General features: G+C 36.6%; 2 protein-coding genes across 2 annotated transcripts in view; both read right to left on the bottom strand.

Moving 5' to 3' along the window:
• PNLIPRP3 (pancreatic lipase related protein 3) overlaps positions 1–10,553 on the bottom strand; it is a 50,322-nt gene extending 39,769 nt beyond the window's left edge. Inside the window, exons 1-2 of the mRNA XM_032281755.1 lie at positions 10,339–10,553; positions 1,610–1,764 (exon numbers count right to left, since the gene is read on the bottom strand). Of these exons, the coding sequence (XP_032137646.1) occupies positions 1,610–1,764; positions 10,339–10,387 (204 nt within the window). The 5' untranslated portion in view covers positions 10,388–10,553. The remainder of the gene's footprint in view (positions 1–1,609; positions 1,765–10,338) is intronic.
• A 55,820-nt stretch (positions 10,554–66,373) lies between these two features.
• CCDC172 (coiled-coil domain containing 172) lies at positions 66,374–123,942 on the bottom strand. The gene is made up of 9 exons (XM_032281134.1): positions 123,757–123,942; positions 123,283–123,426; positions 122,986–123,071; positions 107,615–107,731; positions 106,059–106,224; positions 93,990–94,091; positions 93,551–93,653; positions 69,053–69,140; positions 66,374–67,086 (listed from the first exon to the last, which is right to left on the bottom strand). Exons 2-9 carry the CDS (start codon positions 123,359–123,361, stop codon positions 67,051–67,053), a joined length of 777 nt encoding a protein of 258 aa, XP_032137025.1. The 5' UTR covers positions 123,362–123,426; positions 123,757–123,942; the 3' UTR covers positions 66,374–67,050.
• Positions 123,943–144,179: the final 20,237 nt, after the last annotated feature.

Here is a 144,179-nt window from a genome sequence, read left to right as displayed (position 1 = left end):
GACAGAGTCTCACTTTGTTGCCCAGTCTGGAGTGCAGTGGTGCTATCTTGGCTCACCGCAACCTCCGCCTCCTGGTTTCAAGCAATTCTCCTGCCTCAGCCTCCCAAGTAGCTGGGATTACGGGTGCCTGCCACCATGCCCAGCTAATTTTTGTATTTTTAGTAGATACGGGGTTTTACCATGTTGGCCAGGATAGTGTCGATCTCTTGACCTCATGATCTGCCCTCTTCGGCCTCCCTAAGTGCTGGGATTACAGACGTGAGCCACCGCGCCTGGCCAGGTTTCATTTTTCAGCTCTAGGTAGAAGACTTTTGAATTCTTTCTCCAGCTCTGGACTGCCTGCTCAGCTGTCAGACTAACATCTCCAATAGCCTGCTCAAGCCTCTCCTGTCCAGAATCTAACTCTTCTCTTTTATCCTCAGTTTTTCTGCTAAGAGGGTTATCATTTTCCCAATGATTCACGTGTGAAATCTCAGGATAGTTTATGATGTTATCATGTTGATTTTCTATTATCATACTCACATTCATTACTCTAGTTCAGGCTGGTTTCTCATGTGTGATCCAAACTGCACTACAGCTTTCTATTTAATATTGTCAAATGGAACTTTCTGTGATGATGGAAATAGTCCATATTTGCACTGTCCTTTATGGTAGCCACTAGCCATGTTTGGCTATTGAGCACTTGAAATGTGGCTGGTATGGCTGATGAACTGAGTTTTTAATTTTATTTAATTGTAACTTTAATAGTCACATGTGGTTAGTGGTTACTATGTTGGAAAGCACAGTTGTCTCATAATCACTTTCTTCCAGCTTCAGACAAGAGATCACACTTCTGCCAGAGTAAATGCCCTAAAGCATCTCTGGGAAGCTCTCAATGGGGCCTCATGGCTCACAGGATGAAGTACAAACTCCTCAGGAAGGAACTATTAAATTGTTCTTCAACTACTTTTCTAACTAACTTTACTTTTGAAGACTTCTCCCCTGTCCCCAGACTAACCCAACACGTCATTCATCAGACAGGCCTGTGGTTTCTCTCCTTTATGTTCATGCCATTTTCTTTGCCATTACCCTGCTTATCTCTGCCTGTGGGAATCTTGCTCACCCTGCAGGATATACTTCAAATACATGACCTCCTCAAAATGTTACCTGGTTCCATGACTGACCTCAAGGTGAGCTCTTCTACATTTTGTTCCCAGAGTCTTTCAATTCCATCTTACATCACAAACCATAATTTGTGCTGCAAGAAAGGTATTTGTTTATATGTGTCATTTCTTCTACTGTAATGAACTTAAGACTGTTCTGTTTATTCAGTTCAATAGATAATAGGCATTCTTGCTTATTCACAGTCTTACAGATGGAAGGTTCTCAATAAGTACATTGACTGAACATAATATCAAGTTTACCTCTTATGAAACAATGTAAGAGCAATCTTCATATTTAAATTTTAAACAGATAATAACAAAATCTGACTAATAATACTGAAAAGAAATGTTTGCCTTTAAGTCAATAGCACATGTCAGAATAGGTTACTGTATCTATGTCTTCTGTGTCCATAGCCACATCTTGTATTTTAGAATAATCCATATGTGAAGGCTGCAAGTTAGCTTACCTGATAGGCATTGGGACTGCGTATAGTGTAGAGCAGGAAACGAGTGTTTATCTTCTCTGGAGACCAGGGTAAACCTACCAACTCTGTTGAGAAAGTCCTGATCCATGGTAAACCATCTTTGAAACACCCTAACCTTTCATAGCAAACTTCTTTTCCTGTAGCAGAAAGATGGAGTGTCAGTAATACAGTAACCAAGCTTAGAGAGAGGCTATGTTTCTTACTATGAGTTAAAGTAGTCTTTAATTTTGGATATTAAACCCTTATTGGATTTATGGCTTGAAAATATTTTCTCGCATTCTATAGGGTTGCCTTTTCATTTGGTTGATTAGTTCCTTTGCTGTTCAGAAGCTTTTTCGTTTAATGCAATCCCACTTGTTCATTTTACTTCTGTTGCCTGTGCTTTTGTTGTCATATTCCAAAAGAATCATCACTACAGCCAGCGTCAAGGAGATTTTTTTCTATGTTTTCTCCTAGGAGTTTTACAATTTCAAGTCTTACATTTAAGTCTTTATTTCCAGTTAATTTTGTATATGGCATAAGATGAGGGTTCAATTTCATTCTTTTGTATATGGACATCCACTATTCCCAATACCATTTGTTGAAGAAGCCTATCATTTCCTCATTGGATATCCTTGGAACCATTGTTGAAGACTAGCTGACCATAAAAACACAGGCGTATAATTTTGTATATGGCATAAGGGTTCAATTCTATTCTTTTGTATGTGGATATTCAATTTTCCCAACACCATTTGTTGAAGGAGCCTATCATTTCCTCATTGTATATTCTTGGCACCCTTGTCAAATACAGTACTAGTTGACCATATACACATGGGTGTATTTCTGGACTCTCTATTCTGTTCCATTGGTTTATGTATCTGTTTTTATGTTAGTATTAAACTGTCTTGATTACTATAGTTTTGTAGTAAGTATAGTTTTGAATCAGGAAGTGTGCTGCTTCCAGCTTTGTTCTTTCTTAAGATTGCTTTATTATTGGGAGTCTTTTGTGGTTCCACATTAATTTTAGGATTGTTTTCTCTATTTCTGTAAAAAAAAAAAATACCTAAAGAACTCATACAACTCAATAGCAAAAAAGCAAATAACTAAATTTAAAAATAGGCAAAGGACCTGAATAGACATTTTCCTTTAGAAGATATACAAATGGTCCACGGGTATATGAAAAGATGCTCAACATCATGAATCATTATGGAAATGTAAATCAAAACCTTAAAGAGATATCTATCATCTCACACTTGTTAGGATGGTACTGGCCACATTTTAGCCCCAGCAAAGCTCAGCCAGAGGGCAGGCTTGAAGCTGAGAGATAACAGCTCAAAAACCCAGCACAGCCCACTCTTCGCTTTGTCTCACCTCTTCCTCCAATATGGTCAATAACACTGTATTTGTCGTTGTTGTTCCTGTTTGTTGTCTGTTTTGTTTTTTGCTCATTTATTGGCTTCTATTATAAATTTAAATAGCAACCTTCTATTTTCTGATCCATACATCGTATTTTTTAGAACCTGACTTCCAGTTTACTAAGAGGAAGGTTTTAGTGGTACTACCTCTCCCTCTCTTCTTCTCTTCCAGCTTCCAAGGTCTGTTAGCTTTATAATGTTGCTTTCATATTGTCGAGACTGATAATATTCAGACTTTGCTCTATAAGCATAATTAATCCTTCTATGTTTTGTCTACAGGCTGATTCCAAAAAGTTGAAAATCAATAAACAGAATTCATATTATTATGACTAGACAAATATTTTTGGCTTCAGCCAACTAGCATGCTATAATTACCTTTCTTTTCTGCACTTACATTGTTTCGACACTCGTTTTCTTCAAAGGAGATGATTCAAATAAATTCTCTTTTCTACTATTTGAATTACTCAGGATCAGTGTCATTGTACTTTACTCCATATTTAGATCATGCCTATCTTGTACTGTTTGTGTTTTCCTATATTTTCTGGTTGCCTTTCTTTTTCTTTTCCTGGAAGAATGAACATGTGCCTTCATCAATATATCCCTAATATACTGCAGCTTCTTAATATTTCTCCTGCCTGGAATCCATTCTGACCCTTTTCTAATTGGAACCAGTGACTTCATATTTGGATCATGGCTTTCTAAAACAGACTTCTGTTTTTCCTAGAATGCCCAGCTGCCTTTATTTTTTGCATTCTGTTGCTTTCTTTCTCCAGGTTGTCAACTACATTATTCAGTCTATGGATTTTAAAATGAAGATTTTTATAACTAGTCCCTACTTTCTTTCTTTCCTTTTTTTTTTTTTTTTTTTAGTAGAGACGGGGTTTCACCATGTTGACCGGGATGGTCTTGATCTCTTGACCTCATGATCCACCCGCCTCGGCCTCCCAAAGTGCTGGGATTACAGGCGTGAGCCACCGCGCCCGGCCTTTTTTTTTTTTTTTTTGAGACCGAGTTTTGCTCTTGTTACCCAGGCTGGAGTGCAATGGTCCCTATTTTCTATGTGTATCACTTACCAAGGTTATCTGCCACAGTGTTCTTTTTTACATAAGGAAATACTCTCAGAGAGTGTAAAGTTAAAGGAAAATAGATGTGATAAAGCAGACTAAACAACATTATAAGGTATTGAAGCCACTTAAGAAAAAAATGGAATGATTAACAGTTCTGTAAAAATAACATTTGCTATAAAATTAATACATTGAAATTGCGTCAATAACTTAAGTGGCAAATAATAAAGGATATCATTTTAAAATTATGGTATTGAGGAACATTATTCTGCCCTTAAAATGTTTATAGAGAATTTGTAATAGTATCTGTAATGGAAAAAAATTCAAATAAATTGTACCAAAATATTAATGGTGAATCACAGTGGTTTTTATTTTCTTATTTATACTTGTCTAAATTATCAAATTTTCAATAATGAATATGAATTACCTTTATAATAAAAAAAGTCACAAAAGGACAGAAAGAGTACTTGTGTACCAAATTATGCCCAGTCTGGTTTTTTTGGTCTTACTACTAATAATAAAAATACCAAAAACAGATTTAGTCTTATGTGTCATATATACATGAAAAAATGAAGACTTAGAAAAAGTGATGATCTAAGTCAAATGTACTTCCTATTTGTGGCAGGAAAGTAATTGAACCCTTATGCCAGTCACTCTATTACTAAGTGGAATTGGGAGGTATAGCCTAGCTTTTCCTAGGTTATGCTGTGGTAATAAACAGCGCCCCAAATCTCACTGGCTTACAAAAATTAAGGTTTATTTCTTACTCATGTTATCCTTTGGCTGCAGTGGTTTTAGGTTGGCCCTATCTCTGATATACCAGTCTTCTGCATTGCAGAATTCAAGCTAAAGGAGTAGGCCCTCTTTTGAGCATGCGTCTCTTGGGGCAGAGGAAAAGGATTTAACTGTGGAACCATGCAAAGGCTCTTAAAGGTGTCTAGAATTGGAATACCATCTTCAGTGTCATGTGGTCACAGGTAAATGTGTATAGTGGTCTTACAGGGAGGGAGAGTCAATCTGGGCAACAACAATACAATACAATCTACCATGGAAGGGTATGTAGATTTCAGTTTTTATAAGTGCCACTAGTATGACAACCTTACATGTTCTATCAGAATGAAAACCTGTTATTTTAATTTGCATTTTATTTAATTATCAGAAACTTTGAATATCACTTTGTGCACTTCTGGCCATTGGTACCTCTTCTGTGGATGAGATCTTTGTGTCCTGTGCATATTTTTCTAAAGTTTGTTTTTGCTTATTTATTTGTAAAAACTCTTTGAAGAGTGGAGAAATTTGTCCCCTTTTAGTCAGATATCTGGCAAATATACTCAAATTTGTTGTTTATATTTTTGTTTTGTTTATTTTACTTTTGCCATTTAGAAGTTTTGCATTTATGCAATTGAAATTATCAAGCTTTTGCTTAGTGGCTTTGGGGGTCTTGTCTTGTTTAGAAAAGCCTTACTCCCAAACTACTAACAATTACACTGTTTTCTTTCATTCTTCTATTGTTTTATCTTTTACTTTGGAATATTTACCCATATGGGATTTATTTTGGTGTAAGGAGTAAGATTTTCATCTAGAATTTCAATTCTTCTATCATAAATTTATGCGAAGTCTAGTCATTTTAACTTCAAGCACATCTAAGTTTATTTCACTTTATTTGTTTAAATTTGCCATCATGGTTTTCTGTTTCATTAGTTTTATTAAGCAACTGCCACAGAGGTTTATGAATTCTAGTTTTCCTGTTTGCATAATTCATTTCTACTTTTATTTTTATTACTTAAATGCTTTCTCCACCTTTACCTATTTTTTTCCAGTTTCTTCAGTTGTTGAGTCATTATATTTTAATATATTCTCCAGTTGAAATGCTTTATTTCTCCTTTGGCCTAATAGTTCTTTAAAGAAACATTTGAAAAACAGTACATTACATGAAGCTAGTGTTAACTGGTTAAGAAATCATGTAAATTGGCATATTAGTTAATATCTTCCTAATTTCCAATTAATATAGAAAGGAGTCACTTTTCTCTCTTACTGTGAGCAGGCTTTTCTGATGACACAGAAAAGCTGGCAATTGGGTTCAATAATGTATTCAAGAAATATTTGTTTGTTTGAGTGCCTATTATTTGCCAGATGCTATTAGCAATGGAATTCAGCAGTAGAAAAAACAATTCTAGCCCTCATGGAATATATAATCTAGTAGGGGACATAGAGACAGGCAATAAGTTAAGAATAAGTTTTTTAAGAATGGCTACGTTAAAACAGTGACAGGTGCTGAGAGGAACCTAAAGCAGGGAAGGGATGAGGGTGTGTGTGCATTTATGTGAGGAGGGGTTTGCAGTTCAAACAGGGTGTCCAGGGAAGGCCTCACTAAAAAGATAGCATTTGATTCAGGACCTGAGGGAGTGAGGAGCAAACCACGTGGAGATGTGCGGGACAGCATTCCAGACTGAGGAAAGTAAAGTACAAGACTCTGCAAGGAAGCAGGGAGCCTATTGTGATTGAAGAATTATGTGGAGGCACCCGGACTAGGGCCTAGAGAATGGAGACAGGGAGAAGACAGAGCTCCACAATGCCTTATTCTGCAATTTAAAAATCTAAAAATCTCTGTGGAAAAAATAGTTGCTTTGGGGTTTCTTCGTTTATTTGTTTTCTAGTTTGCAGTAAGTAATTTGGCAGCAATAACAGACCTAAGGTTATTTGTAGTCTTTATCCCATTTAATGTGGGATTAAATTATGCGGGATAATAGTCATCTATTTTACCACATAAATATTCATGTGATTAAATATGGGGTGCTTGCCCAGATTTTTCTGGAGATTATATATTATATACAGTATATTTGCCATAGCACATTTCTAAAATAAATTTTTTTTTAAAAAACCTAACATTTGGAATGTATCTGGCCCCCAGGAGTTTGAATACGGGTAGGAGGATGAGTAGCCGGGGACAATATTAGAAGGTAACAGAGGGCTAAAGCATGTAGCACCCGGCATATCACTGGGAGGACTTTGGCTTTTACTCTGAAGTGAGATGGGAAGTCACTGGAGGGTTCTGAGTGGAAAGTGACATGGACTAACTTAGGTTAGCTTCTGTATTGAGAATAAACTGAAGCAGGGCAAGGGTAGGGGAAAAGCCCAGCTAGGCGACGGCTGTAACAAACTAGATAAAAGATGATGGTGGCTAAGATTAGGGAGGTAGCAGCGGAGGTGGTTACAAGTGGTCAGATTCTGCATAGACTTTGAAGGAGGATCCAGAGATGTGCTGACTAACTGGCAGTGAGGTATGACAGAAAGAAAAGTCAAGGATGATGCCAAGGTGTTTTGGCCAGAGCACCTGGAAGGCCATTAATTGTGAAAATTTTGAGATGAACAGATTTGGGGGTAGATATTGAGAGTCCAGTTTCAGGTACGTAGATTTGATATGACTTAGATACCTAAGTGGAGCTGTCTCTGAGGCAGTTGTGTATGTGAGACTGGGATTCCAGGGAGAAGTTCAGCTGGAGATATCATATTTAGAAATCATTAGCATAAATGGTCGGTACCAGAACATTGAAGGCAATGGACTCTGTTATAGATTTAATAGATGTGATATAGGCAATAATACAAATGAAGGTAGACTCAATTGTTAAATTTATGGCAGCTGTATAATAGATACGTGGTGTGTAGGAGAAATATACGTATTATCTAAATTTTACATAACTATGTATTTTGTCAAAATAACTTTATTAGGCAACCATTTCTCTCCTCAATTCCCTTCTTATCCAGTTTAAATCCTACAGTCAATTATAACCACACCCATATACTCTCCTTGAACTTCTCTTCTTGCTTCACTTGGCTTAACCACAACTCTGGTTAAACCCAAAACTTCACATATTTCCTGCCTACACCTGTGCAGCTGAATGTGCCTGGAGGAAATCACATACCGTACTGACTATCTCATTTTTAATTTGTGGTTATTAAATTAAAGCAGATCCTAAAGCTGTCCCACCATCATATCATAATTTCTTAGGCCATACATTTTCCCAGGCTCCTGGGCTATTTCATTATTCTCCCCTCTACTCAAACCTCCAACATTTTTATGCCCACCAACCCTCTTGGCTGATGACCTTGTTTCCTATTTCAATAAGAAACAAGAAACAAAAAGCAGAGACCTTTTACAAGCTCCCAGCATGTCTATTCAGCTACCTGCGGTTACCTGCCCTTCTATTCTGCCTTCACTCTGTTCACAAGAGATGAACTGTTTTTGTTCCTCATAAAGGCAGACCTTCATCCTATTAAGACTCCATCTTCTCTCACCTACTGAGGAGTAAGGCTCAACATTACTCCCCTCCCTTTCTCCTGCTTTACCAACTTTCCTCCTCTCTACTGGACCATTCCTAGCCTTACACAAGCATGCTGTTATTTCTTTCATCTTAAATTGACTTCTAGGATCTAACTCTCCTAGTTTTCCTGCCACTTCACTGAGTATTTTTGGCAGTCTTCTTTGCTAGCTTGCCCTCGTCTTCCTGATGTCTTAATGAGGAAGTGTCCTAGGACTCATAGTTCCATCTTCCTTCTCTACCTGCAGTCACTCCCTTGATGATCTTGTCTGTATTCATGGCTTTAAATACCATCTCAGCAGATCAGGGTAGACTGCCTATTTCTTAATTCTGCCTTTACCAGTCTAACTGCTTTCAACACTCAATTAGGACTGTCCTAGGACAGGAGAATCATGCAAAATAAAATATAGTTCTTGAAACATGAAAACTAGTGGTAGTTCTATCTCCTTCATTTTTTAGCAATAGAGAAAAGCTGGTGGTCAGGGACTATAAACCACTGAACTGGAAGTCAAGGTTGGCCAATTCCACCAGCTAGCACCAAGATGGTGCACAATGAATCTCTCTGTGTTTTCCTCATCTGTGTAAATAAGTAGCTAACATCACTACTAATATGTCCCAAATCCCATGCCAAGCATTTTACATGAAGTGCTCATTAAGTATCCCTTATCCAAAATGCTTGGGACCAGAAGTATTTCACATTTCGGGTTTTGGAATGTTGGCATATACTGAAGACAGGGTCCAAGTCTTAACACAAAATTCATTTATTTTTCATATATACCTTTTACACATAGGCTAAAGGTAATTTCATACAGTATTTTAATAATTTTGTCATGAAACAAAGTTTGTGTTAAGTATTTATATGTAAAATTTTCTACTTGTGGGATCATATTAGTGCTCAAAATGTTTCAGATTTTGGAGAAGTTCAGATTTCAGATTTTTTGGATTAGAGATGTTCAACTTGCATCTTATTTAATTTGTACAACCCTATGATGTTATTTTGGTTAGTGTCCTGTTTTTACAGATGAATAAACTGAGGCTAAGAAAGGTTAAGTACTTGTTTAAAGTTAAGCAACTATCAAGCAGCAGAATGAGGGCTAAAATCCAAGAAGATTCAAAATTCAAACCAGTGGTTGAACTGAATGTTAAAGACATGATGACTGTCTTCTTACCACCATACTATCTCAACCAACTACATGATACATTACAACAAAGAGCTGATATCTTTCAACATTAAAGTTATTTGATTCTAGTTTGGTCAAAACAAATCAACTACCTTTAGTGTTTGCTTATAGGTAAAATATTAAACAAGGATGGTAAAAATAGCCAAAACCACTAACTCCTTACACAGTAATGTCTAGAAAGTCCATATATAAAGATCAAACATGTCAATGAATATTGTGTTAATGTTTGAGAAATGTCCACAGACCAATATCCCTCCATAAAACTGTGACTCAAATGGAAACAATGGACATTCCAATTGATATTAATAATTAGTTAATCCATTAATTTATTGATTATCTACTGTGAGTCAGATACATGTATTTTCTCATTTATTGCTACCTACTCATCTTAGAAATGAAGAAATTGAGACTTTAATGTCTAATCCCATATGACTAGTAAGTGGCAGAGCTAGGAGCCCAATACAAGACTGTCCAGAAATTCTTTTATATTGTTGTAAATAGATGCTTCTATATGTTCATAAGGCTCATTCAGTATTAAGTGAGGCATTTTACATTGATAATTTTATGATAAATGAAAATAAATACAAAGATATATAAACAGCCAATATTTCAAATATATCCATAAAAATAAGAAACTACTTAAGAATGAAATTAGCAATAGTAATTTCTAAAGAATAAGTTCGTGTCAATTACATTTTAGATGTAAATATATTCATTATTTTTAAAGAACTTATGATAAATCATGAATCTTACCTCTTGATGTGCCAAAGAACAAGAATGCAACAATCCAAATTCCAAGCATCTAAGCTGATTTTTTAAATCACATAAAAATCTTCTTGAAGATCTTTACTTATAAAGTCACCTCACTGTAAAATACTAAGTGGTTTTCTTCACAATGATGCAACCCAGTGTTTAAACTCTGCGTTTAGAAGAACATGTTATTCCACCTTATGCCCTGCAAAGTAAATAAAATTATTGGGGTGTGCCTTACATCTTCTGATTGGTGATGGAAACATCCAAGGTTTTGCTGTTTCATTATTAGTAATATTTTGGTAAAGCACAAACTGAGTCACTCTTGAAAGTTACTTTAAGGTTTCAAGACACTAGATAATAAGCATTTAAAAGTTAATATTTTTCCAAACCAGGATTAGATACTTTCAGGATTTTTTTCCCTAACACATTCTGTGTGTAAGCATCCCACTTAATAAAAACAGATCCTGCTAAAAGATGTTCTGAGTTCGTTAAGAAACAGCTAATCTTTCCCTCTTACCTGTGTGGCAGTATAACAAGGCAGTTATCATTATTGTCTTCAGAACCTGAATCTGGGTCCAAATTCTGCCTCTGCCACTTATTAGCAGTGTGACCTTGGGCTAGTAAGCCTCACTATTCCTTTCCTTACCTGTGAAATGGGGATGATCATCGTTTCTAACTCATATGTTAAATAAGATGATTTAATTATTTATTGTCTGAATAGCACCTGGTACATAGTATTTTATTATGTGTTAATTTTGGTACTGTCATTTTTCAACTATGTTAATGGATTTACGGGCAAATTTATGTTCACATATAGCTAAATACACCTTTACATGATTGTACATAGGCTTCATGATATACTTTAATATAATAGAAACTTGCCATTTTGGCTACCATGTTAACTTAAAGTGATGAGCAATTCAATCTACAGATTTTCTAAGTCAGTTTCTCAATTTTTAAATGTTCATAGAAAATAGCTAATACTATTTTTCAGTTTTTCTTTTTTCTTTCTCGCTATAATAATATTTAAATTTCAAAGATTTATGAGACATGGCCTTTTCATATAAACTTTGTTACATTATGCAAGAATTAGACAAAGAAGAGATTATGAACAAGATTATTCCAAGTCCTGGATGCTTTATTTGGTTGAAACATTTCCTGGTACTCATGGCAGCCAGTCCACACTGGCATACAGACCTGCAGTAATTAGAGAATTAACTATTCAGCAGCAAGAAGCAATGTGCCAGGCATGCTGTGAGTGCCCATATTATGGAAAAAGCACACTCTAAATGCTTCACTAGTTACAACTGTTTTTTTTTTCCAAGCAACACTTCAAAAATCAATGTTTTCAGCCATACCTGTAAGATAAGTATGAATAACATCTAATACATTCATCAGTAGAAGCTCGCAGAAGACTGCATCTTATTTATATCTGCATCCCAAGAGACAGGCACAATGTTTAGGACTTGGCAGGTACTTAATAAGCATTTTTAAGCTAAAAAGTACACAGACCTACATTGATAATAAAGGGCATTTTTAAAAATCACCCCCTTTTCTATATTTTTAAAGCAATTTTTAATGAATCTCTTATACATGTAGGATATTACAGAATTGTTGGGTATTTACATTTATTTTCCTCCCCCAGGTCAAACTATTCTGAGACAAGCTGGGTTTTGTTCATCTCTGGGCCCCCAGCACATGGCAATAAGTCTATCATAGCAGGCACTTGGTCAATATATGTTGAAAGAAAAAAAATAGCATCAGATTTCATTGATCTCATATCATCCAAGGAAATTCTTACCCTAGAGAGATTATCATTCTGAAAGGTGAGGACCCACACTTTAACAATTGTATTTAACGAGGATCAGATACTAGTGAATCCATAAATGGTTGCTGCAATCATTGTAGTTCTGTCTGAAAAATGTCACATAGAGAAGTTAACAATAGCTTTTAAAAGTTCATCACAAAATCTATTCTCTTTTCAAAACTCCCAGCCCAGCATTACCAATGTCTTCTGGGCCTTTCAGATACTTTATCCGAAGCATAAAGTCAACATATCCAAATCTTAAGAAACCCTTTTCTCTCCAAAGAGCTCTTCTTCATGCCTTCCCTGTTCCTGTTGTTAGAACTGCTATTATTTGAGTCACGAGCAGGAAACATTCACATCATCTTTGACACCCTTAAGGTCTCTGCCACCCTCATTCTATGAGTCAAGCCAGGCCCTGTTGATCCTCCCTCAGTGGTGTCACCCTTACTCATTCCCTCTTGTCAGACTCACTGTCAACATCCACACTCAGAACTTTCTCTTTTGCCTGGAACATTGTTGCTGGCCCAGGTTTCTCTCTTCCCAATGAGGCATCACAGACATTGTTCACAGGTAAACCATCTGGAATCACATCTCTGATCATGCTTTCCTCAAATGTCCCTCTTGAATAAAGCTCAAAGTACTTAACTCAGATCAAGGACTTGCTTGTCTTCTCCTCAGTCTACCATCTGAGCTGTAAAGTCCACGCCCTTCACATGTATTGCTCCTGTCCACCTGCTTAGTGTTTTGGGCATGCTGTTTCTTCTACTTTGACAGTGTTTCTTCATCTTTCTCTATATATCTAAAAGCCCCTCATAAATTCAAGCCCCAGCTCAATAGGACAGACTCTTCCATAAATATTTTTTTTTCTGATTACCCTCAGTCAGATAACATGTCTCTAGTTTCTGAATACTCACTGCATTTTGTGTTATTTTTAATATTTTATAACTTAAACAATTCCATATTACTTTTGTTTCCCCTTGAGATGGAGTCTTGCTCTATTGCCCAGGCTGGAGTGCAGTGGTGCAATCTTGGCTTTCTGCAAACTCCGCCTCCCCGGTTCAAGCAATTCTCCTGCCCCAGCCTCTCAAGTAGCTGGGACTACAGGTGTGCACCACACACCTGGCTGATTTTTGTATTTAGTAGAGATGGGGTTTCGCCATATTGAATATTTACTTATTTCTTATCTCCTTTACTAAATTGTAAGCTTGAAAGCCAAGAGTATACATTTGTATGCTTGTTTGTACAGGTTTTTTTCTAAAACACAGATCTGATCATTTTCCTAGGAGATAAAATCTAAACTCATTAGCATTCCTGCATGGCCTTTAGCAAACTGCCCCTACGCGCTTCTTTTACCACTTCCCGACTTTAAGCACCCTTCAAGCTGAACCACTTACAACAGCAGTCCCCAACCATTTTGGCACCAGGAACCAGTTTTGTGGAAGACAGTTTTTCCACGGGATGGGGTGGGAGGATGGCTTTGGGACGATTCAAGCACATTACATTTATTGTGTACTTTATTTCTATTATTATTACATTGTAATACATAATGAAATAATTATAGAACTCATGTTAATTCAGAATCAGTGGGAGCCCTGAGCTTGTTTTCTTACAACTAGAGGGTCCCATCTAGGGGTGATGGGAAATAGTGACAGATCATCTGGCATTAGATTCCCATAGGAAATACATAACCTAGATCCCTAACATGTGCAGTTCACAATAGGGTTTGTGCTCCTATAAGAATCTAATGTGGCATGAATCTAATGTTCTCATTTATTGCTACCTACTCGTCTTAGAAACGAAGAAATTGAGACTTTAATGTCTAATCCTATATGACTAGTAAGTGGCAGAGCTAGGAGCCCAATACAAGACTGTCCAGCAACTTATCTGACGGGAGGTGGAGCTCAGGAAGCAACGCAAGAGATGGGGAGTGGCTGTTAATACAGATGAAGCTTCACTTGCTCACCCGCTGCTCACCTCCTGCTATGCAGCCCAGTTCCTAACAGGCCAGACCAGTCCCCATCCATGGCCTGAGGGTTGGGGACCCCTGACTTAGAACACTGCAAACAAACTAGTTGTGCCTATACCCCCATGCCTTAATTTGTGCCATTTCGGCAACACCTTTCCCTCCCTCTCATACCAGGTAAGCTTGAGTTCATTTATTCCCGACTCTGCAAAATGATCCGCAATCCCTAAATTGGAAATTATCACTTAGCCTTGGCTCACTCACACATTAGACATATCTCTCCCTCTGATGCTACTGCATGGTAATCAGTCGCATGATGGACTGTTCCAAGGGGGATTGCCTTCTTGAGATTAAGGAAATCTTGCTTCAAAGTCATCTTTATATCACCCAGTACCAGGTAAGGGGCCTGTCACATGGACATTTTGTACTTTTTGAACAAATGCCATAATAAATAAATGAGTGGGAGAGAGAGAAAAAAAGAAAGAAACCTAATTAAATATTAATAAACTAATCTTAATTTGGCAGAACATTTCAAAATATAAAAGTACTAGTCTGTGAGTCTAGATCTATGGGAAAGGAAGTAATCCTAAGAGTTTATTCATTTCATTTTTCATGTTTCTAGCATATCTAAGCACTTTTTAAAAAATTAACTTCAGGCCTGTTTCCCTTTTTCTTAAATTCAAGGATTATGTATTGTTTTCTCTGATATATTAAAATATCAATATATAATAAATATATAACACACATTGTATAATATATATTATGTTATACCATATGATATATTATATTATAATATGATTTAATATAATGTGTAACATATATATTTAATTAATATATTATGTATGTAGTATATAATATATATTAAAAGTTATTAAACCCCAATATAATAGATAAATATTCCCACAACAAGTAATGCCAAGTATTCAGTGTTGGAACTGACAAACATTTACCTTTAATCAGGCCAAATATTGAATTATCTTATCAGCTAGTTCAATTTTATTTATTTATCCTTTTATTTATTTATTTCCCAAATGGCTGGTTCAATTTAAAAGCATTTAAATTTTCTGAGGAAAAGAAGACTTGAGGGTATGATATGCTTTGGTTGTGTGTCCCCACTCAAATATCATGTTGAATTGTGATACTCAGTATTAGAGGAGGGAGCTGGTGGGAGGTGATTGGATCATGGGGGCAGATTTCCCCCTTGTTCATTTCTATTTTGTTCTATGCACAAAGCCTATTGCGAGTGAGTAAGTTCTCACGAGATCTAGCTGTTTAAAGTGTGTAGCACTTCCACCTTTGCTTTCTGTCTCATCGCATGTGGAGATGTGCTTGTCTCCCCTTCGTCCTTCTGACATGATTTTAAGTTTCCTGAGGCCTCCCCAGCCATGCTTCCTGTACAGCCTGTGGAACTGTGAGTCAATTAAACCTGTTTTCTTCATAAATTACCCAGGTAGTTCTTTATAGCAGTGTGGGGAAAAACTAATGCAGGGTAATTTGAAGACAACTAGGTTTTCTCATTTCACGAGAGAGGGTTGAAATAGAATGACATGTTATTTCAGGTTTATTGAATACATATCCTTAAGTTCTTTACATGATAAATCACAAAATATCTTTAAAAGCACTTATTTTTCTCTGGCAGATTTTATATTAAAATTTTACATGACAGGACATGATATAGAAAAGACAATCCAATTTGTCATCTGAAGAGGGTGGTGTGAGAAAAGAGCTCTCGGAGATAAAGATTAATAAGGGTTTTGGTCTACGCTTCTGATATTTCCAGTACTCCCATGATCTATGACAATACACCATTTTTTAAAATTTATTTTTAGCAGACAGGGTCTCACTATATTGCCCAGTCTAGATCTGAACTCCTGGGCTGAGGTCATCCTCCCACCTCAGCCTCCTGAGTTGCAGCAACTACAGGCACATGCCACCATGCCTGGCTTAGGACAAACACTCTGAGTTTTGACTCCCTTGTCTACAAAATGAGGAAGTCGAAATTGGTTGTATATGGTCTTTCATGGTTGTGAAACAGTCTATGCTTTAAATTTTAAGGATCACTTAGATATTTGAGTAAGCTTTTTTGATAATAAGAAATTGGCCAGTTTGACTTCCTACCTCACAATGAGTCTGATGCCATGACCATAAAACTACCCAAAAGTGGGATTATTTCCTGTGACCTATGCTGTTCCAGTGTACATCATCACAGTCAGGTGACAACTCTTGGAATGACCCAGAAAGATGTTCCTCTCTTGGAGTAGGATATCCTTAAACAATTTTAGGAATAGAGACTGACTTGAATTGCAATTAAATTAAAGAATCAGTGTGTCTTGATGAGTAAAGTGATGATTTATGTCCAGTAAAATCTGATACCTTGGCATTTCATGAATACCAGTTATTTTGAAACAACATAAACAGATCAGCTCTTTCTCACATTGTGAAAGGGATAATGAAAGCTATAACAAGGCGCCAAAGACCTGTAAACATCACCTTAAAGGAGGAGGTCCCACCCTTGGGCTAAGAGGCTTTTAAGAATGGAATTGGATCAGTTGACAGAAAATAAAGGGCTCAATTTAAAAAGAAATTTTCTACTAGGAAGAATGTTCCCAAACTAGAACTTACTGATTATTTCAGTAATATTATCATAGGGACATCACTGGTTACAAACAGGGCTTTAGGGATTTAAATATAAATACTTTTAAAGATATTCTTTAAATACATCCTTCCCTCAGGGAGACTACAGTCTAGTAGAAACTGTATGGCATATATTTCATAAATAAAGAACTCTAAAGCCAGACAGAAGGTAAAATTTATGAGCCAAGTAGAAAGGTAATAAATCCAATGTCATCGGCAATGTTCAAGGAGAAGCTGTATGACTATTTGGGATGACGTAAGAGAGATTTATTCATTGGGTGGAAAGTTAAACTACATGACCTTCAAGATTCTTTCCAACAAATGCTTTGTGGTTTCATTAAGACTATCACTACTGTAAGGATTTTTAAAAAAGGACTGTCTGATTTTTTTCTTTCATTGACATCTCAGTTTAATGTTTGTTTTTTCTTGCAGAAATATAGCTCTATTGTATACAATCATTTCCCAACAGTAGCTCTTAGAACAAACACTGTTACTTAATTTGGTTAAAACATGTCTGAGGATTCAATCAGGTAGAAAAAGCCAATAGAGTATATTCAAAATTATTTCTAAAAGGCAGACACACATTGTTTTCAATATAATCACGATAGACTTTTTTAAAGGAAATTTTAATTATTGGACTAATGTAATAAACATACATACATCTATAATTTCCATTCACTCTTCATACTATTTTAGCTCTAAGATTAATTGTTCAGAATCTTATTTCACAGTCACTCAACTTTTATTGACTTCAATATTGACGGACTTGGTACAAGTTATAAAGCCTTATGTGGCATGATATATAATTAAAATACTTTGTCTCATAACTTATATTAATGGGTGCATGTCAGAGGATGCCTATTCACCTCTGAGAAGAATGTAAACCCACACTAATTAATTGATTGTGGAAAGCCTATCAGGGCCATTAACCACTTTGTCTTTGCCTTACCTAGCAAATTGCTGGCAGCCACAGGCCGAGGTTGAAAGCATGGACACTCTAGGCTTGGCCTAATCTACTCTTATGCAGACGTCTGTTAAATATTCAGCTAGCCTACTGGGTAACTTTTTCAAGATGGAATGCCACTGGATTAGATTAATATAAAAGAGAAAAAGTCAGTAGAAACTATCTTTTCCTTGAATTACCTACTAGCAACTTTGATGACCACTTTGAAGAGTCCCAAATTTCTCCAAGTGTATTCACCAATGTTTAACTTATTTACATAAATTAATTTTTTTTTTACTTTTAAAGTAAAAGTAATAGCAATTTTATTTCTATTGTAGTAAGGGAGCCTCTCACTATTATTCCCAAATACTCATACATCATTTCAGTTGAACAGTAATGGGTATGATCTAACAGCTTTTAAAACACTGAGTTATAAATAACAGACAAGTAGCAAGATCTAATTTATTGTTTAGAGGTCAAGGTGCTTTGTCAGGATGCTCAAGAGTGATAAGGCTCTAGTGACTTAGTTATCCAAACTGACAAGAAGCTGCTACTAAATATGCCAGAAAGCAAATGTAACAATGTATAGGAAAAAATTCACTTCTGAAGAGACACAAGATACTCTGATGCCTGGTAATTATGGTCTCTTCTAAGGCCAGATCAGTAATGTTCCTGTTGCTTGGTGACTGTCTTATCTGATCAAGGACAGCTAGTTGAATGATATTTATGGTCACTGTTACCAGTCTAGGAAAAGACAATGCAACTCTCTCCACAGTAACAATATCCTTGAGGCCCTTGGTCTGGGTACATTTTTCCTCTAGACAGTGTGGGAGACACTCTGACAAATTCTTGCCCTTTGGACTCTCTATTTATAAAAATCATATAGATTATTCTCTTTAATATAGTATTTCATCAAAGGATGACAGAGCATCATATAGAGGCTTAGGTCAAGGCAGAGGTCATTCATTCAAATGCCTACAGGAGCCAGCCAGTCACATAAATGAGTGGAGCAGATTAGATGTAGTCTAGTCAAGTGCTAGTAAACAACCAAAATTGTTTTATGATCTGTATGTTCTCATTTATGAGTGGCAGCTAAGCTATCAATATGCAAAGACATACAGAGTGATGTAATGGACTTTGGAGACTCAAAAAGGGGAGGGTGGGAAGGGAGTATGGGATAGAAGTACTACACAGTATATTGGGTACAACATACATGACTCAGGTGACAGATACACTAAAATATCAGAATGCAACACTATATAATTCACGCAACTCAAAACCACTTGTACGCCAAAAGCTATTGAAATTTTAAGAAATAATGTATGTTTCCTGAAGAATGACACAAGCATGTAACATAGCAAAAACATATATGACAAGAGATATTTGAAATTTTTATGTGAAAACAATATTGAAAAAATAGAAGTATTTCATTGCTGAAGTTTTCTTTCACAATTTCTTACTCCTTTTCATTGTAATCTATCATTAACATCACTGTCAGGTCATGAAACCTAAACCACAAATTCTTCAGCTTGGAACAACAATTTGATTGACTTAGTTTCATGTGCAAAAACAGAGTAGACCAACATTGATGCTACTTAACGTGTATAGACTCTCTTTGTACAATCATTATCTAGAGATACATGTTCAACTCTCAACATGTATCTAGAGATACATGTTCAATTATTAACTAGAGATACAAGTTCAAATACAACCCAGAGTTGTATTTAGTTTTTAGTTATTCACTGCTTTTCAGTTTAAAAACTTCAATTTGTATCCTTTTGTTCATAGTATCAATAATAATCTAGAAAGGTAAACTTAAACAATGTTAGTGTATTGTCATAAGGCTGAAAATCAGAGTAACCTTTTGGAATTTTGTTTTAATCACTACATTTTTGGTAATGTAGTTCAGGCTATGACTCTCATTTCAGAAAAATGACTATAATATAGGCTAGTGGGCCAACTTATTTCTTGCCAAATTAGTTTCTCTAAAGGTGTATTAGTCCGTTCTCACACTGCTAATAAAAACATACCCAAGATTAGGTAATTTATAAAGAAAAGAGGTTTAATTGACTCACAATTCCAGATGGCTGAGGAAGCCTCAGGAAACTTACAATCATGGTGAAAGGCACCTCTTCACAGGCCAGTAGGAGAGGGAAGGAATGTCAGCAAAATGCCAGACACTTGTAAAACCATCAGAACTTCTGAGAACTCACTCAATATCATGAGAACAGCATGGAGGAAACCACCATCAGATCAATTACCTCTTACTGAGTCCCTCCCATGACACCTGGGGATTACGGGGATTACAACTCAAGATGAGATTTGGGTGGGGACACAGACAAACCATATCAAAAGGCATTATTTGTTTGTGAATGCCTTTGCAGGGAAATATTCAAAGTCCATAGGCTCTCATTTCAGCCAAAAAAATAAAAGACTTTGATTCACTTTTCATCATTAGGGATTGCTTGAGGATTTTCCCTTGAATGATATAAAAGTGTCCAGAAATATCTCACTGCATTCAACCACAGAAGGTCATGTACTACAACAGGCAATCATACATGTAATTCATAAAAAGAACTCCTGGAGTATCTGGATTTCAGCATGGGATTTTATTCTGTTCACATTGTCAATTACTACACATTCATAGTATATTATCTTTTAAATCCTTTGGCACAAGGCACTTCCTGGAAAATGACATAACTAGGAGACCTGAATTCTATGTCTCTTGGAAAATGTAGCCTTCTTGAATTTAGGCTTTCACATTAACACTGTCCATTGCAGGAGTTGAATCACAGTGCTTGGTTTTGATCACTTTATGCTGCATTTTGCAAAATGTTTCTAGCAACAAAGATAAGTCATTTGCTGAGTTCCAGTTAGGGCCTCTCACCTTCTGACACATAAAAATTCTGTCACTGATTATGTATTGCTAACTAGGTGATATTATTTATATCTTTGCTTTTATCATCTGCAGTAGAAATGCTGCAACCAATTTAATTGTTTTCATATGACTTGTCTGTAAGTGTTCAGATGTAACTTCAATATACTGGTTAATAGTACTTCCAGTAAGAATGAAATTTACAAATGTTTATCTCAGTGTAAGACACACAATTTCTGCTGTATTCTATGATATTCTTTTATAAACTTGCTATGTGTAAATGCTTTTGATATCTGGGGATTTTTTTCACTTAATATGCAACCTAATTTATATTAGCATCAGTTATTTTATTCATAGTTAAAAACAATTCCTTGCTGAAATTCCATCCTTTTTTTGGTCTAAGTTCTTCATCCCTCATTTTCTCCATATCCTAGACATATTATTATGGTTTAGTTCATAGTGGCCTCTTAAATTGTGGTTCTTTCATTACAGTCACCTTTTATTTTCATATTACACATGGAGGAATAATATTCACTTTGTCCAAGAAAGGTGCTTTTTTCCACTGTGCCTGAATCAAGCTTCTTTTTTCCACATCCAGTAGAGATATGAGTATACAGAAGCAATTCTCTATTCTAGGAGAAACAAGTGCATGGGGTAAGTGAAATCAGCCTCAGCATTACAGGCAAGAGGGAGTGATGGTGCTTGTGGCTAATGAGAGCAAATGAAGCATCTAAGGGAATAGCTGCTGCTGCTGCTCCACATAAAAGAGATGGTGATAGTATCCATGCAGGAATGTAGTGTCAGTATTGCCAGAATTGATTTTTTTTTTTAAGAAAAGAGAAGCTAAAAATTGTTCAGTCAAAAAAAAACAAAACAAAACAAAACAAACAAACAAACAAAAAAACAGGCTGGACACAGTGGCTCATGCCTGTAGGGAGCCAAGGTGGGCAGATTACCTGAAGTCAGAAGTTTGAGACCAGCTTGGCCAACAAGGTGAAACGCCATCTCCGCTAAAAATACAAAATTAATCAGGCATGGTGGTGTGCGCCTGTAATCCCAGCTACTTGGGAGGCTGAGGCAGGAAAATCACTTGAACCTGGGAGGTGGGGTTTGCAATGAACCAAGATCCTGCCATTGCACTCCAGCCTGGGTAAAAAGAGCAAAATTCCATCAAAATACAAAAACAAAATGAAACAAATAAAGAAAAAACACTACAGATCAATAGGACAGAAAGAACAGGTTGGCAAGTTAGATTAGCCTTATTAAGTAATCAGTATGCACTCTCTGTATTAAAATGTTCCATAATTTCATAGAACTTTACTTTTCTAAAATTATGTCAATCACTTTGAATGGAATGCTATATATTCCCCAACACTTCAAATATTTGCAAAAATTTGTATAGATGGCATAATATGAATTTATTTTTGTTATCCCAACAGGTTCTCCCTACTGGTAGAGATGTCAGTGGCAAAACCCTGCATCCACCATGATAGAGATGATGTTATGTAGATGCCACCTCACCACAGATTTGGGACTTATGGATGGGCACATTACCCAAGCCAGGCCAGTCAGAATCCTACTAAGATTTTTGTTTAAACTCTTGAGGGATACTGTCTTCTCTTAAGCCTCACTACCTGAAAGTACAATGAAGTCTAGAATTGTTTATAGTCATTTTTGCCAACATATGGGAATAATTTACCTTGTTTTTTTTTCCTGAGACTAGGGAATAATTTACCTTGGTTTTTTTTTTTTTTTTCCCTGAGCCTCTGTCACCCAGGCTGGAGTGCAGTGGCATGATCTTGGCTCACTGCAACCTCTGCCTCCCGGATTCAAGCAATTCTCCTGCCTTAGCCTCCCAAGTAGCTGGGACTACAGGTGTGTGCCACTATGCCCAGCTAATTTTTGTATTTTTAGTAGAGACTAGGTTTCACCGTATTGGTCAGGCTGGCCTTGAACTCCTGACCTTGTGATCCGCCTGTCTCAGCCTCCCAAAGTGCTGGGATTACAGGTGTGAGCCACCACACACAACCAATAATTTACCTTAAAATTGTGCCAACATGGAGGAAGAGAGCAAAGCCAAAACCCAGAGAAAAAGGTCATAATAACATTCAAAGTGCGGAATCCAGCCATTTCTAAAGCCAGAATTTTTCTTGATCTTCCTCATTACATAAACCAATATATTTTCTTTTTTGTTTAGGCTACCTACCCATGAGTTACATAACTGCTATCTAGATCATCGGGTTCACTGTCATGGTATCACAGCACTTGTGTTTAAGTAACCTTTATTATACTTAATAAAGGCCCCATATCACAAGAGTACTATTCCTAATTTATGAATTAAACTATCATAGGTATATTTGTATAGAAAAAATCATAGCGTGTATAAAGTTCAGTACTATTCAAGGTTTCAGGCACCCACTGGTGGTCTTACAATATATCCTTGTAGATAAGGGGGGCTACTAGATTCAGAAGCACAGAGGGTTCTACTCTACAGGTTGGGTGATCAACTCTTCCAGTTCTATTATTGACATTCTCAGTGGGTAGTCTCAGGCAACTCACTGAACTGCTCATTTTTTTCACACATAAAATGGAGAAAATATTATGTATCGAACCAACTTCACATTTTTTGAAGTATCACATGAAATAATGAAGATGTGGATTACATAAGCTTTTAAAATTTCTTAACAAATTTAACACATGATTAATAAAGCTTTTAGTAGTTTTTACAATGATCAATGTGTGGAAGAAATTAGCCTACTTAACAAAATTTGTTGACCAAATTTGTTTTAGGAGAATAATCACTGTATTGGAACTTCTAATCTTAAAAATAAACTAGCTTAAAGGATTTCTGGGAAAAAAACAACTACAACCAGGATAATTTTTATACCATCTATTTTCTTAATTAATAGCATCATATTGAACTAATTTTAAACAATTCGTGAAAATGAAAAATGATGACATCTAAATGTTCATTGTGTAAAGACAAAGGAACTTAGTCAATCTAAGCTAAAAATATGAAAATTTACACTGTTAGTATATTCTGCTTTAGAGAAACAGGGGTATTTCTGATTTCTGAACATCTTTTAAAATGATTTTTTCCTTTTCATTAACCTCAGGGATAAACTTAGACTTTTAGTTAAAATAAGTACCAAATGAATAAAACAGTGATTTGTCATCAATATATGACAGTAATCTTAAATAATAGTATTCTAAAATATTTAAGTCTTTCATACAGCAATGAACAGGTCTGTTTTTCACAAAATCAATGCACTCTTTAACGTGTTGCTTAGCTACTGTTGCCAAGTATTTTTTCTATTTTATTCTTCCTGAAAAGGAATATTGTATCATATAATCTTTGGGCTTCTCTTTCCTTTCCTTAACTTCTGTCCTGTCTATATAAATCTAACAATGTACACACATATATATTTATTTTAAATAAAGAATTATATATGAAAGTGGTTTGAATTTAAATTGATTCAAATGTTTACATTATGTTTCAAATTCTCACAAATGAAAAGTTTGGGTTTATAGCCCATATTATTCAGTTATTCTGTCCACTTTTGCATTTATGTCCATATATAAAATGTATAAGTAAAACGTGACATAGGCTAAGCAAAGGTGATTCCATCATTTACAAAATACAGAACTGTAATAACTTCTTCCAATTATCTTCTTCTGATTCTTCCAAATCAAGTGTAGACCTAAAATGGATCAGTCTTTCCTCAACTCTATTACTGTAAAAGAATATGACTTTCCATCACTAATTTAAAAAAATAATAATGTGTTCTGGTGACCTCTCAGTTGTAAGCTCCTAAGTGGTAAAAAACAAGGTTGTGCACAAGGCTAACTACCCTATTACACTGTGAGTTCTTCAAGGGTACGGCCTTGTTTTGCTTATTCTGTCACCTCCAGCACCTAGAACAGTGCATAAGAATGAGGAGGTGGAGCTCAGTAAGAGTGTAAAGGAATTAATGAATGATGAAAGGACAATGGTTAAGATTCTATTTGCAGAAATGGCCAGAAATCCCCTAAGAAGGGAAGTAAAGATATCACCTCATTAGCTCAAACTGCAGTGTAACCCCTAAGGAAAAAATAAGAGGAATCATTCTTACTAATTATTTTAAATACAGAAAATATTTAAGAAAAATCACCCTAAAGTTTTCATCTATCTATTGAGATCTCAAATGTTGGGTATGTATGACTGACTATGGGATAGAATGAAAGAAATACCATGAGATTAGAAACTAAAAAAAAATTTTGCATGCCAAGGACAATTTCAACCAATTTTTGGAATTTTTGTTCCTTTTGAATTCCTGTGTTTTATATATATGGATATTCGGTATTTGGGAACGAGGTAAGGTTAGAATTGTTTTCTCTCCCTTATCTCCCGTCAATTTTTCAGACCCAAAGTTGGGATTATATTGAAAAGAAAACTGGGCCAGAAAGGGCAGATAAACTCATTTTCAGTACTCCTGATCTTCATCCTGTACTTAGATAGATCCCTTGGTTTAAAATTAGCACTTTGGGACACACTGATGAGCTTGATGTTGATCAGTATATGCCACAGGATTTCCTTGATGACTTTCCTTTGTGCAAAAGGAATGGCAGTACCTGAGCAGTTTACAGAACACACTCATGTATTTTAACAAGTAACAATTTCCATCATCATTATTTCACTAAAAGTAGCACCACTGACTATTACAGCAATAATAGCAGACATCACTTAGAGCATGTACCTTCTAAAATGGAACCAAGAGCTGTGTTGCCTATGTTAAAGACCTGTATATTTCTTTCAGCATTTCATTATTTTCCATTTCTTAGATGACATAGAGCAAAATCTGATGTGAAATTACCAATAAAATATTCCTGACTGAACTCATCCCAAGTAATATTGACAGCGTGTGAGACCACACAATAACACACCACAATAGCAAAGAGAACTCTCATACTAGTTTTGTCCATATTATACTGGCAGAAAGCTGTGGCCCAGTCAGCAGAATGAAGAAAATGCATGCATCAGAATACAAGGAGATGAGCTAAATCTGGTTCTGGATGCGTGGTATCTAAAGTTTTACCTATAAATAAGTGTATAATGTGTACATCTTCCTACGAACTTCTACTTTACATGTACCCGCTATTAGGGTGAAGACTCAGCAATATTATAATGTTCCTGACTGGATGTGAATATTCATGTGATCTTGACTATAAGATTATCTTACTCAGGGTGTCTACACAAGGAATAGGCTTCAGGGTAGGAGAACACTGCAGTTGTTCTCAGAAATGGTCATGCCTGAGCTAGGAATACTGCAGTTCTTGAGAGTCAGTCAACAACGCACACTTTATGTGGTCTATTGCACTGATCAATGCCATAGCTGATATTGTTAGAAATGGTGTAGAGAACAACAGCAACCTAGGCAGGGGACAGCTTAGAAAAGTGTCTTGGAAAGAAGTGATTCATACTATTAAGAATCCAGATCCAATAAACTGTTAATAATACAAGTTCAATAAGCAAGTTGTCAACAATTTTTCTAAAAATAATCTGAGAAACTAGGAGTTTACACATAGAAGCCAGTATAATTCCATTTGGATTCAGACATTATGCAATTTACTTGAAAGCTTAAAAGTATATGTCTTGTTATAAGAAGAAAAAACTGAAAACCAGCCAAAGTAATGAACAAGTGACAGCCTCACGCTACTGGAACAACCCCAGCGGGCTACACAAACTCCCTTCGAAAAGGTTTCAAACCTAAAACTGCAGGAACATTTTGAGGGGACACCAGTGACCCATCAAATAAGAACCTAAGCACCCATATTTACTGCTTACAAGCTACTCAGTTTTTACTATATTTTTGCTCAATAAATGTGAATTACTGCTGAGTTATTTTATAGTTCACTAGAAAATTTTTGATCCGTGATTTTAAATTCACCATCAGAGATGACTTCTGGAATATCAAGCAGGTACTGAGTTGTGAATTTGTGCCAGAACATTAAAAACACAAACCACACTTTCTTCTGCTTCACATTAAGAAATCAGTGCTGAGAAAGCAAATGCTTATCCCTAAAGGACAATGTCATCTACAAAGTGCAACCCCAAAGGAGGCCCTGGAGTCTATCTCAGAGTCAAGAAATGATAGATTTGTATCTATAATTACGTCTATACAATTTATATCGATTACAAGCTTCTTTCTGGACTATCAGAAGGATTTGTGTGTTTTGGACTTAAGGACAGAGTGAAGCTATGTGAGAAGTTTAATGTGAGTGGTTGAGCCTGGGTGGGAAGAAAACGGTGACTGGATGGATAGGACTTGACCTTTCTGGCAGGAATGTCAAGGAGAATCTCAGTCTTATTCACATGGAATCAGATGCCAGTACCTTACTGGAGAGGAGGGATCCAGAAGAGAATGTCCAAGTTCAGGGATATATCCTTCCATGGCCTGGATTTCAGGACAGGATCCAGTGTCCTCCCTCCCTCCAACTAGAAAAGAGACAAGGGAGGGGCAAGAGAACAAAGCTCTAGAGATTTACAGGGAAAAACATTAAAAAACAGCAAACAAAGATACAACAGTATAATCCACACCTTCCTACAAGAGCACAATCCAAAAATGTGAAAAGTAAAATAATTATCTTTGGTTCTGAGCAATCAGCAAAAGATAGATCTTTGTGGCACAATCATACTTGCTTGCAATTGACAGATCTCTAGATAAAATAGTGTCTGATGCTGTGTTCTAGTGAAAGAATCCGTTTTTCTCAGTTGATATTCGGCAGTCAGTTAGCTAATGGGTTATCTGAATTGCCCTCACAATTGCCTCCAGGAGATGGTCAAGCTCAAAGGATGATGCAGACAACAAAGATTATCACGTGGAAGAAGACTGGCATTGACACCAGCTTTCTCGTCACTCCACGTGCACGTGCATTCCATGTTAAGCATCAGAATCTGTCCAGTAAAGACAAGTGGGATGATGCCTCATTCCTACTTCAGCTCCAAACAAACTTAGCAAATTCACAAGACATTCTGAAGGCTGCTCTGCCTGTACCTACCTTTCACTCATTTTTAACAAGTTGGTGTTTGAAAAGAAGCCTGGATTGGGACAAGGCCTGTTTTCTGCAACAAATATAGAGGAATTCCACTTTGAAATACACAGTACCATGTGCAGATGGGCAACAGCTCTGAAGTGGCCAACTCAAAAATGTCTTTCCAAAGCAACTCAATAATACCAGAACCAGTAAGAGTATTTTTCAGCCTTAGCTGACTTCTGGAATTACTTGGGGATCTTCAGTGCTTTGGCAGCAGTTTTTGTTTGCTTGTCTTGTTTCATTTCAGTGTTTGTTAAAAATGTGCATGAAGATGTTTGAAGATGGAATAAAATATATAAGGATACAGATAATTAGAATGCTAACATTCACCTAACTAGAAATAGATGGGAACTTCCTCAGTTTGATAAAGAGCATTACAAAACAAGCCACAGTTAGCATCACACTTAATGGTGAAACATTAAATCCTTTCCCGGTAAGACTGAAAACAGGGAAAGGATGTTTGCTCTCATAACTTGTATTCAATAGTGAACGAGAAGTTCTTGCTAGTTCACTAAGGCAAGAAGAAGAAATAAATGACATCTAAATTGGAAAATAAGTTATAAATTTGTCACTAGTTACAGATAATGTCAGTGAATATGTAAAAAAAATTCTTTGGAATTTTTCTAAAAATCTAGTAGAATTAGATTTCTACTAGAATTTAGCAAGATCACAAGGTACAAAAGCAATATTAAAAATTAAATCTATTTGTATACACTGGCAATGACCAATTATAAAATTAAATTTAAAGTGATACTAACTATAAAGCCATCAAAATCACAAAATATTTTAGAAAATATCTTACAAAAAAGATGTGTAAGATTTCTACAAAGAAAAGTATAAAATGTTACTAAGATTATAAAACACCTAAATAAATGCAGGTATGCATTATGTTCATAGATTGGAATGTCCACTATTGAATATTGATTTTCTCCAGTTTAATCTATGTACTCAATGAAATCTCTTTTAAAATACTATTAGGGCTTTTGTGAAGAAACACATATGTTGATTCTAAAATTTATATGAAAATACAAAGGATTCAGAATAGCCAAAAAAGTTTTGAAAAATAGAAGATAGAGTTGGTAGAATTGCACTGCCTGATTTCAGGGCTTAGTGCGTAAGGCTACAGTAATCAAAACACCATGGTCTGACACAAAGACAGACATATAGATCACTGGAACAGAAGAAAGAGGCAGGAAATATATATGACCAATTGATTTGTTTTACTATTACAAAAGTTTATTTTTAAAAAGTTTAATATAAAAATGTACATGACCCAATTTTTACATCAAAATAAAAGGGGCCCCTTGGAGAGGGGGCACGGATTTCCCTGCTGAACAGGCATTGTTTATATTCGTCACAAGACTTCTAACATGAGGATACTATTTCCTCATATTACTACCTTTCCAGTTTTGTCTGTTGCCCGCTAGTCACCATCTCCACACATTCATCTATCACAAGATTCATAAAGTGATCAAATCCCTGCAATATTCCTTTGACATGTCTGCCACCACTTAATTTCAATAACTTCTTATCCACAAGTTTTTCAACTTGGGAGAGTGAGCTTTACTGACTGATTTTTGACCAAAGCAATCTAATGGAGAACAGGAAAGTCTTTTTTCCAAAAAAAAAAAAAATGCTCAGAAAAATTGGATATTCACATGAAAAAAAAATAATGAACCCCTTTCTCACTACATACACAAAAATTAATTTGAGATGGATTTGTCCTTCCAAATCTCATGTTGAAATGTGATTCCCAATGTTGGAGGTGGGGCCTGGTAGGAGGTGCTGGGGTCATGGGGGCAGATCCCTCATGAATGGCTTGGTACCATCCCCATGGTACTGAGTAAGCTCTTGCTCTGAGTTCACAAGATCTGGTTATTTGAAGAGCCTGACACTTCCCTCCTCTCTGTCACTTCTTCTCTCACCATGTGACATACCAACTCTGCATTCACTGTCCACCATGATTGTAAGCTTCCAAAGACCCTCACCAGAAGTAGATTCTGGTACCATGCTTCCCATACATCCCACAGAAACATGAACCAAAATAAACCACTTTTCTTTGTAAATTACCCAGCTTCAGGTATTTGTTTAGAGCAACACAAAAATAGACTAACTGAGACCTAGATGTAAAACCCAGAATCTGAAAGCTTTTAGAAAACATAAGAGAATATCTCAACAACTTTGGAGTAGACAGAGTTTTTGGAGAGAGCACAAAAAGTACTAACCATTTTTTAAAAATTGATAAAATGGCTTTCATTAACATTAAAAGTTTCCGTTCATCAAAGGATGTTATGTAGAAACTAAATAGACAAGCTATAGACTGGGAAAATATTCATAGCTCCTATAAATTGCATAGGTATATTCAGAATATAGAAAGAAGTCCTATAAATTAGCATTAAAAATAAGCCTGATTTTTTTAATGGGCAAAATTCTTAAACAAACCCTTTATAAAGGAAACTATATCATTGGCCAGTATGTACAGAAAAAGGTAGACAAAGCCATTTGCCATCAAGAAAATGCAAATCAAGAACACAATAAGACCAACCTTTAAACAAGAACTCAGGGTTGAATTTATGCCATACCTGCACAGGCACGTGTGCTAGTTTGGTTATATTCTTAACTGTATGACCTTGGTTGTCTTTGTGTAGGCAGCAGTTGGTTAGTTTGAATCTTTTACAGACTCCCCCTTCAGCTGCTAAAAAATAATTTAAAGCTAACTGGATCTGATAAATGGCATTATTTGAGTTTCTTGTCTGGCCAAAATGGACAGAGCTTTGCCCGTTTTATTAGCGAGTATTTCCAAGGCAGCCTGCAACTGGATTATCTGATTTAGCATATAAATACGAGTCCGGTGTCCCCATGAGCCATTCTCTTTTCTTGTGGCCAGCCCGTAGTACTCAATAGTTCTTTCCAGTGGCCACTTACTATTTTCCCATTTGCCTAGCTTTAGACTTCTTTTTTTCCCAGGCGGAGTAGACTGGATGTTTTAACAGCCCACCTGTCTTGACAGACAATAGGAAAAAGGAAGGCCTAAGGATGCCTATGACACAGCTACTTGTCTATCTTTCAGGCAGCTGTATGTATGCTCTATGCCTGCATATCCAGTACAACCCAGGCGAGGCTGTCCAGTCTTTCTGGGACCCAAGATGATTCCAAGCATCCTGTAATTTTGGAAATTTTAGGAGGGGTTCTTTTCTGTATTGTGAGAGCTCCACCAGGTTACAGTGCCCACTGTTCCATTATATAGTCGCTACCCTAAGCAGCTAAGCTTTCCAACTGGAACAGTAAAGTCCGTTCCTTCTCTGGCCAAACAATATTGTCCAATAATTGAAATCTTTAAAACCCAAAAACTGTTAGTTTGAAATCCTTTGAACTGAGGTCAGGTCAGGGACAGGGTCAAGGGCTAATAATTCACAGGCTTCCCGTGGCCATCTATTACCCATGGTAATTTCCCCACATACATAGCAAGAAGTGACATTAAGGGATTGGGTTACATTTTCAGCAAGTTGGAGGAACAAGTTCTTTGTCTTTTTCGGAAGTTCCGGCACTGGCTTATTTAATATATCATAAAATTGCTGGTACACTGGCCGGGCTGAGCGTTTTTGGATTTTTCCTTGAATCTGGATACTCACTCTGGAGTCAAGCCCTTTCCCACAATTCCTAGCATTACACTCTCCCCTTTTTCCCATTTAGAGTCTTGGGGGTTTGTGATTATTAATGCTACTGGGTTACAATTTCCTGAGACACAAGGGACATTACTCCCTGGAATGGTATATCTTGCTTTTACAGGACGAATGGGATTATTTGCATTATTTTTCAAGTAGCCCAGGTGATGCATGACCCAAAAATGCATTTACTGTACCAGTAGGTTTTCTGGCAGATATACTTATGCTCTTTCACATAACTTTGTTCCCATCCAAGGGAACCACAGTCCCCCCACTGGAATGATAGGCATTAATGGCTGCACAGGCATCAAACCTTAGTGTAACCTGTTTTGGGCTTCCATTCTCTGTTTTAGCTATTAGCTTGGTAGGGCTGTCCCATTGCCCTGTTAGGAGTCTAATTTTAAAAGTCGTATGTGCAGGGGGTTCTGATGAATCGTAGCAGACATCGGGCTGTCCATATCCTAGACTACACACCTTATATTGAGTACCGTTATATAAACAGGTTTCCTACTGTGTCCCTGTACATTAACAATAGTTGTAGAACAAAAGAATGGCAGTAGCTTTATGTCCTACCTTAGTAACCTGGCGTACACACTGAGAGCATTCTTCAAAATTAATTAATGTCCCTACCGTACAAGTCCAAGTATTAAGAAAAACAAGTGCCATGATGAATTTCCTTATGCTTCAGCTGCGCATGGACCAGCCAGCTTCTGGGATGTGCTGGAGCAGGGCTGGTTGTTCTTCTTAAGGTGATTCTGCAGTCGTTGTCTGGGTCTGGTCTAGCTTCCCAAGTTTCAGCTGCTGCCGGTTTCACATGGCTGTGGTGGATCCAGGCTGGGATTCCCTCTGCCTTTACAGCTGTCAGAGTGGCCAGGATCACAGTCTAGGGTTCTTTTCATCTTGGCTTCAGAGGGGCTACATTTCAGTCCTTTATCCACACACAATCACCTGGTAAGAAACAGTGAACTGGGGAGAATACGCTTATAGGACATCTTTCATTTACCCAGGTTGAAATATCCTGAGTGATTTTTTTCCTAGAGCTTGTAACTGTTGTCCTAACTCAATCTTTCCACACTCAAGGAGTTCCTGGGAGTGCCCGCAGTATGGGAGCAGGTCTATGATATAAGACTTTATAGGGGGAATATTCTGTTATCTTAGAGAGTTCATCCAATTTTGAATAACACCAAGGGAAGTGCCTGCACCCACTTTGATCCTGTTTCCTGACACACTTTTCCTAAGCTATTTCTGGTGGTCCATTTCATTCTTTCCACTTTTCTGGAACTCTGAGGTCAATAGGTACTGTGTAGTTTCTGGGTAATACCCAAGGTCATTGCTGTCTTCTGGACCAAATTCGTCACAAATGCTGGTCTGTTGTCTGATCCAATGTGCAGTGGAAGTCAAAACGTAGGGATGAGATCTTGAAGCAGCACACAGGTTATTTTATGGGCCTCCTGGCACTGGGGGCAAAGAGGCAGAGGTTAAGGTGTTGCACAGACCCCAATGGTGATGAAGAGATTTTCAATTTCACAGGCTCATGTATTTGATAGGCCTAGTATTTGTTAACTAATGATGTTCTTTGGTATTCATTAGAGTCACTATTGTGTGGGGTTCTTTGATATTTAAATTTTTCCAAGTTGATGCTAGAACTTCAATTGCCATTTTTTTCCCTCTTTCTGACACATACAGCATGAGAGGCTTTACTGAATTGGGTAGCCCCAAAGCTAAGGCTGACAAAAGTTTCACTTTCAGTTCCTGCACCATTCAAAGGGTTTCTTGTCTTCTCCCCGACTTTGTGTAAGGGTCTGGCCAGTACTGCAAAGTTTGGAATCCACAATTTACAAAAACCCATCACTCCCAGGAACTCTCTTGCCTGACTCTTAGTTTCAGGCTCTGGCAGGTTGTGCATGACTTGTTTTCTCTTTCTGCCTCTAGGCTGCACTGCCTCTGCCAGATGGTGTACTCCAGATATTGCACTTGCTGTTGGCAAATTTGGGCTTTCTTTTTAGACACTTAATATCCACAGTCCTCCAGGTGCTGAAGTAAGGCATTTGTTTCTTTAGCACACCTGACTGTCGTGGGGTGTCCCCCAAAAAGGTCACCAGCATATAGGGGCAGCATGCAGTCTAAGTTCTTAGCAAGAAACTTCGGGGGGGTGGGCGGGTCATGGGTTATTTCCTCCCGAGGACGGTGAGAGGGTTTGTGAGCCGCTGGGAATCTGGGTCCAGGTGTACTGGGTAGTCACACCTGTTTCTGGATTTTCCCATTGAAATGCAAATAGTTTCTGACCTGCCAAGGCCAGTCCAATGCTAAAGAAGTATTCTTTAAGTCCAATCAAGTGAATCAACTATCTTCCACTGGCAATAATCCCAACTGCATGCACGAATCGGGTGCAAGTGGTTGCAAAGTCATTGTGCTCTGATTAACCAAATGCAAGCCCTGCACTGCCCTAGGTGGAAATACCAGTCTTCAGTCCCTGGTTAGGAAGGTCTCTACTCTCCCTCCCAAGGGACTGTGAGAGCTTTGGTAATGCAGGGAGTCCTCATTATTGAATGTGATAGTTGTAGCCCTTAATGTGCATAACAAGTTTTGCTAGAGAAGTGGTGGGTAGGGGCAGTCCAGCAAGTACAAGAAAGTCTGTTTTTCTAACACCTCAGTAGCTCTAACAATATTGGTTGTTTCCTTTGATAGGAGGGTTATAGGGCTGTCATCTGGACCATGGGCTTTTTTGGGACATATAAGCCTGGCCCACCACCCTTTAGTCCAGTGGACCTTCCATTAGTCTGAACAGAGCTCCTCCACTTTCATCTGAATCCTCGTGCTTAGGATTGCCCTGTTCTCCAGTTAACTGGGGGTATTTTTCTTTCCAATGCCCCACTTCTCTACAGGAAGCACACTGATCACGTTGCAGGCGCAGGCAAGCAGACTGGGTAGCTTCCCAGGAATCCCCCTTTCCCTGCCCTCTTGGGGGCAGGCCTTTAATAGTGGCAGCTATCAAATCAGCATTTTGTTGAGCCTGATGCTCATTTTCTCTATGACTTTCGCTATGGCTCACTGCTTCTCGGTTCACAAACACCTGGTTAGCTGTTTTCAGTAACTGTGAAGTGTTTATGCCCGCAAATCCTGCCTGTTTCTGCAATTTTTGTCTAATGTCTTCTGCACACTGAATGACTAATGTAATATTTATCATGTGTTGGTTTTCAGGGCTTTCAGGATCAAAAGGAGTATATATGCGAAACGCTTCACACAGCCTTTCATCCGTGTTAAAAAGATACATAAGCAGCTGGTGGCAATCAGCCCAAGTGGGGTTATGAGTCTGAATAATAGTTTGCAGTAGGTCAATGAGAGCTTGTGGCTTCTCGGTATAAGATGGGTTGTTATTTTTCCAGTTGATAAGATCAGCCATGGTGAATGGCAGTTATGTGAAAGCATGCCTTTCTACCATATGGCTGTTTTCATGCACTCCCGTATACCTCTGCTCTCTTAAGGGCATCTGCACTCCTGCCTTGGGTCACAGACAGGCTGCCAGAGGGGGAGTTTCTCCCAGGGAGCAGGCAGCATTAGGAGGAGTTTTTCCCACTCTCTTTTGTCTATTCTCGGTGGTTTAGGGCGTGCAATTCTGGTAGGTGTGTTGAGGCTTCCAGCCCAGAGGCAGGGAGTCCTTGAGAAGGAGGAGGCATTGTTGGCAAAAACTCTTCTGCTGCCAGATCTTCCAGAAGCTTGGAAGTCCTTGTCTCTGCCACTGAATCTGCCCAGACCTTGGAAGTCCACGTCTCTCAGAGGGTTGTTGTTTTTTTTTCCTAGCAGTCTGTCCCTTGGCCACTAAAACAGTCACTGCCTGTCCTCTTAACCACTTCAGATGGTTTAAAACTAACTGTAACCACAAGTCTATGTATGGAAATTGATCAAGTTGTTCTAGCTTGCCACATATAACCTCCTGCCTTATTTTGGAGACAAGGGACCTGTTGAGGGTCCCCTCTGAGGGCCAATCTACCCCAAATGCTGGCCAATATACCTCATATAAAGTCTTTAATTTCTCTGGTGTTATAGCTACTCTATAATTTCCACTAAATCCCTTCTTGAAATTTTTCAGCATGGTTCCTAAAGGAGTGGGCTTGCTATAAGTGTGACCCATGCCTACATACCAAAAAAACAATTCTCACAGTTAAGAGAGTGTTACTTTGCAACAGCAGTTCCCACCCAGCGAGACGCAGTACACACTCTCCGATTCACATTCACTTCAGCCTAGTAGAATTGCCTTTCTTTTGAAAGTATTTCAGTCACCACTGGGCATAAGAGAGTTCGTTAATCCTTTCACAACACCTAGATTGTGAAAGCTCCTCCACTTAGCCCTATGTGGCCATCTCTAATTCCAACCTGCCCCACAAATGGCTCAGATTATGAGGCCCCCTCTATTGGGCCTGATACTCCCATATGTCATGGCTGATGAGTCCAGTTGGACCCTTCTACACAAGCACACAATCGCTCTCCTCCCTCCACCCAAATCGAAACCATAAGCAAAAGCTTCCAAGGTTAGTTACAAAAGGAGAGAGAGAGAGAGAGAGAGAGAGCGCCAAGTTCAAGAATGTCAAATCTGGCACACTTGGGTGATCAGGCCACACTTCCACCTAAAGGAGGTGGGCAATTTTCCCAGGATCAATCCTACCATGTTTTTGTTGTCTGGACGTTCCAAGTACCTGTTCCTTTTCAGTGTTCAGCCATTGTGTAGATCCAAACTGTGAGGGCTTTCCTGTTCTGCTCTGGCAAAGCTTTCCACCAGGCAAATACCTGCCCAGGAACACTCTCAGGAACTGCGTTGCCCCAGCGGGTGGGCACTCCCACAGGATGCTCCGAAGGGCTAGGCAAACTGCCTGAGAGGCTTTTCCAGCTGGCTGCCAACTGAAACTTGCTTCCTGGTCAGGGAACCAAAAATGAAGCAGGATCAGCCATGAGAAACAGACCTCTCAGACGCCAAACTAGGAAGGAAGAGGTGTTTTATTATGGCCAGGAGTGAGGAGACAATTCTTTGTCTAACAGCCAAGCTCTTTTAACAAAGAGAAGCTCTGTCTTTATATAGGCTTACACTCTAGATATTACACGTGAAAGGGTCTTGGGTTTACAGCCTTAGAAATTACATGTGAAAGGGTCTTGGTCAATGGAGAAGTAGGGTGGAGGTTTGATCTTGTTTAAGCAAAAACAACGTTTTCTGGAGAGATTCCCCCATACCATACCTGCTATCTATAGGAAGGTGATTTTGGAGGTGCCAGTCACCCAGTCTTTTCTTCTATTGAAATGCAGTGCGGAGGTCAAGGGGGAGGTGATCCTAGATGCCTGGGTCTCCTTCCTCAAGATGGTTGATACTATGAGCATGCTCATTTGCCTGTACCTATGAGGTTGTTTAGGGAAAAGAGAGAAAATAAAATGCTTTTTTTGTTGGGGGAAGGGGGCAGGGTATTATTCTGTCATGCAGGCTGGAATGCAATGGTGCAATCATGGCTCAGTGCATCCTCAACTTCCCAGGTTCAAGCCATCCTCCCACCTCAGTAGCTGGGACTACAGGTGCATGCCACCACACTCAGTTAATTTTTAATTTGTTTTGTAGAGATGGGGTTTTGCCATATTGTCCCAGCTGGTCTTGAACTCCTGGGCTCAAGCGATCCTCCCACTTTGACATCCCAAAGTGCTGAGATTACAGGCCTGAAGCATGGTGCTCAGCTTCATTTTTGGATAGATTTCTGATTTATATGAGACCTTCATTCCCACTACACCCCCTAGTCCTAGAGAGCTACCTCTTCCTTACTCCCACATTCTGTAAACAAAACAGTTAAATTTAAGCCTTTTAAATGAAGATGAGTTTTAATTAAAGTAATTCACAATAAAACATTACACCATTTTTTTATGATAAACAGCAGAAAACAATATAATGACCCATCCTTGAGAACAAAACCTCCTCAGCCAATGGAACTCAGGTGTAACAGGTGCCAGTCAGCCTTGTAGGCATGTCTCATGCTCCTGGGATGAAAAACAATGTACCCTGGACAAGAAATAAAGATGTTTAATAAACATTCATTTGACAAATGAATATATGAATGCAGTCAGGTTCTGCACTGGGGAGTATGGACATGTGTTAGTTCTTACGTTTCTTGATGGTATTTTAAACAGTTTGTTCCTTCCTTCCTTCCTGAAAGCTGTATTCCTAGAATTTTTCAGTGTCATGCTCACCTTTTTTTTTTTCTTATCTCTTCAGGCAATCTTCACAGTTCTTTGCTGGCTTTCTCCTCTACTTGACCCTTAGTTTTTGGTTGTTCCTCTGGAGCCTGTTACAGGCCTTCTTCTGAGTTCAATCATTCTCACCAGGCCATTTCATATCCAAGAATTTTTTTTTTTTAATTTTACTTTAGGTGCATACTATATCTGGCATTTCTCCCCATGTTATCCCTCCCTCCCATCCCCTCCCTCCCCATTCCCCACTTTCTCTTTCCTACATCCCCCCCAACTGCCCCCAGTGTGTGATGCTCCTCTCCCCGAGTCTACATGTTCTCATTGCTCAACATCCACCTATGAGTGAGAACATGTGGTGTTTGGCTCTCTGTTCTTGTATCAGTTTGCTGAGAAAGATGGTTTCCAGATTCATCCAAGTCCCTACAAAGGACACGAACTCATCGTTTTTTATGGCTGCTTAGTATTCCATGGTGTACGTGTACCACATTTTCTTTGCCCAGTCTATCACTGATGGGCATTTGGGTTGGTTCCAGGTCTTCGCTATTGTAGACAGGGCTGCAATGAACATACGTGTGCATGTGTCTTTATAGAAGAATGATTCATAGTTCTTTGGGTATATACCAAGTAATGGACTTGCTGGGTCAAATGGAATTTCTATTTCCAGATCCTTGAGAAATTGCCACACTGTTTTCCACAATGGTTGAACTAATTTCCAACTGTGTAAGAGTGTTCCTATTTTTCCACATCCTCTCCAGCATCTGTTGTGTCCAAATTTTTTAATGATCACCATTCTAACTGGCGTGAGATGATATCTCAGTGTGGTTTTGATTTGCATTTCTCTAATGACCAGTGATGATGAGCATTTTTTCATATGTTTATTGGCCTCATATGTGTCTTCTTTTGAAAAGTGTCTGTTCGTATCCTTCACCCACTTTTGAGTGGGGTTGTTTTTTCTTGTATATCTGTTTCAGTTCTTTGTAGAGTCTGGATATTAGCCCTTTGTCAGATAGGTGGATTGGAAAATTTTTTTCCCATTCTGTTCGTTGCTGAATTGTTAAAATGATGATTTCTTTTGCTGTACAGAAGCTCTAAATTTAAATTAGATCCCATTTGTCTATCTTGGCTTTTATTCTCATTGCTTTGCTGTTTTAGTCATGAAGTCCTTGCCTCTGCCTATGTCCTGGATGGTTTTGCCTACGTTTTCTTCTAGTATTTTTATGGTGTTAGGTTTTATGTTTACATCTTTAATCCATATGGAGTTAATTTTACTGTAAGATGACAGGTAGGGGTCCAATTTCTGCTTTCTGCACATTGCTAGCCAGTTTCCCCAACACCATGTATTAAACATGGAGTCCTTTCCCCATTGCTTGTTTTTGTCATGTTTGTCAAAGATCAGATGGTTGTAGATGTGTGGCGTTTCTTCTGGGGTCTCTTCTTCTGTTCCATTGGTCTATGTTTCTGTTTTGGTACCAGTACCATGCTGTTTTGATTATTGTAGCCTTGCGGTAGTTTGAAGTCCAGCAGTGTGATGCCTCCAGCTTTGTTCTTTTTGCTTAGGATTGTCTTGGCTATGCAGGTTCTCTTTTGGTTCCATATGAAGTTTAAGGTGTTTTTTTCCGGTTCTGTAAAGAAGGTCATTGTTAGCTTGATGGGGATAGCATTGGATCTATAGATTACTTTGGGCAGTATGGCCATTTTCACGATATTAATTCTTCCTAACCATGAGCATGGAATGTTTTTCCATCTTTTGTGTCCTCTCTTATTTCATTGAGCAGTGGTTTGTAGTCCTCCTTGAAGAGGTACTTTACATTCTTTGTTAGTTGTATTCCTAAGTATTTTATTCTCTTTGTAGCAATTGTGAATGGGAGTTCACTCTTGATTTGGCTCTCTGTTTATCTGTTATTGTTATATAGGAATGCTTGTGATTTCTGCACATTGATTTTGTATCCTGAGACTTTGCTGAAGTTGCTTATCAGTTTGAGAAGATTTTGGGCTGAGATGATGGGGTCTTCCAGATATGCAATCATGTCATCTGCAAATAGAGACAGTTTGACTTTCTCCTTTCCTAATTGAATACCCTTTATTTCTTTTTCTTGCCTGATTGCTCTGGCTAGAACTTCCAATACTATATTGAATAGGAGTGGTGAGAGAGGGCATCCTTGTCCAGTGCCAGATTTCAAAGGGAATTCTTCCAGTTTTTGCCTGCTCAGTATGATATTGGCTGTAGGTTTGTCATATATAGCTTTTATCATTTTATGATACGTTCCATCAATACCTAGTTTATTGAGAGTTTTTAGCATGAAGGGCTGTTGAATTTTATCGAAGGCCTTCTCTGCATCTATTGAGATAATCATGTGCTTTTTGTCTTTGGTTCCATTTATGTGATGGACTACATTTATGGATTTGCATATGTTGAACCAGCCTTGCATCCCTGGGATGAAGCCTACTTGGTCGTGATGGATAAGTTTCTTGATATGCTGTTGCAGTATGTTTGCCAGTATTTTATTGAAGATTTTTGCATCAATGTTCATCATGGATGTTGGCCTGAAGTTTTCTTTTTCAGTTGAGTCTCTGCCTGGTACTGGTATCAGGATGATGTTGGTCTCATAAAATGAGTTAGAGAGGATTCCCTCCTTTCGTATTGTTTGATACAGTTTCAGAAGGAATGGAACCAGCTGCTGTTTGTATGTCTGGTAGAATTCAGCTGTGAACCCGTCTGGACCTGGACCTTTTTTTGGTTGGTAGGCTATTGATTGCTGCTTCTACTTCAGCCCTTGTTATTGGTCTATTCAGGGTTTCAACTTCCTCCTGGTTTAGTCTTGGTAGAGTACAAGTGTCTAGGAATTCATCAATTTCTTCCTCATTTACCAGTCACTGCAAAAGCAAACCAGTTGGCAAAGACCAAAAATGCAATGAAGAAAACGAGTCAGCTAATGGGAAAAAAAAAACCAGCCAGTAACAAAATGGAAGGATCAAATTCACACATAACAATATTAACATTGAATGTAAATAGCCTAAATGCCCCAGTCAAAAGACACAGACTGGCAAACTGGATAAAAAGTCAAAACCCAACAGTGTGCTGTATTCAGGAAACCCATCTCACATACAAAGACACAAAAAGACTCAAAATAAAGGGATGCAAGAAGATTTACCAAGCAAATGGAGAACAAAAAAAAGCAGGAGTTGCAATCCTAGTCTCTGATAAAATGGACTTCAAACCAACAAAGATCAAAAGAGACAAAGGACACTACATAATGGTAAAAGGATCAATCTAACAAGAAGAGCTAACTATCCTAAATACATATGCCCCAAACACATGAGCGTCCAGATACAAAAAGCAAGTTCTTAATGACCTAAAACGAGATTTAGACTCCCACACAATAATAGTGGGAGACTTCAACACTCCACTGTCAATATTAGACTGATCAACAAGACAGAAAATTAACAAGGATATCCAGGACCTGAATGCAGAGCTGGACCAAGTGGGCCTAATAGACATATACAGAACGCTCCACCCCAAATCCATAGAATATACATTTTCTTAGCACCGCGTTGCACTTACTCTAAAATTGACCACATCATTGGAAGTAAATAACTCCTCAGCAAATGCAAAATAACGGAAATCATAACAAACAGTCTATCAGACCACAGTACAATCAGACTAGAACTCAGGATCAAGAATCACACTCAAACCTGCACAACCACTTGGAAACTGAACAGCTTGCTTCTGAGTGTTGACTGAATGAACAATGAAATGAAGGCAGAAATAAAGATTTTCTTCAAAACCAACCAGAATGAAGACACAACTTACCAGAATCTCTGGAACACCTTTAAAGCAGTGTCAAAAGGGAAATTTATAGCAATAAATGCCCACCAGAGAAGAGAGTAAAGATAAAAAGTCGACACCCTATCATCAAAATTGAAAGAGCTAGAGGAGCAAGATCAAAAAAACTCAAAAGCTAGCAGAAGACAAGAAATAGCTAAGATCAGAGCAGAACTGAAGGAGACAGAGACACAAAAAAACCTTCAAAAAATCAATAAATCCAGGATCTGGTTTTTTGAAAAGAACAACAAATAGACCACTAGCCAAATTAATAAAAAAGAAAAGAGAGAACAATCAAATAGAAACAATAAAAAACGATAAAGGGGATATCACCACTGATCCCACAGAAATACGAACTACCATCAGAGATTACTACAAACGGCTCTATTCACATATCCAGTCTTTAATTATTGTCTACAAGTGGATAAAAAGTCCTTATTTCCAACTCAGGGCTCCATCTTGAATGGCACATCATATGTCCAATTATGTCTAGGTTTCTCCATTTGGATATATTGCAGATACCTCATATTCATCATAATGAAATTAGAACTCATTGCTTCCCACCTTCACTTCCCTTTCACAGCCCACTGCTTCACAATACCTGATCTCAATAAATAGTACTGCTATGCAATCTAGTGTTCAAGCTAGAAATCTAGAAGTCATGTTTAATTCCTCTGTCTCTTTCATTTCTCCCTTCCACTTTCTTCTTTCTAATCCATCATGAATTTCTCTTAATTCTAATGATTACATTTTCCCAAATCTGTCTATTTCTCCCTATCATCTCCACGTAACCTTGGTCCAAGCCACTATCAATTTTCACTTCTTACTACTACAGTATCCTCTGGTGTCCCTGCCTTTAGCCTTGTTCATCTTCCATTTCCTTCCCATACTGTACCCAGGATAATCCAAATAATAATCCATGTTTTTCTCTTACTAAAACCTTTGTTCATTGTCCTTAAGGTAAAATCCAAACAGCCTACACAGTTTATAATGCATTCCAAGGTCTGGCCTATGTTTACTGTTTCTGCACTATATGGGTTTCAGTACCTTGAGAACTCTTGGTAGCATCTCTTGCCTCAAGGGTTTCATAAAGGCCCTTGGTACTTCCCGAAACAGCCATCACCTACCTCCACTCCCCCTTCATCATGCTAACTCATTTATTCTTTAGGTGTCAGCTTAAACACCACTCCCTTCAGGAATCATTCCATCCCATTTGGTCTCACAGTACCCTTTTAAAATGTGTATTATAACATTCAACACACACTTTGTGATTCCTTCTGTATTAATTTATCTTCCCCACTAAAAATCAACTTTGTTACTACAGGGACAATGTGTATGTATGTTGGACGCTACCATCTTTCTAGCCTTAACACAATGACTGGTATATAATAAGAACTCGATAAACATGATCATGCATCTCATAAAGACATTTTGGTCAATGATGAACTACATATACAATGGTGGTCTCATAAAATCATAACAGAGCTGAAAAGTTGCTATTACCTAGTGAGGTCCTGACCATCATAACATTTTGGTGCAAGGCATTATTCACATTTGTGGTGATGCTGGTGTAAACAAACCTGCTGCTCTGCCAGTCCTAAAAAAGTATAGCACATACAATTAGGTACAGTACATAGTACTTGATAATAACAAACATATCTGTTACTGGTTTATATATTTAATATGCTTTTATTGTTATTTTAGAGTATACTCCGTCTACTTACACATATATGAAAATAAAACAGCTTCAGCCAAGTCCTTTAGAACATTTTTCCAGAAGAAGGCATCGTTATCATAGGCAATGACAATTCCATAAATATTTTTGCCCCTGAAGACCTTATAGTGGAACAAGATGTGGACGTGGAAGCCAGTGATGCTGGTGATCCTGACACTACATAGGCCTAGGCTAATGTGTGTGTTTATGTCTTAGATTCTAACAGAAAAAGTTTAACAAAATTAATAGAAAAAAGATTACAGAATAATTTTATAAAGAAATATTTTTGTATAGCTGTACAATGTGTTTGTGTTTTAAACTAAGTATTACTTAAAAGAGTCAAGAAATTTTAAGAAATTAAAAAATTGATAAAGTAGAAATGTTCTGGTAAGCTAAGGTTAATTTATTATGTGAAGAAAGAAAAATATTTTTAAATAAATTGATTGTAGTCTAAGTGTACAGTGTGTTTCTAAAGTTTATATCAGTGTACAGCAATGTCCTAGGCCTTGAGATTCACTCACCACTCATCCACTGACTCACCCAGAGCAACTTCCAGTCCCGCAAGCTCCATTCATGGTAAATGCCCTATATAGATGTGCCTTTTAAAATCTTTTATACCATATATTATGTACGTTTCCTATGTTTAGACAAATGCTTGCCATTGTGTTACAGTTGCCTATTGTTTCAGTACAGTAACAAACATATTGCTCCAAGGTTTGTAGCCTAGAAGCAATAGGCTATACCACATAACCAAGGTATATAGACACTATACCATCAAGATCTGCATAAATATACTTTATAATGTTTGCATGAAAACTAAATTGCCTAATGGCGAGTTTCTCAGAATGTATCCCTGTCATTAAGTGACCCAAGACAATATTTGTTAACTAAATCAATGAATAAATGAATTCAAGCATAAATAAAATAGTCTTTACCCTCAAGGAGCCTGAAGGAAACAGAAAGCCAAAATACTGATTATAATAAAAGAGGAATGATTTGTTGTAACATAGATATATGTAAAAGTTAAAAGGGAATTAAAAGATTGATTAATGCTGTCTATAGTTGAGTAGGACACAAAAAGGCTTTATAGAGAAAATGACCCTTGAACTAAACCTTGAGAGTGCTTGGAATATAGTAAGTACTTTTACTGATAATGCCCAACATTCCTTCTTCCTTCTTGTGGGAATAGCACTCCCATTTTCTTTTAGAAAAATACGCTTCCCCTTAGTGCACGAGATTTGCATTAAGCTGATCTTATTTCTTGCCCCTGCCCCGAAGCCTGGCCTGGCCAGGTCAATCAGAATCCCAGAGATCATTCCAGTATAGGCACCTAGTCCAAGGCAGGCCAATGAAAGTTAGTTCAGATACTTGCTAGAACTATTGAAGAAATGTGCTCTCTTTCTCTGGGGACAGTTAAACTGACACGAGAAAAGCTGCAGCTGCCAATAGCCATCTTTGCCACTATGTAGGCAGAGTGTGCCTGGAGGTTAAGCCAGAAGAATCAGCCTAGGATTGAAGAGAGAGACTGATCTGATACCTTTGTTTGGATCCAGCTGTGCCTAAGGTCAAGTTACAGGTTAAAGAGCCAAATCATCCTACATGATTCTAGAATTCATTCTTCCTGTCACGACAGAGTAATTGGCACTGGACTTGCTCTCACACTGAAAACGGCAAGTAAATGGACATTTGTGAGGCAACTGTTTTCAAGCACTGAGGACAGGAAAACCAGGACTGTGATCCCTAAGACACAGAAGCCATGTGGGGTGATCCTGGGACAAGTTTCCTCCCATTGTACAGAGCGGTGAGACCCAGGCTGTCATAGGTGAGACAGGTGTTCTTCCTAAGCAGAAAAGGCAGCTATCCACATTTCAGGCAACTGAAGCAGCTGGAATTTGTGGGGCAGGGTACAGAAAACAGTGATAAAGACTGTCTGCTTTGACTAAGATTTGAGTCAGGCTCCTGAGCCCTTTCTGACTAAGCCTAACCTTGGGCTCCACTCTCTATCCTTGATGAATCCAGTTTGAACAAAAATCCTGCTAAATTAAATTAGCAAAAATCTCCACTCTTTGACATCTGACTACCCTCAATCTTTAAGCAAACTTGCTGGTCTTCAGCAATAATCCCATCAAGTCTGTTCAGCCTTAAACCCCTATCATTGACAATTCCTTTCAGCCATTTTCCATCAGCTGACTCCCCCCGCCCACCACTACCACTCACACATACCCTGCTTCATCATTATAAATCTTCACCTGTCCTTGTTGGAGTTAAAGTTGATTCTAGTATCTCCCTAAGTATAAGACCTCATTGCAATGGTTCCTATACCTATGGCCATGGCAGCCCATGAATAAAGTCTGTCTTACCATCTTTAACAAGTACCATGAATTACTTTTTCTTTAACAAGAGGTTGCTACACAAGCAGGTGGTTGGGGTGGCAGTAAAGACTTCAGTGGGAGTGGGGAGAGAGGTATGGCTGCAGGTCCTTGACTGAGGCTGTACTACGAGGCCTAGCCCAGATCACTTGTTGTAGGGCTGAGAGCAGAATGAGAACACCAGAGGTGGTGGTGGGCTGGAATATAGTAGTTCCAGCCCAGCCAGAGTGAAGAGACCTTGCTGAACACAGCAGACATTTAGCTGAGATTCACAGAAAGGTCACATCTTGGGGTAGGAACTACCCCCTAGAGTAAGGGCCCTCCCCTAAGACTATATTCAGAAGGAAACCAGAACTGCCCTCACAAAGAATAAAACCAAGACTAACAAGATCAAAAGGATTCTCCAGTAATCTAAATGTCTGTCAGCCAAAAGTAAATGCTCTTTAAAGGAAGATATCATAATCCAAAGTCATTACAATGAATCCTCAACAGTATCCACCATAAAATCAAAAATACCAAGGTCTATACATACAGTGAAATACTCAGCTCAGTCAGCTGCAGGTACACACAACAACACAGGTGGATCTCAAAGACATTAGTTAGGTGAAAGATGCCAGATTCAAGTGAGTACACCCTGTTTAATTCATTTACATGAAGTTCAAGCACAGGCAAAACTATAATGAAAAAAAAGTCAAAACTGGTTACCTGAGGCAGTTGCTCTGGTGAGAGTGGGGAGTGGTTGCACAGAGGCATGGGGAACTTTCTGGAGTGATGAAAATGTTCTATTCTTTGGTTTGCATGGTGGTTCCATGAGTGTACACTTGTCAAAGCTCATCAAACTATCTACTTAAAATCTGTTTTATTGTAGGTAATTCACATCTCAGTAAAAGTTATTTACATTTAAAGAAACAAAACAAAAAGGATTTTTTTTTAGACAGTCTTGCTCTGTCTCCCAGGCAGGAGTGCAGTGGCGCGTTCTTTGTTTACTGAAACCTCTGCCTTCTGGGTTCAAGTAATTCTCCAGCCTCAGCCTCTTGAGTAGCTGGGACTACAGGTGCTCACCACATCTGGCTAATTTTTGTACTTTTAGTAGAAACAGGGTTTCACCATGTTGGCCAGAATGGTCTCAATATCTTGACCTCATGATCTGCCCATCTCGGCCTCCCAAAGTGCTGGGAACAGGCATGAGCCAGAGTGTGCCCGGCCTTGAGAGGACTTTTTAACTTAAAAAAATCATGTAATATTATTGGAGTTGTCAGCTAAAAGCAAGAAGCTTAGGCAAAATTAATATAAGCAGAGGGCTGCACCTGGAAGCAGAGATGCAAGTTGCCACGAATATACACTCTTATTAGCAACAATTACAAGTAGATATTTTGTTTTTGTATTTGAGACAGGGTCTTGCTCTGTCGCCCAGGTTGGCATGCAATGGCCTGATCATAGCTCACTGCAGCCTAGAACTCATAGGCTCAAGCTATTCTCCCACATTAGCCTTCTGAGTAGCTGGGACTACAGGCACATACCACCACAGCTGGCTAATATTTTAATTTTGTTGTTGTTGTTGAGATGGGGATCTCTCCATGTTGCCTAGACTGGTCTTGAACTCTTGGGCTCAAGTGATCCTTCCACCTCAGTTTCCCAAAGTACTGGGATTATAACAGTGAGCTACTGTTCCCAGCCTACATGTAGATTTTTAAAGGAAAAGAAGAGGCAGTTCCAAAATTGTTTACCAGGAATTCACATTAAAGGAACACAAGCTATTGATTGCCTATACCTTGTTCTTTGTATCACAAATTCCGGGAACAGGAAGATAATGGGTGTAGCAACTAGTCAGGAAAAAAATGACTTTAAATTATTTCCTTCAGGCATGGGGGTAGGGGTATAACTAAACTTCTATACTCATGTCTGTCTGGGCCTACATGCTTCACAAAACTCAGTATGCTCTGGGCTACTACTATTTTCATAGACTAATATAATCTGGTTCATATTGGTTTGAGAGAGCCAATTATTAAATTTCAGGAACCTTGCAATTCAGCTGTTAAACCACTGTTAGCTTGAAGCTGGCCATGGTAGGAGTCTTTTCAACACATTACAAATCATGATTCCCCCCACTCCCTGCCCCAAGAGATGGTTTACTAACATACCACTGGATTTATATTAAAATAAGGACCTGCTTTGTAGGTCATGTTCAAAGTTGTTGCTAATAAACAAGCTAACATTCCAAAAAAAGTTCTACACAGATTATTTGTATTAATGAACACCATCAGTATCTCCTTTTCTACTCCTTTTCTCTCCAGCATCCCTACTTCCAAGCAATAATTTCACCTCCTTTACCTGTTTAGTTTTAAATTTGTCTTCATGACACTAAATAATATGCTCATGCTACTACCTTTTGTTTTCAGTTTTGGCATTATCTACTGATTTCCCACAGTGAAAGATAAGAATTTAGTTTCCTTTGCCATCAAACATCTGCCACGAACTCCATCTTTCCAATATAGTGTTATCCTTTTGATTAAATCCACAGTGTTTGCAATATTACAATGATGAAAATGAAACTGGGGCTAACCCGATTAAATCCACCAAACTTAACCTGCCTTGCTACTTTTAAGTGCTTACTTATAGTTGATCTTAAAAACCAGACAGCTAAAAGTCGTGTAGCCAAATAACACACAACAAAACTCCCACTAGCTTCCTTAGAGATAACACTTCTGACTGTGGGGCACTATAGCGATGGTTGCTTAAAGTTGCTTTTCAGGAACTAGTGGGCAACTCTTGTCCAGTTCAAACCAGTTGAGACTACCAATCCTCCAATTGGACCTGCATGGGTGCCCAAAGAGTGACCTTTTGATGCCAAAACTTCTCCCTCTGATCATGCTAGTGTGCCATTTTCTAAACATGTGCCTTATGAAGAGCCAGGTCTAGATTACACTTGCACAGAAACCTGACTACCTCACCTTTCCTACCTGCTCATCACCTTTCCCAGTGCTTTAGACCACTCCTATATCCCGTAAGTTCCCCTAAGCCCTATTTTCAGAAAGGCCGATTTGAAATTTGTTCTTCCATCTCCTCAACTCAGCAGCCTTGTGATTAAAATCTTTTCTCTTTTGCAAATCTGTCATCACAGTGATTGACTTACTGTGCACAGGAAGAATGAACCTGGTTTCGTATCAAAAATGTGTTTCTTTTCTTGCACAACTTTTTGTTTCCTCTGGAGCTGATATTCTTATTTATTTTTTTCATTTCCTTAGTTTGCTACGTATTTATAATGGACTCATACCAAAACCCTATCCCAATTGTTTAAAATTCCTCTCAATAGTTCAAATGTATCATGTATTCTAGCTATTTTACCTTCTCAAAAATATCTCCCTTGAGGCTGCTCTTGTTTGGATTGGTTGCTCTCTAGGCCTGGTGCCAAGCTATGATTCTGGGATTTATCTGCCCCATATCTAGGAGAGTCTCATCACCTCCTTTGCTAATTGGTAAGCCAATTGTTGGGCTGCTCATCCTACTACTGCTGTTGGGAAGACCAAAGCTATTCTGATTCCTGGTCCTTTACAGGGGACCTACTTTCTGAAGTTTACAGGTTTTTTGATACAGAAGGGAAGTGCTGGGAAGGGCATGGTCCCTTTAAATGATACGAAAGGGGAAGGGAAGGGCATGGTAACTGGCTAGGGCTCAACTTCCAGGCCTGTGTCCACAGACCTAAGAAGAGACAGTCATTTTTGTTTTCCTGCCCAAATGTTAGATTTCCCAAGATGTCCCCTGGCCTGCCACGTCCCTATCCTGTGCCTATAAAAGCCCCCAAGACCCTAGCAGGCAGACACACAAACAGCCGGACATTGAGAGGAACACATCCTCTGAAGAAGACACAAGCAGCTGGATGTTGAGAGGACATGAAGGGGAGTACACCAGCGGAAGAGCACACCGACAGATGCCCGCAGGCCACTGACCAGCAGAATGATGGGGAGTTTGGCTGGGGCAGTCAGAGGAGAGACCTGACCCTGAGCAGCCCGACTCTAAGGGAAATCCAGCTCCCTCTGGCTCCCCAATCTGCTGAGTTACTTCCACTCAATAAAACCTTGCACTCATTCTCCAAGCCCAGGTGTGATCCGATTCTTCACCAGAAGAATCCAAGGCAGGAACCCAGGATATAGAAAGCCCTCTGTCCTTGTGACAAGGTAGAGGGTCTGATTGAGCTGGTTAACACAAGTTGCCTATGGATGGCTAAACTAAAAGAGCACCCTCTAACACACACCCACTGGGGCTTCAGCTGTAAATATTCACTCCTAGACAATGCCATGGGGTCAGAGCCCCACAGCCTGCCCATCTGTATGCTCCCCTAGGGTACTGAAGAAATGAGTTGCACCCCCATTACATGCCCTGCGAGGCAGACAAGGGGACTTTTCCCATTTCATTATCTTCCACATTCTAAATTCGTGTGATGATGTCACTCGGACAGAGAGCTAACGCATCAATGCCACTGGGCCCTTAATGGTTTCTCTGAATCTAAAAACCAGTGTCCTTTAATTATTGAACATTTTCTTTTCTCTTCTTTTTCGGCTATCTCTTTCTAAACTAGTAGTATTCAAACAAGAACAGAATGAGCTAATTCTTTTATCTTTTTCTCCCATTTTTACTCTTATCTTTTTGCTCTACTTTGTGGGAGATCCTCTCAACTTTCTATTACAAGTCTTTTATTGATTTTTTTTAAAAAACTTTTACTAACATATTTTAATTTATTAATCACATCCTATAATGGCAAGTACCTTTTCTTATCTTTCCAAGGACATCAATTTTTTTTTTCTAAAGTTTTAACCTCCCTGCAAAATGTCTTTCTTCTAAATTGCTTTTCCTCCATTTTTTTTTTGTTGTTGTTGTTGTTAGGTCTTCTTCATTTTAAAGGCATGTCTTGTCAATGTTGACTGATTCTTTTTAAGAATGAGGCTAAGTGAAAAGTTCCACATGGATGGTACTTGTCAATTCTGGGCTTCACTCTGACTGGACTGTTTCATTGAAAACTTCCTTTTCTTAAATATTTTCTTTTGAGCTTGTGAGCCTCTTCAGAGAAGGGTGTGTCTGGAGGGCTTGTTAAAACACAGATTGCTGGGCTCTGCCCATAGAGTTTCTGATTCCATAGGTCTGGAGCAAGGCCCTAAAAATCTGCATTTCTAACTAGTTCCTAGATGATATTGATTTGAGAGGCCTGGAGGACACAAATTTGATTGCCCAAAATGAGACCTGAGTTAGAGTAAAGGGTTAGGATTACAACATTCAGAATATAAAATTTTATTAACTTGTCTCTTTTTTTTTTGACACAAGAGTCTTGCTCTGTCACCCAGGCTGGAGTGCAGTGGCAGGATCTCAGCTCACTGCAGCGAACTCCTGGGTTCAAGCAATTCTCCTGCCTCAGCTCCCCAAGTAGCTGGGACTACAGGCATACACCCCACGCCCAGCTATTTTTTGTATTTTTGGTAGACAGGATTTCATCACGCTGGCCAGCATCGTCTTGATCTCCTGACCTTGTGATCTACCCACCTCAGCCTCCCAAAGTGCTGGTATTGCAGGCATGAGCCACCATGCCTGGCCAACTTCTTTATTTTTATTAACGATACCCCATCCTCAGCAGTATCTGCTGTTCTCTGTTCAGAGACCTTCTGTTTCACATTCCATGGAAAATAAACATAAAAATCTCCTGCCAAGGTTAGGAAGAGGCTGTTCCCCAGCTAGAGTGGGAAATAGGGTCTGAGGATCTGAATGCTTCTTAAATGTATGTCCAACCAGTCCCTTGGTCTTCATTCCCACCTTCATCTTTACTTCTACAGGTGCTTAGTACTGCCACTTCCTGTGTTTTCAGGGTTCCATAGGGGCAAAACAAGGTGGTTTTTCTTTTTCCCTCTGCCAGTTTGGGGATCCAAACTTTTTCAAGTTTGCTAAGTAATTTCCCACTCATCCCTCTACTACCCAGCTTTCAAAATTATATTGCTATCAACTCCTCTATATCATTTTCTCTTTGCCCTTTAGCTTTTTAGAATAAAATAATTTTACTATCATAGTAGTGGGCTTTGAGGAAAGGGGTTGAGGTCAAGGTTACTTCCACCTGCAACTAGAATTTAGAAGAATATTTAGTGTCCAAAAAAACATGTTTCCAGATTCTGATTATATCTGAGAGTAAAAAACAAATAGGATTGTCTCGAAAGAAAATTGAACCATTCCCAAAAGTTTCTCTAGGTGGGTCAGTTCAGTTGTTTTATGCTTGGCAAAATATGCCAATTATGTTTGCATACGAAACTCTGCTTCACAGCTTGAGATTGCACCTCCACCACAGCCAAGTATATCATGGGCCTGGGAAACAAGCCATGCATATGAAATTCTGGAGATTCAAAGCTAGAGATCAAAGTATACGAACTAGTAAGTTCATTTTGTATATAAAGAGCAACACTAAAAAAAATACTATGCTAAGTTACTTTATTCCATACTGTCTTTGCCCAACAATTAAAATGATCATGATTCACTGAGCATATACTTAAGAATTATGCTACAGCTTTCACAGTCCAACAAAATGTGTTACATTTTATTTTTTTGTTACCAATTAGAAAACTGAAATCCAGAAGAGTTAATGGAACTATAAGTCTGCCTCATTCGAAAGCCAAGATATGACCATTTTGAATAAGGCAAAGTAATGGCAAATAAACATATTAACACTGAATGCAAAACTCAAGATGATTTCATAATACAATTTAAGTTTTTTACAGATTTGGACAACTTCTTTCCTCCTGCTCCTCCTTTTCTTCTCCTTTTTACTTCTCCTCCTCCTCCTCTTCTGCCTCTATCTTCTTCCTTCTTCTTCTCCTCCTCCTCTTCTCCTTCCTTCTCCTTCTTCTCCTCCTTCTCTTCTGTTCCTCTTTCTTCTCCTTCTCTTCTCCCTCCTCATTCTCCTCTTCCTCTTTCTTTTCCTTCTTCTTCTCTTCTCCTTCCTTCTCCTTTTCCTCCCTCTTCTCCTTCTCCTCCTCTTCTCCTTCCTTCTCCTCCTCCTTCTCTGCTCCCTCCTCCTCCTTTTCTTTTCCTTCTCTTCCTCCTTCTCTTCTCCTTCCTTCTCCTTCTTCTCCTCCCCCTCTCTTCTACTTCTCCTCCTCTTCTCCTTCATTCTCGTCTTCCTTCTTCTTCCTTTCTCGTCTCCTTCTCTTCTCCTTTCTCCTCCTCTTTCTCTTCTCCTCCTCCTCCTTATTCCTGTTCCTCCTTCCTTCTGCTCCTTCCTCCTTTCTCCTCCTCCTTTCTTTTCCTTCTTCTCCTTGTTTCTTCTGTTCCTTCTTTGTCCTCTTCCTCTTTCTTCCGCCTACTTCTTCTTCCTTCTTCCTCCTTGCTTTCCTTTTCCTCCTCCACTGTCTCCTCCTCCTCCTCCTCCTCCTTTTTCCTCTTGTTCTTCTTTGTGACTCATACAACATCTACCAGAAGAAGACTTCAACAAATACTCATTAAATGGAAGATGATTGTATTTAATAGTTTGCCAATATTACATAAGAACAAATTCATTCAAAATTACTATAGAGAGGTAGGGTAAGTCACTAGATGGATTGCTGCCAAGGGAATCAACACCACAGAAAACCCTTCAGAGACACAGAGAAGTAGTATTATTTCACAATATCCTGTCTTTTAAAATAAAAACAGATTCTTAACATTTGAACCCACAAGATGGTTTTCCCAAAGGATACTTTGAGGGTGCATATTATTGCTTTAGTTTATAGACCACTCTGAGGTTTTGGATTCTCTAGGGAAACTTCCAGGTAAAGATTTTTCACCAGAAAGGGGATACTCAGCTAGGGAGTAATCATTATGGTTTAACATTTAAGAAGGAGAGAAACACAGCTTTACTTACAATCCAAGAGTAGAATAAATTCAGTAAAATGGATAAACAAGATGATTTTAAGTAAGAAGAGTGGAGGTAAAAAAAAAAAATTTAAAAATCATAAAAATGTGTTTGGGAGAAGCTAAGAAAGAAAAAGAGATACTTTAACAAATAGAAGGTAGAGGAGGAGAAGATGGGGCAGAAGAGAACAACACTAACTTAAAATGCCGCCTGAAACATCTTGACTTTTTGATAGGTCTCTGTAGCCCCTTGTCTCCTGGTAGTGGGGAAATCACTCAATTACATCATGTGTTTACTTTATTGCAGGCTCGGAGATGGGTCAGAGAATCATAAAAAGTAAAGTATCATGAACTACTATGGATATTTTTTCAGTCGATTTAAAAGGACTTGCTAAAAAAAAACTAACAATATGTACTGAACAATATAGAAAGACAGCTTAACCTATTTTGAAGAACACAAACATTTCATTGATGTGGTAGGCAAAATAATGTCCCTTCCTAAGATGTCTACATTCTAATCTCCAAAACTATGAATACATTCTATTGCACAGCAATGAAATTAAAGTTGCTCATCAGCTGACCTAGAGATGGAGGGTGTCCTGGTTTAACCAGGTGGGTTCAATAAACGCAAGGGTCCTTATAAGTGGAAGATGGAGGCAGAAGATAAAGAATCAGAAAGATGAAACATGAGCAGACTCAGCTCTGGAAACGCATGAAGGAGCATTAGGGAGTGCTTGTAGCTTGCAGAAGCTGGAAAAGGCAAGATACAGGTTCTCCCCAGAGCTTCCAGAAGGAATCCAGTCCTGAGAACATCTTGTTTTTAGCCCAGTGAGACCCATATCAGATTTCTGGCCTTCAGAACTGTAAGATAATAAATGTGTGTTGTTTTAAGCCACTAGGTTTGTGATAACTTGTCACAACAGCAATAGGAAACTAATACAATTGCCTTTAGCAAAATTTATGGTATTAATAAATTCATTGTTGGTCTTACTCTTTAAAACAAGCCTATTCACTTAACTAAGAGTTCAAGTAAAAATAAAGTATCATACTTTTTTTCTTGGAACAAAAACTGATTCAGTTTTCTACTATTTCAAATAAGTATACTCTAATATTCTCAGTTAAATCTAATGAGGTTTTATGAAAACAGAAATTAGAACTGAATTAAACAGGATATAACCCATTTAGCACATAATTACCATGGGAGAATAGAGTGTTATTTTAGCCAAGTCTGCCTCTTTCTACACTTGCAGGATGAAGTTAACCAAAGCATCCTTTCCTAAGAAGAACTTCTTCCACTGACCAAAATGTATGTATTAATTATTTATGTATTAATTAATTCTGGCCATCTGTCATCAGCTATTCTTTCTAGAGTCTTCCATTCCTTTTAAAATGTTCCCACACTAGTAATTATTTCCATTTCCCCTTTAACACTATCAAGATGCTACTGTGAATCTCAAATAGCAAATGGTTGTACCAAGTGCAAATTTGAATTTAAGAAGGGAGTTGAAATCACCAGAACAGATATTTGAGGAAGAAATAAAAGCAGGTGCTTGGTCTTCAAAAGCTAATGTAAGTTAGGTTATTTAAATCTTAGAATATGTCTCCTCTCACCAAGGGTACTGAAAAATAATTAGGTTCCAGGCCAGTCTAGAAAACCTGTTCAATCCATTAAGTATATGATGTGTAAGTTAATCATATTCATGAAATGTCTTCTATATTTATTGGGTACCTGCTATATACAAGTTATTTTGTTGAGAAATGCAAAGATAAATGAAAATTCTTGCCCCCATACAGTTCACAATCCAGAGGAGATTAATAATTATACCACTGCTGGATAATATTATAATGCACATTCAGAAAAAGTTCAGTGGGGCACAGAAGACATGATGAATTTGCCTGGTGGTACCAGGAGACACTTGGCACTATGTGTATAAAACAGGAATGAAATGGATATTCCCATTCCAATTATTTACACGCTTCCTGATAGGAAGGAGTAAGTAGTGGCCTTCATTTGGGAAGAATGGAGTTGAAACATCCCTGGTACCTAACAAACTTTTCATCTGTGAAAGAAACGAACTTTCAGTGCATTTCCAAACCCAGAGAAATCAGTCCCTAGGTATTCTGAATTGGGAAATACAGCATTTATTGGAGAGTACTGAGTTCAGACAATCCTAGTTTCAAATCTGCTTTGAAATTGACAGTGTATTATCTTGGTAGTTTACTTAGCCTTACAACTTCTGTTTCCTTGGCTATAAAGTAGTCATCAATATTCCCATTTTTTAGGTTGATGATGAACATAAGAGATGATTTATATACAGCACTTAGCATGAGAGATCAAGAATGGAATTCTGAATTGGGACTGTCTAGTACCAAACATATACATACGAATACATATACATACGAATGTGTGTAGAGTGTTCACACATCGGAAAACACACAGAACTTCTCCAGAATCACTGCCAAGTTTAACTGATGCCCTTTGGAAAAATGAAGCCAAATGCAACCAAACTAATCCTGCCTCTGATTTCACTGAAGAATACTTCTAGTCCTTTGTGTTCTGTCATTTTGCCATTCCTTAACAGTCTTCAGGAAGAATAACGGAAAATTCCACAAGCACAAGAACCATGTCTTAGTCACCATTGGTCCCATATCACAACTATCATGATATAAGGTGCTCATTTTTCACCTTAAAATGTAGTGAGCCATAGTCAAACAGTGTAAATACAAAAATATTTTACTGATTTGGAAATCATGGAGTTCATAGAAGCACAAAGAGCATATTCTTACTAATATAATTGAAAATATTTTATTTGAGAAAGAGGAAAATCACTAAAAGATAATCTATTCATTCAAGAAATGAACTTTTTGAGTACATACTATGTGTCAGACACTGTTCTGGGCACTAGGGATTCACAATGAACAAGATACAAAAATCCCTGCCCTCATGAAATTTACATTCTAGTCTGAAAGGCAGACAGCAAATATGACAAAACTGATAAATAAGATGAAAGTAATAAGTACTAAGAAGGAAAAGCAGAAGCAGAAGACAGGAAGTATCAGAGAGCCTACCCAAGGGTGGTGGTTCATGACATGATGAGAAGAAGTCCCAGATTCTGGGCCTGTTTTGAAACTAGAAACAATAGGATTTGCCTATGGGTTGAACATATGAAGTACCGTCAATTATTCAATGACTAGGAATTCTTAGAGTAAACCAGAGAGTCCCAATTTCCCTTCATCAACAGAATTGCCCTAGGAAATAATTCAGCCATATAGCTCATGAAACAACATGAATTCTGTAAATGTTACATGATAAAGAGATGGAGATTTTTAAATAATAGTTTTTTTTTTTTTCATTTTCTTTTTCTGTCTTTTTTACACACACATATATATATATATATATTATTGCACTTTAGGTTCCGGGGTACATGTTCCGGGGAACATGCAGGATATAGGTACACACATGGCAATGTGGTTTGCTGCCTTCATCCCCCCGTCACCTACATCTGGCATTTCTCCCCATGTTATCCCTCCCCAACCTCCCTACCTCCCGCTATCCCTCCCCTAATCCCCCCCAACAGACCCCAGTGTGTGATGCTCCCCTCCCTGTGTCCATGTGTTCTTATTGTTGAACACCTGCCTATGAGTGAGAACATGGCTAGCCAGTTTTCCCAACACCATTTATTAAACAGGGAATCCTTTCCCTATTGCTTGTTTTTGTCAGTTTTGTCATAGATCAGATGGTTGTAGATGTGTGGAGTTGTTTCCAAGGCCTCTGTTCTGTTCCACTGGTCTATATCTCTGTTTTGGTACCAGTACCATGATGTTTTGATTACTGTAGCCTTGGAGTATAGTTTGAAGTCAGGTAGCATGATGCCTCCAGCTTTACTCTTTTTGCTTAGAATTGTCTTGGCTATGTGGGCTCTCTTTTGGTTCCATATAAAGTTTATGGTGGTTTTTTCCAGTTCTGTGAAGGGGGTCATAGGTAGCTTGATGGGGATAGCGTTGAATCTATAAATTACTTTGGGCAGTATGGCCATTTTCACAATATTGATTCTTCCTAACCATGAGCATGGAATGTTTTTCCATCTGTTTGTGTCCTCTCTTATTTCGTTGAGCAGTGGTTTGTAGTTCTCCTTGCAGAGGTCCTTTACATCCTTTGATAGTTGTATTTCTAGGTATTTTATTCTCTTTGTAACAATTGTGAATGGCAGTTCGTTCTTGATTTGGCTCTCTTTAAGTCTGTTATTGGTGTATAGGAATGCTTGAGATTTCTGCACATTGATTTTATATCCTCAGACTTCGCTGAAGTTGCTTATCAGTTTATGGAGATTTTGGGCTGAGATAATAGGGTCTTCTAGATATACAATCATGTCATCTGCAAATAGAGACAGTTTGACTTCCTCTTTTCGTAATTAAATACCCTTTATTACTTTTTTTTACCCATCTTCTGAAGCCTGTTTCTGTCAATTCATCAGACTCATTCTCCATCTAGCTTTGTTCCCTTGCTGGTGAGGAGTTATGATCCCTTGTGGGAGGAGAGGCATTCTGGTATTGGGTGTTTTCATCATTTTTGTGCTGGTTTCTTCCCATCTTTGTTGATTTATTTACCTATGGTCTTTGTAGTTGGTGACTTTTGGATGGGGTCTCTGAGTGGATGTCCTTTTTGTTGATGATGAAGTTCTTTCTGTTTTCCTCCTAACAGTCAGGCCCCTCTGCTGTATGACTGCTGGAGGTCCACTCCAGACCCTGCTTGCCTGCAGATCACCTGTGGTGGCTGCAGAACAGTAAGGGTATCTGCCAGTTTCTTCTTCTGTTATCTTCATCCCAAAAGGATACCCTCCAGATGTCAGCCTGAGCTCTCCTTTATGAGGTGTCTCTTTGGATATACAGGGGTCACGGAACTGCTTGAGGAGACAGCCTGTCCCTTATAGGAGCTCAAGTGCTGAGCTGTGAGCTCTGTTGTTCTGTTCAGAGCTGCTGGGCAGGTATGTTTAAGTCTGCTTCAGAGGAACTCATAACCATCTTTTTCCCCAGGTGCTCTGTCCTGGGAAAGTGGGGCTTTATTTACAAGCTCCTGATATGCTGCTGCCTTTTTTCAGAGATCCCCTGCCCAGCAAGGAGGTAACCTAGTCACAGTCTGCCAGCAGAGGCATTGCTGAGCTGCTGTGGACTCTGCCCAGCTGCTGTGTGAACTTAGCCTAGTCACAGTCTGCCAGAAGAGGTGTTGCTGAGCTGCCATGGGCTCTGCTCAGCTGCCGTGTGAACTTCCTTGTGCTTTTGTTTATAGAGGTATAGTTAGAGCTGCCTCGGTAATGGTGGTCTGCTTCTGTAATGGCAGACTGCTTCGGTAATGGTGGACTGCCTTGGTAATGGTGGGCTGCCTTGGTAATGCAGACTGCCTCGGTAGTGGTGGACTGCCTCAGTAATGGCAGAAGCCCTTCCCCCCACAGAGCTGGGCCATCCTGGGTCCAGCTGCACTTGCTGTGAAACTCTCAATCCAGAGCGTTTCATATTGCTGGTCTTTGTGGGGGTGGGACATGCCTAGCCAGATCACCTGGCTCCCTGTTTCAGCCCACTTTTTTTCAGCTGAATGGGCAGCTCTGTCTCCCAGGCATTCCAGGCACCAGTTGAAACCACCCAGATTTGTGTGAGTTTTTGTGCAGAGACCCGCTGCTGGAAACTTGTGCTTTTCAGCCTGGGAATCTCCTGGCCTGTGGGCAGTAATAACTCGTTTGGAAATGCAGTGATCACTTACCCTCTGCATTGTTCTCACTGGGAACTGCACTCCAGAGCTGTTCCTATTTGGCCATCTTGGATTCACCCTGTTCTTTTTCTCTTTTTAAGACGGAGTCTTGCTCTGTTGCCAGGCTGGAGTGCATTGGTGTGATCTCAGCTCACTGCAATCTCTGCCTCCTGGGTTCAAATGATTCTCCTTCCTCAGCCTCCCTAGTAGCTGGGACTACAGGGGTGCACCACCACACTTGGCTAATTTTTGCATTTTTAGTAGAGACAGGGTTCTTGATCTCCTGACCTGTGGATCTGCCTGCCTCAGCCTCTCAAAGTGCTGGGATTACAGGCGTGAGCCACCAAACCCTGCTGGGAATGCCTATTTCTTAAAGATTTTTTTTTTTTTTTGAGACGGAGTCTTGCTCTGTCACCCAGGCTGGAATGCAGTGGCACAACCTTGGCTCACTGCCACCTCCACCTCCCCGGTTCCAGCAATTTTCCTGCCTTAAATAAAGTTTTAAAGGAAACAAAATATCTTGTGATAAAGCTGATTGGCAAGTCACTTATTAAAGATCCTAAGTAGAGTGACTTCATTTCATTTGATGGACCAATAACTCAGAAATGAATCTTTGAAAACTGAAGACTAACACTTAAAAACAAACTGAAAGTCTACTATTACAGTTCTTATTCAAAAATAAAGGAAAGGTACAGATTAAACCAATCTGGCTCCTTTAAGGTTATTAAAATAGGAAACTACTGTAATATGACAAAATTTCATTTTTAGATTCCTTAGACTATTTCTCTAGGATGCATGTGATAGGGAGGAAGGAAGGAAGAAAGAAGGGAGAGAGAGCAGGAGGGAGGGAGTGGGGAGGAAGAAGGAAGAAGGAAAGAAGGGAGGAAGGGAGGGAGGCAGGCAGGCAGGCAGGCAGGCAGACACTTTTGTAAGAATTTGTCATTCTCTTCGATGTGGTACCAGAGAAATCCAGCAGATGGCCCTCATATATTTTTCTAAATATGATGCTGAATTTAAAACAGGATTGCTTATACTTTGTATTTCAGACCACAAAGACTGAATAAATCACAGAAGCAAACACATTTCAAAATTTTCTATTACCATGGAGAGATAATGCTTTTAAGGTGCTCTAATGCACATTCATAACTTGCAAGTAACTTACAATTTTCACTACTGGCAGGTGGTGGAAAGAAAGCATTTATAATCATTATCTGCCAATCAACAGCTTGATAATAGAAAGCTGTAAGTGACCACTGAGAGACCTACAAACTTTTCTATGATAGGATGTGGGATCATTACTTTCTTCTGGTTTATTTCCAATGTTTTTATTGGTTGTTCAACATACATAGGTTCTAATTAGCAACATAACTACCATTTTTGAGCTAATTAAACATGCTCAGAAAGAGTAAGAAATAAGACAGGGTAATTCAACCAAGAAAGATAAACAATAAATGAATCCAGTTTCTTTAGAGAATCAATAATAAAGACTTAAATCATTAAGTAATAAATATAGGTTAAATGAAGAAGTTAATCCAAACCATGTTTCAACACATTAATTGGACACTTCCTATATACCAGACACTGTTCCAGGCACTGAGGGATAAGCGATGTGCAAAATAAGGAATACCCTGCTTTCATGGAACTTCTGCTTTAGTGGTGATAAGTAGAAAAGTAAAACAAGAAAAATGTCAGAAATTATAAGAAGTATGAAGAGGATTTATAAATAGAATATGTGATAGTGTGACTGTGTGACTACTTTAGACTGATTGTTTAAAGGAAGGCTTCTCTGAGGAGGTGACATTTCACTTCATATCTGAATGACAGAAGCTGACAGCCATACAGAGATCAGGGGGTGGAGCAACCCAGGCAGAGGGAACATAGCTCATTAAATGATCCTAAGGCCAGAGCAAGTTGGGCTTATGTTGGGGGGCAGAAAGATCTGTGTGGCTGGAGAGGAGTCTACAGGGAGGAGAGCTGGTATGGCATGAGTTCCGAGGGGTAGGATGGATGGAGAGATGGATAAAAGAATGGATAGAAGGAAGAATACAAGGAGAAAGGAAATGAGCAAGCGCGCTAATTTCGGGTTAATCAGAGATTCTTTTACATGTTGATCTTTCTGGATGTTTTCTATTAGTCACATTCCTGCCTCAGCAAGTACTGAATAATGAATATAACCTTTATGATTTGATACTGTAAAAAGGTGCCATCCCTCAGGTTATCACTTTAAATATCAATGACCACAGGGTAGTGCAGAAAAAAAAAAACTACATCTGTAGAAAGTGTAATAAAGCAGGATCAATAGGTGTTACTTTCAGGAGATAGCCAGAGGTGAATTTTCAATAATGCCTGATTTGAGTATGTTTTTATTCTAATTTGCCTCTTTCTTCTCAAGGAGTGTAGAAAGATATTCCTAGTTAATTAAAGATCTATATTTGCTGATTCTGATTAATCAATGTTTTCTGGTACCAAAGGGTGATTTAAATAATTCTTAAATTTTTCTTATCTTCTAGTATTTACCTGTTGTGTAATATTTTATTGTAAGCAAGTTTTCAAAGGCAATATATATTTAAGCTATGTTAGAACTGAAACCCAAGCAATTAAACTGTAAATAAAGAGGCCCTCTGCTCTCTGTGACCTCACACAAATCAGATCATCAATCAAAATCTCAGTTCCCCCTGAAAAGGTTGATAGCTGATTGGTCTACAACTAGAATCCTGATAAAGAGTTTTGATTTTATTGAATAAAAATAGTTTTATAAATATAATCTTGATATTTTACAAATTTTCATTGGCTCCCGATTGTAGAGTTGACATTATGCTGACCCTACGACTACCCTCATGTCACCCATTCCCACTCAGAAGATTTTTTGTCCAAGGTCTACAAAAGCTGTTTCAACAACCACACCACTTAATGGCAGCTTAAATTTGTAAATAATTTCTCTCAGTAATCACAAAGCCATATCCAGAAATATCATTAGTAATTGTATTTGCATCTATTAAATGCAGATTAAGAGGATTTTATTTTAACAAGATTTTATTTACCAACTAATTAGAATGACAATTTATTACAAGTATGAAAATAATTAACTTAGAATTATTCAAATAGTGTAGTCATGGTTGTAAGGAGAAAATAAAATCATTTTCTCCCATTCAATGGGCCTTGTTTGGAAGAGCTACTTATATCACATATTGTTATTAATTTCACATATTCACCTATTCTTTATTTTCCCAGACATCTGAATTCTGGTGCTGTTTATTTCATAGAGGCCTTTTAAAAACAAATTCACTCTATCAAGAGCAGTTGTTTAAATCAGCATTCATTTCTGACAGCTTTGCTCTTGATACCTTTCATAGCAGCAGCTGGGAGAGCACCTTACCATCAGTCATGGCTTTTTTTTTTTTCCTCCAATCAAAATAAATATTCTACAATAAGCACTGCCCTGCAAAATTTTTTCCTCATGTTTAATAAATGTGACCTTACATATAATTATCAACAAACAGATAAGATCCTGATTTTCCCTTTTAAAGCAGAGGAAGTTATTACTTTATTTCCCTCATGTGGTAGTCAACGCTGCCTTGATATTAGTCTTTTGCCAAGTGTCAGTAAAATAACAAAGCTTCTTTACTGCTATGATGATTTGACTATTAGTAAACCAAGAAAAAACTTAACTTGAAAATATAATGTTTAGAAAGCACAAATGCAACTGACTATACATTCCAACCTCAAATATTTTCAAAGATAACTTCATCCTTTCCATTCTTACATTTTAAAAAATCTATTGTCTTAAGATAAAAGGGCCACAAAAACCCAAGACGTAATCCCTGCTTCAGGCTAATGACAAAAAATATTTTTTATTTCTAGTTCACATCCTGAAAAAAAATTCCCTTGACAGAAAATGTTCTGAACTACATTCTGAGAGTCAAACATTTTCTTTACTAAAGTTTTTCCGGATGACAAAGGAGAAAAGAGGAGTCAAAAAAGAAATATAAAAGTTCACCTAAAATAGATCAGCTTCAAATGTTAAAATACTTTTTAGTACATTAAACAGCTTTTAAATTTCAAATTTTATCCTATAAATACTTGAATCACAGAACACCTTACCTTGATACACCCGGAATTAAAATAGTCTCATATTTATTTCTAATCATGTCACTGAACTGCTACTGTTTCCTGGGCTGCAAATAAATGATTTATTCATAATAGTGTGACACAGTTATGTATGATTGATTGGTATAAAACAGAAAGGGACTTTGTCCTCCACAGGAGCTTTGAAAAGGGGCTGTCCAGTGCATGCTCTCTGTCCATCTGCAGCTACCCAGCTAAATTACTGCTTGCCCTTCTGGTAATGGACTCAGTGGATTTTTCACAGCACAATCTCTATTCTACAAAAAATTACTAATCCCAGTTGACTCTGTTTTAAGACATTTCTAGATTCCAGTTCATTATAATACAATGACCTCTACCTTACCTTAGAATCTCATCATGGTTTTTCAAATTCCAAGAAAAAAAAAAGGCAGGCAGGCAATTTTTTTTGTTTCTTTTACAAAAGAAACCACTACTATTGCCAAAACAATGATAGAATAGAAATCATTCTGATTGTAGATACCTTAAAAGCTTTTCTTTACTTTTCCTCCCATTTCAATAATTAGGCCAGGGAAGGAAGAAAGGAATTTCTAGGCCAGTGGTCATGCTCCACATCCTATGATTTTTGTCACTGTTTTTCCCCTAGAGTAATAGCACCATTAATCAGCAGAAAATTTCACAGCAAACTATCTATACATTTTAATATTGTCCTCAGTGAAGAACTGAGAGAAAGTTGCTTCTCAAAGAACTTGTGTTACATTATATAACTATAGTGGCAAGCCACAAACCTCAGAGCAGTATCAGTGTTACTTTGGGTTAGTTTGCATTTTTATCACAACCAAGTATACAGAAAATTTAATGAATTTACTTAATGATGGACATTCGTTTAAAAATTGTCTTCTGTGTAGCCAAAGTCTTACTTCCAGGGTAATTGAATTCAGTCTGAGACATATTTTTATCCAGATAAGTTCAGTTAATTTTCCTACTTATGAGTTTTATGACTTACTAATTCTTAAAAAAAAAAAAAAACAAACCCTAAAAACAGACTTAATCTACTGCTAATCTTTTATCTTGATGTGCAGTTTAGTTTCATACACTGTGATTTCTATGATTGCTGTATTTCCTTTGTTTCAGAAAACTTGTTCTTTTATTACATCGATTCTAATCATTCAGTTATTTTGATTGGTATTACATGGATACTGCTTTCTATTACTCTACCATGCAGTGCTAAAATAATTATTTGATTATATGAAAACGAGTTTAAATCTTAAATGATGCATTTTAAGCATTTTAAAATAATGAAAAAACTGAGCCTTCAGTTTTATTCTCAAATTCAATTCATCTGAATACTGATTCTATTATTGAATATTTAATCTAGATATTCTATATGACAAACGTGAAAGTACAGTTGTATTGGTAGCAGTTTATTCTGTATATATGCTGTTGCGTTAGTAATTCAAATAGGTAGTCAACCTGTAGTTCACATTAATATTTCAGCTACAAAACCAATAATGAGCAAAAATTACTGGTAAGTGAAAAAGGCTTTATGTGTAAACTCTGCATATTAAATATATATAACAATATAGATTCACAGGACTTAGAATGTGGGTAGACAAATATACTAAAATAAGACAGAACTGAAGTCATGACAAATCCCAATAATCATTTCCCACTCCGCATTTGCATATAAGATAGACTGCAATTCTCTGCCACCATTAATTTGTTTCTTCCTAAGCAAAAATAATTGATTACTAATTTAGGTATTTAAAAAATAAAAATAGAAATTACTTTTGAAAATTGCAAATTACTTAAACACATGGCAATTGCTATGTATCCTGAAGGAGAGTGTTTCAACTTTGCTAATTTCTGAAGAATAAGGGTGTTAACATATTCAAAAAAAGCTATGTCTAAATAAGAATTGCTTTGAAATAAGACTTGCGTAGGCTCTGCTCTGAGATTTAGGTAAACCCAAGTACTCTGCCTTAACATTAATAGATAAAAGGATTTCATAAATATTTTATATTTGATATTAAATGAATTCACAATTAAAACCACAAAAGAAAATGTGGTTCTAACATTAGCCTTCAGTATTTTGAAATATATCCCCAATAAGTTTTCTTCCTTTCCCTAACCTACTCCAATCTAGGATCTTGTTGAATTGTTTCAATACACTTTTATTTTTATTTCATTTTTAATTTTTTTATTTCCATAGGTATATTGGGGAACAGGTGGTATTTGGTTACATAAGTAAATTCTTTAGTGGTAATTTGTGAAATTTTGGTACACCCATCACCTGAGCAGTATACACTACACCCAATTTGTAGTATCTTAACCCTTCCCCCCTTCCCTCCTTTCCCCCTGAGTTCCCAAAGTCCACTGTGTCACTCTTATGCCTTTGCATCCTCATAGCTTAGCTCCCACTCATAAGTGAGAACATACAATGTTTGGTTTTCCATTTCTGAGTTACTTCATTTAGAATAATCGTCTCTAATCTCATCCAGGTCATGGCGAATGCAATTAATTCATTCCTTTTAAGGCTGAGTATTCCATCGGATATATATTCTACAATGTATTTATCCACTCATTGATTGATGGGCATTTGGGTTGGTTTCACGTTTTTGCAATGGCGAACTGTGCTGCTATAAACATGTGTGCAAGTATCTTTTTCACATGACTTCAGGAGACATATGAAAGGAATCATATGATTCTTATATCAGTCAATATACTTTTAGACAATAGACTTTATCTAGTCAGAAATGGTAATGGGAGAAAGACAAGTAATGTTGGAAATTTGGTAGCAATACCAAGTATGATCCTACCCTAACTACACTGTTTTCAGTTTCAGTGTTTCAGGCCACCAGAGAAAATGAATCTTGATGTCTGTAAGGAGATCATGTACCTCATAATCCACTGGGATTCATATCGCCATGGACAATTTATTTCATTAAAACCAACACTGGCATCAACCAGAAAATGGCTTCAGGTGCTCCAGACTTTATAGACACACAGGGAAAAGTAAGAAAACTTTTACAGATGAAGGTCCTCAGAGAAACTCTGTCAACAGACATTTTATGATTAGAGAATAATTAAAGTGAAAGCACGCACCTTCGTTAGTGGAAGTGGCACCAACACAATGGAGCAATAAATTGAATGTTTCATCCTATGTGTGTTTCACTGGACCTTAGGTAAGCTACAACAAAAAATGAAAAGTATAGTATATCAGTTCATTCTTGCATTGCTATGAAGAAACAACTGAGACTGGGTAATTTATAAAGAAAACAGGTTTAATTGTTCCAAGGTTCTGCAGGCTGTACAGGAAGCATAGCGACTTCTGCTTCTAGGGGGGCCTCAGAAAGTTTCCAATCATGGCAGAAGACAAAGTGGGAGTGAGACATTTCATATGGTTGAAGGAGGAGCAAAGTGGGAAAGTGCTATACACTAATAAACAACTATATCTTAGAAGAACTCACTCAGCGAGGACAGTACCAAGAAGAATGGTGCTAAGTTATTCATGAGAAATCCACCCCCATGATCCAATCACTGCCTATCAGGGCCCACCTCCAACAGTAGGGATCACAATTCAACATGAGATTTGGGTGGGGACACAGATCCAAACCATATCATATACATTAGAAAGGACAGGTCAGCTTGAGGTTCAGAGGGATATAAAAGCCTGGGAGCATGGTATCTACTTCTTCTCCTTTTCCTTCCTTTAGAAACAAAGTCAAACCACAGAGGAACTCTTAAAGTTTGAGTAACAAGACAAAAAATTATCTTAAAGGGCTAACACACCATTTCTAGACATTAACCATTTGAATATTTTAACCCCCATATTCTCCACAAGAATCTGTTGTAATGGGTATCATTCATGTATCTATCACAAAGATTTGATTCAAGATGCTCTGATCAAATCTCAGATGGCTGATCAATTCTCTGTAAGTTATTTGCTTTCCTGAAGATCTTTCTGGGCCAATGTCTGAAAAGAAAATATAATAATTACTCATGAGGAAAACTAAATTCCTAATAAAAGAATTATATAAATTGTATCTAAATTTAACATGACAGTAATTCTGGGCATTTCTCAATTATGTTTTTGAAAGTTTTTATAAAAAATATAAATTCATAAAAATCCTAGAAGAAAACCTAAGTAATACCATTCAGGACATTAGGCATGGGCAAAGACTTCATGACTAAAACACCAAAAGCAATGGCAACAAAAGCCAAAATAGACAAATGGCATCTAATTAAACTTAAGAGCTTCTGTACAGCAAAAGAAACTACCATCAGAGTGAAAAGGCAACCTACAGAATGGAAGAAAATTACTGCAATCTACCCATCTGACAAAGGACTAATATTCAGAATCTACAAAGAACTTAAAAAAATTTACAAGAAAAAAAACAAACAACCCCATCAAAAAGTGGGCAAAAGATATGAACAGACACTTCTCAAAAGAAGACATTTACACAGCCAACAAACATATGAAAAAAAGCTCATCATCACTGGTCATCAGAGAAATGTAAATCAATACCACAGTGAGATACCGTCTCATGCCAGGTGGAATTGCGATCATTAAAAAATTAGAAGAACAGATGCTGAAGAGGACGTGGAGAAATAGGAACACTTTTAAACTGTTGGTGGGAGTGTAAATTAATTCAACCATTGTGGAACACAGTGTGGCAACTTCTCAAGGACCTAGAACTAGAAATACCATTTGACCCAGGAATCTCATTGCTGGATATATACCCAAAGGATTATAAGTCATTCCATTATATAGACACATGTACACATATGTTTACTGTGACACTGTTCACAATAGCAAAGACTTGGAACCAACCCAAATGCCCATCAATGATAGACTGGGTAAAGAAAATGTGGCACATATACACCATGGAATACTATGCAGCCATAAAAAAGGATGAGTTCATGTCCTTTGCTGGGACATGGATAAAGCTGGAAACCATCATTCTCAGCAAACTAACACAAGAACAGAAAACCAAATGCCGCATGTTCTCACTCATAAGTGAAAGTTGAGCAATGAGAACGCATGGACATAGGGAGGGCAACATCACACACTGGGGCCTGTTGGGGGATGGGGGGCTAGGGGAGGGATAGCATTAGAAGAAATATCTAATGTAGATGACGGGGTGATGGATGCAGCAAACCAACATGGCAGATGTACAACTATGTAACAAACCTGCACATTCTGCACATGTACCACAGAACTTAAAGTATTTTATATATATATATATAAATTCAAACATAACTTATTGAAACATTTTTGAACAAGAAAATGTTTACATAAAATAAACGTAACAATATGCAATATATCAAATTAAAACTATATTTTAAGATAAAGCTATTCATGTCTTTCACTAAAATAGAGTATGACAATACTGTGTTCATTTTATAAACAACCAAAGTAAGAGGTTAAAGCAATTTAAAGTGCTCCCACGCAATCTGAAAATACACTTCCAATAATTAAATTCAAGGTTTTTGAAATCATACAAATACGCAATAAGAAAGTTTTAGGATCAAATATAATAAAAGTATAATTTATGCCTATCAAAAATAAAAAGCTTTTAAGGCATTATGATAGTTAAATTTCCTTCAGTGCATTAATCCTCTAATAACAGTTTCAGTCAAGGAAATGTTATGAGGTCAGAGCTAAAGTTTTTTTAACTTAGTTTGAAATCATACATATTCTCTTTGAATATAATTTGCTTCATGTAACAAATTACATTCGAAAATATACCTAACTCTCCAGGAACTCAAAACACTTCACAGATATATAGCCTGATCTTAGTTATCTTCACTATTGCTTTTTTGTTTTTTGCAGAGGGATGAAACACTAGTTCAGTGATTTGTACACCAGTAAAACCATTCTTGCCAGTAGGTAAAATAATGCTGAACAAAAGTTAAACAATCAATCAACAATAACTTACCAACTCCAAAAATTCTATTTCTGTTTGAAGAGCTTCATAAACACTTTCCATGTCATCTTCTTTATAAAGTTCTAATTCTTTTTTAAGTCTATTTGAAAACAAAATTTCACCTATTAGTTCAATAATAAACTATAATTTTATTACTTACTGCACAGAGAGGGACAAGTTTGTAGCTTCTATAGCCAGAATTTCAAGTTAAAACTAAAGAATTTGGATATTTTAATTCTCTATAATTTTGCAGTAAAAATCTTCATAAAGAAATTAAGGTAGACTGACTAATAGACATTTAATATTTTTGTTTGTTTTGTTTTGTTTTGTTGAGACGGAGTCTCGCTCTGCCACCCAGGCAGGAGTACAGTGGTGTGTTCTTGGCTCAATGTGACCTCTGCCTCACAGGTTCAAGCAATTCTCCTGCTTCAGCCTCCTGAGTAGCTGGGATTACAGGCGCCTGGCATCACATCCAGCTAATTTTTGTATTTATAGTAGAGATGGGGTTTCGCCATGTTGGCTAGGCTGGTCTGGAACCCGTGACCTCAGATGATTCACCCACCTGAAGCTCCCAAAGTGCTGGGATTACAGGCGTGAGTCACCACACCCAGCTGACATTTAATAATCTTATCATAACTAAAAGAGGAACATCAGCTGGTAGAAAAAAAATATATAGTATTATGTCTTAACATTTCTGTTTTAGTCCTGGCCACTAGCAAACTGAATGAGCTTAGTTAAAACATTTAGCTTCTCTGAACCTCACCTGAAAATTTTTAAGTATAGAAAAAAAAAATGACCCTTGAGATTTCTTTTCGATCTAAAATTAAAGTATAACTTTATAATATATGTGTATAATTAAAATATACTTTAGGAGTGAGAAAGCAACATCTTCCTTTCCCAATTAAGTTTTTTTCCCCATTAAGTCTTTAATCTTTTGAATATTTTGAATTTTTTTAATGTGAAAAAGCACATAAATTTTATTAGCATGCATTGGGAATCACAAAAAAAATAGGTTGGTTAGAACTTAAAAGGTTAGATTCAGGTTTATTACCCTCTTAATGAAAGAAAGGAGATTTGGAGTTGCTAAAGTTTATGAGAGACTATCGTTTGAAACAATCAAACCAAAATGGAGTTTCTGGAATTAGGTGTTATGTGATCTATCTTGAAAATGGGCCAGTTTCGCAAAAAATAGGAGATTCACAGCAACCAATCAGGGGGGCCCTGAACCAGCATAAGACAGTCTCCTCTGAATTATACTATAAGAAATTAACTTTGAAATGATTCTAGAAAAATCCAATTAAATGTTTATGCTGAATTTTTTTTGTATTTTTGGTTTTTCCTTTTTATCAGATTTTAAGGAACTAGAATATATGGAAATACATGCGTATAGTAATGGAAGGGCTACTTTTGTTAAAATCAATTTATGCATACTCATCTTGGTATTGGCTCTGTCTTCAGCGATAACAGTACCTCCTCTTTCCCTGGTATTAGGGTGGCACCCTTATCTTGCCTTACTTTTATGCAGATAAAGCCTAAAAGGGTAGAGAATTCTTCCTGTATCTATTGAGTCTCAATTGCTGAGATAATCCTTATGGCAATGTGGCATAATTTCAGGGTGTATATTTGGGTCCCTTCAAAGCAAGCTCAGAGAGGCAACAGAACAGATAAGTCTTAAACAAAGAGCCAACAATTGTACTAATATTATACAAGCTTGATAATTATAAATGTAATCTGGAAATTTACTGCCAAATCAGCATGGACTTTGAGGAATTTTTTTAAAAATTATTTGATGCCTGTATTTAATGTGGGAAATAGTAAAAAATAAGTTTTCCATTTCTGGCATTATGACTAACTTTTTTTCCTCTGAAAAGAAAAACATAAACAAAAGCTAGGAGCTGTGGCTGAAGAGGTAGAAGGCCAGCGCCTGGAATTAGGCAGCTAGGAGGCTAAAGCTGCCCTGAGGGGAGATATGAGGAACAACACTGCTCTCCCAAACCTAAGCAACTCCTGGGCCAGCAACAAGGTGAGAAGAATAAATCAGTTTGAACTTTTGCTGAGCCCTGACCCTCGAGGGGAAGCTGAAGGAGTTATAAAATCAGTGGCATTTCCTGGATACCAGCAAATGCAAAAGAAAATCTCTAAAGGAAGCCTTAACAAATTTAGACCCACAGGACTCTCAGAGATTGAGAACAATGTGTTTGCAGCAAAAATTTGTGAAGCACCCAACAAGGAAAGCCATTATAAAGTAAAAGCAGAGATAAGAAGCAATAGAGTACACCCCAGGTTATTCACAAAACAACAGGTTATTAACAAAATAAGATGTCCAATGGCTAATAAAAATAGGAAGTGGTATTAAATTTCATTCACGACTGGGGAAATACAAAGAAAAACATAAGGAAACACCATTAGACATTCACTAGAGTAACTAAAATGAAAGATAGGCAATACCAGGTGTTGACAAGGATATGAAGAAACTGGAACCTCCAGATCACTGGCGCAGGATTTTGCTTTCCATTCTGTTTGTAACCTATCTATGTCTTTAAATTTAAAGTGAGTTTCTTGTGGAAACCATATAGTTCTGCCTTACTCTTTTATCTAATGTAATAGCATGTCTTTTACTTGGTATATTTATATCAGTTTCATTTAATATAGTTATTCACATGGCTGGATTTAAAATATAAGATTTTTCTAATCATTTTCTATTTGTTCTATCTGTGCTTTGCTCTCTTTCCCTCTCTACCTGCTTTTGAACCATCTGCTTCAATTGCATTTTATCTCTTCTATTGACTTATTATTTATACTTACTGTAGTCCCCCTTTATCCAAGGGGGATACATGCTCTAATGCCCTCAGTGGACACCTGAACCTGTAGACAGTACTAATCCCTGTATATGCTATGATTTTTCCTCTACATATATACCTATGATAAAGTTTAATTGATAAATTAGGCACAGAAAGAGATTATCAACAATACCTAATAAAATAGAAAAATTACAATATACTGTAATAAAACATGTATGAATGTGGTCTCTTTCTCTCTCAAGATATCTTAATGCACTATATATATTAGCAACCTCAGCATACATTTTTTTTCCTTCCCTTATTAAGTCAAAAACTTTTATCTTTTCACTTACAGGAAGCGCTTGACACCTTCTTTTTGGCATATATGAATTGCCAGCATCACTACTTTTGTGCTTTGGGCCCATCATTAAGTGCAGTAAGGGTTGCCACAACAACTGTGATAGCACAACAGTTGATATGATAATCCAGGTGGCTACGAAGTAACCAGCAGACAGGTGGCATATAAAGTGCAGATACACCGGACAAAGGGATGACTTATGTCCAGAGGAGAACGGAGCAGAACTGCACAGGAGTTCATCACGCTACTCACAATGGTGTGCAATTGAGAATTATTTATGAAATTTTTCATTTTATATTTTGGAACCATAGGTGAATGTGGGTAACTGAAACTGCAGGAAAAAAACTGCAAATAAGGGGGGACTACTGTATTTTTTAAAGTTGTAATGCCTGCATTTGGATTAGTACTCATCTTCAATTTATTACTGTGTACTCTCAAATAATATAACACTGCTACACTTGGCCAGGCCGTGGTGGCTCATGCCTGTAATCCCAGAACTTTAGGATGCCAAGGCAGGCAGATTACTTGAAGCAACGAGTTCAAGACTGGCCTGGTCAGCATGGCGAAAACCCGTCTCTACTAAAAATACAAAAATTAGCACATGCCTGTAATCCAAGCTATTTGAGTGGCTGAGGCATGAGAATAGCTTGAACCCCAGAGGCAGAGGTTGCAGTGAGCTGAGACTGAGAGCCACTGCACTCCAGTCTGGGTGACAAAGATAGACTCTGTCTCAAAAAAAAAAATAAAATAACACTTGCTACACTTACAGGATAAGAAACTTTAAACAATTTATTTCCAGTTTCTCCCTCCCATTTTTTGTTCGGTCATCATCATACATTTTTCTTTTTACATATGCTATAAACCTAGAATATATTCCTACTTTTTTGCTTTAGTCACCCATTTGTTCAGCAATTAAAAGTGTAATTTAAATTTTATATTTATCTTCATTATCTTTCATTTATTTGTACATTTTAAAGTAGAGATGGGGGTCTCTCTATGTTGCCCAGGGTGGTCTCAAACTCTGGGGCTTGAACTCCTGGACTCAAGCCATCTGCCCACTTAAGCCTCTCAAAGTACTAGGGTTACAGGTGTGAGCCACCATGCCCGGCCCATTTGAACCATTTCTGAAATTTTACTATTTCTTTGCATATCTCCAAGTTTCTATCTGATATAGTCCTTCTTTCTGAAAAATGTATACAGCCCTTTTTTGTAGTGTAGTCTGTTGGCAAGAAATTCAATCAATTTGAATTTGTCTAAAAATATCTGTATTTGCCTCCATTTGTGAATGAGATTTTCACTGACAATTCTGAGCTGGCAACTTTTACTTTCACTCTTTAGGATATCATTCCCTTGTTTTTTGGTTTGAATGATTTCTGATGATAAGTCTTCTATAATTATTCTCTTCATTATATATAATGTGTCTTCTCTTTCTCTGCCTTCCTTCATGATTTGCTCTTTATCTTTGTTTTTCAAAGGTTCAAATATGATGTGTATAGATGTTTGCTTTTTTTTCTTTAATGCTGCTTGGGGCTCTTTGAGCTTCTTGTATCTGTGCTCTAAAGTATTTCATTATTTTTGTAGAATTCTCCACCATTATTTCTGACATATGAAACAATATAATCTTGAATACATTATGCTAAATCTAAAAAGCCAGACAAAAGAGGATACATATAATATTATTCCATTTGTATGACGTATTGGAAAAAGCAAAACTAAGAAAACAGATCAGGGCTGTGAGTGAAACACAGGCACTGAGTATAAATAGGCAGGAAGGTTCATTCTAGGGTCATCAAAGTATTCTGTATCTTGATTGCAGTGGTGGTGACATAACTGAATACTTTTGCCAGTTCACCGTATACTAAAAGTTAAATTTACTGCATGTAAGTTTTTAAAAAGTCAATGACAGAAGTCAAGGTTCCTATAAAATGACAATTAAAATTTTTTAATTTTAAAATTTTTAATTAAAAATGTTTAAGTTTCCAAAAGGAAAAATAATGTTAAAAAAAAAAAAAAACCTCTCAATACAAAAACCAAATAAAACCATCGGTGATGAGGAGGAAGGCAGCAAATCACACTGCCATGTGTGTACCTATGCAACAATCTTGCATGTTCTTCACATGCAAAAATCTAAAATGCAATTAAAAAAATAATAATTAAAAAAAGAAAAAAGAAAAAAAAACATCTATTAGTTATATATACAAACTAAGAAGGAAATAGAGGATTTCACAAAACTTGAAATTACTTGTAAGTAGGGAAATAAACTTCTAAATTCAGCTCTGAGGCCTACACCAATGCAGAAAGAGTTAAGTAACAATTCAATGTTAGAGAGAAGAAAGGAAAACGGGGGCCTAAGGGCGATGAAATGAAGATTAAATGGCCCTCAGAAAGCGAGTCCTTCCCCATGCGGGGAAACACTGAGAAAAGGTCTGAGGCCTCAGAGTTGAGAGCGCTGGCTTCCGTAGGGTGGAAGGAGTTTGTTTCAATCAATGGCTCTCTTATCTTAGGTAGAGAAGGTTGTGGTGTTTTTTAATTTAATGATGTTCTTTTTGTCTTTCCAGGGCTTTTCATTTCCATTTCTTGATTCCTTCTTGTCTTTAAATGCTACAGCCCATGCAAAGTTGTCTATTTCTCATCCACTAACCATAGCTGAAATGAAGAAAGTTTTTGTTTTGTTTTGCTGATGAAGTTTATTAAAAACTGTATTATGGACAAAAAGCAAAATCACTTTGAGATGCCAGATAATCCAAAAACTACATAAATTGATCTAAAGTATAAAGATATAAGGAAAACAGTGAATTTATTTTCCCAAAGCAAGCATAACATTGATACCAGACCTGATTAATAGTGAATACTTACATACACACATATTCATGTCTATGAATACTAATGCAAAAATTATAAATAAAATATTAGTAAAGAGAATCCAATACCACACTAAGCAAATAATATACTAAGATCTATTAGGATTTGTTCCAGGAATGAATGTATGGTTCGATATTAGAAATTCATTAATGTAATCAACCATATTAATATTTCCAAGGGGAAATATGATTATCTTCAGAGGTGCCAAAAGGGCATTTAAAATATTAAAAACTTATCCCTGTTAAAAACTTTCAATAAAATCAGAATTAATAGCTACTATTTTTACCCAGTAAAAAAATACATATGTCAATCCTAAAGTAAGCATCTCATTGCTTGGGAAACACTAAAGTCAATCTCTTTAAGGTCAGGAACAAGGATGCCTATTCCCTTTACTACTTTTTAATATTAAGTTGGAAGAACTAGCCATTAAAAGTAGTCTAGAGAAAATAATTAGAGGCATAAGAGTTTGAGGGACAAAGTTATTTCAATTTTCAGGTAATATTACAATATAACTGAAAATTCAAGAGTATCAATGAATAAAAAAACAACTTGAACAATAAAATAATTTAGTAAGGTGGCAAGATATAAAATTAGCATACAAAAATAGCTAGCCTTCATTTTCATCAATAAATAACATAACTTTCTCTTTCATAGGACATCATAAAAATGTTAATTATTTCTATATTAAATCAGATTGAATATAATCCTGATAATAATACAAATTTATTTCCTTAGTGCTAGGCAAATTGATCCTAAAGTTTATATGAAAAAAATAAATATCCAAGTAAGGCTCTTTAATGTTTTTCTTTTTAGGAAAGCTCTGAGAAAGAAAAACAAAGAGGAGTGACTAGCCCTACCAGCCACTAAATCCTACTATTTATCTTTTATAATTAAAACAGTGCAGCCCTGGCATATAAATAGAACAGTGAGATACAGTAGGAGACAGATAGAGTCAAGTATAAATGGAAATCTTGTAGATGATAGAGGTGACACCTCAAGCCACTGGGAAAAAAAAGACAGACTTTTCATTAAATTGTGCTGGAAAAACTGGATAGTCATTTGCAAATGGATGGAAATGGACTGCCAAAGCTAAAATTGGATCTACATTACACAGCATACACCAGCATACACCAGAATATCCTTGAAATGGATCAAAGATTTAAACGGAAAAAATGAAACCATACAAGGTCAAAGTATAGATAAATTATTTGATAAGCTGGGTGTAGGTAAAGACTTTTAAACTATGGCTCAAAACTCAAATGCATTAAAAGAAAAAAAGTATTAAATTCAATTATGTTTAAAAGGCTGTGTGGCAAAAACCATCATAAGTAAAGTTCAAAGATAAATAGCAAACCAGAAGAAAACATTTGGCACATATGTCACAGATAAAGAACTAATCTCTATAATATATAAATAAATTTTGGCAAGAAACACCAAAAGCCTGATAGAAAAATAGGAAAAAGTCATAGAGAGGTAGTTAAAAAAACAATTTACAAATGATCCTTAAAGGCATAAAAAACACTCAACTTCACTCATAATAAAGACTTACCAATATACTACACAAGAATATTGTTTCTCATCTATTACACTGCTAAAACTTCAAAAACTCTTCTGGCAAGATTATAGGGAAAATTGTGCTCAAACATTGCTAGAGAAAATTCAAAATGCTACATGCAACCTCAATGGAGGAGAATGTGGCAAGATCCAACAAAACTACATTTGCATTTTCCCTTTGACACTGCCACTCCACATCTAGTAAGATACTATATAAATACAAAACAACATAAACACAAGATTATTTATTGAAGCATTATTTGTAATCACAAAATATTGGAAACAACCTAAGTGTCTATTTATATGAAACTGGTTGCATAAACTGCACTACATCCATTACAGTGAAGTATTATACAGCTATGAAAATGAAGATAATCTCTTTTAACTAATATAAAATGAATTCCAGGATATACTGTTAAATAAAAAACATAAATATACAAAAGACTATATACAGTGTGCTAACATTTGTGAAAGAGAAAGTGATATAAGAATATATAATTAATATCTTTTTATTTTTAGAAAAAGAAAGACAGGAAGGATGAATCAAAAACTAGCAAAAATGGTAACCTACAGTGGTGAATGAAAATTCAGTAGGATAGAGAATGGAATGAAGCCCCTCTGGATGTAGGTTTTCATGTACTTTTGCTTCTGAATTATGCTGATGTTTTACTTATTTATCAAATAAAATTCAATCAATAAAGCTGAGAAAATGAGCTCAAAAGTTAGACAAAAAGAACACTTGAGTTAAACACAAATAGTAACGCGTAAGCCTAACTGCATTTCAAACTTATTATCATAGGAAAAAATAAAAAAGAATTAAAGTAAATTTTGAACACGATAGTCTATATACCTTCAGTGGGATGTGTAGTAAGGCATTAAGGATTAAAAAGAAACCTTAAATTTTATTTAGTAGGCTTATTGTTAGTGGGGGTACACAGCTGGTAATTATTATTTTGTGATAATTTGTAGGACTTAGGAAATTAATAATTACATTGATATAATTGAGAACTAGAGCTTTAACTAGAAAGAAGAAACATGTACATACAGAACGGAGGAAGAATACCTAGTCATTTGGATTTGAATTGGAGGAGACTGTATAACTTACCATTTAAAAAATGGTAATTTTAGTTCTGTCCACTTAAAGTACTTGAAAGCAATGACATCCAGTAGCAATGACCACATCTAGAACTGTGGTCTGAGTTTCTAAATACTATCGTCAACTCAAAGATAATAGGATTTCTTCAAAAAATAACTGGTTCCAGGATTGAGGGAGGTAATGTATAAGAAGAACCTGGAACACCTTCTTGCACCAGAAAGAATGAAAGTAATTTTTAAAAAACCACACAGAAATCAATTTCAGAGGGATTGCCTCTGGCCAAATTTGGAACAGTTGGGGCATCAAAACTAATAATGACAGTAATAGATTATGACACATGTAATTTTAAAAAATGCATGAGTACATAGACAATTTTTTTAAACAAGAAATTAAAAGGGTGGGGGAGCTGAGAAGTGGAAACAGAAACTTCTTTTTAAAAGAATTTTACCAATAAATAAACAATTACATGATTAGAAATTACCATCTTGCCACCATCATTGTAATAACTGATTCAAGAGGAAATCATTAGCGGACAATAAATGGTTAAGAGAAGTGTTACTGGGGAAAGAACATGCACAAGGTATCAAAGAGTCACCCTATATATTACTTAGTACTACTAATGGAAAACAGTGCTTTGAGAAATCTGACAGACACAATCTTAACAAAGGTATTAAAATTAACATTACCAAAAATGAAACAAACTGACATTATGTGCCTCATGATATAATGCTCTGAAAAAGACACAGTATCACATAATATTCTTGCCAAAAAAAAATTAAATTGAATATAATCTCAAAGGAACAAATAGGTACAAATTGAAGAACATTCTAGAAAACAACTAGCCTTGACACCTCAGAAAAAGTGTCAATGTAATGAAAGACAAAAAAGCAGAGAAATTTTCTTGAATAAAACAGCTTAAAAGAAAACATAATTTGTAATCCTCATTTGGTTCCTAGGTGTAAGAAGGAGAGAGAGAGGAGGAAGGGAAAAGAGACAGAAAGGAAGATAAAAAGAAAGAAGAAAAATAACTATAATGAACACTATTAAGGTAACAGGGGAAATATTAATATAGACTATTAGATAATAGTACTGCACCAATGTTAAATTTCCTGTTTGTTAATTTTCTAATTTTGTTTTTAATCGACATAATAATTATACATATTTTTAGGATACAGTGTGATGTTTTAATACATGTATATAATGTGCAACAGTCAAATCAGGGTACTTAGTATATCCATCACCTCATACATTTATCATTACTTTATCATAAGAACATTCAAAATCCTCTCTTGGGGCTATTTTGAAATATACAATAGAATATGGGTAGCCAAGAAACAAAACTGCTGACTATGAAAAATGATTAAAAATTTCAACCACAGAAAAAGTAGAAATTCTTCAACTAGAGCAGCCTAAAAGCAAGTAACAAAACCCCATAAACTTGGAAAAGATATTTTTAATTCGTTAGCAGACAAAATTTACAACTATCAAAAAGACCAACTATTTAAAACTTGTGGAAATTAATAGGAAAAAGATAAATGACTCAAACAATCTAGTAGAAAAATAACTGAGTTATTTTACAGAAAAAAAATGTATGGGCCATAAACAGATGCAAAATATGCTCAACCACATACATAGTCAGGACAAAGCCATTAGAGACCATGAAATACCGTCTTATATCCACAAGATTGAAGAGGATGGAGGTCGACAGGAAATTTCATAATGTGCTAATAAGAATATAAACTGGCTTAGTCACACTAGAAAATAGTGTGTTGTCATCTTGCGAAATTCAACATCATATACCCTACACTCAGCAATTCCAAAAGGCATATATCCTGGAACAACTCTTGCATATGTGCACCAGCATGTACACAGCAGCACTGCTGGTGATAGCAAAAATCTGGAAGCAAAACAAATGTCCATTAAAAAGAGAAAAAAATATGCTATATTCACATATCTATACTCACTGACGGGTAAATCTTAGAAAAAAATTGAATAAAATACAAATCCCATATAGTATAATTTTTACACAACTCAAAAATAAACCTAAATAACCAATAGATTGTGCATGTATATATATGATAATAAATACATGCTGTAAACTCACGTTAGTTGTATTAACGCAATAAAGAAAATTATATATATGCAAGAAAATGAATCACATTATATAATGCACATTCACAAGAAAATGAAATACAATATAGGACATCAACAATATCTAGGGTAATGAAGGGAGTATGGATTAAAGGAGGAGCCATAGCTAATGCAAGTTATTGGTAATATTCTAGTTTATTTCACAGATGCTCATTTTAAGCTCATATTAGTTCACAGGTGCTCATTATATTCGTATCCTTTAGAAATTACATACAGTTTACATATATTATTTTAAGGACCACTGGGGAATAAAAACATAATATTTATAATAAGGGTCGGTGGTGAAATACCCTATTCAGTCATACATCACTTAACAATGGGAATATATTGTGAGAAATGCATAGTTAGGTGATTTCGTCATTGTATAAACATCATAGAGTGAACTTACACAAATCTAGATTGGATAGCATATCACCTAAGCTATAGAGTATAGCTTATGTTCATAGGTTACAAACCTGTACCGCATGTTATCGTACTGAATACTATAGGCTACTGGAACACAATGGTAAATATGTGTGTATCTAAACATAGAAAAGGTGAAATAAAAAGTGCAGTATCATAATCTTTTGGGGCCACTGTTAGATATGTGATATGCTGTTGACCGAAATGCCATTATGCAGCACATATGTATATTGAAGTTCATTGTGTTCTGTCTCAACTTTTAGGAATCTAAATGAGAAATCTAAAGGAATGCTTAATAAGAAAAGATAACAAGTTACTCATTTTAAGCATCAGGTATTTACATATGCATAAAAACCCTTGTAATAAATATTTTTAAAGACTAAGTGGAAACTTAAGTGGAGAGTTCCAAATATACTATGGATGCTGCTATTGAAATGTACATAAGCCTTCATTTTAATATATTTACTTTTCAAATAAAATGGTAGAGATATTCCCACCATACCATCAACACGTGCTCATCCACCTCTTCAGTTCAAATGGACTACAGGTTCTGTATGACCTCTCATGCCTATCAGAATTAGGTGGTGACCACTCACCCTTTCTGTTACCTAAAAATAAGAATAAGAGACTGCTGGAATTAAGGAGGGCATTCAGAGCAAATTATAGGAAGTATTTCCCTAGTTAGCATATAATCCAGCTGTAGAATTTAGATCTGCACTTAAAGAAAGATTGCTGTTGCTAGCTTCAAAAGAGGCCAGATGATAATGGCATGAATATTAATACATTTGCAGCTATCCAAAGCAATATAATGGTAAGTATATCTCATGCTTCAGTGCATAGACTGATTGCCTACAGGAGTCAAGAAGGACTTCCCTCATCCACTGAACTAAGGGCACTTTGCATTGGTTATTGTCGCCTTTCTCTGAATCATCAAACAATGACCATGATAGACCAACATTGCTAATTAGATTAGCAAAACTTATGTTCCATGTATTTTTATAATTTCCTGCACCATTACAATTTTTTTTCAGTTACCTCTCAGAGATATAGAAAACCATTAACTAACAGTATACTCATTTTAGCCACAGGATTGTACATACTACTATTCAAAGTATAAAGGATAAATTTCACCAAAGGCTTAGTTCTCAAATGCAATGCTGTTAAAATTTATGTATATATCATTGCAGTCTAGTTTTCATATAAATGATTATACAGTTTTGCTTCCTAGTTTTGCTTTTGTGTGTGCTCAATGCTATTGTATACATTTCCCCCAGTTAACTATTAATTGCATACCAATTAATGCTATTTAAGATAAACATGTAGTAATCCCAGTGGTTACACCGTAATTAACATAATCATTTCTTATTTCAGTTGTTCCTATTTTTTCTAACATAAATCACATTACTATGAACACAAAGTGAGCATAAAGCTTCTTCTGTACTTAACATTGCCTTCCTTAGAATAGAACTTATAAATGGAATTATTGGGTCAAATGGCATAAATATTTTAAGATGCTTACAATAATTTGAAAGTGTTAAATTTCATTCCAAATACATCTAAGCATTTATACTGCTACCAGGCATGTATAAGTCATCTCGGTATCACACACTTGCCAATTTTAATTATGATTATTTGATCTTTCAAAAATTGATAGAATAAATAATATTTAGTGGTTTTAATCTGCATTTCATTGATAATCAGTGTAGCAGAATTACACTATCTTACTCATTTTGGTATCTCCAGCAACTAGCATATTGTATGGTACAAAGTAGGTACTTAATGCATGTTTGATAAATGCATGGATAAAAAAGCATTAATCTGATGTTTTCTAATGGATTTGTATCAGTTGATTATTTAATAAACTATTATCCTCTGTTTATCATAATGACTATAATTGTATTCCAGTTTGCCATTTAATGTTGATGACTTTTATTGACACATGAAATTTTAAATCTTACATGTTAAATTTATTAATCTTATCCTTTTTGGTTTTCTTAATATCACTTCAGATTTAATAAGTAGTTATTTCTACTTTCCACTAGTTTTTCCATGGACTGACTTTTTTTTCCCATTTATTTATTTTATTGCATTTTAGGTTTGGGGGTACATGTGAAGAACATGCAAGATTGTTGCATAGGTACACACGTGGCAGTGTGATTTGCTGCCTTCCTCCCCATCACCTACATCTGGCATGTCTCCCCTTGCTATCTCTCCCCAGCTCCCCACCCCCCACCACCCCTCCCCTATTTCCCCCCAACTGACCCCAGTGTGTAGTGTTCCCCTCCCTGTGTCCATGTGTTCTCATTGTTCAACACCTGCCTATGAGTGAGAACATGCAGTGTTTGATCTTCTGCTCTTCTGTCAGTTTGCTGAGAATGATGGTTTCCAGGTTCATCCATGTCCCTACAAAGGACACAAACTCATCGTTTTTGATGGCTGCATAATATTCCATGGTGTATATGTGCCACATTTTCCCTGTCCAGTCTATCATCGATGGGCATTTGGGTTGGTTCCAGGTTTTTGTTATTGTAAACACTGCTGCAATGAACATTCGTGTGCATGTGTCCTTAAAGTAGAACGATTTATAATCCTTTGGATATATACCCAGTAATGGGATTGCTGGGTCAAATGGAATTTCTATTTCTAGGTCCTTGAGGAATCGCCACACTGTCTTCCACAATGGTTGGACTAATTTACACTCCCACCAACAGTGTAAAAGTGTTCCTATTTCTCCACATCCTCTCCAGCATCTGTTGTCTCCAGATTTTTTAATTATCGCCATTCTGACTGGCGTGAGATGGTATCTCAATGTTGTTTTGATTTGCATTACTCTGACGACCAGTGATGATGAGCATTTTTTCATATGTTTGTTGGCCTCATGTATGTCTTCTTTTGTAAAGTATCTGTTCATATCCTTTGCCCACTTTTGAATGGGCTTGTTAGTTTTTTTCTTGTAAATCTGTTTTAGTTCTTTGTAAATTCTGGATATCAGCCCTTTGTCAGATGGATAAACTGCAAAAATTTTTTCCCATTCTGTTGGTTGCCGATTCACTCTAATGACTGTTTCTTTTGCTGTGCAGAAGCTGTGGAGTTTGATTAGCTCCCATTTGTCTATTTTGGCTTTTATTGTCAATGCTTTTGGTGTTTTGTTCATGAAGTCCTTGCCTACACCTATGTCCTGAATGGTTTTGCCCCGATTTTCTTCTAGGGCTTTTATGTTTAAAACATAAAACATAAAAACATAAAGACTTATGTGTAAGTCTTTAATCCATCTGGAGTTAATTTTAGTGTAAGGTGTCAGGAAGGGGTCCAGTTTCTGCTTTCTGCACATGGCTGGCCAGTTTTCCCAACACCATTTATTAAACAGGGAACCCTTTCCTCATTGCTTGTTTTTGTTTGGTTTGTCAAAAATCAGATGGTTGTAGATATGTTGTGTTGCCTCCGAGCCCCCTGTTCTGTTCCATTGGTCTATATCTCTGTTTTGGTACCAGTACCATGCTGTTTTGATTACTGTAACCTTGTAGTATAGTTTGAAGTCTGGTAGTGTGATGCCTCCCGCTTTGTTCTTTTTGCTTAGAATTTACTTGGCTATGCGGGCTCTCTTTTGGTTCCATATGAAGTTTAAGGTGGTGTTTTACAGTTCTGCGAAGAACGTCATTGGTAGCTTGATGGGCATAGCATTGAATCTGTAAATTACTTTGGGCATTATGGCCATTTTCACGATATTGATTCTTCCTAACCATGAACATGGGATGTTTCTCCATCTGTTTGTGTCCTCTCTTATTTCGTTGAGCAGTGGCTTGTAGTTCTCCTTGAAGAGGTCCTTTACGTTCCTTGTTAGTTGTATTCCCAGGTATTTTATTCTCTTTGTGGCAATTGTAAATGGCAGTTCGTTCTTGATTTGGTTCTCTTTAAGTCTGTTATTGGTGTATAAGAATGCATGTGATTTTTGCACATTGATTTTTATCCTGAGACTTTGCTGAAGTTGCTTATCGGTTTCAGGAGATTTTGGGTTGAGACGATGGGGTCTTCTAGATATACAATCATGTCGTCTGCAAATAGAGACAATTTGACTTCCTCCTTTCCTATTTAAATACCCTTTATTTCTTTTTCTTGCCTGATTGCTCTGGCTAGAACTTCTAGTACTATATTGAATAGGAGCGGTGAGAGAGGGAATCCTTGTCTAGTGCCACATTTCAAGGGGGATGCTTCCAGTTTTTGCCCATTCAGTATGATACTGGCTGTTGGTTTGTCATAAATAGCTTTTATTATTTTGAGATACGTTCCATCAATACCTAGCTGATTGAGGGTTTTTAGCATAAAGGGCTGTTGAATTTTGTCAAAGGCCTTCTCTGCATCAATTGAGATAATCATGTGGTTTTCATCTTTGGTTCTGTTTATATGGTGAATTACGTTTATAGACTTGTGTATGTTGAACCAGCCTTGCATATCCGCAATGAAGCCTACTTCATCATGGTGGATAAGCTTTTTGATGTGCTGTTGCAATCGGCTTGTCAGTATTTTATTGAAGATTTTTGCATCTATGTTCATCATGGATATTGGCCCGAAGTTTTCTTTTCTTGTTGAGTCTCTGCTGGGTTTTGGAATCAGGATGATGTTGGTCTCATAAAATGATTTGGGAAGAATTCCCTCTTTTTGTATTGTTTGGAATAGTTTCAGAAGGAATGGTACCAGCTCCTCTTTGTATGTCTGGTAGAATTCAGCTGTGAACCCATCTGGACCTGGGCTTTTTTTGGGTGGTAAGCATTTAGTCCATTTACTTTTAGGGTTAATATTGTTATGTGTGAATTTGATACTGCCATTTTGGTGCTAGCTGGCTGTTTTGCCCAGTAGTTGATGCAGACTCTTCATTGTGTTGATTCTCTTTACCATTTGGCATGTTTTTGGAGTGGCTGGTACTGCTTGTTCCTTTATATGTGTAGAGCCTCTTTCAGGAGCTCTTGTAAAGCTGGCCTGGTGGTGACGAAAGCTCTTAGTACTTGCATGTTCCCAAAGGATTTTATTTTTCCTTCACTTATGAAGCTTAGTTTGGCTGGATAGGAGATTCTGGGTTGAAAGTTCTTTTCTTTAAGGATGTAGAATATTGGCCCCCACTCTCTTCTGGCTTGTAAGATTTCTGCTGAGAGATCTGCTGTGAGTCTGATGGGCTTCCCTTTGTGGTTAACCCGACCTTTCTCTCTGGCTGCCTTTAGTATTTTCTCATTCATTTCAACCCTGGTAAATCTGACGATTATATGCCTTGGGGTTGGTCTTCTTGACGAATATCTTTGTGGTGTTCTCTGTATTTCCTGGACTTGAATGTTTGCCTGCCTTGCTAGGTTGGGGACGTTTTCCTGGATAATATCCTGAAGAGTATTTTCCAGCTTGGATTCATTCTCTTCGTCGCATTCAGGTACGCCTATCAAACGTAGATTAGGTCTTTTCACATAGTCCCACATTTCTTGGAGACTTTGTTCATTCCTTTTTACCCTTTTTTCTCCAGTCTTGCCTTCCCATTTTATTTCATTGAGTTGATCTTCGACCTCTGATATACTTTCTTCTGCTTGGTCAATTCGGCTGTTGATAATTGTGCATGCTTCACGAAGTTCTCGTGTTGTGTTTTTCAGCTCCATCAATTCACTTATATTCCTTTCTATTTCGTCCATTCTCGTCAGCATTTCATCAAATCTTTTTTCAAGGTTCTTAGTTTCTTTGCATTTGGTTAGAACATGTTCTTTAAGTTCACAGAAGTTTCTTACTACCCACCTTCTGAAGTCTGTCATCTCATTACACTCATTCTCCATCCAACCTTGTTCCCTTGCTGGTAAGGAGTTGTGATCTCCCTTTTAGGAGGAGAGGTGTTCTGGTTTCGGGTGTTTCATCCTTTTTGCGCTGGTTTCTTCCCATCTTTATGGATTTATTCACCTGTCGTCTTTGTAGTTGCTGGCTTTCAGATTGGGTCTCTGAGTGGACGTTCTGTTTGTTGATGATGAGGTTATGTCTGTTTCTTGGTTTTCCTTCTGACAGTCTGGCCCCTCTGCTGTAGGTCTGCTTAGGTCCACTCCAGGCCCTGCTTGCCTGGGGATCACCTGCAGCAGCTGCTGAACAGTAAGGGTTGTTACCAGTTTTCTTCTTCTGCTAACTTTGTCCCAGAAGGATACCCGCCAAGTGTTAATCTGATCTCTCCTTTATGAGGTGGCTCTTTGGATATACAGGGGTCAGGGAGCTGCTTGAGGAGACGGTCTCTTCTTTATAGGAGCTCAAATGCTGAGCCGTGAGCTCCGTTTTTCATTCAGAGCTGCTGGGCAGGTATGTTTAGGTCTGCTGCAGCAGAACTCATAAACTGCTTTTTGTTCCCTGGTAGTCTGTCCCAGGGATTTAGGGTTTTATGAGTTTTCATTATGCTGCTGCCTTCTTTTTTTTTCCTTCAAAGCTGCCCTGCCCAGGAAGGAGGCCGCCTAGTCACTGTCTGCCTGTAGAGGCTTTGCTGAGCTGCTGTGGGCTCCGCCCAGCTGCCGAGTGAACTTCCCTGCAGTCCTGTTTATATGGGTGTAGTTAGAATTGCCTTGGCAATGGTGGCCTGCCTCCGTTATGGCAGAGCCTCTCTGCAGTAGCAGGTTGCCTTGGCAACAGCGGGCTGCCTCAGCAATGGCGGGTTGCCTTGGCAACGGTGGGCTGCCTCAGCATTGGCTGACTACCTCCATAGTGGTGGGCTGCCTCGGTAATGGCGGACGCCCCTCCACCACAGACCTGGACAGTCCAAGGTTCAGCTGCGCTTGCTGTGAAACTCTCAATCCAGAGTGTTTCTGATTGCTGTTCTTTTGTGGGGGTGGGACCAGCCAAGCCTGATCGCCTGGCTCCCTGCCTCAGAGCCTTTTTTTTTTTTTTTTTAAGTTGGTGTTCCAGTCGCCTGTTGAAAAGGCGCTGGCCATGCAGTGACTCACTGCGCTGGCTTAAACAGCAGCACTGAGATTTGTGGCGCTTTTTTTGCCCTGGAATCTACTGTCCTGGTTCCCTGTTCAGTCCCCTTTTCAAACAGATGAATGGGCGACTTCCCGTGGCTCCAACTGCCAGCCAAAAGGGCACCTGGACCAGTGTATTGTGTACGGAGAACCGCTGCGCCAGGGCGCTGACAAAGCAGCCGCGCGTGCTGGCTGGCACAGCCACGCTGGCCAAAACAGCTCCACGCTGGCGACCTGTGGAGCTCCTCCGGCTGGGAATTTCCTAGTCTGTGGGCAATAAAAATGTGGCCTCCACTCACCCTGTGTGCTTTCACTGGGAATTGCAATCCTGGGCTGTTCCTAAATGGCCATCTTGGATCCACCCCCCATGGACTGACTTTTTAAATATTATTTCCCTATCTCTACATTAATTCATATAAAACATTTTAGTGGCATTTAATTTTAAAGTAATATCAGTATTCTTTTTTCATATATAATTTATTTCTGAAAGTGGGTGTGAAAGTTGAATGTATGACTATAGAAATATCAGTTTTCTAATTCTTCTGTCCTTCAGTCTAGGCCACCAGCAGATAGGTAAGAACCTTCACAGCTGTGTAAGGCTAGACCAGAGGAACCTGCTGAGAAAGGGCTAGAATCCCTTCCTCCAAATCCTGGATTGGTTGGGGTAGGCATCTCCTTTTACCCCATACCTTCTGTCATCTTCCCAAACCCACATCAAAAGGGGTTGATTTATAAAGATGAACATATGAAAATGAAAAAAAATTTTTATTATATCAAAGATACCAATGAATTTAGAAAATAATCACTGTAATATTTTGTATTGCTTGTATAATCAAATTATTTCAAAATTTATGGGACAAGTTACATTTATATCAGAATATAACTTTTAAAATAATCAATTGAGTCTACCATAAAAATTTCCTCTGTATTTGCTTTGAAGCTTTAATAAGTATAGTATGTGCCAAGGATTCACAAAACAAGGGATCTCTATTAGCTTGAAGGCCACATAATCAATGCTGTAGAGACACTTCTGTTAGTGAATAAATGATGAAGTTTTACCAGAAAAGATGCATAGTCAACAGAAATATTCAGCAAAATATATAGCTAGGAACAAACCTGGAATTAAATGGGGATTTTCATATTTTATAAATGTTAAAAGGGAGATAATATAGGTAGGGTACAGACACACGATTGTTTGACTAATATTTTGAAGACATTGTAGAGCTGAGATCTTGTTACTCTTGTCTACTTTGAGCTTTTTTGTTGTTGAAAACAAAGAGTAAAGATAATGTAGACTATTTTATAAATGGAACCTGGATAACCATTCTTATTACTCTACTAAATGCTGCTTATTCTAAATCATGTTACAGAAAGACTCTTGCAAGTATTTAAGAATACATTTATAAAAGTGTGTCTAATTATGAACATTTTGAAACTATCTTATACATCCCTTAATGGGAGACTGGTTACATAAATATAACATCTCCATATAATAGCATTAAAAGAATGAAAATTAGTACAAACTAAAATGAAAACATCTCCATTTTAATAAATAAGCAAACTTCAGACCAGTAAGTTTAATAATCAGGATTTTGCTAAACACACACAGACATACATATGTACATGTGTGTATACACACAAACAGAAATAAATTATGATGGGATACACATCACTTTTAACAGTAGTCATATTTGGGGTGTCAGAGCAAGGATATGGAAAGGGAGATTTTGACACTTCACATCTTTGGAGTGTTTGAATTTTTTATTCAATCAACATAGCCTATTCTCATAATTTAAATATATATATATTCGGTAAAATTCAAAATATATACATGTGTAAACATATGTATTTATCTGTGTATCCTTGAAAGAGTTTGAAAGCATGTTAATACCATACTGAGTTTATGCCTTCTTACAAATCTGAGGACCAACAGTGTGACCTCTAAGACCAACTTAACTAGATGACTTTTTCACTGAAAAAGTCACAGCACTGCTTTAGGACATGACATTAATGCATTTAGAGTCTCTCATAGCAAGTGTACATTAACTTTCATGCAGTTTACACTGCAAATATGCTCTTTGCAAAATCATACTACCTTTTGTTTTTTTCTTTTCTTTCCTTTTTTGTTGTTGTTGACCTGTTTTGTGGTGCTGAAACAAAGCCACACCATTTTTAAGTGCTCAGAATGAAAATCTCATGCTGTTGCCTATGCAGATCTATTCCCAAAACAAGCTTCCTATTGAATTAAACAAGCACAATATCAGTAACACAGGATGTACAACCATTCTAGAAAGAAGTTTTGCAGTGAAAAATGCCTAAAATGGCGGTAGTTCATGCCTGTAATCCTAGCATTTTGGGAAGTCGAGGCAGGCGGATCACCTGAGGTCAGGAGTTTGAGACCAGCCTGACCAACATGGAGAAACCCTGTCTCTACCAAAAATACAAAATTAGCCAGGCATGGTAGTTCATGCCTGTAATCCCAGCTACTCAGGAGACTGAGGCAGGAGAATCACTTGAACCTGAGAGGCAAAGGCTGTGGTGAGCCAAGATCATGACATTGCACTCCAGCCTGGGCAACAAAAGCAAAACTCTCTCAAAAAAAAAAAAAAAAAAAAAAAGAAAAGAAAAGAAAAGAAAAGAAAATGCCTGAAATGTCTGAAGTTGTCTGTTGTGTTATTATTTGAAGTAAATAAAAAGAAATCATGATCACGAATTGTGCATTTTGGTACCCTTGGTATTGGGTAATAGAAAAAAATAATGGGTTTGTGGCTGGGTGCAGTCGCTCATGCCTGTAATATCAGCACTTTGGAAAGTTGAGGCAGGTGTATCACTTAAGTCCAGGAGTTCAAGACCAGCCTGGCAAACATGATGAAACCCTGTCTCTACTAAAAATACAAAAATTAGTCAGGCGTGGTGGTGTATGCCTGTAATCCATTGCTCTGAGATACAGAGCAAGACTCTGTCTCAAATAATAAGTTTAGGGGTTTAAAGAGGCCCAATATATAACACTCTCCTGCCTGAGATCTGCCCAATCAAAAATTAAGGGAGGCAGAAGGCAAGCAAAAATGTCACATTTATTACTGAGATAGTAGATACTGGAGAATGTAGATTAAATCTGTAGGCAAGGGTTTGCTAATATCAAACCCCAGAATTAGACTGACTTAACTCACACCTTTAAATGTAGCAGTGGACCCCACAGGCTTTATCTTGTGGAGTCCAGCAATGATCAAACTTAAGGGACGGAGAAACAGAATGGAAAAACACTCTGAGGCAGGCCATGTTCCAAAGAAACAGAAAAGAAAGGGGCTTGTCCAGTTTGCCTTTCCAAATTCACTGATCAGACTGAGTCACTCCTCTCCACATTAGGATAACAGAATGAAGGACTAAGGGGAGGTCAACATGGTTAAAGCTTTTTCCACATTACAGAAAAAAACAGGAATGAAAATAATCCATTCCAAAGTGGCACTATCATAGTGGTTAGAATACACCATGTCTTTGCAAATAACACTGAAAATATATGAAGAACTTTAATCTTTTTGTAGTGAAAATTCAATTATATGTAGATTCAATTACTGGAACAAACATTTATTGAATACTATATGCCCTGGACTGTGCAAGAGATGCAAAGACTGAAGGAAAGACGAACCAGAAGTGGAGGGAGATCTGGGATTCAAAAGGGTTTAACCACTATGCTTACTGCTTTTTAAGAGTCTGATCTCTGTTACTTTTCTCCTTACACTGTTTGAAAAAAAACAGCTCAGTCATAATTACACACCTCTCTGGGAGGTTTCTGGTGAATTAACCTAACCTATGGCTTAAGTGTTAATCATAGCAATATTTTATAAGTTAGCTGCTTTAATGTGTGTTAGCTACACACTTATTCTTCAAACAGACTTTAAATAAACAAACATCTTGATATTTATAAATAGAGACAGATTATCTAAAGCAGAAACTATTAAATCATTCTGAATTTGAATCATTAAACCATTGTGAATGTAAAGGTTACCTAAAATAGAGACCACTAAACCACTGGACTCTACCTTGAGTAGAACACTGGTTCTCTACGTATAACATCAAGATAGAGTCCAACAAATAATCTGAACATGGTAGATTAAGTTTTAAAATATGAACCATAATCATTATAAAAGAATATCAATAATATAGACAAAATAAAACATGTACTAAAGTTGTCTAATGACAAAAACTAGAAACAATAAGCTCATAGAGATGAACTAATATTAAAGATTTCCTCTGTAATTGCTTTCTTACTGGTTAAAGTTTAATAAATGTAGAAGTCATAATGACCTTAATATAAAGCTGGTTCTCAACTGGGGGTGACTTTTCCATCTTCCCATTTTGCCAGGGGACATCTGGCAATGTCTGGAGACATTTTTGGTTGCCATAACTGGTGAAAGCAGAGTGCTACTATGTCTAGTGGTAGAGGACAGGGTTGCTACTAAACATCTCATGATGCATAGAACAGCCCCCCATGACAAAGAATAATCTGGCCCAAAATGTCAACAAGGCCAAGTTTGAGAAACCCTGCTATAAAAATAACATCTACTCCAGTACAAGTCAAACCTGAGAAATTAAGAGAAATGCAACTATAATGTTATTCCATATACATTTGAACACATAGAGACGGAAAAGACTATTCTATCCCAAAATTTAATAATAAATTCAACTTAGTTTTGGTCTTCATGATGAAGCTGAATAAATATCTTATCATTTTTGACATCATCGGCTTCTTGTTATTGCATTAATTTTAAGATTGATAGTCCTCTTTCCCAAAATCTTTATACTTATTACTTCGACTTTCCTCTTCATACTTGGGAAAACTTATGAAACATGCTAATTGGGAAACTAAGTGAACATATCAATGAATTAAAAATAGGAATAAATACTGGCATTTAATTTAATAACTGCTAAAATACAATGAATGGACTAAATACATAGATTGATATTTCTTTCTTTTTTTTTTTTTTTCTGAAATGGAGTTTCGCTCTTATTGCCCAGGCTGGCGTGCAATGGCTTGAACTCGGCTCACTGCAACCTCTGCCTCCTGCGTTCAAGTGATTCTCCTGCCTCAGTCTCCTGAGTAGCTGGGATTACAGCATGTGCCACCACACCCGGCTAATTTTGTATTGTTATTATTATTTTAGTAGAGATGAGATTTCTCCATGTGAGTCAGGTTGGTCTCAAACTCCTACCTCAGGTGTCCACCCACCTGGGCCTCCCAAAGTGCTGGGATTACAGGTGTGAGCCACTGCACCCGGCCTGATATTTCTATCCAAATTTCCTAAGTCATCATTTGTGAAGGAAAAAGCACTCTCTAACAGACTTCGTGTGTTTAATTTTAACCCAGAGCACATTTTTATGACTAAGTGATAGGCCCACAAAACTGGAATTCATATTGGAAGCCCTCACACTACTAACTATAATGATACTAGTGGGCATCACCATTTTTAAAAGTGTAAAAAAAAAAAGCATGAGCAGATTAATTAAAAACTCATTCTGCCTCACACAAATCACCCAAGAGATTGATATTTTATGCTTATAAAACTTAATATAAAATTAAATTGCAAATATTCTCTCACAATCTACTAAAATTATGGCCTGAGGTAATACACTGCTAATATGAAGCATGTTTTCAGCTCTGGTGGACATATTTCCTATATGATTTATGTGAAAGAAGGCTTCATTTGCTTCTTCACAGATCCAGTAATGAGGTTTCTCTACTTAGATGAAACCTAGAAAGTATAGGTACTTCTTTAAAATTAAGCCAGCAAAGGTAACATTAAATTATTAATCAAAAAATTTTAAAACTTGAGCTCTTTTCTTCTTGTGTTTATGACTATGTCATTTCAAATATCACACACTCATTATCCAAATGCAAAAAGCATCTATCTATTCCATACAGAAAATACATTTTCACTTTTTAGGAACAAAACCAGAGTGACAAATATCAAGTAAAATAGCAGACTGATTTCCCCCCCTGGAATCTAGAAAGATGAAAAACAATTTCAATGATTTTCCCCTGAAAGTTAGGAAGAACAGAAAGGAGAGTTGTCTTATATCTTGGGATGTGAAAAATAGTGAGTCTCAAGAAAAGATAAAATTAATTTCACTATTATTAATCATCAACCCAATGCATCATGAACTTATGTGTAGCACTTTCTAGCCCAAGCGTTGTCTTATTAGCATGTGACAGAAAACACAGAGAAGAAAATAGTGTCTTCACCTGGAACTTTAAATTAATAATTGATGGACTTAGCTTTATACTGAAATCTATTAAACTTAAAAAATTACCTGATTTTTTACCAAAATATAATAGGAAACTCTTACCTTAAGCATTCTGCATCATTTTGAGGCTTTTCATTAATTTTTATTTTTTCCGCCTCTAGATATTTGGTAGTACAAATGGATTCATTCTCTTCATCCTCAAAAACTAAACAATTTAAAAAATAGTTTCAATATTTTGAAAATTAAACATAAAGACTATCCACTCATAAAAACAATACTCTAATTTTTGGTGCTTGCATATACAATTTATATACTAACGATTTTTATTTTCTACTTTAACAATTAAATGTATAAAAAATCTTTTAAAAATTTGTGACATTAAAAATAACAAATCTCACACTGATTAGTGTTTTATCTACTTCTTTTTTATATCAATAATAGCACTATATCCCAGCATTATATTTTAAAATAATAATATGCCCTTACAATGCATATATAACTATATTTATCAGTAAAATAAATTAACCCATGAAGGTAATACCTTTAAGTTTTCTCTGGAGAGTAAATAATTCTTCTATCAATTCATTCTTTTGTTTCTGAAGTTCACTTAACTGGCTACTATCATGTTCCATTGACTTCATTTCTAGAAATAGATACAAAAGCATCAAAAATAAAACACTCAGAAGTAAATTTAACCAAAGAAGTAAAGGATCAGTACACTGAAAACTATAAAACATAGATAAAAAAAACTGAAGACAACACAAATAAGTAAAAAGATATCCATGTCTATGAAGTGGAAGAGTTAATATTAATCCATACTACCCAAAGTAATATACTGATTCAAAGCAATCTCCATGAAAATTCCAGTGGTATTCACAGAAATAGAAAAAAAAAATCAATCCTAAAAAGAAGTAGAAAAACAAACAAATCTATTTTAAAAGTATGTAGGCTTTGCCTTACATGTCAGCAATTATTAACATTTTCTCATGTAGTAAAAATCTAAGCAGCATATAGTTAATTTTCAGCCCCAACTGGCTTTCCATGGCCATGTAGAAACTCTTTAAGAAACTGACCAGAACTTATTAATCACCAGCTGGATACAAAAAGATAAGTTAGTAGATGATTAGTCTACCAAAAGAGAATTCAAAATATGTAATATCACTTAGTGAAATAAAGTTCCAAATAAGAAAACTATCTTTCATAACTAAAGGACATGAAAAATGACATTGCATAGTACTCACAATGTGGCTACAAGCTTTCACAATATTGCCAATGTTGTTTCTTCTACTGAAAATGCCCTTCCTCCCTTTATTCTCATGACAAATCCTAATTCACCCTGTTAGACTCATCTCCTAAATTTTCAAACATTCTTTCTCTTCTGCCATAACTTCTGGTACTCTACTTACACATTTATTGGATTGTTTCATATTCTACACGTCTCTGAGGAGTTTTTTAGGTTTTTGAAGTCTTTTGTTTCCCTTGGGTTTCAATTTTTAAAGTTATCTCTAAATTCTCTGGTTTCTTCTTCTGCAGCCTCTGATCTGCTGTTAACCTCTTCCAGGAAATTTTTCATATCAGGTACCCTTCCCTTCCCTCCCCTCCCCTCCCATTCCCTCCCTCCTTCCTTCCTTTCTTCCTTCCTTGCCTCTTCCTCCCTTCCTCTCTCTCTCTCACTCCCCTTCTTTCTTTCTTTTTCTGAGACAGTGTCTTGCTTTGTCACCCAGGCTGGAATGCAGGGGTGCGATCCGGGCTCACTGCAACTTCCACCTCCCAGGTTCAAGCAATTCTCTTACCTCAGCCTCCCAAGTAGCAGAGATTACAGGAGTCCACCCCCACACCTGGCTAATTTTTGTATTTTTAGTAGACATGGGGTTTCACCATGTTGGCCAGGCTGGTCTTGAACTCCTGACCTTGTGATCTGGCTGCCTTGGCTTCCCAAAGGGCTGGGATTACAGTTTGAGCCATGGTGTCCTGCCCAGATATTTTATTTTCTAACCTTTAGAGCCCTTTGGTTCCTTTTACAGTTTTGATATTTAATTCACATACCACATAATTCATCCTTTTAGAGTGTGCAATTCATTGGGCTTTAGTATTTTCACAGATATGTGCATCCAATTGCCATTATATAATTTTGGAACACTTCACTCCCCCACCAAAGAAATTCCATATCTGTTAGCAGTCAGTCCCAATTTCCTCTAGCTCTGCCAGCCCTAGGCAACCACTAATCCATTTTCTGTCTATACAGATTTGCCTATTCTGGACATTTCAGAACAATGGAATCATACAATATGTAGTCTTTTGCGTCTGGCTTCTATCACTTAGCATAGTGATTGCAATACAAGCCATTTGGTGGCATGTGTCAGTGTTTCATTTATTTGATGCCTAAATATAATTCCACTGTATAGCTATGCCCATATTTTGGTTTTAGATTCCTTAGCTGATTGACATTTGGGTTGTTTCCACTTTTTTGCTACTATGAATAATGCTGCTATGAACATGCATGTGCAGCCGTGTGTTGTTTGACAACAGGAATAAATTCTGAGACATAAGTCCTTACATGATTATGTTGTGAGAACGACATCAAGTGTACTCACACACACTCAGATGAGACAGCCTACTACACACATAAGCTACACTGTATAGCCTATTGCTCCTTGGTTACAAACCTATACAGCATGTTACTGTACTGAACACTGCAGGCAACTGGAACACAATAATAAGCATTTATGTATCTAAATATGTGTAAACCTAGAAAAGTACAGCAAAAACTACAGTATAAAAGATAAACAGTGGTACACTTGTGTAAGTTACTTAGCATGAATGGAGATTGTAGGACTGGAAGTTGCTTTGAGTGAGTCAGTGAGTAAGTGGTGAGTTAATTTGTAGGTCCACAGCATTACTCGACACTGCTGTAGACTTTAACAACTCTATGCTTAGGCTACACTAGGGAGTTGGGGAGGGATAACATGGGGAGAAATGCCAGATATAGGTGATGGGGATGGAGGCAGCAAACCACATTGCCATGTATGTACCTATGCAACAATCCTGCATGTTCTTTACATGTACCCCAGAACCCAAAATGCAATAAAATACATATACACATTTTTTTAAAGTTTCTTTTTTAAATAAATTAACTTTCGCTTACTGTAACATTTTAAATTAACTTTTTAAAAACATTTTTACTTATAACAACACTTAGCTTAAAACAAAAATATATTGTACAGTTGTACGAAAATATTATTTTTTCCTTCTTAAACATTTTTTGGTAAAAAACTAAGACACAAATACACACAATTAGCCTAGGCCTACACAAGGTCAGAATAATCAATACCACTATCTTTCACCTCCACATCTTGTCCTGGAAGACAAGTACCTACTGGAAGGTCCTCAGAAGCAGTAACATGGATGGAGCTGCCATTTTTTTTTTTTTTTGAAATGGAGTCTCACTCTGTCTCCCAGGCTAGAGTGCAGTGGCACAACCTCTCTTCCACATTGGATCACAAGCTCCTTGAAAACAGGAACTATGCCTCATTCATCTTTAAATTCCAATTTCTGTACAGTGCCTGATGTACTATATACAGTAGATAATAAAGCATGTTGAACAAAACTAAAATAAATCATGCAACTGACTTTAAATGTTTTTTTATTATTCACAATGTCTTTGTGCACTAGTGTAGGTAACTGAAAGTGGACAATTCAATGAAAATATGTTTACATTTATGCTTCGGCTCCCTTAACAAACAAAAGTTTAAAATATAACTATATGCTAATACTTAATAGAGGGAATCCAGGATATGATAACATAAGTTTCAAGAAATTTAAAAAGATACAATATTTTATTCATTATTAATCGATTAATCAGACATTCCATGATTTAAAAGAATCTTTGTAAAACTTAGGCAAGAATGATAGAGAAATACTGGATTTAAATATTTCTGAAATATATTTTTCTTAATCCTGACATGTTAGGCTAAATAAAAAAGGTAAGTCTAAAGATTAATCCTTTAAAGAAAAAATAAAACAAAGATGCCAATTTCTTATGAGGTTTATTAAGCAGAAAAAAAATAAACACTTTGTGGCAGAAACTTTTTTCCCACTTGTTTATTGCCTGGTAAATTTATTATTTTTATTTACAGTTTTATTGAGGTATAATTGATGTGGTAATCACTTTGTAATTTCTTCTACTGCCTTAAACCCATAATGTTCTAATCAATAGCTAGGTTTTATGGTTATAAATATTAAACCAACTAAGACAATCAAAATTAATTTACATTTTTTAACATGCGAGTTGTCTTTCTCATACGTACACTGCCAATCATTAAAGGATACTGCCAAGCAAATAAGTTGCGTAATATAATTTCTTATTTCACATCTAAGAAAAATGAATTCAACAACTGGGAGAAATGAGCAAGAGGAAAATTCTGAGAAAAACATTATGACATCATTATTTTGAAGCCAAAAGTGATGAAGTGTTTTATCTATGAATTACCAATGTTTAAAGTAACTATTCAGATATTTAACAAACAGATATATTGAATATCAATTATTCCATACTTCTAGTTTCTGAGGCCAAAAACCTTAAAATCAACTTTAACACTTCTCTTTCTGTCAATACTCCACATCAAGTCCATTATGAAATCCTGCTTGCTACCTTCAAAACATACAAGAACCTGAACACCACTTACCACTTCTATGCTGCATCCCTGATCCAACCGCTCATCATCTCTCATCTGGATTGCTGCCACCATCTTCTAGGTTTCCCTTTCTGCTTTTACCTCCCTTAAGTTCTCAATAGCAATCAAAGTAATCCTATTCAAATGTCAGACCCCTTCGCTCCTTTGCTTAAGTCCACCAATGGCTTTTGATCTCACTTCAGTAAGTCTTTAGGATGACCTACAAGGTTTTGAAAGATCTAGATTCTCGTCACCTCTCTGATCTCATGACCTCTTCTTTACTCAAAAGGGATTAGGCTCTGCTTTTTCTCAAAAATGGATGAGGCACAATCTCCCTTCAGGTGATTTGCATCAACTATTCCTTCTCTATGAAATGCTCTTCCGCCAGGTATTCATTTGGTTTATTCCCTTATCTCTTTCAGATCTTTTTCAAAAACTCACCTCATCAATGAGTCTTTCCCTGGACATCTATCTAAAACTGTACCACACACCCCACTCCAACCCCACCCCTTATCTATCTATCCTTCTTCCCTCCCTTATTTTTGTTCCACTCCCTCTCTCTCTTTCTTTCTTCTGTCTCTCATATTGGAATGTAGGCTCCACAAGGGCAGGGACTTTTTTTCTTTTCTTAGTCGCTACAGTAATACTAGGTCCTATAACAATGCCTAATACACAAAAAATGCACAATGAGTATTACTGAATGGGTGAATAAACTAAGCACATTTCAGAAATACATTTGTAAGCTAAATGTAGTTCTTCTCTCTGTGAAAGTTTATACTTTAGTGGAAGAAACAGACAGGAATCAAATAATCATACAAGTGTGTAATTACAATGCTTTGAAGAAAAAGCACAGAGGGCAATGAATTGGGAGGGTGGAGTATCACGGGAAGATTTCCTGAGGATGTAACATTTGAGCTGAGATCAGAAGAATGACTAAGTTAACTGGATCAGCGGTACCCAGCTTTTTTTGGCACCAGGGACTGTTTCTGTGGAAGACAATTTTTCCATGGTGTGGCAAGAGGGGGTGGCTTCAGGATGGTTCAATTGCATTACATTTATTGTGCACTTTATTTCTATTTTTATTACATTGTAATCTATAATGAAATAATCACACAGCTGACCATAATGCAGAATCAGTGGCAGCCCTGAGCTTGTTTGCCTGCAACTAGATGGTCCCATCTGGGGGTGATGGGTGATGGGAGGCAGTGGCAAATCATCAGGCATTAGATTCTCATAAGGAGCATGCAACCTAGATCCCTTGCATGCACAGTTCACGAGAGGGTTTACACTCCTATGAGAATGTGATCTCACTATATGCCACTGCTGATCTGACAGGAGGCAGAGCTCAGGTGGTAATGTGAGTGATGGGGAGTTGCTATGAAGACAGATGAAGCTTTGCTCGCCCACTGCTCACCTCTGGCTATGCAGCCTGGTTCCTAACAGGCCATGGACCAGTACTGGCCCAGCAGTTGAGGACCCCTATACTAGATAAAGGATAAAAAAGTATTCCAAACAGAACATAGTCAAAGATCCTGAGACAGGAGGAAGCAGGGTATAATCTAGGAACACAAAAGAGGGCAGCATGCCTTTCACACAAAGAAGCTGCTGGGTGAGACTGGAAGGTGGAGAGACACCAGAAGCTGCAGAGATGGCAAAACATGTTGAAAAGCTTGGTTTGCTATTTAAACAGAACATAACCTAAGAGGCTTAATACAAAAGTATAGTACTAATAATATCTTTTACAAAAATGGATGTTAACATTTTGGCAACTCAAGGAATAAGAACATAATCCAATCCTGTGGTTAAAAAATAATAAATCAGAGATGATGTCTGGCAGTGGGGAAAAAAACAGGGAGGAGCAGAAAATGGTTTAAAAAAAAAGAATAAAAATAGCTATGAAGTTAAAAATGGAGATTATTCAAAACCCAAAGAAATTTGCTGACTAATCATAGTTATGGGCTAAAAGCTCAGTGGGCAAGGTCAGAATGAAGAAAGAAAGAGGAGAAAAGTCAAGTGTCAGAAAATAACAGATATGGTGGCATGAATTAGAAATGGAAGAGCAAACACTGACAGGTAAGAAGACAAATGGAAACGACACTGCTCTGGGAAGTAAACAGTTCTGATGTCTGCTTAAAATTTGAACAACTTTTTTCTTCACCACCACCATCACCAAGAAGAGTCACCAGAAACAGTTTCACAGAGTAATTCTTTTGAACTGTGAAGGAACTGGTAACTATAGTATATACATTTTTCCAAGCAGGGAAAGAAGAAAGCTTCAGTATTCTTTTTGTGAAATCAACATAATACACACAGACAGATTAATCTCACATATACGGATGCAAAAATCTTAAAGATTATGTTATTAAATAGAATTCAGTAATACATTAGAAGATTAAGTGTACACAGCTAAGCAAGGTTAGTAATAGGATATCTATTAATAAAAGTCATTATGTTAAAGATTACAGTTAGAATAGCATATGAACATCTCAAAAAGGAGTTGTAGGGGGAGGGAGGGAAGAATGGTGGGGGATACAACTACACATAGAAAACTCAGTGAAATCAAGTTGTATCGGCTTCAACTAATGACAATTTTGTCTTTGTTTCCAAATATATACAGTATTTCCAACTTCATTGCCTGATACTTTTAGAACACTGTTAAAATAGTGATGATATTGGATACCCTCCCTTATTACTAACTTTTATGGAGATACTTCTAGAGTTTCACTGTTAATCATGATGCCAGATTGAAGCTCACACTCTCCTTCTTCTTCTTCCTTTAGCTCTCCTCCACCACTCTTCCCTCCTTTCCCCTACATCTCTTTTTTGAGACAATCATATGCTTTTCCAACTGTAATATAGTAACATAATGAATTTTATTAACAGATATCCCATTTCTGCTCTTCCTTCTGCTCAACTCCTTACAACTTGGCTTCTGTCCTGCTTATTACCTCAATCTGCTCCTTTTCTTGAAGGCCACCAGACACCTCTGACTGCTGCTTCTTAGTCCTTATTCTAGTTGACTGTTCAGCAGCAATCAACATGGGTTGATCATGCCTTCAATTACTCTCTCCCTAGGTGACGTCAACTCCACTCAGCTTTCTTAGACCCTTTGCTCACTTTTTTGTTCTTCTTGCCTTGAAAATCCTGGTGTTCTCTAGGTTTCTGCCCATTTTCTTTCAATACTTCCTCTCTAGGTGAGTCCCAAAATTTAATATCTCCAGCCCAGAGCTATCTCTGAGGTCTTGACTTAAATTACAACCATCTAATTGACATCTATGCTCAAATCTCTCACTTGGCTAATCAGTATCATCCTTCACACCTCAGTCTAAAGGCAACTTGCTCTGGGAAATCCTCCTTAACTTCTTAGTCCAGTTTAAGTCTACTTACATATGTTCTCCTATCATCTTGTGCTTCTCCTTTTGAAGCAGTCATCAATTTATTATCTCATTCATATTGTTGGGCCCAGCACATTAATCAAAATAAAGTCCCTGCTATTAAGGAGATCAAAGTTTTATATGATGTTATGAAATACCTAAAACAGACTTTTTGAAAGAATAAAAAACAATATCAGGTACTCTGAAAACAAATCTTTTTAAATCAATCTGTATTTCTAGAAAAAGGGAACCAAACTAGAGGGCTCCTACAGTATTTGTGATATCAGGGACATTTTCTTCAACATTTTCTTAAACATTTCCTCTGTAAAATTTTTATAGAGGAATAATTTAAATAAAATATATTCATTTAGAGCAAACAATTCCATGCCTTTTGACAGTCACTGACACATATGAAACCCCCATAAACAAGAATCTAAACATTTCTATCAACTACAAAGGATTCTTTGTGACCCTTCACAGTTCATCCATTTTGACCTAAGCAATCATTGAGCTGCTTATTATTGCTATAGATTAGTTTACATGTGTCTAGCTTCTTTTAATCACCATATTATTTTGAAATAGGTCCATGTAGTGTGTTAGGAGAATTATTCACTTTTATTGCTGAGTATCCCATTGCACACATATGCCACTTTTAACTATTCACTTCTTAATGGACATTTATGTTCAGTTTCTGACTACTGTGAATAAAACTGCCAAAAAGTTAGGATATAGGTTTCATTTATCTAGAGTATCTAGCTGTGGAGTGGCTGGGTTGTATGGTAAATGTACATGTAGCTTTTTAAGAAACTGCAAAACAATTTTCTAAAGTGATTGTACCATTTATTTTACATTCCCATCACTACCATATGAGTTTCAGATGCTCCACATTCTCATCAACCCCCACCCAGTATGGTCAGTCTTTTTAACTTTAATTAACTGAACATACAGTGATATATCACTGCAGTTTTAGTTAGTATTTTCCAAATGACTAAAGATATTGAGTATCTTTTCACATGTTCATTTGGTCATTAGTACTCTTTGGTGAAGTTCAACTTTTTCCCCTTTTATAGTTGGCCTTTTTCCCGTCTTTTTTTTTTTATGTTGTTAGAGTTTATTATATTCTGGATAACAGTACATTGGAAGATATATTTAGTGCAAATATTCTCTCCAAGATTGCTGTCTTCTAATTTTCTTAAGTGTATTTTCAATTTATTTTAAATCAAATCTGTTTTTCTTTTTACAGTTCATGATTCTTATGTGTCCCATCTAAGAAATCACTGCTTATCCCAAGATGAAAAATATTTTCTCCTATATTTTCTTCTAGGAAATTCATAATTTTAGCTTTTGTTTTTAAGTTTATGCCTATTTTGAGTTAATTTATAATATGGTGTGAAGAGTTCAGGATGATTGTTTTGCAATGGATGTCCAATTCTTCTAGCAGTACTTATTGAAGACTTTCCTCTTCCCACTGAACTGCCATTTCATCTTTGTTGAAAACTAGTTAACAACATGCATTTCTATTTCTGGATTATCTTATATTCTAGCTATTTATATGCCTATTTTTAAGGCAGTGACAAGTTATCTTGATTACCGTAAAATTTTGGTAAATTTTGAAATCATGGAGTATAAATCTTTAAATTTTATTCTTTTAAAAATTGTTTTGGCTATTCTAAGTACTTTGTATTTCCATATACAAAGGCATTGTTTTCACAGGAGACGACAGCTCCATGTCCCTGTAGACCTTCCAGTGGGACAGGATATAGAGGTAGAAGACAGTGATACTGATTATCCTGACTCTGTGTAGGCCTAATGTTCATGTCTGTGTTTTATTTTTAAAAATTTTTTTAAGTTAAAAAAAAATTCTAAGGTAGAAGTTATAGAATAAGTATATAAAGAAAAAATTTTTTGGTATAGCCATCCAATGTGTGTTTTAAAACTGTTATTAGAAGAGTTAAAAATAATAAAAGGTTTATAAAAGGCTTATAAAGTTAAAAAGTTACAGTAAGCTGAAGTTGTTATAGTAAGCTGAAGTTAATTTTTGTAAAAAGAAAAATTCTTTTTACAAATTTAGCATAGCCTAAATATACATTATTTATAAAGTTTACAGTAATGCACATTAATGTTCCAGCCCTTCACATCTATATACCATTTAATTGCTGACTCACCCACAGCAACTTATAGTTATACAAGTTCCATTCATGGTAAATGCCCTATAAAGGTGTACCATTTTAAAAAATCTTTTATATTATATTTTTGCTGTACCTTTTCTAGGTTTACATATGTTTAGGTAGGCAATTACTTACCATTGTATTCCAGTTGCCTACAGTCTTCAGTATAGTGTATAGTAACATTGTGTATAGGCTTATAGCCTAGGAGCAATAGGCTATACCATATAGCCCAGGTGGGTATAGGTTATCCCATCCAGGTTTGTATAAGTACAGTCTACGATGTTCACACAATGATGATACTAAGAATGCATTTCTCAGAACATATCTCCAGTATTAAAGTGATGCACGGTTATAAATAGATTCAGGTGTATCGTTTTATTATTTGTTTTCTGTCTGTTCTCTGTGTTTTTGTTCATCTCCTTCCCTTTCCCACTTTCTTTCAGATTAAATGTATATTTTAGGCTGTCTTTTAATTTCTATATTGTCCTTTTTGCTATTTGTCTTTGCATTTTTTCCTTAATGGTTGTTCTGGAATGAAAATAAGCAACTTTGGTAGCCTTTCTATAAGATGCCCTCCCTGCCTTCATTCTCATCACTAAGAAATGTCTTGAGGGCAAAGACAAAATGCAATATTCTTAAGAAATCATAGTCTAAAGACCAAATATAGCATGTAAATTAAAAACCATTTCCTAAGACATCAGAAAAATCCAAGGTGATGCCTCAGAGAACCATTCAGTCAAACTAAGAGCCATTAAGAAGTTTACGAATATTGTCTTGGAAGTTTTAGTGGAAGGCCAATACATAAAAGGGCTTGTCTCAAAGAGATTTGCAGTTAATGAAATGAGCCTCAGTATGATTCATGTGAGACCCACAAAGTTTTTAAGAGAACTGTATGTACATAAACACAGTGAGCTTGGACTGAAATGGACAGAGGCAGTGAAAAATAAAAAGAATGATACTCAACTTTTACAGAATGGAAGAAGGCAGAGGACAATTGCAAACACAAGCTATCTTTTACTTTTTTTAAAAAAAAAGAATGACTTAGAGAAGAGAAACAGGAGCACAGAAAGTGGTGCCAAGAGCCATGGAGAATCATTCCCAGGCAGGAGGATGACTGAATCCTAATCAAAGAATGTCCAATACTTCCCTGGCTCAATTTCAAAATTGCTATGGAACAATGACTCCTTTGTTTCTGCTTTCTGAACAGAAGTGTTGCTAGTGATTATCCTAAGCCTATCTCACCATTGTATATTGGGAACATGAAGGGCAACTGTTTCTTTGGCTGAGGTTCTCAGATCAAGAGGACATGTACCCAAGGGGTGACATAAGGAACTACATCCAAGGAGCCTCATATGCAATTGAACCTAGTTTAGTTAAGGAAATACCGGACATTAAGCTGCTGCTATAATTGAATCTCTGAAGTTTGAAAACTGTGATTTATCCTAGACTTTCCCTATTTTTGTCCACATTAAGAGCTGAAAAAGTCCTGTCACTTTTCCTAAACAACTCTTTAATTCATCCCCTCCCTCTTTTGGCAACTACTTTAATTGAGGATCTTATCAGAGACTGAAACAACCCACATACTAGTTTTATTAGTCCATTCTTGCACTGCTTATAAAGAACTACCCAAGACTGAGTTAATTTATAAAGAAAAGAGATTTACTTAGCTCAGGGTTCTGCAAGCTATAGAGGAAGCATGGCTGGGGAGGCCTCAGAAAGGAAGGCAAAGGAGAAGCAGGAACATCTTACATGGCTGGACCAGGAGGAAGAGAGAGAAGTGGGAGGTGCCACATACTTTTAAAGAAGCGAATCTGACGATATCACTCAATTTCATGCAAACAGCACCAAAGGGGAAATCTGACTTCATGAGCCAATCACCTCCCACCAGGTCCAACCTCCAACATTAAGGACTACAATTTGACATGAGATTTGGGTGGGGACACAAACCCAAACCTTATCACTGGTGTTCCTGAAATAAAACTCTCTCCACTCCACTGTGTAAACTTACTTCCTAGCTTATACTGGACTGTTGGAGGATTACAGCACCAGTCCTAACTCCTACCGTAGCTTCCATCACAATGTGCTGTAAATGTCTGCTAACGTATTTGCTTCCTCCACTTTTTACTTTTATATCTTCAAGACCAAGAACAGTGCCTATCACATAACATATTTATTAAAAGAATAACCAAATGCTCATGTCACATGTACTTATAAATCACTTGAAACTGCTCACAATGGAAGATCTTCATTAGAACACTCAAAGTAATGTAAAAGAATAGCTATGAAATAACCCAATTTCACTTATGAAAAAGTGAAATTTTTAGAAAATTCATTCATTCAAAATAAGTTATTTTCATTAATGCAAGACAAATGAGGTGATAATATTTATTCATACCACTTTTCAAAATGTTTGCTTGGTTTTCTAAGTCAGATATTTCAATCTTGACATTTTCTTTCATCAAAAGCTCTCTTTTCTTTGTTATTTCATACTCATTATTGAAGTCTGTAATTTCCTTAATAAATTTATCCTCCTCCTCTATCATCTGTTTCTTTATACGCTCCTGAAAAACATAAATAAAATATCAAATATAAGTGTTAGCTGCAATAGTATTTTCCTTAATTATTTAAGATATAACAATTTGGAATTACTAACAATGAAAGTATATAATTATACTTTCTGGTATCATGGCAAAAATGTTTTTTCTTGTAGTAATATTAATAAAAAACTGAAGCTATTATATAGTAACAACTATCTTCAGATGAAAGATTTAACCTTAAAGTTTTGGGAGAATTATTGAGGTAGATATTCTACCATTCATCATTATGTCTGTTTATTTGTGATTTAAACTTCAGAATCATATTCTATTGTATAATTATAATATAAAGCTGGAGAGTAAAGTAATTAAATGGTCAAACTGCAAAGATAAAATCTACGCTTAAAGGAATTACTGCCTTACAGGAAAATAAACAAACAAGGATAGCCAAGAAAACCTTTTAAAATGTGGATGATGATGGCAAAATTATATATTCACCTCAAAATCAGTTTTACATAATAGTTCACATTTTATGAAATATCAACATGGCAGAGAAATAAGAATTTCCTAAAACCATGGACAATGTAAGAACCTAAACTCTTCGACAATGCTAGAATCTAAATATTAGCATATTTTTCTAAGCTATGTCAGTGAATTTTGAGCCACATTTTGGAACGGGCCATTTCATTTGAAACCACCAAGACTGTTAGTTCTGACTTCAGGTATGTATTTTTAATATCTTTCAAGGTATTTTATTTAAAATGTCAATTAATCACAGTCGTATTTCTACATTGGTCCTGTTATTCAAAACTATTGCTCAGACTGTTGGCTCTGAGTTAATATAAAAAGATTAACAATATCCATCCTTTTAGCCACATCCATAAATATGCCTAAAGTGTTAAACTCTCTGCCTTTCAAAAGGATTTTATCCAAGGTCTCAATGCTTGAGCAATTCAAATCAGTTCCACTGTTTCTTTTGAGCTTATTACCACTGCAAATAATTGCTATACAGTATTACATCCCTGTCCATATACTTCTTTCAAACTATTACTTAATAGATAGTATTAAGTATTATTTAAAACCAATTGGTTTTATTGGCTTTATTGGTTTAATTGCTATATTACATCCCTGTCCATACAATTCTTTCAAACTATTACTTAATAAATAGTATTAAGTACTATTTAAAACCAATTGGTAGAGTAGTATCAACTACTTAATAAATAGTATTAAGTACTATTTAAAACCAGTTGACAGTACTCTACCAATTGGTTTTAAATAGTGCTTAATACTTTCCTGTATCTAAGAAGTAGTACCTGCTAATATGCACATGGATAACTTTCTAAAACTACACAAGTATATTTAAATACTTTTTTACATAATTAGTGAAATAGATTTTTCTAAGTGGCTGGAAACTTACAAAGGTTTGAAGAAGCATATTCCTTTGGTTTGTAATTTCACTGTACTGTTTTACTAACGCATTTTCATGAGTTTTCAAAAGCTGTAAGAGGAAGGATTTTTCAAAAAACTGTTGAACCTTCAAAGTATAAAAACAGAAATCAGAATGAAACAATTAATTAGACATTTTAGGATGCCTTAGGTAACAAAACAGGTTTGTCTAGTAAAAAATATATTCTGTATTATTCTTTAAAATGCAAAATAAAATTCATATTAAGCATCTTATTTTATATACACTATCTTGTATTATTTTTAAGTACTTTATAGTTACAATTCTATAATCTTTTTCCCCAATAAGATTATAGGCTCCTCAAGGGCAGTGAATGTGTCTTCTTTTTCCTCTTGATACCTAGAAGAATTCTTAGCTTAGGTACTGAAGCTTTTTGAATACACACATTGAAAACTGCTTCAAGACTGTCTGTTTTAAATAACTTTCTATTTTCACAGCTTATAAGGATGATATAAATGAAAAAGTCATGTACATAATTTGACTAATAAAATAACAAGATAAAATCTACAAAACAGAGGCAAAAACCCAGTCCCATGATTATAGTTCTATCAAATAAAACATGAGTCTGCTAAAGACCTTAAATGGGTTTTGAGAACTCATTTTTTATTTTAATACTTCATTTGGTTCTAAGTAGCAAAAAGCATAATAAACATTAATGTTAGACATGCAACTGTTATTTCATTTGGACCTTAAAAAAAAACATCTCCTGAGAGATTAATATTGAAACAAAGTCAGGAAGCTTTAATATATGAAAGCTAAAAATGATGTTGAACTGGAAATACTGTAATTTTTCTACTATGTTCAGTACTAGCCCTCATCTGAAAGCATCAGTTCCAGTTTGGGGCTGTTCCCATCTCTATAGAGAAAAGAAAAAGGATATAAATTCAACTTAAATTACAGAAAGCAAGGTTTATGGTAGTTATAAGAACTTCCTCAAGGTGAGAGACAGGTTGTGAAATCTCTGTCCCAGAAGACGTTGAATAGTAAAAAGCTTAGAAATAGTCTAGTCCAGAGGCAAAAGGGTTGGCTTAAAAGACACTTTGAAATATTATGGCTAAAAAGTCCTAGAAATATTGACATTAAAAAAGTAGCTGAAATAAAACAGAAAGTATGATCTTACATTTATATAAGATCATAGCACATCTGACCATATCTTCAGTATTTGGTACTGTTTTCATCAACCCAATTTTAAGAAAGGCATTAATAGAGAAAGATTAGAGAGGTACAGTTGATATAATCAACGGAATTGAGATAACATTTTAAAGAATGAGGAAGGGATAATTGTGCAGTTAGTATTTTTCTGTCTCAGAAGACAGAAATTAGAAAACATATGGCCAAATCTATAAAACCATATGAAAATTTATAATCAGGGTAAACTACAGAATGATCATGAATTCAACCATATTTATTCAGAATAAAAAAACGTTTCATGACTATTTAACACTTGTTATGTAAATAAGAATAAAATAAGGTCCAGAGAAGTTAAACACCTTAACAAAGGCTATATAACTTATTAGAGGCAAATCCAGGACTAAAATCCAGGTCTTCTGCCTTTCTTTCTTCTAAATCATGATGTTAACATGGAAATGTCAGAACTATTTCAAAGTAATGAAAAGGTAGTGCTACAGATAAAAAGGGACTTCATGGTGTGATAATGAGTTGAAAATATATACATTTAAGAAACATTTAAGGAAATTACCAAATCCTAGATCCACCAGACTTACTGAGAAGGGTGTTTGCGGTACATACCTAACTCTGAGTTACTGTTGTGGACACTGCCCAGGAATGTTCACAAAAAATACTTTAAAGACAAAATAATGCACTGGATAAATGTGGGTTTAATGCACTAAAGTATTTCAAGTATTATGCCCTTCAGAAAGCAATTCATGAATTTTAAGACCATGTACATCACTAGTCTGTTGTAAAAGATCTATGTCAAACCCAAAACCCAAAAAGGAGGAAAATATTACTTATCAAACAAATTCCTAAATGAGACTTAAGCAAATTCTTCAAATTCAGAAAAGCCTTATGTTAAGCACTCAGAAATTAACGTGCTATGTTTCAGCTATCAACAACTAAGAGCTTAATTTACCACTGAGCACGTCTTCTTTCTTAAAAGGGAGAATAACCAATATTAAGAAGAGCTATGTATGTGACATCTTGGCACTTAACCAGAATGTTTAACCATTACCTAAAAAATGAAATTGATATACCAAAAACTAAAAAGTAGACAGCTGTTCTAAAGATTTATAAAAAGGGTACATCCATAATTTTCCTCTTCCCTAAAATTCTATGTACATCATTCATTTTAAGTTATGTTTGTTTCTACTATGTTTATTTCTTCATTCTCTTTCTATCTTACCTTCTGTCTTTATCATTTATTCTATATTTGCCTCTTTTAATCCAGATCTAAAAAGTCCCAGAGAGTCAATAACAATAGAAAGATTATGGTACATTAATCTTCAAATTTACATAGGAGCTACGGTTAAAAAAATTTTAATACAAAAAAAATTCTTGGTAAGTATGAGAAGTAGAATGATGGAAAAAGTGGCAAGAGTTTGGGAAAGTTAGTCAGGAAGGACAAGAATAGAGACCTATAATATACCGTTTTACACTGTTAAGGACATCAATAGATCAAGGTTCCAGAAGCTAGATGAGGCCTGTGTCACTAATATATCACCTTTATGTTTTACCGGAACTAAGGAAACAAAAAGTTTTGAATCTGCCCATTTCCTCTTTGTTAAGTATAAATTACTAACTCTTCAGAAATAAAACAGCTTTTCATAGTTACCTATTCGTAGAATGTTTGATTGTTCTTTTTGCTCTTATTGTTGTCCCAACTGATTTATTTTTTATGTTCCTATGTTTGAAAACCAGACCTATTGATATGTAAAATTTTAGTAAATATTCCAAATATAGTCCTAAATGTATTGATGTGATCAAAAGATGAATAAATAATCATCAGAAAAACCTCTTACATGTTTTTTGTTACAAAAGTAAAGAGTGGGGTTCAGAGTTGGGAAGATAATACGTAAAATATTAGATTGTGACATAAAAATATTTCTAAATATAGCTCTCTGAGTCAGATTTAAATTGAGACACAATTTTATATCTATGCAGCTTGAACCATTTATTTTATAGTAAATAAAAACTTAAAAATCCATTGCTTCTGTGTCCTAAGTTATCCACTAAGATCCCAAAAGGATACAGACAATATGAAGAAAAGGGTAGGAAGTTCCTAATGGTAGTAATACAAATTTCTCTTTCTCATCTCTAACTGTCCTCTGACTAGAAATGAAAAAATATATTTGCACGCAGCCTTAAAGTTATAGGCCAACCACGGTGGCTCACACCTGTAATCCCAGCACTTTGGGAGGCTGAGAAGGGTGGATCACCTGGGCAGGAGTTCAAGACCAGCCTGGCCAACATGGTGAAACTTCCCCCTACTAAAAATACAAAAATTAGCCAGGTGTGGTGGCTTGCTACTGTAATCCCACCTACTCAGGAGGCTGAGGCAGGAGAATCACTTGAACCCAGGAGGCTGGGGAGGCAGTGAGATAAGATCACCTCATTGTATCACTTCATTGCACTCCAGCCTGGGTGACAAGAGTGAAACTTTGTCTCAAAAAAATAAAAAATTTACATTCTAGAATCAAACAGCTAAGCTTTGTCAGAAAATATTGCTGTTTTGGAAAATTCTAATTTATAGCAGTGCCCACTCCCTGGTTAATTCTGCTTCTCTCAGCAATAAAGACTATTTTCCTTTCCTTGTTTTATTTCTCTTGGGATATTTTATTTTTTAATGGAGCTTATAGTTTTCCCAGTGAGCTGATTTATCTGGTCAACCAGGTCAGTTTCTAGCAAAGCCATGATTTGTGACTTTTCACTACTCTTGCTGCCTGGGTGCCTTTAGGTATTTTTCTGCCAGAATAACTTAAAAATTGAAAATGACTGAGAATTTAAAATTAATGTTAGAGTGCAAGAAAGCAAAGTACATAGGTACTCTTTGTTGTGGCTGCTGTTGTTGAAAATAATCTCAGCCTTGAGGAACTGACATTTTGCTGATTAAATACTCTGCCCAATAGCATAATAGGCAATTTTACATTAAAAAAATAACAACAACAAAAAACTAAAAGTTATGTGGGAAATTTCATATTCCTAAAATCATAACAATTTGGAAAATACATCATTGTTATGAGTATATGATAAAAAACATTTTGAATACTGAGGTACATTAATGGATATTGTATTGATAGCAGATATTAAGGTTTTTGTAAAAAAGATCTATCTTTATACTTTTCCAAACCACAGAGGCAAAGCTTAAGTAACTTGCTATGACACAGTAATCCCCATACAGTTAGCAAGGAAGGAAATAACCACCTGACAATGACTTATAAGGCTTTACATGATCTATACCCCCTCATTCCCTCTCCAACCATCTCTCCTGTCAGTCACCTCCTCACTTGCCCCATTCCAGCCACAATGGCCTTATTATTATTACAGATTTATAGTATATGACATTTATATATAAATACATAACACATAATATATACTACATACTATTGTATATAATACACATATAATAATATATATTTATGCACATTAAATGTTATATATGTATAAATACATGCATTTTGAGATGGAGTCTTACTCTGTCACCCAGGCTGGAGTTCAGTGGCATGATTTTGGCTCACTGCAACCTCTGCCTCCCAGATCAAATGATTCTCCTGCCTCAGCCTTCCAAGTAGGAGGGATTACAGGGGCATGTCACCATGCCTGGCTAATTTTTGTATTTTTAGTACAGATAGGGTTTCACCATGTTGGCTAGGCTGGTCTCGAACACCTGCCCTCAGGTGACCCACCCGCCTCAGCCTCTCAAAGTGCTGAAATTACAGGTGTGAGTCACTGCTCCCAGCCCCATTATTACATATTAATCCAAGAAAATATACAGAGAAACAGTCAAGAAATAAAAAAGGGTTTAGTAAAGAAGCTAGTAACAAAATAAATACCAAAATCTATTCTAGTCACTAGCAATAAACAGATAAAAACATGGAAAATATTCCATTCGTGACTGGAAAATATTCCATTCGTGACAGCAAAATCAAGACACACAAAATACACAATAAACTTAAGAAATATCTGCTACCTGCATGAAAAACTTCTACTGAGGAACATAAAAGAAAATCTGAATAAACAGAAAAATACGCTATATTCTTAAATATGATCCAGAGTTATAAATGTATCAATTCTTCATAAATTACAACATGAAATTAGTGCAATCTTAATGAAAACCCCAATGATTTTGGTTTTTTTAATTTGACAAAATATTTTCAAATTTATCTAGAAATATAAACTGTGAGAAGAACCAGGAACATTTTGAAAAAGAAATTACCCTTCTAGAGTCAAATTTATTTTAAAGCTAATATATTTAAGCCAATAATATATGGGTACCAAAACAAATAGATTAATAAAATAGTATAAAATATATAAAACAATTACAAATATAGATATACATATGCACATGTATACTACTGTATCATAAAGACAGTGTTTCTGATCAATGGGAAACATGTGACATTTATTCAGGTAACAACAGTCATTTTTCTTTAAAATATTAAAGAAAAGAAAACCAGTATAAAAGTACTAGGAAAAGAAATTGTTTAAAATCTTGGAATGGGACGGGCTTTCCCAAGCCTAGAATAGATCTGGAAACCAACAAAAACATTAAAAATTCTAGCAACACAAAACTCTAAACTTTTACTAGAAAATCATGTCATAAAAAGCCAAGATACAAACAATAAAGTTTGAAATAAATTATAAAGAAAGAATATCTGCAATAAAAAGCTAGATGCCAACAATAAAAGACAAGGACAGGCTAGAAATAGGTAAATATATGTATAAATTAAAATACTAGGTTAAAAATTTCAAATTAAAACTATAAAAAGATGCCATTTTTATATTTGTAAAACATTGATTTCTAGTGTATGAGTAGTAAAACTGTTAGAATAAAACTGAAACAACTTTTCTAGAGGACAATTTAAATATAATCAAAGCCTTAAAAATTATAGACCCATTGACATAGCAATTTGATTTTTAAGACATTACACTAAAAAGCTAGGATAAATGCACAAAGATGTATACATAAGATAATCCTTGCAATGACAGTAAAAATAGTAATTTATTAATACACAGTAAATACTTATCAATAGGAAATGAGTTAAATAAAACATAGTATAACATTTAATGAAATACTATGTCACCATTAAAATTGCTTATATATATATATATATATATTTACTCAGATGTCTAGGTTACAGTAAATAGAAAAAAGGAAATTATTTAAGAAAAATATAAGTGCATTTAAACAATTTTGAAAGAAAACCTATGAAAATGTTAACTGTGTGGTGGAATTACAGGTAATTTTTCACTCTACTTTTTGCCAATTTCTATTTTTTGAATAATTTGCAATAAACAAACACTACTTTTATAAAGAGTTAAAACAATAAAACTATTTTAATTTTGAAAAGTAATCTACATGTTCACCAAATATAATGGTAGAAGGCCTCAGAATTTCCCAGGAATAAAACTCACTCTTCCAGTAAGAACATAATCAAGAGATCTTAGCAAAATGGGGAGGAGCAGGAGCTTAGAATGAAAAGAACATTTTAGAGTAACAATCTGATCCATTTGCTCACTGTGGTGGTCACATCTCTTCCTTTCCTTCCTGTATCTCTTGGGAGGAACATTTTTTTTTGCCTTGGCTAGAGTGCAATGGCGTGATCTCGGCTCACGGCAACCTCCGCTACCCGGGTTCACGTGATTCCCATGCCTCAGCCTCCCAAGAAGCATAACATCACCATACCCAGCTAATTTTTTGTATTTTTAGTAGAGACAGGGTTTCACTATGTTGGCCAGACTGGTCTCAAACTCCTGACCTTGTGATTGGCCTGCCTCGGCCTCCCAAAGAGCTGGGATTACAGGCATGAGCCACAGCACCCAGCCAGAGAAGCTTTTAACCAGAAGAAATTAGACTATATTTGAAACCATGGAACTCATCTGAATAAAGAACACTGAGATATCAACTTATCTTGAAATGTTAATTCAGGCAATAACAATCTATGAGACCATATATGCAGCAAAGCCTACAAGTGAAATTCTTCCTATCAGCATCAGATCACAGGTACAGCTGTAAGTTGCCAGTTGCCTTTGATCCTTTCTACTCACCTTTTCAGAACTCACCTCCTGTTCCAAAGTCCACAGCAACCTAAATCTACTCTTCTCAAAATAACCCCTAAACTGCAAAATTATTCTTCCTCTTTTTCTCAAATAAAATTCCTATTCCTCCAAAGCTGCTCATCTCAGCGAGATAGTAATCTTATTAGGGAAAGACCAGCAAAGCACGAACACTGATTAGTCAAGAACATTATGTAATGATACTTCTTAATCTGAAAGGCTCTTCCTGGGGAGCTACTTTAAAGTAAGACAACTTCTGTGTTATTTGACAACTCAGGTGGCAGTACCTTACCTTATCTATCACCACACACCTTAGTCAGGATATGAAACAAAGGGATGCTGAGGTAGTGTTTATTCATGCACTGCTTTTAATGGAGGAACTACAAAATGTCACACATTCTTTAAAACATATATCTTCCCTATCAATAAGAAAACTTGGCACATGTGCAAGAAATAATCATATCTCAGTCAAGTAAAGCTATACTATAAGAACACTATAAATTGGGCTGGGGATACTCGCATCAGCTTGTCAACCAGCTTTAGCTCTAAGAATTCTTCCAGTATTCAAGAAAATGAGAACAGGACAAAAACAATTTATACGTCGTATTTAGAGGCAAATTGCAGGTCTGAACAAACCTCACAGAATAACAACATAAACCCTATGAAAAATACTGTTAACAGAAGAGAAAAAGAGAATCAAAAGATTACAGTGAAGAGCACAGGATGAAAAAAATTGTAATCAATTACTTAATCTTCTTAAAAGGATGCAAACGAAGACATGTCCACTATAAAATAAGAGCAAGGAAGGACATAGGAGAAAAAGATAAAAACAAAACAGGCCAGGCACTGTGGCTCACGCCTGTAATCCCCACACTTTAGGAGACCAAGGCTGGCCGATCGTGAGGTCAGGAGTTTGAGACCAGCCTGACCAACATGGTGAAACTCCATATCTACTAAAAATACAAAAAGTAGTAGGGCGTGGTGGCACACACAGGAGGCTGAGGTGGGAGAATCACTTGAACCTGGGAGGCAGAGGATGCAGTGAGCAGAGATTGTGCCACTGCACTCTAGCCTGGGTGACACAGCGAGACTCTGTCTCAAAAAAAAAAAACAAAAAAAACAACAAAACAAAACAGAACAAGCTGAGATTTTTAAAAAGGCAGAAAATTAAAGTGTTAAAAAAAGAGAAGATGATACATAATCTAAATTTGCAGAGAGAATTAAACAACTAAACTAACGCTAGAAAAGATATAATTAGGGGTATAAAGTCTACAAAGTTTTCCCAGACTTCTGAGGATTTGATTCAGAGAACAGAGAATAAAGGTCTTCTAAATTATAAGAAGTGGGTGTATTGAAAACAAACTCTATAAAATAATAGCTGAGGTTAAAATGGAAGGCTCACCCTTGTTCCAGAAAAAAATTAATAGATATATCTGTGCCAAATCTGGAATTACAAATTTTAAAATAATAAAAGCAACCAGGGACAAAAAATGAAACCTAACAGGTTACCTTAAAAAGAAATTTTTCAAACCAGGTTGACTTCAATACTTCTCTTCTGCATTAATAAATTTCAGAAGATGATAGTGCTAGACCCACAAAATTGTCTTAAAAATAGGTTTGACTCAATAATTCTGTACAGACAAGTTTCCATGCAAGTGTGACGATAACAGAAATTTCAGATATTAATAGCTTAGAAGACCTATCATTCACAAATTCCTCCTACAAAATTACTTAAACAATTACACAGACTCATCAAAAAACAAATAAAAAAATAAATACAAATAAAAACAAAAAAATAAAAACAAATAAACAAGAACGACAATTTGAAGCAATGAAGGAGTTTATAGTGCAGAATTATGGTTAATATGGCAGTAAAAGCCAAAGTGGAGAGGACTTACTTTCTACTCCAAACACAGATAAATGCCAGACAAAATCTACCTATGTTTACAATATTTCATTTACATACCTAAGCAAAAAGGAAGAAAGGGAAATCTTCATGCAAGAAACAAAGAGACAGCTCAGGGTAAGGATGGTGTGCTAAAATTTGAACCCATAGGAGGATCTTACATAAAGGATACAGGAATGAGGGATTAGGCTTTAAGTGCCCACATAAGGACAAAAATCACAGCCAAAGAGAGCCAGGGTTGGACTCATTGCATTGTCAGGAATTGAGAAATATCTATGCCAGTTTTGAAAGATGGGTAAGAAAGCTCTACCTGTTGCCCTAGAGATGCAGGGTATAAATGAGCTATAGCCCATTGAGCCGTGAGTGGAAAAGGAGTCATGTCCTGTGAATTTGAACTCTGAGCCTAATCTGTGGATGGGTGTGAGATTCAAAGTCTCTTATCCATACAGTGCAGAAATCACGAGCTCAGAATTTAACATAAAAACTGGTCCGGAACAGGGGAATTCTGTGAGGCTCTGGCAGCAGGGGTGAAACTGCTTCTTAGGGACATCTTTTCTATCAAATGAATGTGTTGAATTGCCAGGAAAGATAAGGTCTGCTAAAGATAAGTTCAGTAAAATAAAATTAATAAAAAATCTTAAAAGTTCATAAGAAAATCTACCACCATGTAAGAAAGGTGTCAAATCAAACAAGTAGAATTCAAAGCAGAGGAAACAGAAAATGGATAATTCTATGAGAAAAAGTGTAAATTAATTTATTTATTCACCAATAGCTACTATTATTCAGGTACTGTTCTAGATGCTGGGAATAACAGCAGTGAACAAAATAGATTAATTTCTATCCCTTGTGGAGTTTACATTCCACTGGAGGAAGACAAATAATAAACAGGTCAATATGAAATGTGCCAAGAGTTTGTATCACACAGCATGGAGACAGAGAGAGATAGTAATGCTATTTTACATAGGGAGATCAGGAAGGGGCCTCTACAGAAATGGCGGTCTCAAATGTTTGGGTCTTTTCACCTCTTCATTGTCTAAAAAATTATTAAGAATTTCTTTTTGTTTGATTGTTTTTATGAGTTATATCTAGTAATATTTTCCGTATCAAAATTAAAACAAAAAATTTCCAACACTAATTTATGAATAACAACAATAATCCTATTGCATTTTAAAGATCTCATTTGTATTTTAAAATGACTTTCCAAAACAAAAATAAATTTTAAAAAGGAGTTGCATACAGATTTTTTTACAAATCTCATTAACACCTGGCTTAATAAAAAACAGCTGGAACCAGATGTGGTGTTTCATGCCTGTAATTTCTGAACTTTGAGAGACTGAAGTGGGAGGCTCACTTGAGGCCAAAAGTTTAAGACCAGTCTAGATAACACAGTAAGATCCTGTCTCTACAAAATAATTTCTTTTTCAATTAGTCAGGCAAGGTGGCACAGGCCTGTAGTCCCAGCTACTCAGGAGGCTGAAGCAGAAGGATCACTTGAGGCCAGGAGTTACCTGTTATTGTGCCACTGAGCTCCAACCTGGGTGACAGAGTGAGATCCTATCTCGTAAAAATAAATAAATAAATAAAAGCAAATTAAAAATGAAAAAGAATAAAGCTGGACTCTCATTTCCGCTTCTACTCAATCTTTTGTATTGTTTTTCAGTTGGAGAATATGGAGTGCACAGGTATGTAGTTGGAAATGATTGTGCATATTCTTCTTTGATACTACATCAAAATTCACCATGTGGTAATTCCTTAAAGATTAGTTGCAATGTGGAATCTGAAACCATTTCAATGAACTTTTCATTCTGTGTTAAAATAAAATCCTTTGGTCTATCTTGCATTTTAAGTCTCTCTGTCATCCACGCACAGTTTTGTAACTTTATGCATTACTTACTGCTTCCCTGAGTTATGTAGATCCTCCAAATGTTGATATATTTCATAATATGCTTTCAAAAGTAACATTCTGAAACACTTTGAAACATAATGTTTCAAAAGTAGAATTCATATTCATTAATATCACTATCGAACTCACCAGAAAAATCTTTTAAGTACCAGGATGCTGCCAAGTTTATGGTAACAGATAGATAGTAATCTTCCAAAACTCTAATTTTTGTTTGAAAGCTTGTATATTATCATTGGCAAAAGAAGAAGAATGTCAGATGTTTGCCTTGACATTTTAGGCTTACTTCATTTATTTTTGAAAGAATTTTGCCAAACACCCAAATCTAAATAACTACAATTCGACTGTCAATTATCTAAGTAAAAATGGTGTTTCAGAAAAAGAATAGCTAGCTCATACTGCATCTCAAACAACTGCACACATGCTCTCACTTGAGACAATCATTGTACTTCAGAATATAAAAGTACTTTAGGTGTACTTCCCATGTAATCGTACACAATGTTGAAAACACATATACTCAATGATCAGTTTCAATAATATTAACATTTTTGACACTACAATCAAAGCCTTAAGTAAAACTAGAAGTTTTTGTTTTCTTACTGAGAATGCATGGCAGTGTATAATACAATGACTACTAGTACAGTCTGGTACCAGTGCCTCGATTTGTGTTAAGGTGCTAACAGTGTTACTCACCACTGCTTTTGCACTGTCAATGTGTGCATTAGCACAGTGAAAATGAAACATGGTGCCTTTGTATAATATTATCATGAAAATAGCTTGACCTTACAAACTCCCTAGAAGTGTCCTGGGGACTCCTTTGAATTCAGAGATCACACTTTAAGAATAATGCTCTAGGGTGACAACTGAAGACCTAGGCTAACAACCATCAAGATTTGCATGGGACTATCCTAGTGCTAGCACTAAAAATCTCACTTGATTCTACTGTGAGAGCTCTAAATGAAGTGAGTGTGCATGACAGAATAACAGCTATGGGAATCAGCATTTCAATTAGAGGAAACAGCAAGTGCAAAGGTCCTGGGGTCAAAGAATGATTGGCATAAACCTATATAAAAAAAAGCCCAGTACAAACGTTCACACCCCTAAAACCCTGACTGTCCTCAAGAAGGTGAGCTACTAGACAATGTCTAATAAAATACTCAAAGGACACTCAGTGACCTCTTTTGCCTGTTTCCAAGTTTTGGATAATTATTCATGACAAATGTGATAGGCTTTCTTTATAGAATTTCATAGAAAAAAATGGAAGCAAGCTTTTTTCTTTAAATGAGAGCATCAAAAATTTTGAGTTTACAGATAGGTTTATACAGTTGAAGTTGCTTGATGTCAATCCTGTAATTCAGGAAGGAAGATGTCATACAATTTATTTGCCAAGTATTCATAGTGTGATTTAGCAGTTGCTCAATGCATGTTTGTCAAATGAATAATTGTCAACAATAAAATTAAATTTAGGTAGGGTCTAAATTTTTCGATTAAGTGTAAAGAAAGAAAAAAGCACTCCAATTACAAAACTCCATTTCGATGTTATAAATGATAGTAATTTGCGATTTTGTTCTTTCTCTAATTAGGTAACACAGTACCAAGGATATGGCTTTGCCTGCTGTTCTGGGAGGTTTCCTAACTTTTACCAATTAAAAAAAAAGAACACATACATATTGAGGTAAAAAAGTAAATGGAGCCACCTTAACTTACTTTTTTATTTCAATATAATTTTCTGTTACAAATTCATGAAATATTATTTTATTATTGTTATGGTGTTTATACAAGTTAAAATTGGAAACAGAAAAAAATAAACAAAATATTCACAAAATAGCCTCAGATTGTCCTCCATTTACTCCCTCTTAGGGAATATGGCATTATATTGGGTTTAATGTAAAATGTTTATAAAAATTAAATATCAAAATTATAGCTATATGCCATTTTTAAAAAATAGAAGAACCTCTTTTAGATGTTTAAAAGAAACTAGCAATGTTCTTTGAGTCCTTAATTTTGGTTTGCCTGTCATCAATACTACACAATCTTTCCTTGACTATCAGAAGTTTTAGGTATATTGGTAAGCATGAATGCAAATCCAGGGCATGTTCTCATTTTTCTGTTTTCATATTACCAAATCTAACCAGGCATAGTGTAGCTGTCCAGTTCATAAAGTACTTATACTACATAACTTGAGACTTTTGCAACCATATATTTTAAAAGACTCATTGAGCCCTGCAAGGCAAATGCTATCATTCAAGTTCTAATTACATGCTATCCGGGTTTTACAGAAAAGAAAAAAATGAATAATGTCCTTCCCAAATACATTTATTGACCAGAAGCAACATCCAAAATAAATGCCCCCAAAATTTTCTGAATGTATCACTGTACCGTAGCTCAAGTACTGCTGTATTCAAATTAAGTTCTACTAATAATTTCTCCTTGTGCTGCTGCCATTTGATAAATGGGTCAATAAATGCCAAGTCAAATATTCAAGTAAATATATTTTCATTGTTATTGGCAGACATATAATTAACTCAGAATAAAAGAAACAAGAAATCAATTTAGGATTACATCTTCAGTTCTTCCCATTAGTCATTTGCATTATAATTGCGGTTCCACTTTTAAAATCTTTATGCACATATATATACCATCTTGACTATAATTATAAATCAAACTATTCAATTATAAATTAGTATTGTATGAACTGTGAGCCTCATATGTTAGTTTTGTTAGATACAAATGTATTATTACCCACATATATGAGCTGTTTAAAAAGCAATGCATGCTTATGAACCTACATTAATTAGAAATTTCAATAAATGTTTCTAAACAATGGTAGGCATTTTCTCTGAATGATAGCTACAAATTATATTGTAAAAGACTCTCCCTATTATCTATCAAACTATTAGTACTAATTAATTCTTTCAACACACTACTGTATATGATATACAAAGTGTTAGATAACAAGCAGTGGGAATAAAAGATGGGTAAGAAAAAAATTCCAGATATGTCGCTCACAAAATAGTGGGGGATGCAAACACAAATATAAGTATGTATCATTTTACCAATATGTCTACTGGAAGGCTTTATCGCTGATGTTTGAGCAACACCTGGAAAGAAGAGCTGATGTTTGCCAGATGGAGAAATGTTCTGATTATTTCATTCTCAAAGAAATCTGAAAATTCCCCACAGTGATAAGTTAAAATAGATATATTTGAAGCAAACAGACTTCCTCAAACAGACTTCACATTACACATTGCTTGTTTAGTTCATCATTGGTTATTTAATAAATAATTTTGAATAACTCTGTCCCCACCCATAGCAAGGTCTTCATTGTGGCACACTTAAATAATGTTCTTTGCTTCCTAATTATTTATTCCCATCTTGCCAATCAGAGGTCAGAAAGATATTCCTAAAGCTACCTTTTTTTTTTTTTAAGACGAGGTCGCGCTATGCTGCCCAGGATGGCCTTAAACTCCTGGGTTCAAACTGTCTTCTCACTTTGGCCTCCTGAGTAACTGGAACTAAAAGCATGTGCCACCATACTGGGCTACCTAAAAACACTTTTACTGTTCCCTGATCAGAAATTTGCAACGGTTTTCTGCTATTCCCAGATATCAGCCCTCTGGTTTGACTAGATTCCTTTAACAATACGTGCTCGACAGTATTTGCCTCCTGTCTCTCTCTGAAATGCCTTTCTCCTGCTACTTCTGTTTGCCTCTTAAAAAATTCTACCCACCCTTCAAAATCCTCCTTCAAGAAGCCATCAAACTCTCTTGCTTCTATTTATAACAACAGAACTTTACAAACGCTGCAGCAAAAAGAGAAATGCTAGTGGAAAACGTATACTTTGGATGCAAGGCATGTCTAAAATGTGGCAGAGAATTTTAAAACAAAAGGCAGGGGCTTGTTTTGAGAGTTACATACAATTGTTATATCAACGTAGCACACAAATTATCATTCAAAATGTATATACTGCACCAACTGCTTTTTAAGTAGCATAATGATTCTTCTAATGACATTGTGCTCTTTTAAAACCTTAACTATACCACAAAATAAACAACGAATTCTTCATTACCTTAGATTCTTTAGAGCAAATTCATATTGGAACTGAAGGTGTCACTGGATTCAGAACTTTAAACATCACCAGGCAACATGGAACTAAAACAGCCAGCACAAAAGTAGTGTGCTTCCTACTTGAAGGACAACTGGTTAAACAGTGAAATATCCCCCAAAAGTCAAGTGAAGGCAGGCTTTTTCAAGTAATAATTAGTATGCTCTACGTTTCAATACCTTAGATTCCAGCTTGATTTTCTCTTCATTCAGCTCCTCCGTTGCTTTCTCAATTTTTTCACGACATCTGGTTATTTCCGACCTCACTGTAACAAAAATTAAATTTTTAAACACATAGATCTTTCTAAAGTCCCATGTTGGCGGCGTTTGAGAAGCCACCTTTCAGCTGTCTTTCCCTCAGCATGGCAAGCAAGCTCCCCTAAGGGCTCTGACCACTGCCTTCGGGATTTCCTTCTCCTCCAAGCACCCAGCACGAGAAGACAAAAGTCCCCATGCAAAGGACAGAAATCCCCCGACCTTCTCGCATCAAACGGCGACTCTCCTCCGCTTGATGCTCGGTGAAGATGATGTGCTGAAACAGGGACTCCAAGCTCATCTCAGGGCCTGGCTCCTGCGATCCTTTTCTCGCCGTTAAATATTTTATGACCAACCCTGAGGATCCTGGAAAGCACAACAAAGAAGATGGAGTCTTCTAGAACTGTTCCCAGATAGACCTGTCTCCAACATTCAGTCGCCGGCCCAGCAACAAGATGGAGCCGACGCGGGACGGAGTCTGCGGGGTCTGAGGGTCCAGGGACGCGGGCCGCTGCCGCCCCTTCCGGCCCTCAGCCTTGGTTTCCCGTTACAGTTTACAAACCGGCCTTTTCTCCCTCACGCCCTAGGGCGGAGGGCAGTTTCACGGTCTGCCTTTTTCCCTGGTGGAGCCCCTGACGCAGGCCCCCGTCCCCCTACGGGCTTGTCTTCGCTTTGGTGGCAATGAAAATAGCAGACCTTGGCTTTTGAGGGCGTGTGGGCAGCAGCCCTTTCTGTAGTCTGCCTTTTAATCCCAGTCCTCTCTCATTTTAGGGATAATGTCCTCAAAGTGCTCTGTCTTTCAGCAAAATGATACTCACCAACAAAACCCGGGGCCAAAACCTTCCCTAGGCCGAGGGCCAGCGCTTCAGGTCCGGCTTTGCCGGTGAGAACTAAACTACGGCGGCTCGTTTGGCCCAGCCTGCGCTCAGCGGGTTGGCCCTGGGCATGTGAACCTTCGCGAAGGTCTTCGGCCCAGTTGTAGTTGAGATGCTCGGTATCCAAGGCACAAATACCCAGTATTATAAAGCACAAAGTAACTATGATTCTAAATATAAACTTTCACAAAGTCTTTTCCTTTGACGATGGCAAAGACTGCTATAAATGTGCAATGTCTGACATTCCGCCTTAATCATTCCTTTGTAATCAGGGCATATCTTTTTTGTCTGCTTTAAAATTAATCATCGCCTTTTGTAATCAAGCTGCAGTAATATTAACACTTCAATATCGGCGCAATATGTGTCAGAGACCAAAGTGGTTGCTAATTAAAGCTTAAACATGAAAGGCACCTTTGGGACTTTTGTGTGGGATTTTTTAAATCAAAAATTAAAATATTTTTAGTTTTAGTAGGTTGAAATACTGACATTATAATAAACATTTGACTTTATTTTTGAATGTAAAATTGACATTGGTTGAACTTTAAAAAGTAATTTGTTATTAGAATTTATTTAAAATTAAGTAAAATAAACGTTTGACTTTATTTCTGAATGTAAAATTGACATTGCTTGCACTTTAAAAAGTAATTTGCTAGAATGTATTTAAAATTAAGTAAAATAAGGTAAATGTTAACTCTGCCACCTCACAATAGGCTTAATTAATGTTTCATTAATGATGTAGTCTAATCAGTTATACATTTTCACTTATTCCAAATTTCTACCTTAATTTCCATCAAGCCACATATGCATAAAACTTAATTCTTTGGCTTTATTTTAAAAGAATAAATACTGAAAGGTATACACAGCAGAAAAGAACTGCCCATAAGGATATTATTTAGAAGTACATATTAACAGTTTACCAATTCTCTTCCAGGTAGCCCTCCTCACTCTTCATTTTTCCTTTATAAACTTGAAATCATTGTGGATCAGTAATAATAATAATTTGTTATTGATTATTTGCCAAGCACTATTTTGAACCGTCTATATCCTTTTGAGATGATTTTTGCTATCATCTTCATAGTGTAGTTGAGGAAACTGAGGCACAGAACAATTAAGTATCTTGCCATAGTTGCATACATAGTATGTGGCAGTGAGAACTGAAACCAAGAAATCTGGAATCAGAAGTCATTAATTTAATTTTGGATTCTGTCTTTTTCCCTCTTATTACATTTCAGGCATTTTACCATTTCATTCAAAACTCTTCATAAATGTATTTTTATAACTTCACAATCCTCCACCATAGAAAGGCATGTGTAATATTTAGATACACCAAAATAAATTTGACTCTTATCTGTTCAAGGGTGGAAAACAAAGCTGAAATTGTGGTTTGAACCATTTCCTTTGAGCACTTGTTTGGAGGTTTATGAACTGTATACCACAGCGGACATCAAAGGAAAGGGCTTCCAGAAGATAAATTATATTACTAATTAATATCACTCCCTTCAGAATTATTTCCCATGGACTTGCACAAGGAACATCCTCACAAGGAGGCTGGTTTTCAAAAGCATGCTGCTATTTAACATTCCAATTTTATTAGTTACACTCAAATTCACATTTATTATTTAACATGCTCTTTCCTTGCTGAAACTTGGCAGAGTAAAGTTTGGGCAGCCTTTGGGGAGCACAATTGCCTCACTTACATAGAAGTATGGAAGAGAGAGCTGATGGAAATTCAAGAAAGTGGGTATGGGGAGAAATGGCTCATTCATCTTCTATAGTCATCTTCTTCACATAACAGAATATTTTGGTGCTTTTAAATCCAAAGTCACAATCTTCTTAGAGGTATCAAACTATACACGTTAGCAGTTTTAAATTTTATTTTGTTTGTTGAAGCAAATATGATTTATGTGAGCTCGCAACTCAAAGTTTAAGTGTTCCATAATAATTAAAAAAGATATTAAGAAAATTAAAAATATTTCTATTGTTTATCTAGGTTTATTTATACATTTTCTGTAGTGTTAAAATAGTTTTTCTTATAGATATCCATGCTCATTACATCTTATAATGTTCAGAGCAAGAGTGGCATTACTTAAATTTATGCCAGATAAAAATGGTATACAATGTGGTAAAACTTGGGCATACAGTTTTCTGAAAATGTACCTTATAAGTCTACAAAAAGAAAAAAAATGATTCATTCAACAACTGTTTAATGAGTTTCTTCTATTCATTCAACAGATATTATTGAGCATCTCCTATGTGCTGTATTAGAGAAATAACAACAAGATTTAATAAAACAGAGCTACATAAAAAAGTATTTTTCTTCCCCCGGATATTTCTAACCTCACTGGAGAATTATTATATTTTTTAGCATTTTGGCAGCCGTATAAACAACTGCTTTCAGATGTTTCAACAGATGTTCTTTAGAAGGAAAGCCAATTATTTGCATTATGATACACATATATGATTCTCAGATCTAAACTTTCCATCTGTACCAGTTTCATTGAATTGCATACCTATGAATATAAAAGTTAAGATCACTCATTGTCTCTCACCCTCAGACTTTTGTTCGTAATAACAGTAGCACCTGGGCTATTGAGCCATTGATAATCACTTCGCTAGAAGGCCTTATATAAGGCTATATTGCTCTTGTGATTTAAAATGCATTTCCTCTCCTTTCCTAGATTGATGACTTCCCTAAGTTCTAAACCAGGCTTGCAAATACTCACTAGCCCAGGGCATATATATTGCAATGGAGAGAAGAAAAGTAATTCATTTATTTTATGTTTTGTCTTAGGGCATCTGCCACAAAGAAAAAAATTATGTGGGTTCAACCAAGTTTAACAACCATTTATTGAGGATCTACTAAGTGTAAAATTCTCTGCTGGATACTATGGGAGATACAAAGTTGAAAAGATACAGACCCTACCCTCCTGGAGGTGATAGTCTATCAGATGGGACATAGCATGCACAAATAACTCCAAGGCATGCTGTGTTTAAGAGCTTCACCCTTGTGCTCTGGGAACACAGGGGAGGGAGGGAGAATTCTGATGTAGGTGATCTAGGAAGACTATCAGTAGGGTATAAAATATGAGCTGAGTTTTAAAGGAGGGTGGTTCTTCAACAAATACAAAGTAATGGAGAAAAGAAGCAGAATGTTGGCTGGGGTCAACATTTTGATGGTGTTTAACATATTTACATATGTGTTGGGGGACTACAAAATGTTTGTGATAAGGTAAGTGCTGTGTCAAGACTTGTTTTATGCAGTCTAGTCACTGTCAAAGTCCAAGAGTGCTATAACAAAAAAAATGCTATAAACTAGATAGCTTAAAACCAATGGAAATGTATTACTCACAGTTCTGGGAGCTATGAAGTCCAAGATCAAGGTGCCAGTGAATTCAGTAGTTGGGGAGGGCCCATTTCCTTGTCCATAGAAAGGGTCTTACTGTGTCTTCACATGGTGGGAGGAGCTAACTAGCATTCTGCTGTCTCTTTTATAAGGACACCAATCCTAATCATGAGGTCCTTCCAAAAGCCTCACCCCTAAATACCATCACCTTAAGAGTTGGGATTTCAGTGTATGAATTTGGTGTGGGGTAACACAAACATTCAGGCCATAGCACTTGCTATGAGACAATAACCATATGAGACTTTGACATGTATTAATTCTTTTAATTGACCCAATAACCATAAGAAATTGATGCTTTTATTATTTTGGAGACCGAGGAGACATAGCCAAGTAACTTGTCCAAGGTCACATACTGTAGCTAGGAAGTAGTGGAATCAGAACTTGAATCCTGATAGTCTCTTAAGGCAAAGGCCTTAACCACTTCGCTTTACCCACTCTAAAAGCTAGAGGCAGGAGAAAATAACACTATTTAAGTAGCTGTGTTTTGTTTCAAGGTAGATACATTTTCCAAAAAAGTGCTAATTACTAACAAATTAATATTTTTTAAAGAAATTTCAGACTTCTAGAATTTGGATTAATAATGCATTGCATTTGTAATGAATTAAAATAATGTGTGATTTAAGGAAAAATAATTGAGACTGGGTTATGCCTTGTTATAAATGCTTATTCCACCAACCATATGTCTAATACATAAAGCTAAAAATGCAACTCATATGCAAAATATATTTGTTTTCTAATATTTATATTTGTTTCCTGGGGCTGCTATAACAAAGTACCACAACTGAGTGTTTTAGAACAGAAATTCATTCTCTCACAGCTCTGGAGACTGAAAGTCTAAAATGAAGGTGTCAGCTCAGTTCATTTCCTGTGGGCTCTTTTAAGGAGAATCTATTCTTTGCCTCTTCCCATCTTCCAGTGCTTACTGGTCAACCCCAGCATTCTTTGGCTTATAGATACGTCACTCCAATCTCAGCCTGTGTTGTCATTTGGAATACTCCCTGTGTGTTTCTGTCTCTTTCTCGTTTCTCCTCTTTTTATAGGGACACCAGTCACATTGAAAATGGGGCCTAAACTACTCCAGCATGACCTCATGATAATTAATTATATCTGCAAATGACCCTATTTCCAAATACAGCCATGTTTGGATGTACTGGGACTGTTGAAGTTAAGACTTCAACATTTCTTTTGGGGAGACATAAGTCAATTCATAACCGACCTTAAAAGATAAGTTGTAGGAAATAGTTAACGATTTTTTTTAAAAATTTAAGCAAGACTGATTTATTTCTGTTACGGTCAAAGCATTTTTAGTGATTTATGGGACTTTAGAAAAAATCTTGCATCATCCTTTTCTTTTATAGGTGTTAACATAAGACCAGGGAGGTTGATAAATTTCCCTAGTGTTGTACATGCCACTAATATCAGAGCTAGGTCTAGAACCCCCACCTGTATTTTTTCTGTTCCAGTGAAATATCTTTTTTGTTCACCAGTGGCTTTGAACGACTTCAGTTAAAGTAACTCCTCTTTAATCTGTTTTCTATAGTGAACTTTCTTATAAGAGTTTGAAGTAACAGTGTGACAACCATGGTAAAGGGTCAGCCTGGGGCAATTCACCCTCTGTAGGGACCCTTCCCCATTAAGGGGATTAGAGAGATGATACTACTACTAGACAGACAGATAGAGATATGCATACATATATACATACAATCATGTATGATAAAATACTATGTATAAATATAAATACTTAAAAGCATCCATTTTATCTTTAGTATTATGCTTCTACAATAAAAATGAAGATAAACTGTCAATTCCTAATCATTGATTGATTAAGAAATGCAATCTTTTTTGGGTCATGAAATACACTGCATAAAGAAATTATATTCACTTTAAGAATCATTAAATATCAAAATCTTTGGAAGAAAAATCTGCAGTGTACCTGATGAACTTGGATTTTTACATTGTCAGAGTCTGGAGCCCAGCACAGGGGCCAAGAAGGCTATCTAAGGTATGGTAGCCAAGAGAATAGATTGTCAGCCCCAGAAAACAAAAATAAAACAGAATTTGGAAAACAAAATTCTCTGCCATGTATAATTCATTTGTTTATTCAATAAATATGTATTGGGTATATACTATATGTACAGCAAGTAAGAATTTGGCATTACAAATATTAATAAGACAAGGGGCTTAAAATCTTGTTGTTATCAAGTTGTAGTTTACATGACAATAAAGTGGTTTTAGATTATTATGTAAGAATAATTAAAAGATAATTTTAAGACAGTTTTTTTTTCTTACCAGTTACTTATTTTAGTCATTAAATAAGAAATGACATGTAGTCATTATCTGTCTACCTAATTAATACATGGTTACTTACCCACTAAATAATTAACTCTTAGTTGTTGAGTAGGTCTAAACTTAAACCAACAGTTAGCATATTCTACTATGTCTAATCACGTATTACTATTTCTACGAATGAAGATTTCTTCTATTAATTTCAGTGAATTAGTCATATCAACTATTTGGAAATTTGGGATAAACTGCAATATTCCTACTACTTTCTATGAATTATTTACAGGGACTGGAAAGTTTGAAAAGAATTTAATGTACATATACACATATATGCCTAGACAGAGTGATCCATAATTCTGTTTTTTAAAACATTTTGCTAAATTGCTCATTTATCAGGACAAAACTACTTTATGCTGTCAATGTTTGAAATGACTTTAGTGGCCTTAGTACAATAGTATTACATTATAAAAACCAGACACTGCCATTATTTTCCCTCCAGGATGTCATAGACAGTTCAAAATGTTTTATCATAGTTTACATGGCTCATAAACCTTATCTTTTATTTGACATTGCAGGTGTGCTGCTAATAGAATGTAGAAAACCCCTTAAGAAGCTTAAAGGAAATAATTAATTAGCGTTTAGATAAAAGAACTCAGTAAGAAACATTTTAAACAGAAAGTAAGCTGATTATTTCATAGGTAATAGTAAACAGTTCTGGAAAAGAATTAAATGGAATGAATAAAAAGTGGAAGGAAATTATCTGAAGACATGTAAGGAAATATTGCAAAATACTAAAATTACTGAAGATGTGTATATGTCATCATTTGAAATTTGACCACCTTATAATTTTGTTCTTGTTATATCTCATTATTCTACTGACAAAATGTGTACATGCACAGTTTTTTAAGCCATTAAACAGTCTACCCTTTAGTATTTCCTTTTTCAAGGTGTTAACACAGAAAAAAAGCAGGAAGTGGGCTGAGATCCCACACTCTTTTGTGCCTTAGCCTCAAGTGAATAAATGTGAGGATTGTGTATGCAGGATCTAAACACTCATAAAAAAGATTCATGGTGACATTCTTAGAAGAAATTAATAATACCTAAGAGAACTTATCAGAAAAATGTCCTAAAGATGATTTTATTTTGGTAATTGTTGCATTTTAAATGCTTTCATTTTCTTTTGTGATGTCTTTCATCTTACTTACAGATGCTATTACTCATAAAATATGATACTTTGGTCCAGAAGGCCATAACTGTAAATGAGACATAATATTCTCATCTAGGAGTAGATAAGGGGATTCAAATCTCCTGCTTCACCGTGTAAGCTGATTACCGCAGAGGTCAGAAAGCTAGTTTCCACTTCCTTTAAGTGCCAGCTGTGATATTTAATGTAACCAACCAGACACCCCTTCTTTCTTTTTTTCACTCCCAGCACCTGATTGGCAGCCTGTCTCAGTAGTTTATAAGATGGACTGGGAATTCCATGTGCTAACAGTTGTGTTAGGGCTTGGGGGTGAGTCTGTAAGAAGTGACCACAAACATCATTTAGTGTTTATTGAAGATCTACTGTGTGCTGGGTCCTGTGCCACAACAATGAACAAGAAAATGAGCTCTCAGAGCTCAAAGAGCCTGCAGGGGCAATAAGAAACAAAGCGTAGTAGTCCATTCTCATGCTGCTAGTAATCACACACCTAAGACTGGGTAATTTATAAGGGAAAGAGGTTTAATTAACTCACATCACGGTTCAGCATGTCTGTGGAGGCCTCAGGAAACTTACATTCATAATGGAAGGGGAAGCAAACACATCCTTCTTCATACAGTGGCAGGGAGAAGAAGATTGAGTGCCCAGCCTAGGGGCAAGCCCCTTATAAAACCATCAGATCTGCTGAGAACTCACTTTCTTGAGAATAACATGAGAGTAACCACCCCCATGATTCAAGTATCTCAACCTGGTCCCTCCATGACCCATGGGGATTGTGGGAACTTATCCCCATTGGTCATGGAGGGAAACCTCATGTCTCCAAACCTCATTAAATCAATTCCATGGGCATGTAATTGCAGAGGACATTCAAATTGTCATGTTGATAATTCAAGATGAGATTTGGGTGGGGACACAGCCAAACCACATCATTCTGCCCCTGGCCTCTCCCAAATCTCATGTCCTCACATTCATTAATTCACGCTTATTAATTCAATACAAGTGGAGTAAGTGTAGGCATAAATATAACAGCATAGAACAGAGACCTGCTGTGAATGATGTGAACAACACACTTATGCTTCACAGTCTCTCAGGCTGGAAGAAATGGCACCTGCAGAACAGAGAGGAAGCCTGTGGAATTGGGGCACAGATAGAGTTGTCAAAGGGGTCAGATCATGCAGGGTCTTGAAGGCAAAGAAAGGAGTTTGGATTTATTCAAATGCAGTGAAAGGCCATAAAAGGGTTATGTGGGAGGAATGGCTACTTTTTAAGAATAAGATAACCACTGTGCACTGCTCCCTTGGTGGAAGAGTGGCTACACATCACAGTGGACTGGCTGGAGTGTGTCCACCTGGTTGCAGGGCTCATTTGACTGTTAACTAGCTATGTGGCCTAGAACAAGTCATTGACTCTCTTTCTCTTTTTTTTTTTTCACTTGTTTTCAAAAGGGGATGGGAGAGGCAGAGTAAAAGAAAGGGAGTAAATGGGAGGGAGGAAAGAAAAAAAAACACTACTTATAGATGGAAATTTCAGATAGTAAATTGGAAAAAAAAGAATTTAGTAATATAATTAATAAAACAAAACTAAGAATTTAGTAATAAAATCCCTTAAGCAAGAAGGAGTCATCTCACCTCACTCTCTGGAAAAGCCCCAGACAGGAAACATAGAAAAGAATCTAGAAATGTATCAAGATCATTGCCTTTGATGAGAACACAGGGACACAGGGAGCGGAGCATCACATGCTGGGGTCTGTTGGCGGGGGCAAGGGAGGGACAGTGGTGGGGTGGGGAGGTCGGGGAGGGATAACATGGGGAGAAATTCCGGATGTAGGTGATGAGGGGATGGAGACAGCAAACCACATTGCCATATGTGTACCTATACAACAATCCTGCATGATCTGCACATGTAACCCAGAACCTAAAGTACAATAATTTTTAAAAAGAATCAATATTAGGGTCTTAGGAAAGAAAAATTCAAGATTTATACCAGAATTCTATGTCTTTTAGATTTCATCATGTGTAAGTGTGTACACAGTAGAAATTCACTGTACACACATTCTGCCTATAGATATATTGAAATGCTCCCACACAGGTTGACAAATAATTGCTTCCCAGTCCTCCAAGGCCAACCTCATCACTCTGGGTGTTCTACCTCCACCACCAGGCAGAGTTACCCACAGTCTGACATCTAACTGGCTAATACCTGGCTTAGCAAAAGGCTTCTGCTCAGTGTCAGTTCTGACTGCTTAGTGTCTAGGTTTATAGATGTATTCACATTTTGTGGCTGCTGTAACAAATCACCATGTTAATGCCTTAAAATAATACAAATTTGTGATCTCACAGTTCGGCAGGTCAGAAGTCTGAAATAGGTTTTAGTAGGCTAAAATCAAGCTGCTTCTAGTCTTTCCAGAGGCTGTGGGGGACAATTCCTTTCCTTGCCTTCTCCAGACTATAAAAGCTGCCCACATCCCTTAGCTCCTGGCCTCTTCCTTCTTCTTTAAGCCAGCAATGTAGCATCCTTGAATCTCTCTGCTGCTCTGACACTCACACTTTCCTCTTAGAAAGACCCTCATGATCTCATTGGGCCACCCAGATTACCCAGGATAATCTCGCCATCTCAAAATTCTTAATTTAATCACATATTCAAAGTCCTTTTTGCCATATAAGGTGACATATTCACAGGTTCCAGGGATTAAGATGCAGATATCTTTGGGAACCTTTGTTCCATCTACTACAGTGGTTACACATTTTAAATATTGTATCTGAGTATATACAGTAAATTACATAGAATTTTCCTAAAAGTGTGTCACAGTCAAAAGGTGAGATATGAAAAGGATCTGAGTCATATAGAAAAAACATTAAAAATAGATGCATGTCTCAAGAACTTTCTGAAACACTACATATCTTTAATTCCCTCCTCTACTTTAGTAGCTACCAGTACCAAATGGATGAAATAGTTCAAAAGAAAAAGGAGCTGGGGCAAAGCAGAAAAGAGGAAGAAGGAAGGAAGTATTGCTTGTTAAGTTCCAGTCTTCTGTCAGGACTCCAGGGAAGAGGACAGAGGATAGATCATGGTGAGGACAAGAAGAGACTCCAGAATCTATCCAAATGATCCCGGAAAGGACAAGAAAAGACTCCAGAAACTTATAGTGAGTTCGTACTAGGTAATCACTAAACCTTAGAGTCAATTGTCTCTAATCTAGAATATTAAAGGAAAATAATGTAAAAGAATGATCAAAGGAAATAATGACAATTTGAATGTTCTCTGCAATTAAACGCCCATGGGATTGATTTAATGAGGTTTGGAGACAGCTAATCTATCATAGTTTATCAGCTCTTGGAGGGCAGGAGCCATATCTGATGGGTCTGTGTATCAAACAGTGGTGTGTATGTAATGGGAGTAAATATCCTGAAATAAAATCTAGGAGCCATAATCAAATGTTAGCTTTATGAATTTGTCTTGGGCACATCACTAATTCCCAGCCCCTAAACAGTGTCAGGGAAATAGCAGTTGCCCAGTGACTCTGTGTTGAATGAGTGAATAAAGGAAAATTAATGTATGCAAGGGTTGGCATGAACAATAGTTTTTGGTTTAAACAATGAATATTTAAGTGTTCATTTTAATAACTAGAAAATGCTGGAAACCAAACAGAATTCAGTGTATTGGCAATTTGATATGTTGTATCAAATCCTAAGTGATCAAAAGAATTTAAAAGTCTATATTCCTCTCTGTAAATAGGATTGCCAAGATTTAGCAAATAAAAGTATAGAATTTCCAGTTAAATTTGAATGTCAGGCATACAATGAATACTTTTTTTTGTGTAAGTTTGTCCCAAATACTGCATGGCAACCTATCTATAATGTTATACTGTACTGTATTTTAGATAAATTATAATTTGGTAAAGACATTATGTTTGTAATGATGGCATTCTTAAGGAAGATAAAAGAGGTGCTTTTACTAGCTTGTGTTCAAGGTGACGGTAGGAGATGATGGAGACCTGCTGTGTTGTATTGTGCCATTTTAAAAGCGTGCTTTTCTGTGAGCCAGGGCTCATGGAGGAGGACTGAAATTTAGCTTCTCATAAATTCTGCACAGCTACCAGCAAACAGTAATCAGCAAGGACAAAATATGAAGGGAAGGTCAGTGAGGCAGGTAAGAGCTCATGCATCCATGTTACCTAAAACACACACAACTCCACGAAGCAGGACTGGAAACAGGAGCAAGGGAGGAAGACAAGAATCATCCCATGAGAGCAGTCTTAGATTTTCTGTAGGAAAAAAAAAAAACAAAAAACAAAAAACAAAACACCTTGTCAGTACCAACAGCTACTTTAATTTTATGTGCACCTTGTGCTAGCTTGGTCCATAAAACAGAGTTGAGCATGTTCTATGTACTTTGCGGTCTCTCTTCATAATACCCTGCTGCTGGCAAAGTAATCCACTACTTTTCCTAGGAAAGACATGGTGTTGCTGTGTTTATTTGTGCCTGATCCAAAGAACCACTATTGATGCCTTTTTTTCTATTAGGCATTTACATGCTACCTGGTTGTTAGGGCTGAAAATACCAGATGGAGCTTGGAAGCAGAGCAGACACTGTTGTCATAGAAACGAGATGCTATCCCAACTCTACGCAGCTGCCATCTTTTTAAAATTTTTTTCCACTGTGAGGAGTTCTGATAGGAGCAAATGCTGATAAAATTTCCCAACCCGCAACCCACCACCACTCGTACGTCCCACCCGCCTTGGAATACAGGCACCATTAGTACATCCTTCAGCTTATTGAGAGCCTAAAACTACAGGAAAATGATTTGATTTCTAGGTCTTTTAGTCAGGGTGTAACGGGTAAGCCCAGACTTTGACATCATCTTCTTCCCTTAAACTGTGATGATGCATTTGTCCTGTCCCAAGATGAGACAATATACTTTGTAGCCAGGGGAGTCTCAGCTTTGACATTGCTGGGAATAAGTGTTTGTAATCACTGTGCAGTGTCAGTACTCAGCAGGAGAGAGGGGAATGACCTCTACTGATTCTCCGAATTCCCCACAGTGGCTAGCAGAATGCTGATCACACAGGAGGCGTATGATGAATTCTGTGGCTTGATGTTCAAACTTGAGGGATGCAGTTATTGGCCATGGTCCCACGCTGCTGCCTGGCCTCTTCTGGTAGCTATGGCATTCCCAAGGGAGTGTAACACTGGGGGAAGTGCTCAACGCAAATAGCAAGAAGGGGCAGCAAAATTTCCAGGAGGCAAGGCTGCTTTTGTGTCCCTCCACAGTTGGGAAGAGGTTAAATTGTAGGGCCTTAAATCTCTGGCTTGAAGAATTGTGTCTAGCAATAAAGGGATATTAAAATTGATATAATTTTGGCAATGGTTCATGTCTTAGTTTTCTATTGCTGATGTCACAGACTGCTACATACCTAGGGGCTTACAACCACACACATTTATTCTCTTACAGTTCTAAAGGTAAGAAGTTCAAAATCAGTTTCACTGGGCTAACGTCAAGATATCAGCAGGGCTGCTTCCTGCTGGAGGCTCTGGAAGAGAATCTTTTTCCTTGTCTTTTCCTACTCTTGAGTCCACCTACGTTGATTGGTTCATAGGCTTTTCCTTCATGTTCAAATTCAACTTCATAGCATCCTCATCTATCATCACTTCACCTTCTTCTTCCACAGTCAAATTTCTCTCTGCCTCCCTCTTGCACATTTTGATTGCTTTTAGGGCCCACCAAGATAATCCAGGATAACCCCTCTATCCCAAGATTCTTTATGTAATCACATCTGCAACTTCGCTTTTGCCATGTAAAGTATTTTGCCTTTCACAGGAATTAGTACATAGGTATCTTTGGAGACCATTGTTCAGCCTACAACAGTTCCCAAACTTGGATGATCACCACTTGGAAAGCTTTCCAAAAATAGATTACCCAGCCCTGCAGGAGATTCATCCTATCAGAATTTCTTAGGAGGATGGAGGACCTGGGAATCTCTGCTTGTAAGACTCCCAGGAGATTCTGTTGAAAACATTTGTTAAGAGCTTTTTCAGGCTCCTTCCCAAACAGGTGCAGGGATGATTTAGCAACATTGTGATTTTGTTCTGTGTATCATGTTGAGGGTCAGTGAATATGTAGGGAAGGTTTTAAAAACGTATTTATTTAGAAGCTTGGAAGGTCATACCATCACCCTGTGAGGTTTACAACACTCCCACAGAATAGCTTTGGCAAATGACTGCGTCACCTGAACTGAGCCTAGCAACCCTTCAATTGAATGGTAAGGATACCAAAATTGTTTGCTAATGCCTCCCTAGACCTTCAACCATATGAAATATGTATCTTGATAGCTGGGATCAGCTGGCATTTCTTTTCCTCATGGAGACTTTTCCAAATATACTTTGGACTATTCTCCTTCATAGATGCTTCCCTGTCGCTCTCAGAGCCCTTGAAGTTGCCTGTTTTGCCTACTTCAAGAAAAATGGCTGTGGCAGAGGAAAAAACCCATACAGTATCTTTAGAAAAACTGTAAATATTTTATCATTTCTTACTAAACATACATTATTTACTCTATAATGTAAATATTTTATGGCCTGCAACTGGCAATTTTGGAATATGTTGGTATGTTTGGAGAATTGCAGTTCAGTTAAAAATCCTACACCACACACCAGCTCATATTTAAGTTACACAACTCTTTAAAAAGCATTTAACTCTCAGAATTAGGGGGGTAATAAAATCTATTTTTCAAAGAAGCCTTAAGGACCAAACTCAGAACCTGAGACAGCACATTTGTGTGAAAAGAGAAAGTTGGAAGATGCAACAGCCCAGGACTTCCATCCTCTGTGGGATGGCAACAAGAGGCAATTACCCGTGCCCAAGAGTCTAATTTCATCCAGTGATGGGAAGGTACAAACATGCCCATAACCAGCCCATTAGAGAAGAGGAGTATAAAAAAGCTGAAAAGCTTCCCCAGCATTAGGGAAAGCACATGGAATTGTGCATAGGACAAGAAAATTCTTTCATAAAATAAAATGGCCATATATCAGACCATTTAAACCAGGTTTTCAAATATAGACCTCAACTGTTTGGAGAATTTTTTTCTGTTTTAATTCCAGTGACTCTGTAATACAGAGGTCATAGAAGCTGCCATCATTCTAAATTACGGCCCATTTCAGAGGTTGGCTGTAATCCAAGAGGTTGCATTATTCCAAATTGCCTGTCAAAAACTGTCAAAACACTGCCATTATCCAAAAGTAGTCCTTTTAAATAATTTTCTCACTCTTTTCCCTGAAACTTTACTGGCATTGAGCCTCAATATCATAGCTTATAGGCATAGTAAGTGAAAGCCTTTCAAATGAGAAGTAGCAAAAAAAAAAAAAAAAAAAAGAAAAGAAAAGAAAAGAAATACCCATATTCTAGGCATATAGCAACAACATACAAAATTCTAGGTGGAAAATTGAGTCAAATTTGCAGATGCTTTCTGCCCCCAAAGCAATAGCCTTAGATAATCTACATGTGAAATGGTAACCAAATAATAAAGAAAATATGAGTCCTAGCAGTGTTACTGATTTTTCACATTTATCATGTGGAAAGAATTCTATAGTTGCTAGAGTCCATATTTTTCCTTTTTGTTCCCTCCTTCTATACCAAATTTCTAATGAAAACTGTTTTATCTTGCAGTTTACTGATGTCTATTTTCTTCATATTATAAATGAAGGAGTGGACACCTGGACAGCTGCCTGATTTCCCTAAGGCTTCATGGTAAACCTGGACCTGAATCCTGTACTCTTTTTCCCCAGCTTTACTGTCATATATTAGACAAATACAAATTGTGTATGTTTACATTGAACAACATAATTGTGTTCACATTTAATAATGTGACGTAACTACTGCAATCAAGCTTGTTGACATATCCATGACTTTCTATAGTCACCTTTTGCATGTTTGTGGTCTGAACACTTAAGATTTACCTTCTAAGCAAATATTAAGTGTGTATGTAGTATTAATTAACTACAGTCACTGTGCTGCACATTAGATCTCCAGAATTTATTCATCCTGTACAACTAAAATTTTGTACCCTTTGATTATCATCTTCCATTTCTGAAATGCCCAGACAGTGGCAACCACCATTCTACTCTGCTTTTATGATTTTGACTTTTTTAGATTCCGTATATAAGTAAGATCCTGTGGCATCTGTTTTTCTACCTTCGGCTTATTTCACTTAACATAATCTCCATCAGGTTCATTCACATTGACACAAATGGTAAGATTTCCTCCTTTTTAAGACTGAATAATATTCCATTTGTATATATTCTTTACCCATTCATCCATTGGTGGACACTTAGGTTTTTTCCATGTTTTGACTACCGTGAATAATACTGCAAAGAACATATTGTAAGTCAGTACAGACATTATGGAAAACAGGGTGGATGATCCTCAAAAAATTAAAAATAGAACTACCATATGATCCAGCAATCCCACTTCTGGGTATATATCCAGAGGAAATGAAATCAGTATCTTCCAGAGATACTTGCACTGCTTGTACTCTTTTAATATGCATTCCAGCTCTCTTTTTGACTTGGAAATCCATCTCCTTTATCTTCTTTTTTACATCAGATTTAACTCCAGAATTTTATGCTACCTGGATTAGAACCATCCCCCTCAAAATGAGAAATCCCTGCCACCTACGTTTTCTCAAATATAGACCTTGATATTAAAACTTCAGTTCTACAAGGAATTTCAGTAACTATTCCACTTAAGACCATTTATCTTTCAAACAGTATAAGATAACAAAATATTATAAAGAGGCTGCTTTTATTTTGAGGCATTACAATTCAAACAACAAATTAGGAAATCAACAGGATCATTCAGTCCTACAATCATTGTGACAGTTGTATTTGTCAACAACTAGTTTTCAGAAGAAATGGAACTCAAAGAAAATGCGTATCTTCCAAATTCCAACAAAGAGATATGTAGAAATACTTTTTGAGACTATCAGTGGTTTATTATAAAGAAAAATTAATTCACAGGTGAAATATTTTCACAGAAAGACAATACTTTGAACAAATGTAGCATAGAGATGTTTCAAAATAGCACTGCAGCTTCTGAGAATGCTAGTAATGTACGTAATGGTGCTTGATGTCATTAGCAAACAACTCAAACGCTTCAGCTACCAGAAAATACAAATCACAATCAGCACATTCTCAGGAGAAGTGGATCTGTCTGATCTGACTTCTGCTCTGTGTAGTTAACAATTTTGTTTTAATTCATAAAAAAGAAATGATTATCACCTCTAAATTGTGCAACTGGATTCCCAAAAGATCACACTTAAGTCCAGTTTCCACGTTGCATGTTGCTCTATGTTCTACAGCAATCTCTACGGCTTGGAAAATGTTAAATCACTGACAAGCCGTAATTAACTTGTTATCAATGAAGACAACCCCACAATCTTCCAGTGAAGGATGCCAAATTCTAAGAAATCCTCTTCCCAAACAGTACTCCATTGAATACTTTTGGTTCTTTACCATCCCGTTATTAAAAATATACCTGGCTAAAACATCTGAACTTGAGAAAAATTACATAAATAAATATTCTCCAAGACATGTCTTAAAGAATGCCTAATATTCCTCAAGGATTTCTTATTTTCTTTAAAAACTAAAACAGCGATTCCACGTGAACACAAGTTGGGAAACTGCATTCTTTAGTTCCCCTGGGGACTCACAATGCACATTGGTTTATTAAAGGTTCTGAGACATCCTGCAATAAAGAAACCTGATTCATTCTGTTTAATATGATATTCCCAAATTCATTTGGTCACAAAGTCCTTTATTTCATGAAGCATCCTTAACCATGTTAGGATCAATGATGTTCTGCAAAACACTATTTGTTGTTCAAACCCTGGTCTGGATTTCTGTTTAGGCAGCTACTGAGGTCTTGGTCACAGGCCAGTTAGCTTTCCTCTGGCCAGAAGCTCCAAACTGTGGGATTCTGGTCTAGGTTAGCATTCTGCTAAACTGTTGGCCACTATAGGGACAGACCATGAGTGCATGTCACTATTTTACAGATCAGGAAACTGAGGTTCTAATTTGCTCAAATGCAGAAGTGATAGAATTGGTTCTAGACTCAAAAGCCCCCACTGTTTTTTTTTTCTTTTTTTAAATTATACGTTAAGTTCTGGGGTACATGTGCAGAACGTGCAGGTTTGTTACATAGGTATACATGTGCCATGGTGGTTTGCTGCATCCATCACCCCATCATCCACATTAGGTATTTCTCCTAATGCTATCCCTCCCCTACCCTTCAAACCCTCAACAGGCCCTGGTGTGTGATGTTCCCCTCTCTGTAACTATGCACAATGGGTAAAAAACATGATTTCCATTCACAGTTAAATACTGGTTTCTTAGGTCAGTTTTCTGTGTGACATTACGACAGTTTTTGGCTATGATTACACCAAGTTCTTGTGTTCCTTAAAATCATGATGTTGAGGGAATTTTCTAAATGGACAAATAAGCTGTATATTTTTAGGTTTCTCAGCTCAGAAAGGGCCATAAAAAGTTTGGTTCATGAGGTTTATGGAAAGTAGCTATCTTTGTAACATAAAAGTACAACATGAAGTGCTGAAGGAGAGGCTGCAGCAAGTTATCCAGAGGATCTAGCTAAGATAATTGATGAAAGTGGCTACATTAATCAAGTGATTTTCAATGTAGACAAAACAGCCTTATATTGGATGCAGATGCCATCTAGAACTTTCATAGCTATAGAGGAAAGGTCAATACCTGACTTCAAAGCTTCGAAGGACAGACTGATTCTTGTTAGAGGTTAACGCAGCTGGACGCTTTAAGTTCAAGCCAATGCTTACTTACCATTCCACAAATTCTAGGTCCTTTAAGAATTATGCTAAAGTAACTCTGCTTGTGCTCCTAAAATGGAAAAACAAAGCCTAGATGACAGCATGTCTGTTTATAGTATGGTTTGCTGAAAATTTTAAGCCCAATGTTGAAATCTACTTCTCAGAAAAATGATCCTTTTCAAAGTATTACTGCTCGTTTTCAATGCAGTTTATTACTCAAGAGCCCTGAGGGAGATGTACAAGGGGATGAATGTTGCTTTCATGCCTGATAACAAAATATCTATTCCGTAGTCCACAGATCAAAGACTGTGTAATTTTGACTCTCCAGTCTTGTTGCTTGAGAGATACATTTTGTAACGGTATAGCTGCCATAGAGAGTGAGTCCTCCAATGGGTTTGGGCAAAGTAATTTAAAAACCTTCTGGAAAGGAATCACCATTCTAGATCCCACTAAGGACATTTGTAAATCATGGGAGGAGTCAAAATATCAACATTAACAGAAGTTTAGAAGACATTGATTCCGACATTCATGGATGACTTGAAGGGGTTCAAGACTTCAGTGGAGGAAGTCACTATAGATATGGTGGAAAAAGCAAACGAAGTAGAATTGGAAGTGCAGACTGAAGATGGGACTAAATTGCAGAAATCTCATGAGAAAATTTGAACAGATGAGGTTTTCTTCATATTCATGAGCAAAGAAAGTGTTTTCTTGAAATGAAGTCTACTCCTGGTAAAAATGCCATGAACATTGGTTAAATGACAGCAAAAGATTTAGTAGAATATTCCATAAACTTAGTTGATCAAACAGAGGCAGAATTTGAGAGAATTGATTCCAATTTTGAAAAAAGTTTGTGAGTAAAATGCTACAAAACAGTACCACATGCTACAGAGAAATCTTTCCTGAAAAAAAGACTCAGTTGATGCAGTGAAGTTCATTGCTGTCATATTTTAAGAAGCTGTCACAGCCACCCCAACCTTCAGCAGACACCACTCTGATCATTCAGCAGCCATCAACATTGGAGAAAGACCTTTTAATTGGCAAAAAGATTTTTACTCACGGAAGGCTCAGATAATTGTTAGCGTTTTTTGGCAATAAAGTATTTTTAAATTAAGCATTTTTTAGACATAATGCTTTTGCACACTTACTAGACTACAGAATAGTATAAACATAACATGTTTTTTCTGAGATGGGAGTCTTACTCTGTAACTCAGGTTAGAGTACAGTATCATGATCTCAGCTCACTGCAACCTCTACCTCCTGGGTTCAATCTATTCTCCAGCCTCAGCCTCCGGAGTAGATGGGACTACAGGTGTGCATCACCGTGCCTGGCTATTTTTTGTACTTTTAGTAGAGATAGGTTTTCACTATGTTGGCCAAGCTGGTCTTGAACTCCTGGCCTCAGGTGATCTGCCCACTAAACATAACTTTTATATGCACTGGGAAACCAAAAAATGTAATATGACTTGCTTTATTGAGGTGGTCTGGAATGGAATTGGCAATATCTCAGATGTATGCGTGCATACCATTGCTCTGCTGATTTTAAGATAAAACCGTGAGTCAGGAACTGTGTGAATCATTTTTGCATGGGTTATTCCTTTCAGTCCCCAAAACAACTTTATGCTGTAGGCACTCTCATTATCCCCATCTTAAAACTGAGATTTAAAGAGGTGAAGAGATTTGTCCAAAGTTAAACAGTTCAGAAATCATGGTGCTGAAACTCAAACTGAGTTCCGTTTGGTATCTCTTCATTTGCAGTGCATTTTGTGGACTTGAAGCTGGCATTTCTCCCTCTGTCATCTTTCTACATGCTGCCTTTCTACCAATGTCTTGTTTTCACATAAATGTATAGTCTCTTTCTTGCCAGGCAAAAATTTAATGTTTTTTAAACTTCAAAGGAAGCATTGCATGCTAAAAAGGTTCCCAGACATTTGGGGAGATGGGATAATGGAGAAGAGAATATGGGGAACAATTCCTGGAGTTGTACTTAGTGTGTGTGTGTGTGTGTGTGTGTGTGTGTGTGTGTGTGTGTGTGTGTGTGTGTGTGTGTTTTGAGATGGAGCCTTGCTTTGTCCCCCAGGCTAGAGTGCAGTGGCACTGATCTCAGCTCACTGCAACCTCTCCCTCCTATGTTCAAATGATTCTCGTGCCTCAGCCTCCTGAGTAGCTAGGAGGACTACAGGTGCACACCATCATGACTGGTTAATTTTTGTATTTTTAATAGAGACAGGGTTTCACCATGTTGGTCAGGCAGGTCTCGAACTCTTGACGTCAGGTCAAATGACTGTCTTGGCCTCCCAAAGTTCTGGGATTATAGACATGAGCCACAACATGTGGCTGATGCTAGTATATTCTTGAAAAATTATTTGCGTAATTGCATCATCCTACTACAAGTATTCACTAAGCTTTCACAATGCAGTAAATGCATATATACATATGGTTCTTGCTGAATGAACTTGCTATCTCAAGTCAAACTCCCCCCCTACCATTAAACAAGGAAAAGGGAAGAATGGAGAGAGAGACAGACAAAA

This window comes from Sapajus apella, unplaced genomic scaffold, assembly GCF_009761245.1.
Source record: "Sapajus apella isolate SASKATOON/1434 unplaced genomic scaffold, GSC_monkey_1.0 scaffold13, whole genome shotgun sequence".
Lineage (NCBI taxonomy): Eukaryota > Metazoa > Chordata > Mammalia > Primates > Cebidae > Sapajus > Sapajus apella.
This window is presented reverse-complemented; position numbering and strand designations above follow the sequence as displayed.

Bases quoted from the DNA above. Each gene is read 5' to 3' on its own strand.
- CCDC172 (XM_032281134.1), bottom strand. From the start codon at position 123,361: ATGAGCTTGGAGTCCCTGTTTCAGCACATCATCTTCACCGAGCATCAA. The intron at 107,732-122,985 runs GTATTGAAACGT...TATACTTTGAAG, and splicing joins AAATCAAGCTGGAATCTAAG to GTTCAACAGTTTTTTGAAAA. The intron at 94,092-106,058 runs GTATGAATAAAT...ATCTATTTCTAG, and splicing joins AGCAAACATTTTGAAAAGTG to AAATGAAGTCAATGGAACAT.